This window comes from Sturnus vulgaris, chromosome 15 (assembly GCF_052056855.1).
Source record: "Sturnus vulgaris isolate bStuVul1 chromosome 15, bStuVul1.hap1, whole genome shotgun sequence".
Classification (NCBI taxonomy): domain Eukaryota; kingdom Metazoa; phylum Chordata; class Aves; order Passeriformes; family Sturnidae; genus Sturnus; species Sturnus vulgaris.
Genome location: NC_142257.1, coordinates 5,464,211 through 5,606,006, shown reverse-complemented (window position 1 = coordinate 5,606,006; position 141,796 = coordinate 5,464,211). Strand labels below are relative to the sequence as shown.

The window sequence follows — 141,796 nt, the reverse complement described above, 5'->3', positions numbered from 1 at the left end:
ACCACCAAGTGTCCTAGTGGGAACAGAGTCTCTGAAGTCTGAATTGCTTAAGAGGAAATAAAACCAACACCAACTGCACTGTCAGTTTGTCCTCAGCTCTCTCCCCTAAAAGATGTGTCACTGCCTAGAAGTGGCACATCCCAGATGAAAACAAGCCACTGGGATGAGCCACAATTGCTGTTAAACTGCTTTAGATCAGGACAAAACCCCAAACCCCAGACTTTAACAGATGTGCCCGTTGCACTGGGGTGAGCTGTGCCTCTGCCTGCCTTCAAAGGGAGCACGTGTCCAGTGCTGTGCTGAGAAGGGCAGAGTGGTGAGGCCAAAAGAGAGAAAAGTGACCAGCCCAGCAAATCCTAATGCCAGCCCCTCCTACAGCCCCTCAGACTGGCAGTGCCAGCTCAGGCTGTTCTTCCCCATCCCATCTCCCCAGCCAAGCTCCAGGCTGGGGCTGTCCTTGGCTTCCCCAGCTCTGCTGGCACTGTGGTTCCCAGCCAGTGTTCCATGCAGGAGCAGCTCCAACTGGACATGCGCACAGTAAATCCCATTAAGCTGCAAACTGCAGGAAGGAAAGGCAAATCAGCTGCAGCAATAACCGTGAGCTTTCCCTGCTGGAGCCTGGGGACTGGGTGCAATGGGGCCCCCAAAGTGCCCAGCAAGGACACGGCTCCAGACTGAGCTAATGGCACATGTGAGGCCCAGGGACTTGAGCATTGTGGTTAATTGTGATGAGCAATAAAATTCCAGCTGGGGATGAAGGTCCCAGTGCCTGCCAATTAGTCCTGGCATCCTGAAGACAGGCTGTAATGGGATTATTGAACCAGTCCTATTATGCACTAAAGTGTTCGGGGAAGCTCGCCACAGTGCCTGGAGAGCTGCTGGGAGCAACTGCACAGAGCTGCTGCTGGGAAGGGATGGAACCAGGCACCCACCCACCCTCCCCACGAAAGAGAAGCACTTTTCTTACTCCCTGGCTAAAACATTCATCATGCCAAGGGCGTTTGAGTCAGTGAATCTGGTCAATGACCAAGATTTTGCTGTTTAAAATAAAAATGGATTTGTTTTCTCTCTTGAACAGCAAACCCAAAGAAGCTGCATCAGATCCCAGCTGAGAGCACTTAAAAGGCAGTGCTGGTGCAAGGAGCTGCTTGCTTGGCCACCTCGCTGTAATGGCAGGTATTTGTGGTTTGGAGCTTTCTCCTTGGCAGCCCTGATGAGATTTCATGTTTGTAACATTACAGTTCAGGGTGTGAGGAAGGGCTCAGCCTGCCAAAGCAGTCACTGGCTGCTCCAGCTCACAGAAGACATTTGGAGCTGGTGGGTTCACCACGGCAGATGATGCAGGAAGCTTCCTGCAGACTCCTCACCTCAGCAGCTGCTGAAAATACGTGACCCTCGGGCTGTGCTTGCTGCAAAAGGAGAGATCTCTCTTTGATGCAGGAGAGACCAGAAGTGCTGTTTAGATGACATCAACACTGGCAAAGCCAGGGCATGGAGAGGTGCAGATGTGCCTGCTGTGAGTGCTGCCTCCCCCAGTGCCTGCCGGGGGGAGCTCAAAGGCAGGGACCACATCTGGGGGTGTGTCAGTCCCACAGCCCACACAGTGCCATCCTCCACCCTTCCTGGAGCTCTGAGGCCACTCCTCACCCCAGAGAGCCCCTGGCCTGATCTGGAGATGAAGTCTCTGGATTTTCACACAGTTCCCATGGCCCCTGTCCCCTCAGTGCCCCTCACTGCTTTGGGGTGACAGGTTAAAATGTGGTTCCGTTTTGCATGCTTGTCCAAAGAGATGAACCAATTCTGCACTGAGAGAAGTCATGTCCTGATCATGGCTCACTCAGAAACAGCTCCTTCTCTGGAGCAAGGACCTGGCTGTCAAAGAGCTCTTCCACCTCCTCAGTGGACGGACCCAGGAGCTTTCTGCTACTGCTCCAGCCCCACTACTTGGTCCCGTCCCCTCGGCAGTGCTGCTTCTGCAGGACTTGGGGACAGGAGCTCAGGCAAGCCAGGGATGGTGACTGTCCTGGGCAGGACCACCACCACGGCAGCAGATTCCAGAATTGAATCAGACAACATTTATTAGGCAATAAAGGGTCAGAGAAAGTGGAAAACCAGTGAGGTGGGAGAGGATGGGTGCTGGGTTGTGTCTGCAGGAAGAATTAGCAGGACATGGTTTACAGAGATGAAAAGCCTTTTGATTACTAGAGCAATATTTAGTGGCTGCTTTTCCCTGCTAAACACAGACCCAGTGGAGTGCAGCCACCACAGCTGAGACTGTGCATCACCCAGGGAAAAGTTAGGAAAGGTCCTGCTGCCAGATCAAGGCTGCTCTGCCCATGCTGAGCTGCAGCCAGCCACTCTTTATAGAGTGTCAACAGGGTCTCAGTTTTATCTCCAGTCCATAAGGAGCTTTGCTTTTCTGCCTGGAAGCCTAGGCACGATGTGCCTTGAGGTTGGGATTTATTTCACCTTTATCATCCTGGACAGACATCCCCAGGCTCCTGGGAAAGGTCTGCATGAGCCATTTAACTTCAGCCAGCTCAGCCAAGATGATGTGCACATCTCTGAGCCCAGACAGATGCAGGGAACGTCCTGGGAGCTGCCTGTGACCCACAACTTGCTCTGCTGTCCCCACGAGGCCAAGCAACAGTGACAGCCCACAGCCACGCTCCAAACTGCCTCTGAATCTATCATTTCCAGTGCATTAATTCCTGCTCATTATTGATCACCTTGTAACACGCTGGGACTGTGCTGTGCTCCACGGGCCCTGAGTTATGGACCCATCAGTGTCTGGCTGCAGTAAAGGAGCTGCCCAGAGGAGAAGAGAGGAGAGGAAAAAGCTCATCAGGTGCAATCCTAACACGTCCATTGACAGTACTGCTCCTAACAGAGCATAACATGCTCAACACAGCTGATCACTACAGTGGATTCATAGCTGGAACACAGCCCTTTGTTCATGCACTCCTGTGGTATCTGGGAGCCAGAGACAAGAAGAAGTCCAGGGCATATCAGTTGTTTATGTTTTTAGGGTTAGCAACCAGGATTTATTCTGAGTCCAGGTGCCCTGTGGAGTCCCCTCAATAGTCTCAGCAGTCTTTGCTGCCTCACTGAACATGCAGGCAGCAAGGGGACAGGGGGGCGCCTCAGTGCTGGAGAAACAGTACTTTGATTTCTTAAAAATTAGATGCTCAAGGGCTCAGCTCACTCTAGGCACTTGGGTACAAGAGTCACACAGAAGGTGTGGCAAGCACTTTTGCATGCACCAGGGAGCAAAGAGATGTCAAACACAGGCAAGGACAACAAGGACACCCAGTGAGATGAGGGGCGTGGGGCTTGCCCAGAAAATATTGTGAGTTGCAATGTTGAGTGCACAGACCCATTGGCTGGAAAAGGGTTTCCTTCTGCAGGGGAGCTGATGTGCCTCCAGATGACCTGCCTGAGATGTGAGAGAGAATGAGGGGCTGGCTCTGCTCCCTCTGGGATAATCACCCCCTGTAATGCTGCTCCTGGCAGAGCTCACACCCAGCTCTGTGGCTGTTCCATCCCCAGGCAGAACTGCTCCTGCCTCGAGCAGCTGCTCAGCTCTGGACACCTGAACAAATACTCCAAGAAAGCAGAAATCTCTGCTGTGGGACACCGTGCTGATCAATGGCTGCATGCACCAGCCTCCTGGAGGCAATATTAATAATTTTTTCTGAAAGTAGTTTTCATGAGCTGCAGACTCAGAAATGCCAGTCTCTTGCCTTTGTCAGAAACCAGAGCAGCTCTGCATATGCATTAAAACCCAGCACACACAGTTTATCTTAAACCACCTGAACTCCTTGTTCTAGTGCAGTATCTGCCAGCATCCATCCACCCTGGGAGGTGTTACACAGCATTTCTGTGCTCAGAGCCCTGGTCCCTCAGGGCCTTGGTGGTTTCGATCATAATTCTTCAATAAGACACAAGCTGTTGGAAAAAAAGAGTAAACACACCACAAAAATGACAGGGAGCCTGCGAGCACATATGGAGAAAAGGCAGAGCAGGTTTTGGGTTTCCCACCCCTGCTCTCTTGAGTGTTGTGTTAAATTCCCAAATCGACTGCAGGCAAAGCCATCCCAAGCCCAGATGTTTTGCAGACGTTCAGTGGGAATTGTTCTTGTGCCCATGCTCCCATCACAACATTTTCATCTTTAGAGGCTCTTAATTAGCCACTTCATCTTCTGCCAAGCCCTCTTTGGTTTCACAGCCTGCATGTTGGGATGGGGCAACCAAGCGTGCAGGATCCCAGCAGCCCTGTTCCCCCAGGACATTCCAGTTCCTTCTCTAACCTCTATGGGAACACACAGCATCACATCCCTGCAGTACCCCAATGTGTATTCCAAGTCGTTTATTTGTAAGGGGCTCAGCAAACTTTCCTTTTTGATTCCGTAACTCTGAAGCATCAATGCCATAAACAAATGGCAAAACCTCAAACCTCTGGGCAGAGGCTCCTCCTTCGGGGTGATCCCCTCTGGAGCCTCAGAGCTGAGGTGTGCTCCCCCAAAAGAGCATGGGGCACCTGCAGAGCTCAGGAGGGCTCAGAAAGGCTCAGGCCATGCCAGAGAGGGGATGGTGATGTCCCCATGCCACCAACGTCCAGCCAAGGAGGGAAAGCTCAGGGATGAAGCAGGACCTAAAGCATCACAGGGCTCCTAAGTGGCTCAGAGGAGGAGCAGCCAAACAGAGCTTCCTTTATTGATTTATTTATAGAGAATGAGATATTAATGCCAGAGCTGTTGTTTGAACAGGTTTCTCCTGGCTGTGCCGAGAGAGAAGCCCTGCAGTGAGGGGGAGGCGTGTGTGGAGTGCTGATCCCTGCCCGCTCCCCTCGTCCCCTCCTCACTCCATCTGTTCCTTCGGATGATTCACGGCCACTTCTCAACTTCTTATTCCCCTTTCCCCACCCTGAGCAGGCAGTAGCTGGCAATTAAAATATTAGCAGGGGGAAACACTTCATAATGCATATGATTATTTCTTAGTCCGAGGAATTTTAATTAGCTGAACACATGGAAGACCAAGTTTTACCAGTCAGACCCCACAGCCTGATGCTGAAACCTCACTGGCTGCCTTCTCCTGCCCACAATGTGCCTGGCACTCTCTGTTATTGCTGGGTCAGAGCTTGTGCCTCCAGATTTTCCTGCAGCTTTATTATTATTTTTATGTCTTGAGTTTTACAATACACAGGCTTTACAGCAGGGTACTTTTTGTGATGGTTTTTTACCTTGGCTTTGTTTTCTGTTCAGGAGCATAACAAGGTGATGGGATTTATGGGCAGCTCTGGGTTTTCTGTTACAGCTTTTCTTAGCGAGATCATCACTTCTGCCACTATCCTTGCTGGCCTTTTTCTCTGCCTTTGGTTGTCCCCGAGAGTCACAGCCCACATTAGTCTCCAGCTGTTGTTCAAGCAACCCAAGCAGGGATCACACAGGAGCTATTGTAGCTAAATAAAAGTTTCAAGAGCAGCAGGGTTTTAAAAGTCTTTTGAGCTATTTCTGCTGTCATGTGTTAACACCGGTTTGAGCAAAGCCCTGCTTACTGGGGACAATGGCAAAAACCATCTTTGGCTGGAGAGCTAAGGACTAATGCAGCAGCCCTGGATGACTAGCTGGAGACTGAGAAAGCAGCCAAGGGCTGCACAAAGCCAGGAGCTATAAATTAGGGGGGAAAAATATAGAAAGAACCAGGGTATTATTCCTTAATGATGCCAAACCCAGCATTCAGGTGGGGAAGGTGTGAGCCATCTCCAGCGTGTGACCAAGCTGCTCCAGGAAGAGCTGCCTCATGGCAGAGGAAGCAAAGGCTCCACCCAGAATGAATTTGGGTCTGTGATTTTGGGGACAGCAGCCATGAAGGCTGAGGGATCCCCAGAGGCCATCGGGGATGAACCTTCGTGCAGTTTTCTCATGAAGGGAAGCAAAGAGCATCCTTCAGCTGAGATGATGATGGGAATTTGGGAGGTCCCTGCCAGCAGCCAGCAGCCTCTGCAGGCTGAGTCTGGATCCAGCCCCATCTCAGAAGCAGGAATCTCAAAGCACAGCCTCGTCTGCATTTTACTGTAACTGGGCTAATGAGATTCACCCACCAGCCCACCCAGGCACAGCAGGAGCAAGAAGACCCAGCAAAAATCTTTACCCCTCGATTTTATGGAGTTGATACTTGAGCTTTGTGGTTTTACTCAGCTGCAGTCCCAGACTGGGCACCAAAGGGATGCTGGTACTGCAGCCTTGCTCCTTCAGCATCACTCAGGGAAGGACAAGGGCCACAGCTCCCTTTCCACACCCTCACTTCTGACAGCCTGCAGAGATGAGGACATTTCAAGGCTTTTGCTTACACTTCACAAATAATGCTTCACGTGTTTGAACAAATACTGGATTTTTTCTCCCTCTAGGGAAAAATCCCAGTTGCAATGAGGTCTGTGACAGTGCTGAGGCAGATGCAGAATCTGTGGGTGTCCCTACAAGGTGCATTTCCTAGAGCTATTTTTTATCTTAGCAAGTATGAGATCATTATCTTGCAATAATGAAAACCCTTCCCTGGAAAAGACCAGGGAGGAGCGTCTGGGGGTTTTACAGGAGTGGCACAGCCACTTGACAGGCAGAGCTCACCCTGTGTGGGATGGGGCAGTTTGCTCAACCTCCCCGTGAGCTTCCCCAAGCTCTGCTCCCTCCACTGCAACTTCTCTCATCAACATCCCCCTCCTTACCACTAAAAAATAAATTATATGAAAAAAAAATAAAGAAAGGAGGAATTTTTTAGATGATCCAAATGCAGAGGCATTGAAAGCTTTTCCCATAGCAGGAGCTCTCCTCACAGCAGCCAGGGCATAGCAGGGCTGAGTCTGCCCTCTGGCAAGATGAGAAATTGTTCAGTGGGCAGTGTAAAGATCTCAGTAGTGTTATCTCCCACGTCTCAGTGCCCTGTCCATTCCCTGCTAATTCCCAGGGATCCTGTGCAGAAGCAGGCTGCTAGAAGCCACTGCAGGGACACAACTCTGCATGGGCTGGACATTTCCAGGGCCCCTTATCCAGGGAAAAGGTCTCAGTGTGGAGCAGAGAAGGTTGAGGAGAGATGCTGGGATGTTAATCCAGGCTCCAAGAGCAGGGTAAATGGGAGGGATGAAAAGCAGGGGAGGCAGTACTGATCAGCACTGGCATTGAGAGAGCTGGCCCTGCCCCAGAGCTGAGAGGGGTGATCTGTGGTAGTCCCTTCCTATGAAATCTGCCTGTGGAAAATAAAAATAGTCACACCCACCTGAGATTCATGGGCAACACATAACCTACACCAGCAAGGTGTTACCACCACACAATAAACTGCAACCAGCCAGGCCAGCAAGACATTATTCCACTAAGTTTGAGAGCAAGAGAAGAAATCTTGTATGGTTTCCCTGCAAAAACAAAGTAGGGCTGTTTTTTTTCTGGCAGAGCCACAGTAAATGCCAGTGGAAGAGGATCCAGCCTTTGCAGGCACTGGGCAATGTGAGGTGGGAGCAAGGAATACTGATGGAGCATGGCTGAGGCCATCTCCTCCCCACACCAGGTGTCTGCAGGACACAGCTGCTGCAGGAGCAAAGCCAAGCTGGGCTGGTGCACTGCAACTCAAAAATTATATCAGCAAAATGACACCTCCAGCTTTAGCAGAGGCTTGAAGAGAAATCTCAAATGGGTGCTTGCTATCAGCAGTCAAAGAAAGAGGGCAAGGATATGGGATAGAAGCAGAGCTGCAGGTGCTCTGCAACTTCCACCTGGTATTCATCTTCCCCAAACTGTTGGAGGACTCAGTCTGGGTTGGGCATCTCAGTCCATCCCACAGGAGAGTCACAGCAGCCCCAGGAGGAACAGTGCCTGTCCTCAGCAGGCTGTGGTCAAAATAATAATTAAAAAAGAGGCAGAAAGCAATGGAAGCTCAGGTGAGTGAGCTGAATTTCATATCAGGTAGGAATTTCCCATGGTTACAGTTTCCTGGCTCTAATGCCACTCTCATAAAAATGAACATTTTTTCCTTGGGAATATTTCAAGATTGATGAAAAAATATGAGTTTCCTCTGGGAGAAAGGGTGGGAGAGCCAGAGACATTCGCCTAGTCCCATTTCTGCCTTCAGGGAGAAAACAAAATTAATGGGCACTGGTTGAGCAGTCACATGTTGAGCTGAGAAACCCCACTGAGCTCTCCTAAAACTGTGCTGAATATCTCCTCCCATGGAAAAAAAAAATCTGGTATTGCATTTCACCCCAATTCAGGTACAAAAATGGCTTCAAAATAACACTCTTGAGTATTGGGTGTGGTTTCATTTCCCAGCTGGCAGCAGATGCCTTCTGTCAGCAAGACCTCTACTCTCTGCAGCATGCCCTGCCCAGCCTGCCCCAGTGACTCCAGTTTAATTAGCTGCTGTTCCCAGTGCCTGTGGCTCAGCTTAACTTCATGTGAACAAACCCTGCTGTGCTCCACAAGCTCAACTCCTGCTTGCACCAGGGAGAAATCAGTGCCTTTGTCTCTGTTTTTTTCCCTAGACTTCACGCCTGGCAGAAATTAAAACTCAGAAACTGGGCCCAGTTGGATTCATATATGGCTTGGTCACTCAGTCTTGTCTTTTATTTAAGGAGGAAAATAGAAAAAAAAAGGGATCTCAGGGAAGTGAATCCTCCACTGAACCTTGATGTGCAGCTTTCCAGTTTGCTGGTGTGTGCCTGGGAGAGGGGTTAATACACATCAGAGTGTTGGAGAGACTCATGGAGGGAAGAGCATCCTCACCAGGTGCAGGAGGGGACAGAGAGGGACCAGGAGGGCCACATGGAAGACTGGCTGGCAAAACTGGGCTTCAAGCTCAAAAAGAGCAGGTTGTAATAAGGAGAAAATGGGAAAAGTGATGTCAAGAAAGGGAGGTGCCCATTTTTTATCCTCTGCTGGACAAGGCAGGATGGACTGAAGCAGCAGCAAGAACTTTTGGGGCTGGACATTGGGGAAACCCTTCCAGGACAGCAATTAAACCTGTGTGGGGACAAGGCAGACTCTGTCACTGTGGGGAGCAGCCCAGCTGCACTCTCTGTCTCTGGGCAGAGCAGAGGGAGCTGATCCTGTCTGGACACATGGCTCTGGACCAGACAAATTGCTGAGGTTTCAATGGCTCCGTTTTCCCCTGGGCCAGCCCAGGGCCAGCCCCTGCCTGACTCCCTCGGGGATATATTTACAACCACTTTTTGTCACTTTGCCTCTTGATTTCCCAAATAGCAGCACACCCACGGCTTGGGTATCCAGCTGGATTGGGCTCCCAGCCACTCCTCCTGTGAAGGGAGCTGGATTTACTGAGCTGCAAGACAAACCTGTGCATTCCTGGGTGAGCCAAGGGGCTGGCAATGTGCATGGCAAGGGAACAAGGACAACTGCCTGCAAATATTTCATGGGCTCAGACAGATGAGGGGATCCAAGAGATACCTCAGAAATGTTTGCTGGAGTGGGATTTTTCTTGCTTGGCTCTATGAACTGGAAGAGGAATTTCAACTGGTATCTCAGAGCACTAAAGTGATCTCTTTCCCTTTGGATACATGACCAGAGACTTCTCCAAAAAGGTAGAAGACAGGTGATATTCTTTTCCCCAAGAAGTGCAGCACAAATGGGATAGACTGCATCTACCAGACTGACCTGCATGTCCCTGCCTGCCACAGCCATGTCCTGCTCCTTTCCCAGGGCTCAGGCAGCAGCCAAACCTGCCCCAAGCACAGCACACCCCCCTCCCCATGGCAGTGAGCAGCAGTGACCTCAGGGACAGGGTTTCGTCTCACTCTCAGGGTAGAGGAGGATGTGCAGGAGGGGGTAACCCTGCTGCTATGGAGTTTACCAGCTTTTTATGGTGTCTGATTTTTGTCATCTGCAAAGCTATCAGCTGAAAACGTCAAATTAGTGCTGTTAGTCCACTGCACAGCTCTTATCTGCGTCTCTCAGGATGGAAGACACTTCAAGATGATTATTGTTCCCCACTGCTCCTGAAATGAAATTGGCCCTCCCAGAGTGCTAAAAGGGAACCGAGAAATTGTTTGCCTGAATTTGCATGAAAAGCCCTGGAGACGTAATGAAAGCGGGTGACAATCCCAGCGTCACCTTCTGCCAGCTAAATGACAGAGGAAAATTTCCTTTGTGTTTGTTTCTGCTTCGCTTCAGGGCCTTGAGTCCCTCTCCTGCCCTTTCCCCTGGCCTGGCCCCGAGCCCTGAGCCCTGCACATCCACCTGCCCCATACTGACATGGGACTGCCTGTTTTGGAGCCTGGAGGATATTTGCCACCTGAGGAAGCATGGTCTGTCCTGCACGGGCATCTGGACCCTATTTCCAGCACAATAACAGTGTCTGTGTGCCCAGGGCAGAGCTCTCCCACCTTCACCCCAGGCACAAAGTGGGGTCCCCCCTGTTCTGGAACATCCCATCCTGCTGTAGCTTTTCTCCAGTTTGGGAAGTCCTGCACACTGCAAAGAGGTGCAGTGACACAACTTTAAGTCCCAACCATTGCAGCTTGATATTTTCCTTTTGATCCATTTATTTGGCTGTGAGTAAGCAAAGTACCATGGTCCCTGAGGACAGACTGTGCTTCTAGGACTCCTCCTGATTGCCACAGGACCATCAACCCGAACCTGCTACACCCTGGATGGGGCAGGAGTGTAATGATGGGGCTTTGCTGGTAAAAAAAACCCCACAGCATCAAGGGAGGCAGTGCTGGGAGGGGCTCCTCGCTGGGCTCAGGGCAGCATTTCAGCAGCCAGCTCCTGCAGTGCCCACATGGGGCTTCAGATCCAAGGGCTGGCCCAAGCAAGCTCATACATTTGTGTGTGTGCTTGCCCAGGCTGGGCAGACAGCTGGCTCAGGGAGAGCTGCAGCCAGCTTCCAGCAGGGAATTTGCACACAAGTCATAGTTTGTGAAATTGCTAATTCCCACCAGCCTTGTGGTGTCTGCTGCCTTCTCCCTCCAGCCTTGGTTATTCCTTGCCTTGTGGCTTTCCTTTGTACTAGAGCACCTTTTGAGATTCCATACTCCAGGAGGAGGCCTGGAAATAATGATGCAAACGGGCATGAAAGCCCAGAAACCCAAAGGAGAGTACTGAGATCACAGAAAATGTGAATAAATTTAGAAAGTCATGGTGTGTTTGCTTTGGGTTTGCTTTGTCAGGGCCGTGCTGAGCCATCTCCACCCTGAGGACTGTGGAAGCTGCTTTCTGAGAGTCCAGCCCCATCGGCTCCTCTGCTCCCAAAACTTCATCCCACATGGCTTTTCCCTCTCGTGCCTCCAGCCAAAGGGCTGCTGGAGCACCAGTACCAGCATCTGCATGGGTGGAAATGCCTGGAGGTTCAGGGAAGAACTGAGCTGCAAAGACCTTAATCTACTTTGCTTCTCTTTTAATCCATACACAAGGAAATGTCCTGGAGGCAGGACCAGCTTAGCTGGGACCTCCTCCTGAGTTTTCTTCCCCTCCCATCAGCAGGGAAGGCAGACATAAGCCCCTGATCAGCAGATGGGTGGAAACAACTGTTTCAAAAATGGAGAGTCTGGCAGTGAACCCCAAAACTGGTCCCAGGGCAATGTCAGGACAGTTCCACAGGATCTGATACAGGGCTGCCACCATGGGGACCGAGTGGGACATCACCATATCCATCACTGTCACACACTGTGACACACCTGCCCAGCAGAGCAGCACCATCCCCTCTCCCAGGTGACATCTCCCAAGTGGAGCTGCAGCAGACACAAATCCCAGGGGGTGTTTCCTGCAGGTCTCTGCCTGCCTTTGACTCCCTGCAGCAGGTTCTGCCCATGTGAAGGGGCAGCATCCCTCCCTGCTGTGGAGCAGCTCTCAAAGGAGGGAACACACGAGCCAGAGTCACAGAGTGTCCCCATGCTGCTGCCTGCAGGAACCGTGCTGACACATTTTCCCTCTTCCCCATTTCCCCACCTCCAGCAGTGGGAGATTTCTTGTTGCTTCTCCTCCCACAGCCAAGAGAAGGTGGGAGGTTGTGTAAGGATCCTCAGGAAGGGAAACTGAGTCACAGCAGGATGGGCTGGGGGACAAGGGAGGGCAGAGGGTGAGTCCAGCTCACCTGGGGACCCGTGGTCCCTCTGGGAATGGGGGCTCAGGCACAGCAGGAGCCTCCCTGCAGCAGAACTCGTTGCCATGGATGGGAATAAGCATGCCAGGGACGAGACAGGAGGATCTGTAAACAGCCACCACAGCCCTGGGAAGGCTCCTCTGCTCTGGCTGACTGAGAGGGGAAAAAAATCAAATGGAAAAATAACAGCTGGGAATTAGGAGGGATCTTTCAGAGTCAACAAGGACTGGCTACAGGGTCAGAGAAGGAAGCTTGTGGGTCAGTGCTGAAATGAAAGCAGTGATTACAATGGGAAAATGCATATATGTATATATGTCTATATGGCCAAGGAAAAACAGACAGTGGTTCTTATGTTATGGAGGATATGAGATATTAAGAATTTAAAAACCAATGAAAATACCAGGGAAAAAGCATACCCAGAAGGTCTAAAGGCAATAAGAATGGAGTTTTTAAAATTGTATTTGTATTGTTACAGACAAATGCTTAATAGAGATGGCAAAATTGCTAATGATACATAACAGGCAGAAACAGGCAGCAAATATTTCTGTTTGGTATTTGGAAATGAGCAGGCAGCTATATTTGTCTCACGTCAAGCTGCTGAAGCACTTTCTAGTTCATTAATTATGTGGCCTTATTAAATATCATCTGCCAGGAATAAACACTGCAGAAGTGGTAGGCCAGGGTGCCTCAGCTCCATGCCCTGCCTGAGCCAGATCCTGGAGTGAAGCCCAGAGCCAGGGATGCTGCAGGAGGTAAAGGTGAGTTGGCTCCTGGAGAGAAAACAGGGGGTGACCCAGATCAGTGCAGCCTGCTCAGCCTGGCTTTAATCCTACACAAAGTAAAAGACAAGCTGATGTAAGATTCAATTAATAAAGAATTAAAGGATAGAAATCTAATTAATGCCAGTGCACATGGTTTATGGAAAACAATGTCTTGTCAAACAAAGCTGGCTCATTCCGTGGTGGGGTGATGTTGGGTGAACAGAGGTGACTGCAAAGCTGCACCAACCCACAGTTTGTGGGGTCTGGCTCTGAACTGGAGGGTGCCTGGTCCCCCCAAACTGAGACTGGCAGACTGACAGCAAAAGGTGTGCAGCTGGGGTGAAATGTGGGGTACAAGCAGCTCACAGCATTCATTGCAGGGACTCTCCCTGCATAGGCTCAGCCCAGCTCCTGCCCCGCTGGCAGCTGGGGGCTGTGGTGACACACAGGGACCCTGCTGCCACCTCTTCAGCTCCTGATTGCTGGAGTTTCCCGTGTTAACTGAGGCAGAAGACCCTTGGTGGCTGCCCCTCCTGCAGGAGGTACTCTGGCTGTCCCCCTTAATGACTATGAGGTGACAGAATCTCACCTCACCTCCTGCTCTTTGCTCAGTCAGCCCACCAGCCGGTTTCCCCCTTTTTCTTTCTTTCTTTTTTTTTTATGTTTCTCTTGTTGTTTTTGGGCTGATTTCTTTCTTCCCCTTTGTTTTAATCAAGGATAAGAATTTGGAGGCAAAATAGACCCACAAACAAGGCACAAGGAAAGGCACAGGCATCTGTGCCACATCCAGTAGTGCCCTGCACATCTAGAATTGGCCTTCTCCCCCAGCACAGCAAGGGCACACAAGGCTCTGGTGGGCACTAGGCAGGCATCCCCCACATGCCAGGGCAGGGGGTTATCATTCATATTTCTCCCATGCTGCACATCGCTCTGCTTTCCTCCTGAGGAGGAATTATTCTCAGAAGAAAGGCAAAGATGTTCTACAAAGGCAGATCCCCAAGTACCTGTCACATCACCTGGAGGTGCAGCACCAGAGTGGGACTGCCAGAGCTGCTTGAAAAGTCTCTTTATCAATGGGAAGGAAATGGAGAGAACAGCTTCTGTTCCTTCCAGGCAAGTGAGCCGAGGGAAGAGGGAAACATCGTGGACATCCCAGCACCTGGTGCACTCTGGTGGCAGAGCTTGGCTGGCCATGAGCCACAGCGAGGCCACAGCCGTGTGCAGCTGTCCCTTGCCCTTTGTCCCCAGGTGGGCAGAGCTGAGTTTTATCCGATCAGTTTTATCTCGCTCCCAGGCTCAGCCCGTTTCAGCCTCATTGTGATTCCGTGTCCTCACAGCGTCTCCTGACACCGGATCATTTACAATGCCCAGGAGGCAAATACAATGACTCATTATTATTAGTTAATGAAGCATCCAAGCACTAAACCCACAGTCTGCCGAAGGGATAAGGAGCTCAGGCTGAATCCGATTTACCACGCATCTCGCTGGCTCCTCCGGCAGCGATGGAGCTGCTGCCTGCAGCAACCCCCGGCCCCTTCCCACCCTGCATGCAGGAGCTGGCAGGGAGTGAGGCCAGGAGCATCCATCCATTCCATCCATCCATCCATCCATCCATCCATCCATCATCCATCCATCCATCCATCCATCCATCCATCATCCATCCATCCATTCCATCCACCCATCCATCATCCATCCATCCATCCATCCTGCATCATCCATCCATCCATCCATCATCCATCCATGCATCCATCCATCCATCCATCCATCCATCCATCCATCCATCCATCATCCATCATCCATCCATCCATCCATCATCCATCCATCCATCCATCCATCCACCCATCCATCATCCATCCATCCATCCATCATCCATCCATCCATCCATCCATCCACCCATCCATCATCCATCCATCCATCCATCCATCCATCCATCCATCCATCATCCATCCATCCATCCATCCATCCTTCCCAGAGCTGGGGAGTGCTGCTGGCTGCCCCCTCTGTGTCACCTCTCAGGGCAGAGACAACCAGTAAGGCACTGGTATCCCCCTCCTGAACTGGCAAATCCCCGACACAGAGCTGGCTTCAAAGCCACCAGCCTCAGGGGACAAGGGACCCCAGGGGACAAGGGATTGTGCTCTGCATGTCAAGCCTGCACCAAGGGGTCAGGGTGGGGTGAGGGCAGGGGGAGGCATGAAGGACATGACACGTCCTTGGCTGGCAGCACGGATAATGCAGAATTTCTCAGGCTGCATCTCTCCCTTCCCAGAAGAATAAATATTTGATAACAAATTACTTTGAAGATAATCCACTTAATCCTTTGCCATGTCTCCAGGTTTCAATATAATTAAAGTGTGATTAATGTTCTAAAGAAAAGCTAAAACCCCATGCCTCTTCATGCCCCCTCTCCCCAGGCTGCAGGGGATGGGCTCAGCCCATGACAGGGATGATGGGGTCCTACCAAAATCACCACTGGTGGCCAAGTGAAGTCCAGCACTGGACCTACACACATCCTGCATGGCTCAAACCACCAGGCTTGGAGCAAGGACAGGCAAGCCAGATGTGCTTCTGGCACTGGGAAGGACTGACACAGGCATGCACTTCCCAGGAGCTGCTCACACAGATGTATCCCTGGACTGGGAAGGGCTTTCGACCCTATACCAGCTTCTTTCCAATTCTCCAGCAGCCTCTCACTTTCATTAGTCCTTGTCCCCCACTCAGGGCCACTGATGTCCCTGTAGTATCCCAGTTTAAGGCTGTGATCTGCAGAGCTGATAGGATACTCTTCTGCATCTCCCAAGGGCTGATACAGCTCAAAAACAGGATTTTAGAGATCCTCAGCCCCTTAACCCCACCTCCATGGAGAAAAAATACATTACAGTGGTGTCTTGGCAGGGATACACACGTGATAGTGCAGAACTGTGTGGGCTGGGGAGCAGCACAGAGGGGAGATGTGTGGGCTGTGCCCTGCTGATGGAGTGGGATCACCTTTCCACTCCTCAAGCACTGAAACCAGGGTTGAGTCAGCTGATTAAAAATAGAGAGTGAGGGGAGGTGTGAAAGCCATGGGAAAAAAAAGGAAAATAGGAGAAAAATAAAGGAAAGCCAACCAACTTAAGACAATCTGTGTTTGCCTCCCTGAAGGTCCTGGAGCTGAGAGGTGGGGGCCTGGCCCCTGGGGTATTTCAGAGCAGAGATACCTCCAGGGAGCCATGGTGACATCTCCTGGTGCCCCAGATGTGGCAGCACTGGTCCCCGTGGGGATGGTGACAGGTCTGACTTGTCACACTTCACAGCACACAGGTATCCGAGGGATGGGGGGAGGGGAGGGGTGTGGCAGCAGGTGACACCACTGGAGTTGGAGGGCGGGACCCTCCCTCTGCTCTTCACTTCCCAGCACAGCTATCAGGCACTCAGATATTCAGAAACACCACAAGGTACATCCTTCATTCCCAGCAGTGTCCCTTGTCCTGGAGCTGTTTGCAGCAAACCCAGGCTGGATTTTCTGGATTGATTTTCTGGATTTTGCTGATCAGGGTTGTATGAAGTTCCCTACAGGCTATCACCACAATGTGTCTGGGGCAGCACAGGCAGAGCTTGTGCCAGCCACCTGTGTGTCCCCTACCATCAGGGTGGAGCAGAGGAGAGGAAGGAGGCAGCACTGGCTGCTGACACTCACATATTCCCCTTCCCTTGTGTCAAAGCAGCTTTCCCAGCCAGCACTGGGAGGATGGATGTTGCTGCATGCAGCTCTGCTCTTGGTCCTGCACGACTGGTGCCATCACCTTGTCATCCCCAGGAATTCCCCAGTTCCAAGCCAGTCCCTTTCAAGGCTGGGTGCCCTGAAGGGTTCCCAGCTCCAGCACAGGCTGAGGGGAGACAGATGAGCAGCCACAGGGGTAGAGCTGGAGTTCTTGTAGGAGATGCTGCTGCCTGGGGACATTGCAGCATATCATGGGCATGAAGCCTTGGTGCCAGGCAAGCCGAGCTGCCCATGCCAGCCAGGGCAATGTCACACTTTGCCTGCACCTAACGAGGATCTGGATCCTGGCTAAAATTAACACTGGGCTTTCACTGCTCCAGTCTTGGCAGGGCTTTCCTTGTTGTGTGCCCTAGGATAGTTTTGTCTTCAGGTCAATATTGTTAAGAGAAGCTATGGAGCTCAGGACCATCCATCAGGAAGTTAAAAACCCCCTTAGCTCAGGGAGCGTGGGAGAGCAGCACAGAGCTGCGCTTATCAGACAGCTCAGCCCAATCAATGTTGGCTCTAAGGACACTGATAAAGCTGCAGTATTCAAAATGTGAGGTTGAGCTATTGAATGTCAATAGCTGGCCAGTGCTTTTAAGCATCAAACACAGCAGGCATCTCGCTGCAGGTCAGGATACTGCCCTGGAGCTGTTTCTGCAGCCGGCACACGAGCAGGGATGTGAAAATGTGCTGAAGAGAAGGAGCCAGTTGTCGAAGCCTGCCAAACTGTCAATGGAAAAAGAGTTACACTGCTGAAGGACCAGTTATTCAACAGAGATGGCAGTTTCATTGCTGGGATGAATCACAGAGCCATGGCAGCCCTGGTGGGGGAACTCTGCCCAGCAGAGTCTGTGCAGCCATCGGGGTCCATGCTGCTGGAAGGTCTCAGCATGATGCTGGGCACCAAGAGCAGGGTGGGTCTCCAACAAAATACCATCAGTTTCTGCATCACAAGCTGCAGGGTTTACATTAAATGATAATGATAAGGCATAAAACTCAGTATGTTCCAAATTTTTCTCTTGCAGGTGCTGAGCACAGTGCAGTCTTCAAGGCAAGAGAGCTCTGCTCCGTGTACTTTGCTTTTGCTGCACCCTGGGGTAGGCCTGAGGAAGGGAAGAAACCATTGTTTTCACAAGCCTTCCTCCCTGCCTCTTTCCTCCTTCTATTTTCCCCATTGAATTCGGATTCCCAAACAAAGCTAGGCAAAGAAACTCTCCTGGTGGTCTCTGACTGAGCTCTCTGCAGCAAGAAGAGGTATTTTAGGAGCATCCTGCTGGCCTTTCTCTCTCCCTTTACAGGACCTGGACAACCATAGTGCTAAAGATCAGTGGAAAAGGGGTTGAAATCAGCCTCAGCCAGTACCTCCAAAAACGCCTTGGCAGTGCAGGAATCCCATTGTCCCTTCCCTGGCTGTCCCTCCCCACTGTCCCCTGAGCCCTGGGATACCCCTGAGGGCTGTGCCCACACTGAGGCAGATGAGGGTTTACCTGGGGCAATGCCAGCAGGCAAGTTTTGTATTTATTTCCCTTAAAAATATGTCCTTAACGGGCAGTTAACATTATGCTTAAGTGACAACGAATTACACATTTCATTTAAGAGCAGGCACAAGGAACAGTGTAATTCCCTATAGACTAATGGTGCATTTCTCCTCACAGACAGTCAATTAAATATTTAATCAGCACAATAGCCAGTTAAGTATTGTATATGGCCATAAATACAACCCAATACATTTCCATGCCACATTAAGCTGAAGCTTGTAGACACTTGTCTCCCCAGCATCAGGCACGACAGCTCGGTCAATGCATCCTTCGAAAGCAGATTCTATTTATTTTCTGTCATATTAAGCAGGCATCATTTCTGTCCTGTCCCAGCCAAGTATATTAACTCCTCAGCAGCACCATGTGAATAATCTGCATCAAATTGTGGGCTAGGGGAAGATTTCTGCCTTCTTGCTCAGTAGCTGTTTGTGAGGTGACTGCAAATTTACTTGAATAGTTTCTCTTCGGGTCACATCCTGGAGCTGCAGCAGTGGCTGGAGGGCCACTGCTCTCTATGCTCCTCGGATGCCTTAGAAGAGATGAAAGATTCAGCAATTAAACACACAAGCTAGAAAAGGAAAGGGAAAGAAGAGAATTCTGCTTCTCCTCATTTAATAGAGAAAGCTGAGCCTGGAGAATCATTAAAATTTAGGTTTGCAGATAGGGCACTCCCAGAGTGAGGGATGAGGCTTATGGAACCCTCCAAGGACACAGCTGAGCACTGGGTGTGGGTTCTTGGTGGCAGCACAGCACAGGCTGTGGGTACAAGTGTCCCCCATGGGCAAGAGGAGCTGGCCCCAAAGGAGAACAGTGCTGGATCTGGCATGCAGGGCCATTCCAGTGCAGTGTCCAGAGAGAGAAACATTAATTCCTCTTTCCTGCCATCTGGGAGATGTGTTCATTCTACCAGTGTCTTCTTTCAGGCTTGATTTCTGCTCTGCTTGCTTTCAGTCCCCACTTCCCAAGCTCTCATCGGCTCAATTATAACCGTAAGAATAAATCTATTTATGGTGCATTGTTGCAAAATGAATCAATAAACCTGAAGCAAGCACAAGGCCAAATCCTTGACATCCTGAATGGTTTTGTGTCAGCTGCAGCAGGGGCTGCTTCCCACGTCCCCCGAGTCTCTCAGGTGAGTGCTGTTTGCAAGCACAGGGGTCATTCCTGGGACAGAAACTTAAGCACGTGGATTATTGACAGATGATTTTCTCTTCTGGATTTTGAGCAGCTTCAGATACAACTCAAAATCCTCTTTTTAGTTTTGGCAGCCACAGTGATCAACGCTGGTAAAGCAATGGGAGGAATATGAACCCTTGTTTGTGGAGATAAGCTGTGCTTGGAAAAGGGGTCTTTGCTCAATTTCAAGATTTCAAGCACATACCAAGGGCACAGCACTTAAATATGTCAGAGCTCCCAAAAATCTGGCACCATGTAACTAGAGGGGTGTACCACAGTAAATCCTGCAAAACGCCTCTGTAAAAGGCTTTTCAAGGGCTGTGAGCCACCCTTTGGAGAGCTGGAGACTGGGAAAAGGTGGTGTGAAAGGAAAGGTCACACTAAGGGAGGGACACCAGATTTTGGTTCATTTTGCCTCTTTTAGAATAGTTTCTGGAGAAATCTGTTACGCTACACAAAGGTTTGGGAAAATAAAGACTGACTCACTGGACACCAATGCACAGGCGAGGCACCTCAGGCTGAGTGGGTTCTCACTTCCCCAGAGAGCTGTGGTGGCCAGCCAGGACTGTGACAAGTGGCCCCATGAGCTCACAGAGCTTCGTTCTGACACACTGTTCCATCCTCAGCCAGGCTACCAGCATGCTTTTTCTGACTGCATCCTCTTGGCTGAAGCACAGCAAGGCTTTAAGCCACACGAATGCCCTCAGTTCTGTGCCCCCTGCCTTAATTACAACCTGAATTTCATTAGAAGTCAGTTTGATGCTAGGCACAGGGAGAAATGGAGCTGGGAACCTGCCCACAGGTGCCCCCAGCCACCCCCACAGGCTTCCTACCAATAAATCCCCTTCCATTAGGAAACAACAGGCAAGCACCAAGGGTGGTTTACACATTTCTGTCTCTGTTGCTCTTAGTTCAACCTCTGCAACAGCTGCCAGGAGCCATAAATCACCAAGCACAGTCCTGGAGCTGGGGATCACTGTCTCATAAAACAAACATCTTCCAGATTTTGTAGCACCTGACGCTGGTTACAAACTGTTGGTTGTCAAATTCTTCCTCTTCCATTTATTTCCCAGCCCCTCATCTCTGCTACTCCTTGTGTTCTATATATCTTCTGTTTATTGTTATTTCTTTTCCCCCTTTGTTTTAATAACTCTTTTACTGTGGATTCTTGTAAAAACAGCTGCTCCAGCCAGTAAAAGAAAAAAAAAAAATAGAAAAAAAAAAAAATATCTGGAAACAGATGCCCTGGCATTGCTTCAGATGTAATCTGTTAGATTTATAATTCCTCTTCAGTTCAATATTGATTCAAAATAAAGCAACTCAAAACACACTGGCAGCTCACATCTTTTTGTAGTCTTCTCCAGTATTTCTTCTTCTCTGCCACAACATTTCTTTTCTCTTCATCCACACAACTAAAATATGCGGAGGAACAACCCAATCCAAGCTGATGAGATACACCCAGGTGCCTGTAGAGCAGAAGGTTTATGTCTGTGGAAGCTCAGAGGAATGATGTCAGCTCATTTTTCATTGTTTTAATTTCTTTCCTCTTGTCCATCACTGTTTGCCTCCTCCCAGCCCATCCCTGCCTCGCCCCTGCTCTATACTTCAGGAACTTTGGGAGTCCCCAGAGCTCACAGGGAGCAGCCTGGCAGCCCTGAGCCAGAGCACTGTACCTGCCAGAGGATACAGCTGGGGCCATTCCCCTCGGGCTCTGGGTGCAGGAGCCCAGGGAATGGGCATTGAGGCTCCTGTCAGCCCATCTGCCACTGAACAGCTCCACAGGGATCAGTCAGTCCCCTGGCACCACACTGAGAAGGAAACGCCAGAATTTCCCTTCCATAAAGTGCCTTGAGAGCCCCCACAGGACAGGAGAAAGCTGTTAGCACACATCTCAGGTCTGTGAGGAAAAAAAGCCCATTTAGGATGCATGTGTTAAATATAAGGCATCAGATGTCCCTGAAGCCTGACTGTAAACAGCTCAAGGGCCACACCACCCACCCACCAGCACACAGATTTCTTTTGACTGACTCCACACCAGTGAGATTCTGCCTAAGTGCTGAGTGGAAGAGTTGTCTGGAGCCTGAAAGAGGAATCTGCTCTTTTGAACATTTTCCCACACTTCAGACAATTCCACCTGCCTCTTATATCTCAGTTTCTCTCAGGACTATTTGCTTTGAATGGTTGGGACTGTTTATAACTGGCCAAGTCCAGGGTTCCTTGCTCATTCCTGAGAAAGCTCTGCCAGTTCCACAAGCTGTGTCTTCCCAGTGGAGCTCTCATTTGGGTACTGTAAATGTATTAATTTCTTCTTTAGGAGAGGCAGCTTGAGCTCTCATGAGATTGTAAAATCTCAGACCATCCTCAGTCTCACATCTCACTCAGATATGGTACCACCCACATTCTCCAAGCCCAGCAGATCCCTCTGGGTTTCCCCTCAGATTCTCCCCTGTGTTCTCTTCTGGCTGCTTTTCCCTCTGAGGAAATGGGCCCAACACAAGGGCAGCACACAAAGCTCAGCAGCCACATGTGTCTGTGCTTACCTAAAGCCACACTCTAAGAGGCACAGATTTAGGAAGTATCAGTCCTATGATAAGGTGGGAAACGCCACTTCTAGCAAAGCCAAACTGCTGCAGGGAATTTGATTTGGGGAAACAACTCCCAGTCCTCCCAGCCCATAGCCAGGCTGTCTCAGTTGGGCAAGAAGCTCCCTGACTCCCCTGGCTCTGTCACATGTCAGCCCAGAGCTGAGAAATCCTCCAGCCATCATTTGCATCTCTGTGCCTGGAATGGCAGAATTGCTTCTAGAAATGTTCCCAGAGGCTGTACATCAGCAGAAGAGCTGCTCTCCATGCTGTCTGCCTACAGACTGGACTGTCCTGTTCTCCCCAGCATGGAGCCTCGTGTCAGGGTGGGTGATTTCTCCAGCAGACAGGAGGGATGGGAAGCCACTTGTTTTTAGCAAGCTCAAAATCCATCTTCACCATGTTGGCCCAACCTGAAGCATGAGCTAGCCCGGGAAAATGAGCACACAGGAGCAACTTTCTGTGCTGAGAGTCCCTGTGGTGCCCAGCTAGATGTCACTGCTGTAACTAGACAGCCAATGTCCCCTGTACTCTGCCCAGTCTGCATCCCAGCAGAGCACACAGACAATTCTGGAAAGTCACCAGGGAATGGCAACAGTGAATGAACTGCGTGCTTCCAGCAGAACAGCTTGGAAGGCAGAGGTGGCTGTGGGTCTGGGGGTGCACCAGAGTGTCAGCACATCTTGGGCAGGTCAGCAGGGTGACAGACACCAGGAATGCCTCCCTGCCTCTGTGCTCAGCTCTCAACAGCAGTGGTGAGGTTTGCAGCTTCGGTGTGTCACATTTTCTGTGCTGTCCCCTCCTTCCCATGGGAACAGCACCAGGATTGAGCCCTTATGTGAGCTCTCAGGTCTGTCAGCTGGAGAGCTGGGGCCCGTGACCTGCCTGAGGTTTGTCACAGCATCCTTGAATTCTACTGGTGCAAAACGGCTGGGATTTAACAAATTGGCAACCTCCAAGTGGAGGGGGGAAAGGCCTGTTCTGTTGAAGCATTTCCAAGCAGCTCTGTGGTCACCGTATTTTTGTTTCAAGAACTGATGCATTGCCAGAGATGCCCAACCCATGCACAGATCCCCAGGGTTCCCTCTCCCTGCCTTGCATCTCCTGCCTCTCCAGCTCGTTTCCAGCACAATTCCCCACTGCTGTCCATCACCACTGTTAGCTACTCTGTCACTCAGCATTTCCAGGAATGTGCAAGTGCACAGCCTTTCCCATGTGGTCCCTGATGCCCCCGGCAGGGACTGGTCCTGTCCAAGCCCAGGGAGGGATGGGGTCCTGTGGGAAGCAGGATGGTGTGAGGAGGACTTGCTTGCCCTGACAGCCACTGTGCCAGGAGCTGGCAGAGCCATCACCAGCCAATCTGGGATTGTCCTAATTTGATTATTTGTTGGCTGCCTTCAGAGGACAACACACACGGCCAGGACACGCCCGTGGGTTGGTGAGGGAGATTCATTAGGCTTATTGCATACCCCATTACACACTTATGAGACTCTCTATGGCTCTGACACAGCTCTCTAGAAGATTTGCAGTCACATTGCTCTTCCTTGGTCTGTCTGTATTTATTTCAGGGAAGAAAGGGGGAGCCTGGCATGATGGTGGCTGGAGAAACAGTCCATGTGGAACTATTCCCATAGGAGAGTCCACACTTTTGCAATCCCTGTGCAAGGAGCAGGGAAATGTGATTTTCCAGATGAGAGCATCTCCTCTCCAGTGCTGGACACATTTACTGTGTTTTCCTTCCCTTCTCCCTTCTCAGACAGCCCAGCAGCAAAGCAAGACGTTGCTCTGGTTCATCTGGTTCCTCCCTTGCTTTCCTGGGCAGATCTATGCGTAAGCGTCAGGCTGAAATCCAAGAGTCCCAGGACTGACTTTCTTGTTTGGCTTCCAACAAATTAAGCAAGAAAATACCAGAACTGTACAGGAGTGTTTTGGGGCACAGAAGAACATGAACCCCTTCCCTTTCCTCTGCCCTGGTAATAGGGGGACCCCCATCACCACCCCTCTGACCCTCTGACCACACAGCTCAGACCAAGGGACTTTTCTGCCTGCCATTTCCCCTCAGTGATATGGACAGGGTTCAGCCTGAGGTCTTCCTTGGGTGGATGAATTTTCCTGTCTCCTCGGAAACTTTCTGATGTGTTTCCCAGGAGGGAAAGTCTGGCAGAATCCCATGGGAAGCGCTTTGTCTTACAGTGCTGTGTACTGCAAGATGATGGTTATTAGCACGCTCAAAGCAGCTGTCACTTATCTTTCATCCTGCCGTGTCCCCTGGGAATAAGGCAGAAAGCTCTGCACAGGGCTTTGCTCAGTAAACTCAAGTCTTTAACATGGGGCTGCTGAATTAACAATCCTCAGCAACAGTAACAGCAATGGGATGTGACAGCCGCAGCCTGGGATCTCTTCAGCCTTGTGAGCCCTGCAGACTCACCTGCTAAGCAGCTCGGATGTGGGACATGCAGGGTTTTGCTTCCCAGGCTTCCTCCAAAAGCAGCATCATCCTTCTTCTGTTCCTACTCCCACCCCAGCCCGATGCCGGTCCTCCCGTGTTGTCCTCCCTGCAGAAGGAGCCCAGGGAGCACTGAGAGCCTGTCACAGTGAGTGTTCCTGATGGTCCCAGGTTAATCACTGCCTCTCACGAACACAGGCACTTAAGGTTGTTGTTTGCTGCCCCAGGAGACTCGTTACTGGCTGCCTCACAGGGCAGGAGGAGAGGAAGGAGGAGGATGGGAGGGATGAACTGCAGACTGCAGGGGGAGGAGAAGAAAGGACATTCGGGATCTGCAGGATGAAGGCATCACTGAACTTCACCTCTCCAAGTGCAAACGTCTGCTCAGAGTAAGTCACTGTAGCATCTTCCCAGCTAAAGAAGGGGAAAATTCCTCCAAAGGAGAGGCTGCCTGTTAGAAATGCCTGTTGGGACAGGGCCTTCCAGGGAGAAAACTGACTCTTTATTGACCTCCAGATAATCTCTGTGTACTTCCGTATATCAGAGTTAAAATATAACAGAATTTCAGTTGATTACAAGATTCAGCTGATGGGAGGTGTACAATTCCTTCCACAAGGTCTTTTGTGTGTCTCAGAGGCCAGAAGTTTTATCAGGCTCTGAAGAAACAGAAAGAAAAAGAGCAACCCTGGGGATGTGAATAAGAAAACATGAGATATCCAAACCTCTGCTGTTAAGATACTTATTTATCTCTAAAAGATTAAAAAGTGGCAAAATTCACTCAGCAGCTGAGTAGCTCCATCCCTGGCCATGGCTACCTGCAGCCACAGGGCAGCCTGGAGGAGTGAGGCTCCCTGAAGATGTGGAGGGCAATGATTTGAGACACAGCTGAAGGTCTGAGCTGACCCAGTAGAACTCGTCCCACAGGTCTGAGCAGCGACCTCCTGGTGCCACAGAGATCCTGGTTCTCCCTGTTCATCTCCACGGATCAGCACCACCACTCCAGGGAGCGCCTGCCCTCCCAGTCTCATCTCTTATCCCATCCCATCCCATCCCATCCCATCCCATCCCATCCCATCCCATCCCATCCCATCCCATCCCATCCCATCCCATCCCATCCCATCCCATCCCATCCCATCCCATCCCATCCCATCCCATCCCTGCCTTCTCCCTGCTTCTCAAACAGCTTTTTCTGCCTTTCTTTTCAGAAAGAGAATATAAAGGACAGAGGTCCTGGTTTCCCTCTAGCTCTTGAGCACAAGAGCCCTTGGAGAGGATCTATTTTAAGAGAGGAGAGCCCTCTCAGTGCTGGCCCAGCAAGGGCAGACTCAGTGCCGTGCCCTCCAGTCAGGCACTTGAGACACCTGCTAACAGCCACTCCAGCTGCCAAATGCTCCTCCAGCAGTGGCACAAATCAGAGTCTCCACAACAAGCTCTGGCAGGATCCATGGGGAAGAGGGGGAAGGGTGAAGCCCCCACTGCACACCTTGTGCACTGGCTCGTGGCATGGGTGGCAGCAATGCCACCTTTTCCCTGGAGTGGGCAAAAGCACCTCAGGGTCCCTCCAAGGCTGATCATGTTGTGTTTTCAGTCCAGAGGGCTGAAGAAGCAGGAGGCTCCCACAGGAAGAGCTGCCCAGGCTGCCCTTGCTGAGGTCAGTCCTTTTTTCTTCAGTATGAAAAATCCTGAAGCTCATTTTATGTGAGATGCAGAAGGCAGGGCAAGATCCACAGAGGCCACTTGGCACATTTTGTTCTGTGCTTAGAATCGTAGAATCATTTAGGTTGGAGGAGACCTTTAAGATAATGGAGTGCAACTGTTGACCTGGCACTGCTGAGCCACCACTGAAGCAGCCCCAGGTCCGTGCTCCAGGGTCACAGCCCCTCTTGGAAAGCTCCAGTGTGTCCAGTCCAGCCGTGCCTGGTAGGTCATTCCCTACTTTTTTGATTCTCCACTTGGGAAGGTGCTTCTTGACACCTGTTCTGAATTTGATTCTCCTCTATTCAGGTTTTATAGCCCTTTTTTCCTCTCCCCTTGGTAATTCAGATGATATAATCCGTATCACTTAAGTTTTTAATCACTTCACCTAAATTTTCTTATAATTAGCTTTATTTTTCCCTTTCCATATTTTTTAAGCAGTGGGTTAAGCATCTTTATCCTGATTTCCCCTTTCCACATGGTTATTTTTTAGTGGTGTAAACAAAGTTTATCACACTTAGCAAATAATCTGTTAAAAGAGAGCTTGAGCATATAAGCATTCTGATCCACTGCAGATCCACCCTAAAGAAGACTTTGGATCCCAATGATGTTCCTCTCACCCCAGAATGCATCCAGCAAGCTGGAAGAAGAGCAGACCTCTCCTCCAGGTTCAGCTCAGTGATGTAGAAATGAACCCTGTCCACAGGAAAGCTGCAAACCTCCACTGAAATCAGCTCTTTGTTGCTCTCACATATGCATTGGAGAGTCTCTCTAAATTGCTCCTTGTCAAAACCATGCAAGCCCTTGGCAAGCCCATTTTAAGAGCTGGTACCTGTTCCAAGCACTAATGGCTGCCTCAGGGAACAGAAAAGCGAGGCTGAAGGCTACAATGTTCAAAGCTGCCTTAATTATTAGAGCGTGAGCTTCCAAATCCCTTGAGAAGCACAGAGAGCGTTGGCCTCAAAATTCATGGTGTGCTCAGAGAAGCCAGGGAGCCAGGGAGTTTTGGGGACATCTTGACTGCAGTCTGTCTGCCTGGCTCCACTGGACTTGGAATGAGTCCGATTCATTGCAGCAGCTCTGAATTCAGAGCAGAGGGAGCAGACAAGGCTCATTGCCTATTCCAGCCAGAGAGACTGCAACAACATTTGTGGTTTTCGTTTTTTCTTTAAAATAAGGTTACTTGAGTAGACAGCCAGGAATAGACACTCTGTCTCCTCATTCCTAGACTGAGCCCCACTGATAATTATGCACAAACTGTCAGGGCTGCTTTTGGGAAAGCAGTTCTAGAACTAAAGCAGCCTGACATGGCTTTGTGCAAAGCTTTGCCTGGAGAATTGGTGTCCTTGATGACCACCAAAGTCCAGCAGGGAGAGCTGGGACCATTCAGACCCTTCACAGTGCAGCAAGAACTTTTCCTCTCAGCCACTAATGTTCCTGAAGGTTGGGCAGCCTGGCCAAGAGAGGCATGGATTCATGTTACTCCCGAGGAAAAATATATTTCTGTGCAAAGGAAATCTCTGCATCTGTTTGCAATGTGGAATGCGTGAGGCTCCCTCCTTGCTTCATACTCTGCTCCAGTATTTATCCTCCCAGCAAGCCATCACTGCCTCATCTTCCAGGACTGTGCTTCAACTTAGACATCAGCAATTTCCCCTGCCACAGGCAATCAGTGAAATTACGTGATTTAAGGCCAGAGGAGTAAAAAATGTCACACTTTGGAAAACTCTTTTCACAGCTTCGTTGCTCTTGCACGACTCCAGGCTGCAGATGGACCCAGTGACTTCTTCCATTTCGCACCAGGCTGGAGGAGTGACCACTGGTGGTGGCACCACTTTCCAAGCAGGAGCATCCTCCACCAACATCCAGCTTCAGCCACCCTCTCCTTCCCTGCACTGCTGGGCTCTGTTTATCCAAGGTAAATTCAGGCAGATTTCCCTGTTGACCGTGGGGATTTTGCTTGCTCAGGTGGATCACCCTTTTTATTTTATTTATTTTTCTGCTAAAAGTCTGTTCTATGCAGATAAAATCCCAGGCCAGTCACACCACAGGTAGCTCCCAACCAGGGCACAAGGATTCATGGATGTTGGTGCTGTCTCTTCCTTTCTTGGGAGGGATGGGGAGAGGGTTGGATGCTCTCCCGCAGTGACAAGGTTTGCAATTTCTTTTTAAAAGCCTGTAATCATCTCACTTCTGTGAGCTATTCAGACATTTACATTGTTTTTCAGCATCTTGAGTGCTGGCTGGAAGCAGCTCCAGGGTTTGGGGGAGTGCAGCAGGATCGCTGTGGGGGGCTGTGCTGACAGGCACCCCCACACTGAGCAGAGGAGAGCTGTGCTTCTGCCCACAGGTGAGCAGGTTCCTCAGCATTGCCTTTTATCAGGAAAGAAAAAAAGGGGCAAAAAAACCCCAACAAATCAATTCTGCTCACATGAAATTTGAGCTGAACTTCAACTAATAAACACCGAAGGATAAAGAAATGCCACAAAAAACAAAAGTCCTGTTGTGACACAGCCATGGCTGAGGTTCATTCATTTTTTAGAGATTGTTTTTCCTTTTCTCCTCCTGGCTAAAAATGAGATTTTCAGAAAAGAGAAAGCATCACCAGCATACAAACACATATCAAAAAAGGAGCTGATTTTCCCTATGGGTGCAGCTGTCTGATACAGGACACAGTGTGGACACAGAGACTGGATGGGAGCTCCCTAACTCCATCCCCCATAATGGTAACATGTATCTGAAGCATCTGGGAACCCAAGGAAAAAACCCATCAGGGTCTTGGGTGATATTTTTCCCCATTTCCCCCTTGCAGATATGCTATCCCTCTGGCAGTGTTTTCTCTCCCTAACCCACGCTGTGAGGCTGGCACAGCAGTGGGAGCATGGAAACCCAGCTCTTGTCTCACTTATGACCATTTAGCAGGAGAGGGGGGGATCCCATAACCATTCACCTCACTCACGGGGATCCAAAGGATCCCTGCCTTCCATTAGCCACCCCTGCAGGAGTTCCAAGGTCGAAATGCAGCCCTTCACATGAGTCAGTCCCTGCCCTGAGGAGCTGCAGTCAGAGACCAGAAGGCAGGAGAGCACTGATTCCCTCAGTCTGTGCCATCTCGTCTCCATGCTGTCATGCCATCTGTGGGCTTTATCCCAGGAACTCCTGTCACATCCACTCCCATTAGCATTTTTCAATGCTCTCCTGCCCTTTCCCAGCATCTGCTGACCAAGTCCCTCTGGTCAACCCTGCTCCTCATCCTTCAGCAAGGCTTTTAATTTTCATGATGCTGTTACCCACTTTTGCTGCACTCTGCCCTGCAGCAGCTCAGCACACGAGCTGCAAACCAGGCAACCCAGCTCGCTAGCAAAGAGAGCTTCCAGATGGGGATTGAGCTGCTATTAATTTATCCTATATTTGTTTTGAAAAGATGCCTGGGGAAGGTACACCATTTCCCTTTCCAGTTAGAGGCTTAACAGCCACAGGCTTTCTCCTTTCTCAGAAATGTAAATCCATGTTTATTTTGCATGTACCCGATCAATCCCCAAGGCATTGCATCCAACAGGCCAAAATCAGAGCTCTACTCCACCAAAACACTTCAGGAGAAAGAGGAGAGGGAGACATGCTCTACCTTTACTAGAAGAAACATCTATTTATTTGGGACCGAGGAAGCTGCATGGAGTATAAATTATTCTAATTGGTAAGCCCAACAGGAATCACTCCCTCTTAAAGCAGAAAGGGAAGACCTGGAACATCCATTTCCAGAGTGATCACTGAGGAGCAGCCAGATTTCAATTCCTACAAGGCTCTTCAGAGGGTTTGATCATTCAGGATGCTCTCACATATACAAAATACTAATCTACCTACAGCACCAGCTATAATCTGTTGCCAGTTAAGACTTGTGCAACTCTGCTGAAGCCAATTTATGAAGCAAACATTTAATTTAGCGAGCAGGCTCACAATCCTAAATTTAAACATATGTCAAGCCAGCTAGTGGCTTTGTTTTAATTAACTCTCAAACTTTGTGGCTGTCATTTCTTTATATAAATGAGGATGTTCTGCCAAGGGCAGCCTGTGAGCCTGTGTGCATCCCTACGAAACCTCCTGCTATTTCACAGCCACTTTTCAAAGAGCTCTTGCAGAGGCAAGGGGATGTGGATGTTATTATAAAGGTCCATATGGCAGCACACTGGCACTGCAGCACTAAATCAGAGGTATTGTAGCTTTCCAGCCTGGATTCTCACAGTACCAGGTAACGTATATGTAGCTTTATTGTTGCACAGTTTTAGTGGCTATGCATTATTCAGGAGCAGCCTAAGTCTCTGCACTGCCGGAGGTGATTCAGAGATGATAAAGGGAATGCGCTTTGCTCTAAAGGCACGAGAGAAGGGATTTCACGGGTCGGTATCTTCTCCACCCACGGAGAAACAATGGAAGCGTTAACACTTCTGGTAAAGAAATCAGCTGGCGACAAATTCTCATCTATAATTAAAATGAAAGTACAAGCTGCCTTAACATGTAGTTAGACTTAGGAACTCTAACCTGCTCTCTAAATTAAATGCTTTCCGTGGTAATTTGGCTCTCGCGGCAGGCACTGAAATCTGCTGGAAGATGCCATCTAGTGGGTTATGGAAGTTTATTTAAGTTTAAATCCACTTGCTGGTGTGGGGCGAGGGTGGCAAGAGCTGCAAATGCTGGGGTGCATAATGGTTTCTGTAAACTTTTTGGTTGTTGCTCCAGGAAATTAGGTATTTCCCTGCGGGGGGTTGCATTGGAAGAGAACTAATATTTATTTTACCAGTGCCCAGCAGGGCAGCGGATTGTCACAGCTTTGCTGTTGACACAGCCGAGCCTCACGGCTGCTGTGCTGGCAGAGCATCTTCCTGCGTGCTCTTCATTGAGGAAACCGATCCGCTCCCCATTTTTGGGAAAGCTCTGCCGCCATTGCTTTTTGTTTCCTAAAAAGGCTTTTCCAACACTATCCTGTGCCTCTCAATTATGTCGTTTTCGTTATAGTTAAAACCACTTAATTGCTATCTACTTAAACAGCACTGTTTTTTTAATGCGAACCACGAATGGGGAATGGATTTGGAGTGATCCTGCCTGTTGGTGTGGCCGGCGATGGCATCTCCATCCATGGTGGTGACTGGCTTGTCCTCCGGTTGTTGTGTGCCCGTGGGGCGAGCTCCAGCCTTTTGGGGAGCACCTGGACCCTTTGGGGAGCACTCCCAGCCTTTTGGGGCAGCATCTGCAGCCCTTAACCTCTAGACTGTTCTGCTTCTCCCAACCCTAGTCCCCGCTCCCATTTAAGGGGTGCCTCCCCAATTAAGGCGTTTTAAGCCAATTAACCACCTTGACTCCCCCCCAACCACGGCCGGTTCCAATCCCGCTCCGGCGGCGCCCGCGCAGATACCCCGCCGTGCCGCAGCATCCTCGGAGCGCCGTTCCTAGAGAGTCATTAGCGGGGAGTCATTAGCGGGGAGTCATTAGCGGGGAGTCATTAGTGGAGGGTAATTAGCGGGGAGCGGGGGCGGGGCCTCCCCGGGCGGTGGGCGTGGTCTCCTAGGCCCCGCCCCCGCGCGAGCGGAGCGGAAGTGCCGGAGTTGCCGCCCGGCGCCGCCGCCGAGCGCGGGCGAAAGTTGCGCTCCGGGAGCGCGGCGGGGGCGGCCGGACCGCGCTCCCTCCTCACTCCCCGGCTCCTCAGCCCCATCCCGCTGCTCAGCCCGCGCCCGGCAGCCGCTCCGATGCGGCGGAAACAGAAGCGGCTGCTGCAGGCGGTGGGGCTAGTGCTGGCCGCCCTCGTCTTCTTGCCCAACGTGGGGCTCTGGTCCTTGTACCGCGAACGGCAGCTGGAGGGCGGCGGCGCGGCCGGCGGGGATGGGGCAGCCGCCGTGGGGGCAGCGGCGGGTGATGCGCCGGTGAGTGGCGGGGCTGAGGGGGCTGAGCGGCCCCGAGTGTGCCAGGGGGGCTGCTGGATGAGGGTTGGGGGACTCCGGTGGGAGCTGCCGGCTGAAGGTCGGGAGGGCGCATCCCGGGAGGGCCGCTAGGTGAGGGTCAGAGGGTCCCGTGGGAGACGCCGGCGGGTGGTCGGGGGGATTCCCAGGAGGGCCGCTAGGTGAGGGTCGGGGGGCTCCGGTGGCAGCTGCCGGCTGAGGGTCGAGGCGGGGGGTCCCGGGAGGGCCGCTAAGTGAGGGTTTGGGGGTCCCGGGAGGGCCGCTGGGTGAGGGTTTGGGGGGTCGTCCCGTGGGAGCCGCTGGGTGAGGGTTTGGGGGGTGGTCCCGTAGGAGCCGCTGGGTGAGGGTTTGGGGTTCCGTAGGAGCCGCTGGGTGAGGGTCGGGGCCTCCCGTGGGAGCCGCTGTCGTGCGGGGCTGGGCGCGACCCCTCCCCATCACAGAGAGGGGCGAAAAGCGGCAGCCGCCCCCGTAAGAGGAGAGGGAAGCCGGGGTGGGCTCCTGCGCCCCCGGGAAGGAGCTGGTTTATGTATCCTGTGCCTGCGTTGGAGGGGGAGAGCGAATACTTTCTCGGCAATTCACGGGTGCGGGGACGGGAGGGTCTCCTTGCCTTTTTTTTTGTCTGAGCGTGGTAGGGGAATCAAGCAAGGTCTTTGCTTCTTTTGCCAAGGAGCGAGGAAGGGGAGCTCGTCCCATCCGTGCACAGCAGAGAACGGCAGTTCCGTTCCCCAGGGGTGTGCCTCCGTGCCATTTCGCTTTACCTGCCTTGGAAGGGTGTGAGAAGCAAACATCACCTGTTACTCTGCGTCCCCGCAGAGCTTAGGGCGAGGGCTAGCAGAGAGTACCAGGTGGAGCTGGAGGATTATGTCAGTGCAGTGATGCTCCTTTGGGAAAAGAGAAGCGGATAACTCTTCCTGAGAGGCAAGGATGCCCGCCGGATATGTGGCCTGAGGATGTTGCAACACATGGCTGCGTTCCTTTCTTGTCCCACTGGTGTAGTAGTAAATTTGTCAGCCAAACCTGTCTGTGTAGTGTGTGAGTCAGGAAGGTTGGATCACCCAAATTAGACGTTTGGAAGCACAGTTTAGCTGCACTTACTTTTGGCTGTGTAATTGCTGTGTCCCCTTCTGGGTTTAGCTTTGTGCCATTAAGAATGATTGGGACTTGAAAGCTTGAAATGTCATTGTGTAACTATCAGTTCAGCTGCCACTCTAAAAGGCTCTGCTTGTTCAAAACCACTTAAAACTCTTAGTTGTCTAAATCTTTCCCTCCTTGGAGACTTCCTGCTGTAACTGCACCGTAAAGGTGGAGAAACCTGCTGTGACAATTTCTGCTCTGAGGGAGAGAAGGCTCTCTAAGAGCTGTACTCAAACTGGGACTGAGCTCTTCTTTCCCCCAAGAAATGCTTTTTCGAATGCAAGCGTTTTAGTGTAAGTCTGGTTATAACTATGCTTGTGTCCCATGCTGTTGGGGAAAGGGATCAACTGTTGTCTGTCCTAAAACATAAATTTGCAGCAGATCCTCAAATCTGCACAGAAGTCCTTTTGACATGATCACACAGTGATCATTACATGCCTGGAGTTCCTGATGTTGCTGCCTTATTCTTGCATTTCTGTGGGACGCAGGGAACCTATTTTGCGTGACTGGTGAAAACCAAGCCCTGCTCCATAGCTTCGTGTGGCGTGGTGTTAGGGCGAAATTAAGACCTTTGTAAAATCATGTGTCCTCCAGAGGTAACAAGGAGAAAGTTAGTAATTATTTTTAGGCGGCTTCAAAGTGACAAGTTGACTTTTATGGTTTTGGTCTTCCAAAATTGTCCTTGTACCGTAGGCTTTGGGTAGGTGTAAGCCAGGCAGTATCTCTGCTGATTTCTGTGTCCTTGCAGTGTTCTCAGTGTTTAGGTATCCTGAGCTGCCCGTGTTGTACACAATGCCTGCTCCATTTTTCTTTATGTCTCTGCAGAGTATGGCAGCTGTCAGTGATTTGAGATCTGCTTTTGTTTTGATGGTGTGTGGAGCTGGGCAGGAAACGCCTGTGCAGCTCGCAGGAAAATTCGCAGTAAAACCTCTCTGCACTTGTGTAAATCAGAATTGCCGGGTTTTAGGCTGAAGGCTCCATCTTCCAGTCTAATTAACGTGGAATTATGGGCTGCAGGGGGTCTGTGAGTGAAGATATATTTGTGTCATGTGCTTATTTTTCGAATGATTTGGCCCTGCAATGATAGCTTCAGTTACACTGAGCAAGGGAAAACATAGCCTGAAGGACAACAGGCTGTCTTGGTAAAAATAATTTCAGATGAAGCAGAATAAAAACAACTCAAATGTAATTTTGTTTTTCTGTTTAGTTGTGTGGGTTTGTTTTACTGTTGTCTTAGAGGTATCTGCCAGCTGACTGCAGAGAGTTTTTTGGGCATCCTCACAATCAATGGTTCCAGCCTCCTTTCCTTGGTCCCAACAAGAATTCATGGGTTTTGTACTTAATAATCAACTTCCAGTTTGTAAATGAATATGCTGTTTGTCTGCTTGTTCCTGAAGCCATCGAAAGAGCTGACTTCTTAATACAAAAAATCCAGATGATAGGAGAGAATATAATGAAAAAATATATTCAGAGCAGTCAGAAAAGATTTTCTTCTGTTTCTGGCTTTAATTTGCCTTTTTGTGCAGGCTAATCTTTGAATTGAGGACATTTCCTATGTACTTCAGAATTGAGCTTTTCAATGAAATCTCTGTCCAGGCTCATTCTTTCTCTTTAAATGGTGTCTGCTGTTTCAGTCAGTAGTTTTATCCCTCAGAGTAATAGCAGAAGGGGGGGAAAGGTTTTAAGAAACAGCTGAATTAAAGCTATAAAACAATTCCTTGAACCTTGTCATGATGCTAAAATTTTGAAGTTTGAAACCACCCAGGAATTCTTGTTGTTTGTCTGTGCTGCATGTTGCCTTCAGTAATATGGCAATATACATCACTATAGGTGATTTGGCTTTATTTAATCTTTCTAGTGCCTGAAACAAATGTGTCAGAAAATTAAGCAATCAGAAACGATGTAAATATATTCTAGGAAAGATTATTCTAAACTGTTTCTGCGGAAGTGCCTAGGCAGCTAATTGCTTATGTATTTACATGTTCAGGGGAAACATTATGGTGGCTGAAAATAGTGTCTTGCTTTAATAAAAAGGAGGGTGAGGTTTCTGCTCTTTCCTTCTGCCTTTGGGTTTGTTTGCAGCTCTGTGGGTGCTTCTCATTCCACAAAGGAGAAAGGGAGGGAAGTCATCAAGGTCTTGGCCTCAAGGTCGTGCTGCAGATCTCCTTCGAAAAGCTGAAGCTTTGAGTTAGTCCTCACTTAACTGCTGTGTTCTCAGAAGTGGCCTCTGTCACTCTGTGCAGTGGCTGGGCAGAGGAGATGATCTGGGAAGTCCTTTTTTCCTGGGGTGTGTAACAGGTCTGGCTTTAAATGGGGATGGTGGCATCGTGGTACTGAAGTGTTTCTGCTGACAGCTCAGGAGCTGCTTTGACTTCGTGACTGTACTGTTTGCTCACCACTACGTGCGTCTCGGTGTGCACGGAATGCAAATTGACTTTTCTGTAGATTCATCTTTTTCTTTTTTTAACAACTATTCAATAAGTAAAAACATACGATCTGTGGGTGTGGGGGTAGGAAGAAGCAAAAGGAATGCAGCTATTCCTTTTGTCTCTTGGATCTCTGCTGTCTGCCTCAGAGGCTGCTGAGCATCCTCAGCCGAAATGTTTAATTGATGTGGATGTAGCTTTGCAGTGTGTAAACCCTGGATGAGTTAGGCTGTGGGCTGATGGTTTATGCTTGGGCTAATGCAAGTATTTATGTGGCTTCCAATGCTCTGCAGAGCTACTGCTCTGCACTTCTGTGGTCAGGCTGGAGATCCACATTCTGTGTGAAACCTGCTGTTCTGGGAATGTGGCATTTGAGCTCAGAGAGATACTAAGCTTGAAGGTTTTTCTTTGAATTGCTGGCTAAAAGCTCTGTAGCAAATTAGCTGCCTTTCGTGGCAGTGCGTTTTTATCTGATATGATGAATGCTTTATGGAGTCGCCCTGTAGCTTGTTGTAGCAGTAATTTGTGCTCTATAAATTAACTCGGGAGCATGATGGAAGTGTATAAATCACATCGGTGATTGTGTGGTGCCCTCTGCTGCCGGCTGGCTGGAGTGATATGGGGTACACCCTCCTGCTGCTTCCTTGGCAATGAGAAACCAACTGCAGACTTGGGATTGAAGAATGGCTTGGGAGGATGCTGCTGTTGGACGGTTTGGGGTGATAAACTTTGACTTTAGTGCCTAAAGTTTCCAGCCAGCATGTCTGCAAATGCAGCCTTGGTGATGATCTGAGTGGGGAACGATGCTGCTCTGCTTTCCAGGCTGCTGCTGCTGCTCGTGTCCTCCTCAGCTGAGGAAGGGGACAGGCTTTACTCTTCTGACCTGGGGGCAGCTGTGAGGTTGTCAAGTTTTGTCAGCATCACGGTGTGGTTGGCAAAAGCTGATAAGGAAGAAGGTGTTTGTTAAGCAACAGGCTCAGGGCTGGGGAGGGAGGACAAGGGTTTGGGAAAAATTAGAGGAAAACCTTTTCTGCTCTCTGCCAGCCAGAAGTAAATTGGACAACCAGCTTGCTGTACTTCACAGGCAGGTTCCTCTGCAGGTAGACTGGTCGTGTCCCAGGCCTTGCTGCTGCTCCTGTCTGGGGCCTGGCTCCTTGCAGACGTCTTGGGCACTGCTGTGTTGGCAGCTGTGTTTGCCAGGCACTCATCAGCTGATGTATAGGGAAATTTTGAAAAGCTTATTTCTGTAAGTGTAGTGTAAAACAATCGGCGTCTAAGGACTGGAGTGCAAGTGCAGCAGCTGAACAAGCCTGTTTTAAATTTAAGAGTGAGTGATTGAGTGTGGGCTACTCTGAAGTTTATCACTTCAGTGAGTGCACTTGTGAAACGAGCAGGGTTTCCTAAGCTACATAAGTGTGTCCTGCACTTTTGATTGGCAAAGTGAGCTGAAGTGTCTAAACCATCTCACAGCTGTAAAGTGCAAAGTAAAATTTGAAAATATGTTTATAAAGAAACTGGAGCTTTCAGTGGCCTTCACTCAAGGTCTCGTTGTGGTGATCTTCATTGTAATGGCAACACAGAGCTGAATGAACAAATGGGCTCTATTGTAGGTCTCCTATGCTGTGTGAAAATAAAAGGTTTATTATACTTTCTGTTATTGGAAAAGTGGTTCTGTTTCACTGTTCAAACACGTTCCATATGCACTTAATTGCTGCAATGGTGCAGCAATTCTTCCTTTCTTCGTGGAAGGAAGATATCTACTGCAAAACTTCTTGGCTCCTGGCACCTGAATTACACTTTTGGTCACTGGTGATCATGGTAATCATGTAGTAATCACTGCTAATCATGTCGTGATCTCCAGAGTTGTTTGTTTTTCCTGAAAGAATATGAATCAAATTGCAAGAGACAACTGATTTAAGAGCAAACACAGTTATAAATTTCCTGGCAGATAACGGCCAGGTATTTGATTTAGAAGGACTGAAAAACTAACATGAAGTTACTTATTACCAGTGAGGGGGTTGGTGAAATTAGGCAGAAAAGTGTTCTGAACCAGACTTTGTTATATAGTGCCACCTTCCACTCCCTGTTTGAGTACAGGCGTCACTAGAAAAAGATAAAGAACTGCAGTTTACCTTCCTGTCACTCCGTATTTGCTTCCTCGTGGAGCCAGCTGTAACCTTGCTTACATTGTGTAGGAACAGACCCTGTCTAACTTGGAGGAAATTGTATCCAGGTGTTAAAACAAATCCACACGCTGCTCCTGTTTGTTTGCAGCCTTTTCCTGTGCCAGGTGAAGGCAGGCAGCCTTCAGCTTCCTTCTGGGAAGTGCAGAGCTGCTGGGATGCATTCGGAGCTGGTAGGAGGGATTCCACTGAGTGCTGGAAATATCTGTAGAAGAAAAATTGTGCTGCAGGAATTTGTTTTGATTCCCCTTGAAAGCAGCCATTTCAACCTGCGAGCTTGTTATCCAGTGGGTTTTAGTGGAGCTGTCAGTGGTTTGTTTTTATGGAGTGCAGTGTGCCGAGCTCCCTGGCACTTCAGCACGGTGTAAGTGCTCGTGTAAACAAAGCTGCTGTGATATTTGCCATCAGAGGACACTCTCTTCCTCTAGTGTCCATCCTGCTTCATGCTTCCATCCTGTTAACTCTGGAGTCACCTGAGTTAACAGTGTTTCTGTTCAGTAGTAGCATGAATAATGTACAATTCCGTGTACATTCAGGGAGAGAGGTGGCTGCGGTGATTTCGTGCATATGAAATTTTTTATTAGTAATAGGTTCCCTCAGGTAAAGTGACTTGAGTGTGTGTGTGTTTAGAATTTTTTTTTCTGGATCACCTTGTCTACAAAACTGGAACGACTGAATGGATTAAAAATTGTCTGCTGTGATAGCAACCAGACATTAGTGATTATTTTAATAGTCATTCATTTAAATATTATTTAAATGCTGCTTCAATCATACTGCGCTAGATTGGGATTAGTTACTTTCTGTTAATTTAACTTGTTTTCTGTCCTATTCTGAAATCAGATCAGGAATAGCCTTTCTGCCTGACATTTGTACTTTGTCTTAATCTGATCTCCCGTCCCTGGACAGAAAGATTTTGGTCAGTCCTAGTGCAGTTTGGCCACTTGCATATTCCTTCTAGATACAGCTTGGCCTGGGATTCCTCTGCCTCTGGAAAGTTGTATAAATGGTATTCTACCTTGCTTTCAGGCCCCAGAACCAAAAGCTGTTAGTGGCGATTTTTAGCAGTTCAGGGATAGTGTGAATTTGTTTATCATGTTTCACTGACTCGTGAACAAATTCTGTTGCCTGAGTCACTTTCAAGAGTGTAACAGTGTGATGCTTAATTTCCAAATCAGGGATAATAGCCCCCACTTTCTAAGTTTAAAAATTCATGTTCTGCTTTCAGACTGCCTTTTGTCTTGGTGGTGGTAGAAAAACTTTCATATTATTTGTTATCTCTTGAAGAGTCTGCTTGCGGTTTTCCCTTCAGGTCATGACTTCTTACAGCTCAGGGAGCCAGTAAGTGCTCCTGGTCCTGCTTTATTCCACATGCAGCCTGGCCTCTCAGTGGCAATGGTATCTTTTCTATCAGTGTAACCAACACCCCTGGTGGTATTTCCTGCGTTTGTATTATCCTGCATGGGTGATGGATAGGCAATAAGGAATGGAGTGTTTATCTACACAGCTTTGTTAAGAATATAAGTAGTAGTGGATATCAAATTATGGCTGACTTGTCAGACTCTGCCTCCTTTGTTAGATTTACAGGGTCTGGCAAACGATTGGAGAAAGCTACAGATCAGTAAATCAATATGAGCACAAAGAGCTGCCAGGCAGCCCTCCTTTTCAAATGCCTGGGTAGAAGAGTAACTTCTACTGTGTCTGAGATCTGCTGGCAGCTCTGCACCCCCTAAAATACAAGAAATGGGTTGTTTGACATTGAAATGGGTTGTCTCCTTATTGTTCCTTGTATAAACTTGATAAAGCTTTAACTTGCAGCTTCAAAGAAGGGAGGTCTACCGTTTTTTGGTCCTTAAATTTGCTTTTCTTTTTAAATAATTACCTCACTTCTATGCCCTTTTGCAGTTTCTCTCCTCCATTTTCTCTGATCTTAGCTCTAGGTTATAAGAGAGCTCCCTAGAGCATATATCTATAATTAAGGCTTTTAAACCACAGTTACAGTGGAGCATCAGCGGTGCTCTGGTGCGACCAATATCCAAGGGAGAAACTTGCTTCAGTAGAAAAATTGTTGATTTTATTACAACCAAAGTCTCTTCTATCCCACTTATAGAGATTCCTCTGACACTGCTTCATGCCTTCCTACTTTGCTAAGTTATCTTTTTTAAGTTGGTGACCATTAATGGCACATCTTCTGTAGCTCACAAGAATAAAAAAAGTTTTATTTAGTCTGCCTGTCATTTTCTGGAAACACAGGCTGCCAGCTACTGCAAATCATGTCCCTCACGAGTACATTCAGAGAACTTGAGGGTTTAAAATGGAAACTCTGTTTTAAGCAAACTCGTGTAACTCATGGATATTTTGATTCTTTCCTTGACCAGAAATAGGAAACAAAGGAAGGGAAGGAGGATGGAGGATGGAGTCTGCCAAGGCTTGACAGTTTTGTGTTGCCCAGCTTGGTGGAGAAGCTCGCTCGTAATGTCACCAGATAAGATGACTGTGTCTTCCAGTCTCAACTTCTTATTAATTTTTCAGCTTTAATACTTTTTTCCTTCGCAATTAGTGCAAGTAACAGAAAGCAACTTCTAAAAACTGTCTTTCAAAATGGTGAGTGCTGACATCCTTCCCTGTTAGGCTGAGAATTGCTTCTGCCCAGAGGTAACTAATTTCTGATCAAAGCATCTCCCTTCACCACTAATGTGTATTTCTCATGTGTATGCCTTGTGTAGCTGATCTAGTGGTGACCTGACACCTTTCCCTGATGTAGCTTTCAAAGAGACAACTTGTCCTGTTCTTTGTGGTTGGAGATCACAAGGCGACTGCTGAAGTGAAACTTCCAAAAGGCATGTCAGAATATTTTTTAAAATATGCAGAAGATGCAGGCGTTTGCTGAAATAATGACTAGCAAAGGGGTTAAATTTCAAACAAAAAGAACTGGTGTCTTAAACTTGGATGCCTGTAAGTGAAGCCTGCCTTCCTGCTGTAGAGCTATTTGGTCATAAAAGATTGACAGAACAACAGTAAATCAGTCTGTCTCCTGCAAGAATTTTCATTTTCTGGATGCATGAAATGTTCTTGTTTGAGTACTCTTCCTTTCAAAAAATCTGATTAGATTGGCATTCTGTCTTCGTTAGTCAAGGTCTTGTGAAGTTGGGACTTTACCAGATCTTATCTTTAAACACTGTCAGCTGTCCCTGCTCTGTACAGAGCTGCATTGCTTCAGTCCTCCTGAACAACTGGGTTTTCTTTACAAACTTAAGTTGCTGTGAGAAGTTCTGCTCTGCTTGATCCCTAAAGCCTGAAATCCTTTGCTTGCAGCTATGTGTGCAAGCTAAGGTGACTTTTCAAAGGAAAGTAATTTTGTTCTCTGTCTGATTATGATTATTCAGAAGATCTAATATTTAAATCCCCCTAGTAGCCAGTCTTGCCTTTTTCTCAGTGGAAGATCACATAAGCATGTTTTTCTTGTAAGTTGCCTTTACTTGTGTTCAGATTCATTTGGGAGGTAAGTTTTACCTAGTTGATCACATTAGCAAGGAAACCATTTTTCTCCCTGATGGCAAAGAACTAGTTTATTTTCTTTCTTGAGCTTCCCTAATGTTTCCCAGCCTTCAGATGAAGTCCAAAGAGGAAGTGTTCACAGGGACTAGTATGCATGAGCTGTTTCTTAATAAATAAAACAGGTGAAACAGAGTTTGAGTGTTCTTAACATTTAGACTAAAGTTTTCAAAGATGTCTTAGAGTATGATGTTCCTTTGAAAAATCAGTCTTACTGACTTTGATCTAGGGTATGGTATAAAAATAACCACAGCCAGGACTGGCATCTCGTAAGAATTTTTTTGTTTGTTTTCTGGGGGTTCTTACAATATTTTTAAAAGAGTAAGCAGCTCTTTCACTTCTGCTCAGACTGACTTTAATCTTAACTCTGCTTCCTTGGAAGTGGCTCTCTTTAGAGACTGTAATTTCAGCTCAGATAAATACAAGCGAAATATATTTCATCACTGAAGAAAATCAGAACCCCAAAAACTAGATAAATACAGACATAATGATGTTGTAAAAGGCTTTCATTGGGCAAGAAAGTAATTTTCTGTACCATTACAGAAGGTCACTTAAATTTAGCCTGTCAGTCCATGTTAGCCACTGTGTAACAGGCTTATTCAGGATCTCAAAAAGAAGTGAACCATGTGATTATCTTCTATCTTCTTGTTTATCTCCCAGGTGGCCTGTTGCCAGTGTTTTATGTGTGATAGCCAAGTAAGAAGGAATAACTTTTTTTCCACTCCTGTGCATGTTGGTTTTGCTGATCCACCAAACACACTCTGGGCTGCCACTTCCCTTTGATTCTCAGCCTGTGGCTTAACTGTGTCAGAAATACTTAAAACTCCTATGGATATCTTGCTGCTGCATGCTGCCTAATTTTTATGTGTGTGGTTGTTTTGGAAACTCATTCAAGGTACTAATTTAGCCTAGGAAAAAAAAGTCTCCCTTCAGAAAACCGACATCTGCTCGCAGGTCTTATTCGCAGCAGTGAAGAAGTTATATTGGTACAGTTAAAGTGTTTGGAGTGAGATTTCTCAAGATTATTTTGCCTGCTTGGTACCAAGGGTATGGAAGTAAACTGCAAAAATATCTGCAAAGTATTGGAAGACCTGGGACTGTGATGTAGAAACTGGCAGAATTGTATCTGGTTATGTGTGTGGAGGCCAGAGAACAATCCAGGTTATCATTGTTGCTGTTGCAGCTGATTTTTGGAAATGTGAGTGTTGACCCATTGTGCCCCAGATTGTTTCTGATCTTCAGATGTGGATTGTGTGCTCTGCTAATGGGAATGTGGAAGATGGGAAAAATCTTACCTGCAAGGTGTGGAGGTCCTGTTTGTGTTGTCCTTGATTTTGACTGCTGCAGGGAATCTGTGTAAAATCTGCATAAAAGATAACAAGTTTTCATTCATTATACTGTCATATTTTCTGCAAATAGGAACTTGGGCCTGCTGATTACAGAAAGTCCTTGGCAAAGCAATTGCAAACTAACAAGAAAGTGTCTTGAACCTCAATCTGTGCCAGCATCCTTTTCTGTTCATCTTGGCCGAAGCTGTTATCAGCATAAACTAATACTGGTCACCCTGGGTGAAAGGCCCAAGCTGTGGAAACAACTGATGGTTTGTGGCTTTTCAAGTGCTGGTATTTTTATAATAAGAGGCTGCTACTGGTAGAAATGCATCTGAGAAGCTCTGAATTGTCATGAATATATGAGCAGAGAGCACTGGCATTGCTGATAAATTAGCTGGGAATTGTCAGTTGTGTAGAAGAGCTCAAATATTGGCTTAACCTGAAAATGTGAAATTAAATAGAAAAGAACAGATTTTCTCTCTGGATACTTGAAAACAATAACAAGTCATGTGAAAACTTGTTTTAGAAATTATTTCTAGAGGGTATGAGTTTTCAAGCCTAATGCAGTGAAGTCTATTTTTATAGTCCTTGAAAACAAAACCTGACAGACCATATTTGCCAGCACTTACATTGCTCTGGTGACAGTGCTTCTTTTTAGAGCATGCCAGAGGAAATACTCTGCTGGAGCATATGTCAGTGATTAGTGGGACCAGTGCTGCAGGATGAAGTGGAAGAAATATGGTTGTGTGAAGAAAAAGCTGAATGGACAGAAGGTGAGAAATGTAGCGGTTTATGGGTCGGGCTGAGGGTAAGAATGGAAAATAGTTATTTTTAGGGATATCTGTATGTAGCTGACATGCTGTCTTCCAAATTATTGAGGTTTAACTGAGAGGGTGTCTGCTGTCTTTCTCTGTGTGCTCCCCTTAATTTCTTCTTCATGTAGAAAACTGTTTTCCCTTTGAATCGATCACTGTTTGTGTTATGGTGTTACGTAATGCAGGTATTGGTATGCTCAGGGTGAACTGAAAACCTCAGGAAGTGAGACACTGATACCCAGCCCTTTTTGTGGATTTAAGGACTGAGGCAGAGAATGATCCTCAGAAACCAGCTGAGTCTCTCCAAACCTGACATCCTGGGTCCAGGATTGTTGCCAGTCGAGCCTGTGAGGTGTGTGCTCACGTCTGGGTTTGGGGTGGCATTTGTCACCTCCTTCTGCCTCCAGAGCCATCCTTGGCATTGACCACCTTGTGGAGGATGCTGAGGTCAGAGCACAGCTCTCAGCCCCAAGTTCTGCACGAGCCATGTGGGACTCGGTGCTTGTGTTCAGAGTGTTGGGATGGAGGGAAGAGGAGGAGGATGGAGCCTTGCTGCCCTTCTCAAGGATCACTGCAGTGCAGCAGCTACAGCCCTCAGTTGACTTTGCCTCCCTGCTTTGACGATGCAAAATAACAAATATCTGTGTTCTTTGCAGGCACCAAAGCGTGCAAACAGGTACAAGTGATTCATGTGCAATATAGAGGCACCACTGTACAAAAGCCATGTACCAAGACCTGGAGAAATCAGGTGAAAAGCCTGCCATAGCCAATTGTTTTAATGTGATCCTGGAAGTGCCCACAGACCTCACTCAAGGACACAGACCCCTCTGTGGGAAACACAGAGCTGCAAGTTGAGCTGCAAGATGAACAGCCTTGTGATTTTCAAGTTTCTTGTATATTTAGCCCTTGACATCATAGGTTAGTCATCAGTCAAGTGCTGTAAAAATGTTCTGCTGCCTCACCCTGTTTTTCATATCTTGTCACTTATGTTGGAGTGCTCCAAAATTTTTGCTATTCAACATAAATAGCAACAAAATGAAAATGCCTTGTTCCCTTTATAACAATTGATGCCTGTACTTGAACTTTGCCAGTATTTGTGTATGAAAACCGCTTGTTTTCCCCTCTGCAATGTTTTTGTCAGAGCAGCTCAATACAACTTGTATTAGGGGAAGTCAAAAGAGGTTAGAGAATACCTGAAAGCAGAAAAAGGATAGAAAAAGGATAGATTAGACTGCTACCTAAACTTACCCAGCTGGTGTCAAAATTAGACTGCTGCTGCAAAGTAGACATTTGGCTATTAATAAAGAAATAATTCAAGAAGCCAGGCAATATTCAATTAAATGCAAGTTATCAAATAATTGTTTTGAGCTCACTACAGTTGTAATTTACCTTAGACTATTTTTTACAGAGTTTTCCCTCTCATTTAAGTGTTTTTAAAGCTGTTTTAGATCTGATCTTTGCTACCCTGTAAAGTTCTTGCTTTTGAATAATTCTTGAGATAATTAGAAAAACAGAATTAAATTATTTGGGCCCTTTAGGGAAAAGTGAAGGCTTCAGGAGACTTGATTTGTATTTCTATAGCACTCAGGAGGCCTAGTCAGAAGTCTGCAAGGAGAAAGTAAAACACCCGAAGGAAGACTGCTTCCCATAAAGTAACCCAAACTGAAAGTATATATTTATTTTCCTTCCCCTAAAGTTGCTCTGTAGAAAATATCTTAAAAATTGGGTTGTTTGCTGGTACTTGTACCAAAAAAAGGAGCTTCTCAGCAGTGCAGTAAGATTTTTGTACTGTGTCACCAGTACTGCGTGGATTTCTGAAAGGGACACCTGGGTTTTCACTGGTGACTGAATCCAGTGTTTAAAGATCTTGGTGTTTTCAGTCTGATGTGTGGTTTCTCTCAGTTCTGTAATTGCTTCATACTTGAATCTGCTGGCTCAGACATGGGATTTATGGATCCAGTTTCCTCTTCCTTAGTTTGTCAGAGCTGTGAAAGGAACTGACTTTGAAATCTTTATTATAGCTAATCTTTTTGTTAAAGATTTGAACATAAAAGAGGAGCACCAGCTTACCTCATTTGGGAGTCACAGCTTCATCATGACAGGGTGTCTTCAGCAAAATGTTTTCAAGCTGGTGGAAGCTGGATCCATTTGTGATGGATTCACATTGTGTCTGTCTGTGTCTGCAGATGATACAGTCTGGGTTTTTTTTCTCTTCTGCTGGAGCGTGTTGAAAGCTGTGGCTCTTGGTGAAGTGTTGTGATGTTACTGTGGACTTGATCATCTGCAGTGATCTCTGCCCAGGACGTGGAAGATTTCCTTCCATCCTGCTTAGGAACTTTGTCATCTTACCATGAATGAGTTTGGGCTTGTGCTCAGTGCTGCTGGATTGTGCAGTTAGGATTCTGTTCTGGCTTCCTAAACAAGAGCAGCATGTAACACATCACCATTCAGTGTGTGTGCAGCCTGCTCTGGTTCTGTGCTGTGTGCAGTGGTAAGAAGGGTTAGGATTTAAATAATGAGATCAGGTCATGCACCTGGATCTTGTTTGAAATCACAGGGTGAAAAGCTTTGAAAGCCTCTAAAACCTCTCAGCGGCTCCTCAAAAGAGTAGACTGGTTGGCAGACAAGACCCTGAAAACTGATTGGTTATAATGTACTTTTAAAATGTAATGAAATGTAATCCAAGGTTTTAATTGCATATCTGAGTTTATGAATTTAATGTTGACTTTAGCAATTCTGCTTAGTACCTAATGAGGGTGAACTCTGTATAACAGTGAACCTCCTCCAAAAGAAATAAGGATTAAGAAATACTTGGAAAAGCAGGGAGGGAGTGACAGCAATTGCAAAAATATCACCTCATTTCTTGAATCTCCTTGAGTTTTAAGTGTCCTTTGTGGTTCAAAGTAATCTTGGCTTCAGTTTGTTATGAAAATTTCCTCCTTACTGGTCTACAGAATTGCTTGGGTGATCCATGGTGAGTGTGTAAGAGATTTCTGTGATCTGCAGCCGGAACAGTGGAATCATCAAACAGGCTCTTTAGCAAACATACTGCAGAACAGCTTTCCAGAGGGATTTAGAAACATCCATTTTTTTCATCTGCTCCTCAGGCAGCATCCTAATCCCAAACCCAGCACACAGAGTGGGCTGCAATGGGCAAACACTTGGCACTAACTCTAGGAAAGCTGATGGGCTGTATACTAGAAGCTGGCATCTCGTGGATCTGACACAGTGCTTGACATAACTCTTAATCTGTGTTAATGGAACTGCCTGAGTGGCCTTAGTTTCTTCATTGAGGTGTCAGCAAGGGGGAGGTTTCAAGTCTGTGGGGTTGAATGTTTGCTCCCAAGGCTCCCACCCAGCTCCAGCAGGTCAGTGTGGTGGTTGCACTAAAGCAGAACTCCGAGGTGATGATTGTGTGTCCTCTCTCTTGCTTTCACGTGTCAGAAGAGTTGTGGTTTCTCTCCTGGTCTGCATCTTGAAAGGCAATGTGTGTCACGTAACCATTTTTGTGTATGAATAACAAACTGTAAACACTGAGGTGTTTTGCAGTGTAAGGCACCATCTAGAAACAGTGGCACTGGTTGGATGGGGCAGCTTCCAGGAAGAGAAAGGTGTCTCTGCTGTAGCTTTTGCTGCTCCATCTATTTCTTATCGTCATTTCTATTGCTAGAAGGGGATGGGTTATAGTTGAAAGAAGTTACAAAACAGCACCCAGCAGGGTAGAATCTCCTCCAAATAAGTACTTGATAAGGCATTTCAAGACATAAGCCTTCTTTAAAGAGTAAAGGAAAGTTCATTGGTATCCAGACAAAGACCCTTTGGCCATCTGGACTTGACTTACTGTTGTCTGCTCTTGCTCGTGGGTGAGGAAGTGCTGTCTGAGCTGTGGATATAAGGTGCTATGCAACACTTAAGCTCCCTTGACCTAATTCACTTGCTTTTTTGCTGGAGCATGGATTAGCAGTGGCTTGCTGGTGCAAAAGTAAGCAGCAGTTAATTCTTGTAAGTCAAGTCCTGCATGACTGTGATTTGGGTAATGCCATCTTTGTGGGAAAAGCAGGGCAAATTCCTCAAATGAAGTGATAAAAGAGTGGCAGGGCAATCCTGGAGGCAAATACTGACACGGCAGATAAGTTGTATGTTCAGGTTTGGATGATGCTGGCTGCTTCTGACTGCTGCTTTCCCTTTCTAAGTCATGACTGATCTCAGCTCAGCCAGAACAGGCTTCCTTGGAGGCCTTAACGCATTCCACAGGATTCAAGATTGTTCTGAAAATGCTTTCTAAATGCTCTGTTAATTAAAGATTTCTCCAAGTCAGAATTAAGTTATTAAAATGTTCCAGGCATTTTCTAGAAGTCTTTTGAAAGCTGGCTGTACATTCCTTTCAAAGTTGATGTTGTGAGTTACAAAGTAATATTGTGCTGCTTGTGGGTTACAGATAAGTTCAAATAAACAAATTATTAGGGTTTTTTGCAGTAGTTTGCCTTTTTGTGAACTGACACTGCTGTTGAGTCACTCTTTAGGATTTTGCAATTGTGTGCTTGTGGTTCTTTAGCAGTAATGGAAACAAATGTTTCATGTGCCTGGGAGGGCACTTCCAAAATCCCTTAAGTATGAGCTGGTAGTGCTGCATAAGGCAGACTAACCGCCATCTAAAATGCTTTTGTTTTGCAGAACCCAATCTGCTTCTAAAAGACTGGGTGATCATAAGCGATAGATTTTGTATCATACAGAAAAATTGCATTGTGTGGCAAGTCTGCTCACCCAGCTGTGGTGCTGCAAGAATTCAGCGTGCTGCTCAGGTGATCTGAAGGTGACAATGCCAAAGAAAGAGAAGCTGTGCTGTCCTGGGCCTGTCCCTGCCAAGCTCTGTGAGAAGAGATGGTTCTCTGCCACCAAAATAGTGGTTAGAGCCTCAAAGCCAAACCCTGTCCTGAATTCAGATATATGTACTGGCATGGATTGAGTGCTGGTGTTCTGGGGTTTAATTAGGCTTTTAGTGTTTTAAAGGCACACTGCAACCAGAAATATTCTGTGTATCAGACTGAAAAGACTGTGTATTGGAGGGAAGTGGATTTCTGTAGCAGTAAAGTGGAGTTCTTAGCTTAAAATACATGTTTGTAAGAGAGCTCTGGTTCTGCTTCCTTTGCAAATCTCAATTCTGTGTAGATTATGTTCTTGCATTGTGCAGGTAGTTTGGAGGAGTTTCAGTGGAGTTGTCACTTTTTCCTGGCTAGTGTAGTTAACTGCTGCAGGAAGTTGATAATCAATGTCCCCTTGACCCAGCCAGTGTAAGGAAACCTTGACTGCTGGTTCCAAGATAAAGTCAGTGCACAAGTGTTTGCCTGAGCTTGCAGTTGGCTTTGGCATTTTGCTGCTCAGGTCTATGAATTGCAAAAGGTTTAAAAAAAAATTAAATCAGAACCTTGTCAGTTCATGTTCCTTCTGCTGGGACCCATGAGCAGCTGCGAAAGAGCTGATAAAGCTGATGTTCCCATTCTGACTGGAATTTGGAAGAGCATTTCAGGTTAGAAGTTGGCCTGGAAACAAATGTGTGGTTATAGAGAGCACTGTTGTCATGTACATCATCCCAAAATCTTTTACAGTAAGTGAAATGTTAATTGTTTTCTGTTTGCTCTGCAATCTTCTGGTGTATCAAAAGCTGTGTAATTATCTTTCTTTATTAAAAGTTCAGCAGTGGGAATGGATGTCTGTGTCTGTGTTTGCTGTGCAATTACTGTTAAGTAATGGGAAAGCCTGCTGAGGGGTCAGTCAGCAAAAGCATTACTAGGAAACTGCATCTATGGAGCACGTGGAAGCAGAAAACAAATCTTTTAAATGTCTTTTGTGTTCTGAAAGAAGGATGGGAGGCAGCTCTTAAAAACTTTTGCACTGAGATCAGAGTCTAAGCAGCGAAGGCAGTGAGTGCATTAATCCATGGCGCTGAGAAAAATGTTTATTTTCCTAAGATAACAAAGTTTGACAGGGCTGTTTATCTCCCTTAAGTTTCCCGGGAGGTATGAACGCAAAATGCGTTGTGCTCAGCCTCTTCTATCACTGTGCTAGATAATTCCTTTGTAAAACATCTTACCCAGAGAGGTCAGGTTTTTAGCACAGGCTTTGCTCCTCTGTTCCTGCTCAGTTTTGTGCAGATGTGCCTGGTTTGTGAAAGGTGCTTTCTTCAGGACAGCAGAGGTAAAATGAACATTTTAGAAGACAAAACAACACCACAGCTGTGTCAACAGTTGCTGCTTTCTGACCCACAAAACAACAATTATGGGGAAGATGGAGCTTTTGGGGAGGGTTTATATAGTTTTTGGACCACTTCACTGCAATCTGGAGCACAATTTTGTGTTTGTTTAGAGGATTTCTATTTGCAGTGTATCACTCTCCCAGGGCTCTTGGTCTGGACCTGGCTGGTAGAGCGTCCTTAGTGATGTAGAGCTGTGCTCACAGGCCACAAGATTGTGCTGAACATTTGTCATTTAACTTGAACATTTTTGCCTACCTGTAGCACAAGTTGTTTGAGCTGGCTTTAGCCTTTACATTCAGGGGTGCCTGTTTGGGCCATAGGAACAGCAGCTCAAGAATTTTTGCAGCTGGAAAATTCTTGTTTGAATGGCTTTCATTCAGAGGGAATGGAAGACCTCGGTCAAAAGTGAGTTCCTGACTGATGTAAAATCCCTGCTCTCATGTACTTCTTTTGAAGCAGTAAGTCACTATGTATTTGAGATGAAGTTTAAATTTAAAACCCACAATGTAAATTACTTGGGAAGGGATGTCATTTTGTGTGCCCGTAATGGTGATAAGCTGAATAAAACAATTGCAGGAAACTTATTTCTGGGGGAGAAGCCAAGGGAGGTATTTCAGCTATGGCACTTTTATGATAACTTCTGGAGCTTGCTCCTCTTACCAGAAATGTTATGGATGTTTGACTGGTACAATCAAAACCAGCTGAATTCAGGGAATTTTAAGGGGTTGTTTTTTAAAGCATTTTTATAAAAACCCAAGAAGTCCAATTAGTAGAATTCAACTCGTAGGAGCTTAAAAATTAATGGCAACTTACCTTATGAAATATGGATCACTCGAGACTAAACTAAGAGCAGACATATGGTTTCATTTTTTTTTCCTTTAAACACCAGCATGGTGCTAAGGCCAGACAACTTTATTTTCCTGATGCATTATAACCAGCTGCAGATGTTTTAGATGTTATCACTTCTAAATGGGCTCTGACAAATGTCTCCTGTAAGCCAGCAGCTCTAAATATTGCATATACTGTATTCTGAGGAAATGTTGAAAATAAAGTTTTAGGAATTAAATGTTCAGTGTCTGAATCGAGAAAATTTACTTTCTGCCTTTGTCAGGGGGATTTGCTAGCTGAAAACATTATTTTGTGAGACAGGCACAGATGTTAGTCAAGACACATGTGGAGACTGGAACAAATACTGCCACAGATGGTCTTGCATGGTGTTATTTACTGGCCCTCTACTGCTAATACTGGAAGGTGGACACTTGGAAAGGTACCTTGACATATAACTCAGTGCTGACCTGGAATTTGTAACAGGTGTACAGGTATTCAGCATAAAGGCAAAAAAAATTGAAGTATTTATTAAAACATATGGCTCTCTGCTGCAGAAACTTTTGTGGTATTTCACTTACTCTGTTCAAGATTAAAGTAAATCGTTATGACTTATGAATTTTTTGGTGCTTCTTGTCTTTTCTGCATAGCTTTGAATCCTTTGAATTGCCCAGAAGGACATTTTCACATTCATATGGGATACTGCAAGCAACATTTTGTATCAGATGTGTGGCTTTGTGGGGGGAGAGGGACCATATGAATATTGACATGGGAATTGCATCTGATGTCCTTGACTTGCGAAATTCAGACAGCTCAATTCATCACTGCATAAACCATTCACACTCGTTTTTCCATACCCTGAGAGAGTGGGAAAAAACCTGTGCTTTGCTGTAGACACCTCATTAACGTGATTTCATATGCAGCTCTGAGTTCTCAGGTCAGCAGAGGAGAGGAAGGAGGTGTCCTGAGGGGACAGGCTGAGTGACTAAAGGCTGCAGGCTGAAACCTGGGTAGCAGAAATACCTCTTCAGGCAAGGATGTGCCAAACAGGCACTACATCTGATAGGGCTTGTTCATGGGTTAGCAGTTCACCAAATAATGGTGGTCCCAATCACTTGAGATTTTGTTGGGAGTCTTGCCAAAAATCTTTATGGAATTTTGAAGCAAAATGAGGATTGCTGAAGTGTTATCAATAACTTTCTTTTGTGTGTGTGTGAGAGTTGTTTTGGTAAAAAAGTATTTCAGAACATGGTATCTAATATATATACAGAAGGTTAATGATGCATCTAGTTTGTACCACACAGGATGACCAAAGGGAATCTCCTTGCCCGTCTGTGTTACCCCTAAAGAGCCTTGCTCCAGCTTTGGTCTGGTTTAAATATAAGCCAGCTTGTGCTCACTGGAATCCCTGGAGTCTGCCTGGCACTGGGGAGCAATTCCAAGAGCAGATTAGGGCTGGAAGCATCAATGGTAAGTGCTGGAGCAGGGACCTGCATGCTTTGCAGGGAGGGACATGGCACAGTGCCCTGGGCGGGAGCCGAGCCCAGCAAATGCAGGTCTAATGATTTGGATTTTGCTATTTCACATTAGTGTTTAAAACTGCTTAGATATAATCCCCCCAGCAAATCTCTCCATGCTCAGGGATGGTGAACATTCACTGCTGCACGCTGATTTTTAAGTATGAACTGGTTACACTGAATTCTTGTGCAGCTGAACAAAGGCTCTCTCTGGTGCCTGGCAAAGGGGAGAAGTTTTCATGTCTGATTCTGTTTGTACAGGAGCATAAAATGAGTCTTTGTATCGACATGCTATAACAAATGAAACATTCAGGCAGAGGTTTGGTTTGATACTTGCCAGTTGTGTGGTGGCTCTGGAAAATTACAGAATGTATGTTTAAAATTCTTGGCAAGGAGGAGAGCTTATACTGAGTTCAGAGTCTATAGCTACTGTTGTATGTGTTGAGTTGGACATTTTTTCTTGGCTTACAAATTATTACTAAGAATGTTTATGCATTGAAGGTTGATGTTCATAATATGAATCTTAGTGGTTGCTGACCTGAGCCACAAATAAGTTTCTTCTTCCAGTCACCCAGGATATTTCCACTATCTCTTTAGCTTGCTCTGGTTTCTTGCCGTAACTTCATTAGAAAAAAAAATCTCAAAGATAGTATGTGCCCCTCAGCTGCAGCTGTCTGAACATACTTTTGCTCAGAGGGCCTTTTTCTTTTCTGTGTATGGAGCCTGAATCCCTCACATTTCTGGTTAAAAGACAAGCCACAGTTTATTTTCTAAAACATCAGTCAGAAGCACGGAGTATTTTTATGCAGCTCTCAGAAGATTGATCTGAATACTCTGAAATCCATAGAAGCTATGAACTTTGGCTTGCATCTTCGTAAGGAAAAGAAAATGATCCTACCTTTGATGGAATCTAGCAGAAAGTTGACTTCCATTTAACTTGAAGGAATTTGGGGTGGTTTCTCATCTCTGTGGTCTAAGTGGAATATCTTGGCTTGTTTGAAACAACTGCTGGTTTAAAAAATGCATTTAAAGGAATTTTGGAGGTTAAAGTATTTGATTTTCCCATGTCACTCATCATGTACTGTAGTTTCGTCAGATTTTCAGACTTGGAGGAAATGTTCAGCTTACTGCAGCAGCTCTCACTGCAGAAAGTGTTCCAGACTCTTCAGGTCAGGAGAGTTCTCACAGAGGATAGAGGATTAAGTGATGAAAGCTTTTATAACTACATGAGCCCTGGGTTGTTTGGGGTTTTTTGGGTTTGGTTTTTTTTATGCAATAGTCTTTCTGAAGCTTGCAAAGAAGATTAAATAGAACGGTGTTACTGTGGAGTTGCTGTTTAATCGGGCTCTTCTTTGGCTGTCACTGAGATTAAAATGTTAGCACAGGCTCGATGAAGTTCTAGAAACAAGCAAGTGCCTGTTGAAAGTCTTATATAGGAAAGGTGGCTTAAATTGCAGCAACTAATTAGATTCAACTGTTTGGAGATGTTAAAATAGGTGTACTAAGCAGACAAAAATGTGTGGAATTTCTCACCTACTAATCATTATTTATTGATTCCTTTAAGGCTGGCAGTGAGGTTTCACCTCTCTTTTGATAGAAGCAACTTTCTGCCTTTAAAGGTTTTTAACCTCTTTGGTTTAATAAGCCTGAAAGTTAGGGGGAGGTGGAGATTCTTACTTCCTCATACAAGAACTTGTATCAAAGTGTGAATTTGACTTTTGGAGTGGTGGAGATAGATAGAAGGAAGAATAGTAAATTAATTGCCTGAGTGTGCTCTGCTGCCTGAAAAATAAGGATCCAGTAACCAGGGCCTGTTAAGGAGGACTTTGACAGGGGTTGTCTCAGTAATAGAGGCAATTTGATGATCTTGCCCCCATTTTCCAGTTTACTTTCCCCTCCACTGCACTGGTATGGCCCTGGATGGGGACTTGCTGCAACCAGATCGATGAGAGAAGCTGGATTTGAGACGAGAAAAAAGCCTTTAAACTGAGCTGTGCTTCCGAAGATGATGAGTGTAGAACAGCAGTGTAATTCAGTAAACTGTTTTTGCTCAGCTCTGTAGAGCAAAAAGACTGTTGGTCTCACTTCTTCAAAGAATTTGCTTCAGACCATGGACAAAAGTGTCAGGATTTATCAATCTAAGATTAGTTTTACTTGAAAGTACAGAGCAGCTTTGATTTTTGTTTTGTTATGCAAATTGGAAATTAATTCCACTAAATTGCATATACTAAGAATCTTTTTACTTTTTGGCAAGATTGACATCTTGTCATTACAATAAGTGTTATGGTCCTTCCTCCTGTTAATGTAATTAGTGAAAATCCACTCCTACATAGGCTCTTCTGAGCAGCTGTCCTAAATGGGATTACTGAAACATAGACATTTATCTGAGCTTTTTGCTTTTATAATTCATAATAGCCAACTTCTCTGGCTTAGGCTTTTTGGGTTACTGAACTTGTCTTGCCTCTTTGCACAGTGGTAAATTTATGGAAATACATAAATATTTCCTAATCTGGGAGCATCATGTGGACACTTAAATCTTGAAGTCTCTTTGCTTACTTCAAGTTTCAAAAGCTGTTCTTAGAAATAAAAAAGACTAGTTCACTTTGTGTGGCCTCTGGAGTGTTTTGTAACATGAGGCATGGGAAAATAGGTCTGGTTGAAGTCATCTGTGAAGAAGTACTGAGAGAGAAGTGGCACTTGTCTCTGAGGTAGATACTGAGGAAGGGTGAAAGAGTTTCTTTGCTCTGTCTGCATGGTGAAGTGAGTTTAGATGCATCTGAAAGACCACTCTAGTTGGTGACTTGCTGTGAAATACCAAGGCTGACTTTTAGTATGTGGCAGATGTGAATTATGAAGTGATCTGGGTCCACATTCAGTGTGCGTCTCTTAATAGCGTAAAATTATTCAAAGTTGACTTGTTTCCATGCATGAAGTGTCTGGCATATTTATGATTCTCTTGCCTTTCTAGCAGAAGGTGGTAACTTCCACATCTAACATTTAGCTTGTGTTTTGGAAGGCAGTTGCTTTCCCTTTTTTTTTTTTTTTTTTTCTTCATATTACCTTAAAATATACAGCTTGTCTCCCAGTGGTCTTGCATGTGCTGACACCCAAAACTGGCACGGTATGTAATGGATTTGGAATTCAGACTAATGTTCTTGGGCAAAAAACACTTGCCATGAAGCATCATGTTTCATGATCTCATGGGGAGAGACTGCTCACAGGATTAGGTTGTGGCTGCCTGTGGTTTGAGCTAAATAATCTGCCTGCTTATTACTGGTGTATAACCTGTGTGGTGCTTTTTCTCCCTGAAGCTTGACAACCACCTTTCCTGTTGCAGTTCCACCTTCACTTAAAAAGCCATCTTTCTTACCACAGCCTGTGTCATCCATGAATCCTTACCCTGAGAGCAGCACTGCAGAGGGAATGTTTTCCACAAGAGGTTAGTTGATTAAATGCTGTGACAAATTATTACAGCTACTTGAAAGCAGTTGCTGCTGTCTTTAATTCTACAGTGTCAAGTTACTCTGTCTTACTTAAGTGCCAGCGCTCTCCAGCTGCCATTGCACATGGCTCACCTGTAAACATGTTCTCTTCTCTGGGAGGGGAGAACAGATGTTTCTGCCTCCAAAAGATGCTCCAGGCACTTGCTGCAGGAGATGGTCAGCAGGCTGTCAGCAGCAATCTTTATGGGCAGGCTGGTCTTTCACAAGGAGATGTGTTTACAGAGCATGAAATGAACATTTTTGCACAGAGGCAAATAATTGCTTACAACGGAGACTTTAGCAGCAGATTTGCAGCTTGAATGATCATTAGTAAGGTCAGCTGGAGCACACACAGTGTCCATCTCCTGAGCAAAGTCATTCAGGACTTTTTAGCTGTTCTTTTGTGCTGAAAGATTTTAAGATGTTGTAATGTTCACGCCATGAGCTTGTCAGTTTTGATAAAAACTTGTGATAGGCTGTGTTGCTATATCTGTATATGTAATATAGTTTCTTCAAAATCATTCTTGAATGGAAAACTATTTTTTGACTTGCAAAGAAGAAGAGAGGAAGGAACCCGCAATGCCCATTATTTCAGTCTTGAATTATTATTTAATAGTATTCCAGCATTGGCAGGGTTTTTAAGATTCTCTGCATGAAGTGTGTGTGAAACAGGCTGTTGTCACAAGCAAAAGGGATGTCTGTGGAAGCTTTCTGTGGTCAGGAGATGGGTCTGAAGGGCAACAGCTCTCAGGCAGTGCTGGCTGCCCCAAAATGCTCTGGTTAATGTTCTCAATCCTCAGGTCAGAGCTCTTTCTTTGGCAGTAATGAAAAATGTTTTCCAAAGAATGGCTATTGGCAAAATTAACCAGATTGATTCTTCACTTATGACACAGATCAAGACTTGAACTTCAGTCTTCTATGATAATAAGACCAGTTCATCATCACTAATTGCATCTCTTTGTTCCCGGCAGTTTCTTCAGCCTCCTTACTCTCCTCCAAGGTCACTTCCTCACTCAACAGATGTGCAAGTCTGACAGAGCGTTTAAAAACCAGAGCTTGAAGGAGATGAAGTTTTTGTTAAAGCAGTTCTGTTTGATTGCAATTCACCACATCACAGAACTCAGGAAGTCTGACTGATGTTAACTGTGAGTGCAGACAAACGTCAGAGCAGAGGGAGCCTCTCCTCGCTGCACACCACAGTTGGAAATGCTTAAGGCTCAGCGTGCTCCATTTTCAAAACATCTGTGCTGCTTCAGGGAGGGAAAAAATTGCCAGTGTCACAAAGGCTGTTCTGAAAACCTCTTTAAAATGCGGTGTGTTACACCCATGATCTTCCCATTGCTTTTGTATAGGACATCATTCTCCAGAGGGCAGTGGCCCTTCTTTCTTCATTCATATTGTGCAGAACAGCATTAACCATAACCCCTTTCAGCAGAGTTATCCTTGTCTGTGCTGAAAGCCAGTGAACATGGCTCTTAAGAGGAATGTCTGATCATTGCCTGAATACTCCCAGAACAACTGTCCTTGAGTCCAGGGAACACACAAAATCTAGGATACAAGTTGTGTCTCACTCCCTGTTCCCATTAAAAGGAGGCTTTAAAATAGTTCATGCTACTCTGTACAAGGCTGAAGAGAGATTCACCTTCAGAATTCCTCCAAAGAGGTGAAATGGAGCTCTCTGTGTGAGCTGAGCAGCCAGCACTGTTTTGCCAGTGCTGTTTTTGCCATGAGGTGTTACACCATAAATTTTCAGAGGACTCGAGAGAGATGAACACACAATGAATTAGTCAGGCGCTCTCTAACACGACCTGCTAATAGCCTGCCCTCCCTGAAACAGTCCCAGCAGTGGGAACTTAATTCTTTTTTCCTGCTTAATGAGACTTGGTTGAGAACAAACACCTAAGCAAATCTGAGGAGTTTGTAGCTGTCATTCTCTGCTGCATCTCATGTATAACCATGCGTTTTATTTCTTTATTGACTTTTTTCCTTTTTGTCGATGCTTAAGCAGTATTCTTTCAATATGAAGCAAGAGTCATAAGAAATACTAGATCTAATGCATTCAAGTCAAATTGAAAACTTCTTTATTCTGATATGAGAAGCTACAAAAAACTGTATTTTAGAGAGTGTCCTGCTGTACAGCAATTTTTCACAGTCCCACAGAGCTTCATTATAGCGAGGTCAGGCTATGCCATAGAGAAGAGAATTTATATTTTATCATAGGGCTAACTTCTATGCTCTTGTAATGACCCTGAAGGACAGTAAATGCTCTAAATAATTCAGCTGCTTTGGAATTTAGTTCTACTGTGCTATAGGAGCCATAATAGATCTAGGAAAATAGAAAATATTGTGATATATTTTAATGTGATGCCTAAAGGATGCTCATGAGGGTGTTTGGCTGCTATAACCCTATCCAGGAAGAGGACACTGAAAATTTCAGGAGTTCAGTGTTTTCAAGGTATTCTCAAGGGAAAGATCTCCCTTAAGATCCTGGTGGTGAAATGAAACCCCTCAAAGTCTAATTACTTCTTGGCCCAGGATGGACTATATTAATTTCTCACATAGTTGAAAAGCCTCTTCCATAATTTCATGTATGGTGCTTCTAATTTCATGTCTTGGCCTTTTCTTCCTTGCAGCAGTGTGGAAAAGTGTGAGGGCTATTTGTAATGCATGCCTTTCCTTTTCTGCCCAGTCATCTCTGCCCTCATCAGCATCCATTATTTTGCATTTTTCTGCATGTGATGTTTTTGTAAATATCTCAGGATGAAATCAGCTTTTTTCAAACAGCAGGACAGAGTTCCATACAGTCATTATGATAGAACAGCTGCTGAACAACTGCATAAAAAATCACTGAAGCTTCACATTTGTACAGCTAATGTCTTCTTTACCCTTTGAATTGTATCCTGAATTTTTGATGCTTTTTTCTGTGGCCAGGACTGCTTTTGAATTTTAATCCCATTCTCCAGTTAGCGACATCAGCAGATTTAACAAACCTGTTTTCCATTCCAGTATTGAAATCGATAGATAATTTTGCAGGGTCTAAAAAGATTCTGGCAAAGATTGCTTTGACACATGATCTTAATGTTTGCCTCAAAATGTGGAAGTTTTGATTAGATTTGAGTGAATTCCAATTTGGATATTAACAATAACAAGACTCAGGATGCTCAGTTTTACCTCACTGAGTGACACCTCTCTTTTCTCTCCTATCTGCCTGGTTGTTACCAATTCCACAAAGAAGCTGCTTGCTTCTTCCTTTTTAATCCTGACACTGTCATAGTTAGCAGCAGTTTGTCACTTTTAAGATGACATCCAAAAGTGATTTGTCACCTTTTAGACATATACAATGTTTTGGTGTCTGCATCCCCAGCCCTTCTCTTCCTCAATTCCCCAGAAGTGCTCAGCACCTTTCAGCTATTGGAAATATTATCTGCCTTCCACAGGCAGCCTAACACTGTCAACCAGCTTCTTCCCTGACTCAATTAATTTGTTTTTCCAGCCTCTATTTTCCCCTATTTCTATATGCCCCTATTTCTGCACCCAAACCAGGCTCAGTGGTCACTACTAGAGGGCATCTCTAAAAGGGACCAGTGGTACCCACACAGGGTCTGGCCTCGAGAATCAGCAAAGGATTATTGATTATTGAAAACAATGGTCCTTTCCTCACCTCACCCCAGGGTGCAGGAGTGGACAGGTGGCATAAAGATGTGTGACATTCACAATTTCATGCAGTGTTTGAAAGGGATGGAGTGAAGCCTCGTGAGCAACTTGCTTGTGAGAGGAGTATTAAACTCGGGAGGTGTGATGAGATGATGCACAAACTGTGCCCAGGAGCAGGAGTGCTGCAGGGAGCTCTGCCAGTGCTTTCCCTGTGGAGGGAGGAGTGGGGAAAGGGTGCCAGACGCTCTCCCTTGCTGGGTACATGTGCTTGGCACCTCAGCTTTTAACTGCTGAGAAGCCTCTCAACATTACTGTAAAGGCAAGTTATTTTTAAGGTGCACAGAACTTGTCCACGGGATAACCTTCCCCGAATGATTCCTGGTGGGTTTTTTAGTCCATAATTGTGTGATATGTGTGTTTTCTGAGTCACTTTGGCCACCCATCAGTGGTGACCTGGTCTCCTAGAAGAGGTTGATGACTGAATTTGGGATTTTTGTGCAGGAATTCTGAGAATTTGAGGGTTTTGTGCATTGGCTAAGTGCAACATACTAGTTGTGTGAGCAACAGTTAAATAATTCCTTGGGAAGAAGAGCCTTGTTAAATGTTGCTTTTTAGTGCTGATGTTTTCAGCTTAACTAACACTGTCAAGAAGCATCAAGTTTGCCAGGAATGTGGCAAGGAATTCACTTTAAAGTCTTTAAACAGCTAAAAGGGAAATAGGAGTATTCTGTTGATGAAAGCTAGAAAATTGTGGTTTTGCTGCATTGCTGCTAAGAAAAAGCTGTGCCCTTGGTGGGAATCAGGCAGCAAACCTGTTTTGGAGCACCACCTGAAGTAATAGTAAAAGTTTATTGAAAACAATTATTTTATTTTTTTCCCTAAACTAAAGCTGTCAGAGTGGTTGTTGATTTCCCAGTGTCTGCAAGGCAAGTGAGCAGTGTCAGTACTGAAGGTACTGCCTGAAGACTGTGGAAAATAAAACAGAAAAATGCTTGTGGTTCTTCCTGCTTTGCTGGAGTTAGCAGGAACTATTTGGTTCAAGATGTGTGCAAGTATGATGTAGGCAGGCTAATTGTTCTTGGTGGCAGGAGATAAATGGGGGAAGAGTGCACTCTGAAAGTATCTGTAGGCCTCTTGATGGCTTAAGTTCTCCCTAAAATCCTTTTGGCTGAGTGTTTATTGTCACCTGTCTGCATTTCCAGGGACAGTTTAGGGTTAAGCTGCAATCATCTGATCTGGGTCTGCTGAGCAAGGTGAGCTGGCAGAGCATGTCTGGGGATCATTCCCTGTGTTGGTGGATGCTGTTCATAGATGTTCTGACATCCTCTGCTTTTGGGTCTGACTTTTCCACAGATGACAGTCAGATTGTGCCTCTTCTCAAATATCTGACTAGAGATACTTAAATAATTCTATGTGTAAGTCCTAGTCATGGGTGAGGACTCAAGAAAAAGAACCTAAAATACAGATTTTTTTTTTTCCCTAGTAGCTTTCAAAATTCAGGGAAGAAACAGTTTCTAAGCATGATATGCAACTTGATGTGGGAAGCACTGTGCTGACATAAAACACATTCTTGGTACCTGGCACACAACAAAGTGGCAGCTACAGTTCTTATTCCAGTTTTTGAGTCATATCTGTCACGTAGGTTTTGTATGGATTGAGTATATTTTTCCATAGCACTGAACGTTGGATCTTTTTTTTACCTTTTTGGAGATTTCAGAAGAGCAGTATTAACCTTTCTGAAGCCAGTGTACTGTGCTTGCTTGACAAATCGTTGCCCCTCACCAGGCATCAAACCTTCCATAAAGTGCCCTTGAATTTTGTTTGTATAAGTTTGGCAGCAGCCCAATTTCCATGAGGAAAGGTAAATATCTGATCTACACTGTCAGCTGTTGCAGACTGCAGCAGCTCTGTCAGGCTTATGGATGCCTTATGGTGCTCTGCCTGCTTTTTTGGGCAAAATCCTGAGCATTTCTGTTTACTATTATGAACTATAACTGTTGGCAAGCTTTCAAACTGCCTCGCTCATCTTACCTCAGAAAACATGTTCTAGTGCAGTCTCACTTGTGCCTTTATCACAAAGTGCAGGGTGTCCTGGTAGTATACTTTGCACATTGCTAAGCCCCAAAATTAAGTGTTTTTCTCTGGAAATGTCTGTCTCTGTGGAAAGTACTTAGAATTCTTCTTTTGCATGTCTAGCAGGTAGATTTTGTCCTGTCCTTGCTTCAAAGATTATTGGAGCATTAGCAGCCTTATCTTTTATTTATCATTTGATTTCCTTTTTCATACCAATTATGCCAGTTTATACCAGGACTTATACCACAGTTTCCCAAGGACCTAGTACCCAATCAAGTGGATTCCACTGAATGAAAAGCACAAATTGCCATTTTTTATCATTCAATTAGTTTTAAATGCTGTATGTTTTTTCCTGTAAATTGAACAAAGTCAAATTTGCAGTCACACATTTGCCAGGTCCACTTACATGCAGCACCACCTGAGTTGTCATCTTGTATTGGTTGAGTGCTGGGAATTTCACCTCTGTGTAGTATTTCTGTGCTGAGGATATTCAGGATGCTCATTGTGATGTATTTTTAATGGAATTTCTGTTAACATTATGCAGGGTTTGCTTCTATGCTTGTGTATAAAATATTTGGAAGTTGTGTTCATCTGAGCAATCCTTGATTGGCTTAACATTTCTATAATCTGATCTGGAGTTTATAGCTTGAGTACAGGGAATTCACCAAGATGATGGAATTAATAGGTTTTACATCCTGCATTTTTATTAAATCTTAATGCAGATTATTCAACAATTTTTGCATATGCAACATAATCTGTAAGTCTTTACAGTCAGATTTCAGAAAGAGTGCTCCAAAGTTTGCCCTTGTAAGAAGCCACTGCCCCTTGTGAACTGTTCAGTTGAGTTAAATGGAGTCTGGGTATCTGCAGACACCTGCCAGGTTCTGCTTCAAATGGTCACTTCTCAAACTGGTCTCCAAACCAGCTTGCTCCCTCCTTCTGTGAATATAAAACTGTATTGAAGACAGATTCAGCTAGCACTAGATTCTGTGGAAAACAAAGTGCATCTCTCTGGATTTCTTGCCTGTAGCTTCTGCCAGGAGTTGCAGTCCAAAAGCAGCTCTTGGACTTGTGATAAAACACTAAATGTACCCCGGTTCCTTGGGAGAGCTCATCTAGTTTTATGTTTGCAGCAAGCTGTAAAGCAGAAGGGGAAGGTGGGAGGGGTGGGAAGTATAATCTTATTTGGAATGGCAGTTCAGAGATTACTTTTGTCTACATCTTCATTTTGTGTGTTTGTTGTCCAAGCCCCTCCTGGCTCTTGTACCTCAGGCAAGGTGAGGAGTGGGTTGTCTCCATCTCAACCAGAGGCTAGCACAAGGCATGCTATATTCTTTGGGAATTTTATAGGGTGTTGCTGTATCTTAGAGCAAGGTTAAAGAAAGGTTCTTATTGCTTGAGGGGAAAACAAGGTGGCTTACCCCAGCTAAATGCCTGCAGGAGCTTATTCCACAGTGTTCAGCAGATTCCTGAGACAGGCTCAGTGTGGGAGGTGGAGCAGTTCTGTAGATGGAAAGGGCTGTAAATGTTTTAGGGAACAGAAAAGATGAGAAAGCTATTGTGGGCAAATGAATTCTAAAACTAGGCCAACTGAGGTTTTAAGAGCTGAAAGGAAAGTCTGAGACTGAAACTGCTGTGCTGTCACAAGATGTGCTTAAATTCAGGGAGGAACTCACTGCTTGGTACTCTGTGCCGACCTTGGAAGGTGCTGTGCCTCTGCAGGCCTGGGCTGCATTAGTCAAACATAGTTTTGTGATGTCTGCTGCTCTGAACTTACTAATATTATATCTAAAGGTAAGCAAAGAACAAAGTGTGAGGTGTTTGGCAGAGATAGATGACTAAGCTGGATGTCCTATCACTGTGCTCAGCTGATGTCTGCAGACTTTAATCCACCGATGATCCAGGACTTTTTGTGAGATGATTTTTTATTTTTTTTTTTTTTGTGCTAAGAGGTTTTCAGCAATTGGTGTCGAATAAAATTTGAAGGAATTTAAAGGGAGGGGTGGAGTTTCAGTTCAAGCAAGTACTGTTCTAGCACTGGGTACAAATAACTTACTGCAGTAAAGAACAGCTAAAAGCAGCAGGCTGTCCCATCCACCGAGGAGCTGGTGTTCTGCAAGGAGCATGTTCTTTAATAGCTCTGCAGCTCCCACATGTCCCTGGGCATTCTGCACAAAAGGCTCTGCTTTGTGCCTGTCTGCACTGATCCCTTCAGCTGGTTCTGCTGTGGTTTCATTCTCTGACACGGGGTAAGGACTTGTAAAGGTGGTAACTGCACCACTTAATTAGTGGTTTGTTTTCATTTTCTTCTGTCTTTAGTCAGAGTTAGGATTAAAAACATGAAGGAGATGAATTTTCTTGTGTTCAGGCTTGGTTGTTTATTAGATCTTATCTAAAGTACAGAGAGTTCTGCTACACTTCTAGCTACCAGCTAAAAGTGAGCAAAATGGAGGTCTAAATCTGGCTAGTTACAAGGTCTTTTAAAGCTAAACAGTCCAATAGAGAATTAACATTTATATTATTTATACTTTTGACCCAATAACTAAATTCTTGTGACCTGCAGTGCAGCATTAGCTATCCAACCAGAAACTACTACCTGAAATCATGAAGAAGGAGGAAGATAGAAAAAAGACAACACCCAAAATCTTCTGTCTTGTCCCATACTTATTACTATATTCTAAAACTTTCAAGTTCAAAACCCTTCACCATGTGAAATCACATATTTCTATTCCAACTACACACCTGTGACTCTAACTCCATCACCCAAATTTGGAAGTCTTTTCCAAGGCCTCAAGTCAAAAGCAGTGTTCTCCTGGGGGTCAGTGTCTGAAAGTACAGAAAACTCAGAATTGTCAGTTCCAACAAGGACTGATCCAGGAGTGCCCACGGTTATCTGGGGCTCTACAGCTGAAGTAATCAGACAGGATATTTCCATAATTCAAAGCCTGTCCTCCTCTAAAACAAAGCAGAAATCTGAATTTCAGTATTACTGGTGTTACAGATAGGAAAGAAAATTATGTCCAGGGGATAGCATTCTGTAGGAGAAGTTCAGGTGTGGTTCAAACCTGTTTCTTGGGTGTGAGTCCCAACAATCTGTGAAGATGAACTTGGCTTTTTTGTCATTGAAAGCACTTAAAAATTCTGCATGATGTGGTGCCATTTAGTCCTGCGTTGCCTTTTAATAGTTCCTGAAATGTTGAAGGTATGGATTATGTTAATGTACCTTTTAAATTTTTTATGGGCTGAAATAGCTTCAAAAATTAACCTTTTGAAAACACTTGGGTAGACCACACAACAGGCTTTTAGCAGCCTTTTTTTCCAGTAGTATGCTGCCTCCTGTTCCAGTAAATGAGGAGCTTTGATTGACTGAGGTTATGCTCAGCTTCCTGACCCAGGAGCAGCTTCCAGCTGATGTTGGTGATATTTTTATTTTTCATTAGCTCATCTGGAAGTCTCAGCTGTTTTCCTGCCAGTAAAAAGAATGCAGTCTGTTTGTGCTGTGTGAATGCTGCACCACTCTGTTGTTCAACACTTGTTAATAGAGCTCTGACAAACCAAAAAAAAGAATTGCATTTCTTCACGGTACATATACAATAACACTTGCTATCTATTTATTTATGAAAGGGTTACTTATATTTATCATGGCTGGTCCTGTGCTCAGTAAAACCTGAGTTTGCTGCAGTGAGAGAGAGGATTCTTCCTGTTTTCTGCTAGACCTGGCTTCCCTCACATTTTGCTTCCTGAAACAGCTCAGGTACTGTAAGTTTTGGAGGACTGGAAAAAATCTGCCCATAGATGTTTTCTCTTTCTGCTTTGCCACGTCACAGAATGTGACAACTGGGTTGTTCCCAAGTGTGTGCTCTGGAGTGTTCCAGCAAGTTCACCTCAGGCTGCAAGTTCCTTTAATAAATAGAAGAATGGTTCTTATTTGCTGCTTTCCCTTTCCCTGTAGTTTTTCTTGAATTGTTTTGGCATCTTCAACATCTTGTAGGATATAAGTGCGTGATAGACTTGCTGAGGTTCTTGGCTAAATGAACAGGTCTGGAGTGAAGCAGATTCCCTGTTTACACTGTCTCCAAAAATCATGGGTCCGATTATAGCTCCTTGGTTTGAAACAAAATATTAAATCAGCAAAACTAATATTTGAAGAGGGTTTGAGATCTGTACTGCATTATGGTTAACGTATATGCTTCAGCAAATCTTTTTGTCCTCATGTGTAGAAAACTCTTGGCTTATGTCTCCATCCGCACTTTTTTTTTTTTTGGCTGCAGCCAGGCACACTAAATAGTGATTAAACAAAAAATTAAAATTCCATTTTTGTGCATTTGGCGTTTGAACACTGATCAATTACTTTGGCGGCGTGTTAAGTAACAGTGTGGTAGACAACAGAAGGGGCTTATTTACAGCAATCTGTCTAAATCCATTTTCAATGTATTGCTTATTATGCCTTTCTACTTTAGTTCATTTTCAGTTTTTAAAAAATGAAGGCTGGAAACAGGCAGGAGAACAGTTTAAGATATTGCTGGAGAAGTAATCACTCCTTAGTGGTAAACAACTTCCAGTTCTTAAGGAAAAGAAAATGTGCTCAAGCTGAAATAGAATTTAAGGGCTTGTTGGAGGAGTTAATGGATGGAATTCAATGGCTGGTGCACTTACATAGCCTGACTAGATGATCATAATGAAGCCTTCATGCTTTAAAATGTGCTTTTTACATGTTGTTTACAATTGACCATTTAAAAAAAACAGCGATATTTTTGCAAAATGGGAAGCTAATGCAGAGCTGAAGTGAAAATTGCTGACCTCTTTTATAGGGAGAGAAATCCATGTCCATAATGTGAATTTACCCTAACCATGCAGAATTGACAGCTCCAATGTTCAAACAATGGTCACTGCATTCCATAGAAAAAATGCACATAACGGGGGATATGGTCGAGGATTTGGACAAAAATGTTCTACCTCCTGCTATGCAATTAGAATTAATGAGAAATAAGGATGAGAGTGGAAATTGAGATGAAATACAGCTCCCCATAAACGAGATGCTTGTTTAAGAGTTAAAGCAAAAGTCAGTCCTAGGAAACTTGCTGTGTTTTGCAGATTGCTCTGATATCACAGTCTAGAGCATTTGTTGAGGGAGTATCATCAAGTTATGTAATTTGCATAATTGAGTCAAATCCCATGCAGCATCCCTGAAGGAAACCACTAAAAAAAGCAACATTCTGGTCCCTGTATGCTGTGTCTGGATTTCTAGAGCTCAGACATCTTTTACGAAGAGGGAGTTGGAGGGGGAAACAAGAAAGAAGGAAAAGAGCTTTCAAAATCACATCAATGTCAACAACCTGCCCGTTTTCCCAGTGAGAGGGACTTTGAGGACATATGGTGGCATCATGCCTGCAACCTTACACACAGCTCTGCTGATAGTGATGGCATGAGATACTGCAGTCGAGGAGGGGGAAGGCAAATGTTTCATGGTGCACACTGGATTTTTTTGGTGGTCTGCTGAAATGAGGTTGGTGTTGAAATAGGATGCTGATCAGACTGCTGCTGCTACACCTTCCCTCCAGGCCTGTGTGGATGGTGAGGGCTGGCAAGGTCACCGAGGCAAAGTCACTGATATTCCTTTTCCAACACTGAAAGTCACTTCAAAATTAATGTTTACACACTGTTGACAGAACTTGTCAGTGACTCACATCAGACTTTTCAGTTACGGTGTTTTAACAGCGACCTGCAAAACCAGTGTAAGCATTGTATGTTTGCTTGCAAGGGATACAGTAAGAAATATTCTAACCTCTTAACATTTACCCAAGCTGAATTAAATGTAATGGAGGACTCCAGTGTTGGATGAACTAAGGTAGCTTTTCTGCCCAAGACCAAAAACAGCTTCAGAATGCAGCTGGAACTATGTCTGCCCTTCAGGATTCTAAAAGCCATTTGGAGGTTTATGTTGATCCAACAGAGGTTCATGTTGTGCTTGTCCTGTGTGAATCTCTTTTGGGGTTTAGTTGTTCAGGGCAAAAACACCATGAGCACTGCAGGCAGAGGGGCTGATAATGACTTACCCTGCACAGTCCTCATTTCATTTTGTCAATGGCAACCTGAAGATCTGTTGATCCTTGTAAGTCTCCAAGACTGAGAGCTGTACAGAGCCTGTTCTCAGGACTTCAGGATCGATAACTCTTACTCTGTGTACCTCTGAAGTCCCACATTGCAGTTCAGAGGGGTCTGAATAACTGATGTGTGTGCTTCATAGTTTTCCCTCTTGCTTCATGTAAAGTTTACAAATAACTGACATGTGTGGCCCTGACAGGGTTAGCTTAACCCCACTCACAGATGCTTTTGTGTGTAAATTTATCTGGGACTGAGAGAAATACATCCGTGTGCTTGACTTTCTACTGTTTATCTGCCTGATTGGTGCTGTGTGTAATGCTGTGGCAGTCTCCGTGATTTTTTTGTTTTTCTTTTTTTATTTTCCTTTATTTTAGCAGCCCTGGAGGATGATGTGCTGCTGCCTGCTTTCCCTCTATCTCAGGGTTTAAATTGCTTGCATTACGTTGTTGCTTGCTCTGAGGATGTTTACATGCACATTGCTGACCCCTCTGAAGAATGGCTTGAAGCTGTGCAGAAAATTTACTTCCCTGTACACACTATCCTACACTGAGCACACAAACATAAGGATCACTCCAGCCCAGAGCCTGGGGGTGCCCACGCTGAGCAGGGATGGCTGCAGGCTTTTAGGCTGCTGCTGTGGTGGGACAGCTGTGTAATGGTGAGAGATGCCCCTCCTGAACCAGCCCAGTGGTGTGGCTTCCCTCAGAGGGTTCTGGTGGTGTTGGTGAATCCTTTGGGGTGTATTTGAAATGTCTCTCCTGGGAGCTGTTGTGGAGGACAGCTGCAGATGCATCCTGTGTGTGGATTTCAGAAGGAATGACTCGTGGTTGTATCCCAGCTCAGCCCCAAGCAGCCACCCACGGTGGGGGTGAGAACTGGCAGAGTAGAAGTGAGAAAACTCATGGCTTGAGATAAAGAGTTTAAAAACGAAAGCAAAAACCCCACAAAGCAAAACAAACCAGGGAATCCATTCCCTGCTTACCATGAGCAGCAGGTGTTCAGCCTTCCCCAGGAAAGCAGGGAAGATAAATGTCGCCACTTCAAAAAACCCCTGCTTCCTCCTCCTTCCCCAGCTTTATGTACTGAGCATGACACCACATTGTCTGGGATGTCCCTGGGTCAGCTGTCCTGGCTGTGTCCCCTCCCACCTTCCCATGCACTCCCACCTCCCTCTCTGAGGGCACTTTGTGTCTCAGCCCTGTCCAGCAGCAACAAAAACATCCCTGTTTTATCAACACTTTCCAGCACAAAGCCAAGTCACAGCCCCATGCCAGCTCCCATGAAGAAAATTAACTCCACCCCAGCCAAACCCAGCACAGAGAGCAGTGCCCATGGGTACCTGCAGCACTGGACAGGTGTTTTCTAAGGGATGTTTTCAGAGTTCAGAGGGGAGGGGTAGGGAGGTGCCTCTGCAATTCTAGTTTAAGTTGCCAGAAAGAGATGGGATTTAAGTACTCTTAGCAATGTTCTGTTAGACAGATTGGACGTCTGTTTGCTGGTGGGTCTCAGTTTTCCTCTTTTTTCTCCAGGTTACCTGAATTCCCTGCTCATTTTGTACAGGTTTGACTTGGGGTGCTGGGCTCCCACAACTGCAGTGGTGTTGTGAGGTTCAGAATTGCCCTGTGTGTTCTTCCTGCTGGATCTAGTCCCTGGACACTCTGGCCATGCTTTCCTCTGCAGTAGTGAATGGGGTTTCCAGAGCAACTGCTTTTAAGGGATTTTCACATGTTTAATCTCAGCAAATGGCAGGAGGGACAGTGGCATTGTCAGCGATTCTCCTGGTGTGTGCATTCAGTCCAGAACATTATAAACAAGAGACAAAAGAGACCTAAAATATAGAGATTTTAGACTTGCCAGTTGTTCCTGTGCCCATTATGATACTTGTGCAGAAGGCTAGTGCTCAGAAAGTTGGCAAAACTCTCCTGGCAAGGAGGTGCTCTGGTCTGTGAGAGCTTTCCAGGACTTTTCCCGGCAGAGGAGTATCCTGGAGAGGAGACTGGTCAGTGAGCTGGCCTGGCAAAGAATTGTTATTGCAAAATTAGAGGCAAAAATTTCACAGGATGGTAGGGTGCTCTAGTGTGGTTTATTTAGTGGGAATCATTAGAAGGGGTGGCATTATGTCTAGGTAGGAATTCACAGAGCAGTGGTGTTTAATAGGACAGCTGGAAAACCACAAGGCAGGTAAAGGAAATTAGTTTGATGTTTATGTTTGGTAAGCTCAGGTGAGCCCTTCCATGACAGGAGTGTGTGGTTTTTCACCAGCTCAGCTGCTTTGGGGCTGCACTTGCCTTCCCCTGCATGATGTGAATCAATAAGGCTTTTACAGTGCCTCTCATGACTCCTCTTTCCTTCAGAAAATGTGAGTCTCCATCCTGTGCAGTCAGAGGTGAGCTGGAGACATTGGATTCCTGGGTATCTTCATTTGCTGACTCGTTTTCAAAGCACCTGTGCCTTTTGAATTTCAGGAACAACATAATGAAATGGAATCTCTAAATGTGTTCAGCAGCAAGAGTCTTAATAAATGACCTTTTAAATCTTACTTTGATTTTATTCAGGTGTGGTAGTGTCTCATTAATAATGATCCTGCAATAGGTGTCCCATTACATCCTATTTAATTAACAAAAAGGCTGTAAGATGTATTAGATGTTTTCAAAATGAAAATGGGAGTTTTTAATAGATTCTCTGATTAAGAAATACTGTTCTGCATACATGATGGTGCCCTGGAAAAATATCGCTTAACAGACTCTGATAAAGTTCTGAGACAAGCAAAACTCACTTCCTCCCTCACCCCTTTCAGGCTAAAAGCCATTTGCTTGTGATGATCTTGCCTTAAGGGAGATGTTTAATTTCCTCTTACAGGAAGGGGAGGCTGTTGAGGAAAGGTTTCATTTGTTGGGTATTTATTATATATCCAATTTTTTGTTTAAAAGGCATCCTACGTGAGGCAAAAGAAAGACCCTTACTTTGCTGATGGACAAAGGAAAAAAGACTGGCATAACAAAGAAGCCATAAGGAGGGACTCTGAGCGTGTAGGTATGTAAGATGGCTATAAAAATGTTTTAATACAGATTGTAACTTTGATTTTATTTGGTAGGCTGAGTGTAGAACAACATGTTCAACTTCAGGGTCAAGGTGATGTTCTTGACATGATGTAGCATTAAAGCCAATTCATCTGTTAATCTTTTAACTGTGTTAATCCCAATTAAATTCCTTTTTCCTCAACTCCACAATAACTATTTTGAGGTGCAAATGTATCACTTAAATCTTGGTGTTTTTATGACATGTGGAAAATTGATTTTTAAAAAACTTATCCCCCCACAAAAAAACGTGTGCATGTATCTTTCCCAAAAATGGGAGATCCAGAAAGGAAGAATAAGAAAAATGTTCTGGGCTACAACATTCATGCAAGTCCCTTCTGTAATTCTGGGGTTTGTCTTGCATTGCAAATAAGGCCCATTTTGAATGTCACAGCTTTACACTGATGTGTTTGCAAGGGCTCTGCCCCTCAGTGTAAGAGCACAAATCCATCTGTGCTGAGAATTCCAACAGTGCTGAGATATTCAAACCTCATGGATTCTTCCCACTGTGAAACAAAAGGCATTCTGTAGATCTTCCACAGCGTTGCCAAAATTCCTTCTTCTGCTTCTGGTGTTAGAAGGAAGACTTTTACCTTCAATTTGCACAGTTGAGTGGTTTGTAGCAAAACTGCTTATCAGATAAAATTGTTAAATTGACATGGTTGACCCGGTGCTAAATGTGGCACAGAGCACAAAACTAATAAAGTTCAAAGGACTATAAGATGCTCTTTTTTGCTGTATGGATTAGTTTCTGGCCTGTTAAGCACTAATTAGCAGCAATGATGTGTATTTACTTTCTGACTATCCACAGGAAATGGAGAACAGGGAAAGCCTTACCCAATGACAGACGCAGAGCGAGTGGACCAGGCGTACAGGGAAAATGGCTTTAATATCTTTGTGAGTGATAAAATTTCTCTGAATCGTTCCCTTCCAGACATCAGGCATCCAAAGTGAGTATACAGTTTGCATTTCTATGAGTGAAGGTTTGCAAACCCTGAATTATCACCTCTACAGGAATGTGTTCTTTTTTATTATGAACTCTTGTACCTTTGTTCAAAAAATACAATCCTTGCACAGCTGGGTCCTGGTGTTTCCTTAATAATGGACAGTGTGTAGTAATTTCAGTGGGAAATAGAAGAAATCAAATCTGGGGAAAAAAATCATTTTTTGATTTCAAAAGACTTTAAATTACCACAAACTTGCCACCCTGCTCAGAAGAAATCTTTACTGTAACCCAGAGGTTCCAGTTCTTATGTTGGCCACTAGCTGGAAATGACTGTGGAATGCTCAGGAGCAAAAAAATATGTGAGTAGCTTCACTCAACTATGTATGAAGAGTTTAAGAGGTTTATGGGTTATTTTTGTGGACATCTTCTTCATAAAAGCAGCCTCATCAGGGTTTACAAGTAGGAACAAGTTGCAGTTGAATGCTTACTTTAGAGTCTATTGGGTTTTGGACATTATGCTATAGGATGGTGTTGAACTGGATTTTGGTCAAGCCAGAAGTTTTTCTCTAGCAAAAGTGCATCAGTTAGGACTTAGCCCTTGTTTATACAAAGCTGAAAGGTTTTTAAATATTGTTTGTGAGGTTCTTAATCTGAAAGCATTGTTAGACTTTTGAATCTAAGATTTTTTTTGTATAAAGCTGTGTTTATCACAGTTCAGTAAATCTGAATTCAACATCTACTTTATTCATGAGATACAAGTTCCAGAAGTCAGATTTTGTAATTTGTTAATGGCACAATTGAGTTATTGCCTCTTCAGCTGTCATAGCAAACTAATCAAATACACTGGCTTGACACCCTTTCTCAAGATGAACACATAAAATAAAGTAGTGAGTATAGCTCCATAAATATTTTAGGCATGCAGCTGAAATGTTTAAACATAAAGATAAATCAGGTAACTGAAGATGTTTGTAGATCAGCCCATGATCAAGTTCTAGGAAATACAGTTTGAGTTTACTAATCTAAATTCCACCTGGCCTCCATTTACAGGGTCTGCCTTGGGCTCTGAGAACTTAAATATCAGATAATGCCAGTATTTTGTTATCTGAGGGTTTAATGTGTTACCTCACATGACCCAGTGTTTCCTGAAATTGCTGACTCAGTGTTGCCAATTCTGCTATTTAAACTTCTTTAAAATGTGAAACTTCTAACTCCAGCCCCAGATAAAATTAATAAGTGAAGTGTCTGGGACACCAATGATTTAAGCTGTGATTAATGGTGCTGCTGCAGTGGTTTGCTTGTTGCTTGACACATCCTTTCCCCCAGCACAGCAAACTGTTGGGGGCCTCGAGGAGGGGATAAAGCTGCATGTGCCTAATGGGTGCTGGGATCAGCTGGGCAGGGAGCAGGGCTACCCACAGTGGGGATGTGCAGGGAAGGAATTCACGACTGGAAAGATCTGCTGTGCATTCTCTGTGCTCATTAAAAAAGATATACATGAAATGGTATGGTTTGTGTTACTGGACAGGTTGATGAGAGCAGTTTTTAACAAAATTAGGCTGACCTAGTCATAAAGTCACAAGTCCATAAAGAGTATTCCAGAAAGAAGGGAGCTGTGTTTTAGAACCTCTTACATGCAGTGAGGTAATAGAGAGCTTGGAGGCGTGCCTGCAGACAGCAGGGAGTATGAGGAGAAGGTGTACTGGGGAAAAAGGCACCATCTGCCTTGCCCTAAGCTTTGGGGCCACAGCTGGACTTCTCCCCAACAGCTGCCCTGGGTGGGGAAGGACAAAGAAGCAGCTGATGTGTGAGATGGTTTGTGTGGACTGTAATGTACCAAATCGTGTGTGACCTCTGCTTTCTGTTAACTGTGGGACTCGGGGAGCTGGGGCACAGCATGTGCTGGATCTGCCTGGTGCACACACACCATTGTTTGTTTCAATAGTCATGTCTTCCCCTGACAACGTTTCCTTTAAGTGCCTCTAGGGTTTTTAATATTAAATACTAATTTTGCAGGTCTTGTAAAGCAATTGTAGATACAGTAGCTGGAGGGAAGCAATTTCTCTCCACGCTTAATGGTTAAACTTAATAGCTAAAGTTTCCCACTTGTTAAAGTTAGTCAGAAATGAGAATTCCAGTTTAAGAAGAGTTAGAAACAATTCAAGGGCTCTTGGTTCATATTGAAACAGAACTGTAGCTAGAAGCAGTTGGAAGAAGGTTAGGACGGCAATGCCAAGGGCTGGATGAAAGCAGTCCCTGCAGCTTCAGTTTGCATCTTGCATCTGTGCATTGCAGCCACAGCCTGCAGGCTCTTGGCAGCATCCCAGGACAATTCATTACACCCAGAATAAGTTACTGTCCTCTCACACAGGCACCAGAGTAACTTCCTGTAGGCACAGATGTATTGAGCTTGTATAACATAGGTGCATCCTTCTCTGTGCCCTGGGAAAGGTACCAGGAAAAAGCTGCCACTGCCAGGGCTGTTTTCATTCCTTCCGGGGGCCAGGGGGAGGAATTCTTGCCTCTGTGCATGGAATTGTGCTCAGAGTGACAGCCTCCCAGGGGCCTGGCAGGGCACAGCAGCCTGGGGGCTGTGCAAAGGACAGGAGCAGCCTGGGACCTCCGTGCCCTGCTCCTGGGCACAGGGCAGCTTGTCCTGCTGGCAGTCATTGTGCCTGCACACACCTCCATTCTCACAGCTACCACTGGTTTGTTCTGGACACAGGGGGCTCCAGGGATGGAATAGATTTTTCACCCCTACTGAAAGCTACTGGGTGTTTTTTAACTACATTGGGTCACTGTGTGGCCTTAGAGGTTACCTGTTTAACAAGGTGTAAAGTCCACGTATGGCCACACCTGCAGGAAAATAAACACTGCACCTCATACTGCAGAATTTTATTTATGAAACTACCAACCCTACAAGGCAAGAGTTCATTACCTCTATTTCAAAATTAATAAAACTAATGCACTCTTCATCATTTTGAGGAGTAAAGCAAGAACTAAGTTGATTGCTGCTAATTAATATGGAAGTGCTGGTGTGGTTTGGGTGTTTTTTGGTGTGTTCTGGCAGCGCTCTTTGACTTGCTCTGTCTGTATCCAGCTGCAAGAACAAGCTGTACCTGGAGAAGCTCCCAAACACCAGTGTGATAATCCCATTCCACAACGAAGGATGGTCCTCCCTGCTGCGGACAGTGCACAGCGTCCTGAACCGCTCCCCTCCCGAGCTGGTGGCAGAGATCGTGCTGGTGGATGACTTCAGTGACAGAGGTAGGGTGGTTTGTATGTGACATCCCCACCAGGCTTCCCTACCCAAGGGGATCAATGCACTTGCAAATATGTGTATAATGACCTGAGGTTTTTTTACTTGCCAGCAGCAGAGCTTGGGGATCTTGCTCTGGTACACTTGGAAGTGGAAAATTCATGTTCCATACTCAGGGTGTGCTGGTTTAGCTGCTGCTGCCATGGACTGTCCTGTGTTCTGGGCAATACGAAAAGCCAGGGAAGCTGGTTTTAATATTCAGCTAAGGCCTGTGTAGTCCTTAACATTAAATGTTGACTCTTGAAATAATAAAAAAAAAAGCCAAGAGATGGGAACAGCTCTCTCCTTACATTCCCCTTTCTTCCTTTTTTTTTTTCTTTCTTGACGCAGAGCATGTAAAAGAATCCTTGATAAAAGGTTTCCACTTGGGACTGCCTGTGATTTGGCTTGCTTTTCTCATGAATTTTGTGCTCCTGAAAAGTAAATGTGCAGCATCCAAACCTTTTCTCTCTCTTGCTGGAAACTTCCCTCAGTATTCTGTACTGCAGTGCCTGGAGTAGTCACTTTGGATTGGATTGAAGTGCTGTCTGCAGAGGTGTGGAGTCACTGGCACCACACATCACCACGAATGGAACAGACACTTGTCATTGCAGCAGCAATGTGTGCACGTAGTTACTGAGATCCTTTTCTCTGAGCTATTTAAATGGTGCCTGATGCAGGTTAAGCTACACTTTGCAGTGTGTTTTGCACCCTTGCTGTGCTGGAAAAGGCAAGTGAAGGAGGAATTAATGCCACTGTTATGTAGACATTGCATAGGTGGAGAAATTCCATGCAAAGTCCTCTGACTGGTGTTGAAGAGGACACAGTGACTTTGAGGGTTTATGGTCAGATCTAGTAATTCTGTTTTCTCCTTTAAAGTTACTAACACTCTTTAGATTTATGAGCTGCAGAGTTCAAGCCACTGATAATACTCAAGTGAGGCAAAAGCTTTCTATACAGATCCTACAGAATACATCTCCAGAAACCTTCCATATAGGAAGCTCCTAAATGAGCTTGAAAACAAGCCTGTGAATATTTCGTTTTCTTACCTATACTGGCTTCCAAATAGGCACTACCCAACAGCTCTAGTACTTGGTCTAAAGTTCTTCACTCATTCGTTTGCAAGCAAGGTGTGCTGTATTGAACAAATCAATGTTACATGAAATAAGTGTTTCTTTGGAGGATTTTCAGGCTAAGGTGAGGAGAAGGAAAACCCACCCTCCTGACAAGGTCTTTTTATTGATACTCAGTCTAGAAGGAAATTAGAAAAGCTCATGCTGTAACTGCAAGTGAATTGTACAAATTTCTTTTCACAGAAGTGGAGGTAATGAAATCTGGTTTCCTGTGGATCTGTTTTCCTTGTTCTTTAGATGTGCCCTGAGCAGGTGAAAGGGAGCCCTCCTGGCTCCACCCCTGCTCCTCAATCTGCACCTGTGCTGTTTTTTCCTGCTCACTCTTCTCTGTTCCACCTGCCTTTGATAAGACAAAAACACAAAAACTCTTCTCCCTTGGTCATCCATCTTGCATACAAAGGTAGCAAGAAGTAGCTGGGATTGATTTGTGTGCAGCATCTATTTATAAATTGATATAAAAGACTCCAGGTGCTGGACAGTGAGCTGAATTGTCAAGGGAAGAGACTAACACTCATGCAAAGAGTGTGTTGATAAAAACTGTGGTGTGGGGGTTCTCTTCGTTTGGGGGGGGATTTTTTTTTTGGTTGTTTTTTTTTTTAAACCAGCATTTTCCTGGCAGCACAGTTGATTTCTGCACGCTGGAACCATTGCTGGTTAGGATGAAACACCTTTCCTTCAGTGCTGTCAGTTCTGTATCTGTACTTTTCTTCCTTAACCACACTGGGTTTGGCTTCCACATCCCTCAATGGGCTCAAATAGATTCTTAGTCTTAGGGGGCTCTTAAATCTTAGTCCCATGATCTTGACTTGAAAGGCTGATGATTACAAATTTCTGGTTGTAATTTATCCATTGTTAAAAAAAAAAGCAAACCCAAAACCTAAATGACAAGCACTTCAACCCAGTAATTGGGAATTGATAGTTTAATGCATCAAACTGAAATGCATGAAGGAGCAGAAGTTCCCAGAAAACTTTTACTTATATGTTAGAAAAGAGCACATTGTTGAATTTGGACTGTTAGGCAACTGCTCTGTTGCAGTAATCTGTTTCTTATAATTAAATTGGGCAGATAATAAGAACTCCATGTCCAAGCAAATGATCATCACAGCTGTGCCACAGAACTGGAGAACAGTAAAAAGAATGAGAAGAAATTTCTTGATTTTTATTCTGCAAATCATAAATTATTGGCCCTCTGCACTGTCTGCAAAGTATTCTGTATTGTCTTCAAGAATTCTGTGCTTCTGTTTGAAATAATAGTCCCCTAAATTTTTAGCAGCATCTTTCTTTTGAAGTTACAGAATCACTATTGGATGAAGTGACAGTAGAGGCCATATCTGAGATCAGAGGGGCATAGTATGGATGGTAAATGTCATCTCCTACCCTGAAGAGATCAGTAAATAGTCGCCATAAACTCCAGTGAAAAGCCAAAGATGGAAAGGATAATCACTCAGTAAAAATTTATTATTAATTTTTTTTATTGAGATGTTACTCTGACAGGATAAAACATTGGATATCTCTGCTGTATCTCATGCTGGCCTTTCACTCGAGGGTTGTCCAAACAGACCTCTAGAACTTTAATAACTCTTTAAAGAATAACCTTCAATAGCTTGACCTTCCCTGGCAAGGAGAATCTCTGTCTTCTGCCAGCATTTCTTGTGTGCTGGGGTTAAATGTGCTGGGGTTTGCCAGCTGCCCTTGAGGCATTGGAATGTTTCTCTCTTGTTCTGCTGTTTCACTGGTTTCTGGGAATGGTGGGATTGGTGCTGATCCCTCTTTCATCCCTCTATCTCGTACATGGAGAATCTTTGCTGCACATGAAGAAAAGAGGACTTTGGTGATAATAGAAGTAGTAAGTATGGAAACCTGGCTATTGCAAACAGTGTTGTTCCTGACAGATGTTATTTTCATGTGTTTTTCATCTGGTTTTAAGCTTGAGTGTAAGGAATTTTTGGTGTGTCTATGAAGAGGGCTGAGAAGTTGGCTGAGAGAGTGACAGGAGAGTGAAGACAGATTTCTGGGTTAGTTGGTGGCTGCTGTGGTCTGCAGCAAACCTGAGGGACAGCTATGGCCATGTGTTATTGGAGCTCCTGGACACATGAATCATCATCTAGAATTGTCAGCAGCCATTTATTTCCTAATTCTTTTGAAAAAGACAACTCTCTGACCTTTAGCAATACATATTTTTCATCCAAAAAATGCTGTCCTGATGACAACAAATCTTAACAGGGAGCAGCAAAAGCTTTACGAGTCATGTTTTTTAAATGTTTCCTTTGCTTTGTACTTGGAAAGTCAAAATGTGCTGGAACAACTTTCTGTCTGATTTGGTTTTTTTTGTATGCCTGCAGTATAATGCAAATGGTCCAAATCTAAAAAAAGGCTAGAGCCTTACCTCACCCAAATTTTGTGCAGGGTTCCATGTCAGGCAGAGTGCTGTGGGAAAGGCTGCCTGTCAGTGGGCTCAGTCCGTGTGGTGGTTCCATCCCCTTTGCCTTGAGCTGCAGACCACGTTGTCACCTCCAGCACCACCTTTCTGGCACTTAAATCTTCCTCTATGGGGATTCCCTTGGAAGGCTGGGTTGATTTAAAAGGAGGTGCTTTCCATCATGTGCCATTGGTCACAGCTGAGTGAATATTGCAGGGCTATTTTTTACTTTCTCTATTGGTAGTCTCTGCTGTCAGTGTAGCATTGCATTAGGACTGCTATAATGCTTTTTTTTCCCCACAAACTTGATTGAGAGTGATGTAAAAACTTTCTCCCCACTTCAAAACATTTGTAGGGATTTTCTGTGCAGAAGAAAATAAGTTATACTGAAGAGGGAGACACCCATTCAGCAAACTATTGTTGGAGAATAAGAATTAACCCTCCCAGCATTGGCTGCTTCTTCCTTCTGCATGGTACAGAGAACTCTGGAAAGCCACAGACTGGCCTCCATGGGTTTGATGAACCTCAGCTATTGCAGGGTGGTCCAAAATAATGCCTGCCCTTCTGGGTAAGCAGAAATCAGAATGCAACACTTGTGAATTACCACTCTAGAATTCCTGATCATAAAAACTCGTAGCTGTGGCAGTCCTGTGTGGATTTGTGGCTTCACTTTTTAATTTCTGTCGCTATTCTTTCGGTCTGATAGGTTAAATTAAACCTTTTCATATGCTGGCTTGCGGGCTACTAATTGCATCCCTCCAAGCCTGTTGTTAAAAAATGGCCCTAAGTAAACTCAAATGTTTTTTCCATGTATATCAGTTTTCTCCTGGGGACTGTCATCTGAAATTTGTTTGCTTTTTGAATATCTAATTGCCTTGCTGCTGAGTGGGAATTTGGTTCTATTCTATCACAGAAATGGGAGGAGGAGAACTGAAGTGGAATTGCAGGTCAGTTTGTAACACTGCAGGTTTTTCTATCAGCTCTGGTGGCGTTTTGTTATTGATAGCTGGCAATGAGTAAGAGGCAGGCAGTTCATGGTTCTTCAGGGTCTGCTTCAGTCCCTGGGCCTGCAGCCTGAATTGCTGTGGTGAGAAATGGGGCTGTTCAGCTCTAGTGTCTGTCTTGTACGAAATGAATTGTTGTTGGTCTCCACCTAATTCTTGTAGCTTGTGGACACCTCTGCTGTAAAAGCTGTCTCTGTGTCTGCATGAACAGATGTAAAGCTGTTCTCTGTCTCTCAGCAATAAATGATCAGCCCTGAGCTGGAGGAGCAGAGGATGGTGCATCCCTTTGCAGGGATGTCAGAATGTTCTTTGCTTTTCACCTGGTACATATTTGGTAGCCCAGCACAGCAGTGGAACATCAAATATTCCTGGTGAAAAGCAGAAGGCAAACTCCTTTGTTTTGGAGGAGAGGTCTCTTACAGTTGGAGGTGGGACTGGAACAGTACAGAATCAAAAATGGTTGAGTTTGGAAAGGATATCTGAAGATCATCTAACCCAACCCCTCTGCTCAGCTCCAGCAGGTTTCTCCAGCTCTTATTATTCACTCAAATTTTGAAAATCTCCAAGGATGGAGACTCCATAATGTCCCTAGGGAACCTATTCTGCTGTTCAGTCACTCTGTCAGTGACCTAGTTTAAAAAAAGTAATTTAAAAAATACCTTATTATTAAACAGCATTTCCTGTGCTTCAGTTTGTGCCCAAGGACTCCCAGGTCATTTTTTGCAGAGCTCCTATAACTTATCTAGGAAACACCTGTAAAAGAAGACCTCTAAAACAAACTAATTGTTTGCATTTATGTGCTTCTGGAACAAACTGATATAATGGATTTTTCAGCCTTTCCCTTAATGTCAGACATGGTAGGATTTTTACCTTTTCACCCTTTGCAGCAATGGAAATCTAAAAATTATTCAAGATATTTGAAGCTCACTGTCTGCAGGAGGCTGTGACTTAATTGCTGAATGTCATTTGAAAGAAGCATCTTGTGGTGTACTTGAGGCTGGCTGTGTGCACAGAGGAAGGGGTACACACCACACGGGGTTTATCTTATTTTATGGCTGAGCTTGACAGAAATCAGTGATTGTGGCTAAGCTCTTGAATTTCACATAAAACTCACGTTTCAGCATTCGATTATTTGCATATTGAGTGACAGCCTGTTCTTACTTGTTTTTAAGATTACTTTGGTATAAATGACAGTGTTTTAGAACAAATGTTGTCCCTTGTTGAAGAAGAGAACTGCAGCATCAGTCATCTCCAAAGCATGAGTTACATGCAAAGCACTGTGTTGGTACAATAATAAAGCTGGATGTGGCAGCACTGAAAATACTGCAGTCTCCAAACATCAGGATTGTTCTGGAAGTGTTAACCCAGCTGGGCCCTCTGCCTTATGGTGTTGCATGTCTGTACAGTGGCAAGATGTGAAAACTGAGCATCCTTCTCACAGTAACCAGGCAAAATCTGCACCTGTGATTTGGGAGGCAACAACAAGTTTCAGCCCAAGTATTTGAATACATTTGATCCAATATGACAATGACATTTACAAAATGAACCTTCTGACTTTTACATTAAACACGGTCTGGTTTAGGGAGTGGTTATCCAGGAGGCTGTGTAAATACATCCTTGGCTGCAGTGGATTTCAAGGAGACAATTTTGTTCTGAGCAATGTGTATGGGAGCTCATTTTCCCTTGAGTGGTCATTATGGAGATTTTGGATTTCAGTTTCATCTTCCAAGACTACCCTTTTACCTTGAACCTCATCTTGATTTGTGAAAACTGTTTTTAGGAGTCTATTATATTAACATGATCAAGCATTTATTTATTTTTTTTTATTCCTTCCCCATTTTCACTCCATTTTTCCTTAGCTGTGTGTGTTCAGCAGGACTTTGTGCAGTCACAGCTGCTCTTTGGCATCTGGGAGGCACAGTGAAGCTGGAGTGTGGTGTGTGGCCACTGCTCATCTTGGAAAGGCAGCAAGGAGCTTTTGGGCCATTTAATAGAGGATCCAAGGAGTGTTTTCCCCAGACAGTGTCATCTCAGCCCTAGGTTTTGACCAGCATTGTTTGCCCTCTCCCCTTAAGCACCATTGTGCCATGGCATCATCCTGGATTTGCCCTGGACATTTATACACTCTTGGAGCCCATCCTTTCCCAAACCAGAGGGGAGACACAACCAAATCCTGATTTTTCCCTTGACAGGTAAAGTCCTGTGACATTTTAAACCTCCCTTTAAATTGCAGTACAGGTAATTCTGGAGAAATGGGATAATCTGAATGGAAAACCAAATGTGAGTGAGGTAACTTGGCTGAACCATGAGCAGCATAATTTGGTCTGGAGGGCAGATGTCACTAAGTAGTGTAGTGAGGGAGAAGGCAAGGGATGATTAATGTGTCACTTGGTACAGCAGCAGGTATATAGCAAATACAGCTGTTCCATTAACCACATCTGCCAGGCCTTAATTGAAAGAAATCATGTTCTCAGTATCTGAAATAGAAAAAGGCTTAATACTTGAATTCTTTCTGATCTTCAAATGGAACAATAACAGATTTATGCAGCTAAAGAGATTATCTTTTCATCTTTAGGCACATGCACTGTAAAAGTAATTTTTTTTTCTCTTAAATGCACTAAAGTGCATCTGGTTAGTACATCTCAGAATATGGAGTGACTGTGCTTAGGACAAGTGATGACAGCCTTTCTTGCTGAATTATCAATATGTTTATCTTCAGGCTTTTTATCATGAAGTATGGAGAAAAGAAGAAAAAGCCAAGCTCTTTTGGGCCAGCTGTGCTTTTCTACTACCTTTTTTTAAGGACTCCTTTCAAGGTCTCTCATAGAAGTTGAGGTAGCTATTGTCCTAAACAACTGATGAAAAGATTAGTTTTGTAAATTAAGTCACAGAATTAAAGAGGATTTTATCCTTGTTAGAATTCATTGCAGACTATCTCAGGTCTGTTTAGACTCATTAAAAATGTCTTTGAAGTAACAGTCAGTGAGACAAATCTCCCTTTGGGTGAGTGGGAGAAGGTTGGTGGTTCTGGGTGGGGAGATGTGAAATGTCTGCCCCAACCTGCAGCATGACTGCCAGGTAGCACAGCAGAGCAGGGACATGAGTGCAGAGTGAGTTTGTGAACTCACCAACACTCTTTCCATAGTGAGCACCAAAGGGAGCAATAAAATAAGAGCTGGTGCAGATGTCCCATTTCTGTTTATGAGAAGAGAGTCATTTGTTATTCTCCATTTCTGGCAGTGTCTTGTGGGTGTGGGATACTTTAGATAACAGTGACAGAGTCTGCTTTGCATCAGAGTGAGATGTGGATGAGATTCAATTTTATGTTTTCCCTTTTCTGAGTATTCATTTTTAATTGTCTTTAATGTCTGTACTCATGGATTCCCTTCATAAAGGGATGTCTAAAACCTGCACTGTTCATTAGGCAATGGCTGGGGAACATTAAAAGTTTATTCTCTGGTGTTTTAAGAGGCATGAGGGCCTATTGTAGTTGTTTACTACAGCTTTGTTTGTGACAGCCTAAATTAACTAACCAGTTTACTTTTCATCATCTTGTATTTATTTCTCTAAGATCAGTTGCTGTAGCTGAAAGATTCTTCTAGAAAGGAGATGAGGTGGCTTTAAAAGGTCGAGTTTACTGTGACCTTTTTCTCAGCTAATTATTGTGTAGTGAAGGATGTCTGGCAGTCTAAAGTTTAAGAAAAATAAATAATTGAGGAGCAGGTTTCCATTACAGCTCATTAAGTAAATCTCAGTGTATTGCTTGCTACTAAGAAACCCTACACATGTCGCTTCTGTTAGAGGAACTTTGCAGAAAAACAGCTTTAATTTTATTTTCCTCACCTTGAAGTACATGTCCTCATCTGCTAGGAGTCAAAAATCTAGATATCTGCCAGCTGCAGTGCAAATCAGCATTTTAATGCTTTACAGCTGCTTCTCTATAGAAGTTAATTAGAAATGTGATTCAAACACCCTCTGCCCATATATGATCTCTATTACTGGTAATCATAGTTTCTGCTATTTAAACCTGCATTTGGAGTGGTGTTAACAAAGCAGCTGTTCCACACAGGGACTTTGATAAAAGTGGAAACTTCTTCACTTCAAGAAAATTGGAAGCTAAATGCTCCTTCAACTGAAAAATAAAAGTGGATAAACCAAACCACATTCCTTTTCTAGTTTTTATTGCAGTTATATTTTCTTAATATAAATAAGAAATAATACACAATTCTCTCAGTGTAGCATCAGTTCCCAAGGACCACTGTTGCCTGTTACCCACAGCAGGGATGCCCTGATGGAGCACAGTAGTTGAACTGTGCTGAGCAGAGGGAAGCCAAAGTTCCAGATTTCAAAGCAGGTACCTTCAGCTATCAGTCCTGCCCTGTCCTCTGTCATCCAGATAAAATGAACATGCTACTTGAGATTGGTATTGCCCACAAGATGGCTTAGTTTTGGTATCAGTACAGTTGTGAACAGGCCTGGATTTGTGCTTCAGAATTTAATGGATTTATTGACCTTTCTAGCAGATGTCACTGACTGTGATAGCTGCATTTCCTGTGAGTAAAGTAAACCAGTGTTGAGAACTGATGGTGAAGAGGTCTAGAAGAAGAGTAAAGTGTTTGTAAATTATACTTTCAGCATTTCAGAATTTGTTACTGCAAGTCAATTGTGTGTGTTCTCCCTGCAGCTGCATTGCTAATTTTTTCATTTGGCAAATACATTGTTTTCTGTTCTCTGACACACAGACTACAGGACAGACCTCCTTCTTCTTTGTCATTCATGGTTATTAATGTTTAAGCATCACTGTAGGACTGAAGGATTTTCAGTTAGTTTTCCAATATTCCAATTTGGCTGCAACCCCAGAGCAAAAACTTTGTAGTTCTCTGCTATTAATTTTAGGCTTCATAGTTGTTCTTCCTCACTTAAACACTCGAGATCAGAGCCTGTGGGATGCGAAGGGTGCATTCCTACCTAATCAAAGCCACTTTCAAGTGAGTTACATCTCGGGCCTAAAGGACCGTTCTCTAACAAGACAAGAGTCTGGAGCAGATTTCTTTGTCAGTGCTTGTGCTCTTTCTGGAATATTTCCTTTTCTGATGATTTGCACAGAGCAAATACTTTCAGGCCAAGAAGTTCTTTGCCTCTATCAGCACTATTGATGTACGAAGCCAGCTCTCCGAGGACTGGTTTGTTTTGGCATCTTCTTTTCTTTCTTTTACCCAGCAAAACTCAGTGACTTTTAAGGCTTTAATCTTCCAGCTTTGATATGTTCCAAAATGTTTCAGTAAGAACTGCCTTAACACTTCATCTGCTTGCATCTCTTCAAATGATGGCAAGTTTTGCCATGCTGTTGGTCATAGGCGTTAGGTTCATGTTGTGATACGCTGTGCAGAACATCCCTGGCAGCAGTGGCTGTATCCTGACACACTCCCTGGGCACAGAGGAGGCTTTGGAACAAACTTCTGAGATGCTTTTGCACCCCTGCTTGTCTCTCCAGTGGCCAGAGAGCAGTTGATGGTCTAGGTTTCAAGGCAATTAAAGATTTTTAGAGTGCAGGCATTCCTTTGGTTAAACAACTGGATAATCAAAGCTACTGATGTGGCCTTAAGATGAGCACAGAGATTCCTTGGATTGAAGGCAGTATTTGGGACAGTAATGCCCTTCCTTGCCAGTCACCATGGCTACATCACACTTGAGCTGAATATTAAGTGTACTGCAAGGAATTCACCCCTGTTTTGCAGCTACTAAGGCTGTGTAGGCCAAAACCTGCATCTCTGCAGTGTGGGTGCCAGCACAGCAGCTCTGAGGTTAAAAGCAATTAACAGGAAATGACTGAGAGTCACAAATACCCTCTTTAGATGAGATGTAGTCAACAGAAGAGGGAAAAATCTAAGTGAGTGCTTTAATCTTGATACATATTTAATGAAATGGGAAGGGAAAAGAGTAAACTAATGAGAATGACTTGACTGTTTCCCCTGGGAGAGATGGGTTCTGGCAGAGGGGGAAAAACTGATCTTGTGGATTGGCCAGGAGGTCAGTGTGCAGGAATTAAGAAGTGATGCATACACTACAGGTTGGCTGCAGTGCTCCCGAGGAACAAAAGATGTTTAAACCTTTACATCATGAAAGAAAGATAAGTAAATGGATTTTTCTGGATTCCCACAGAAAGCAGCAGCTGGAATAGACTCTTTTACAAATTAAACTTTCCTGAGAGATTGAGAGGTTGTGCTGTCACTAAGATGATTACTCCCTGTGTATTTTCCTGCTTGGGAATGCAGCCTACTAAACTTTTCTTGGGGTCTGGCTGTGTTTATAATGCCAGTAAGTATGAATTTTCCCATTTTAAAATTATACCTTTGTCTCTGCATTCAGGGCTAATATCTCCTGAAGGATACCTGAGCAGATTGGGATGTCTGCTGTAGGGTGGAGAAAAAAGCACTGAGAAAGTTTCCTTTGTGAACTGAAGGACGAATTGATGGCACAGGCAGGACAGCAGAAGTTTATGCACCTGAGTTTGTCACAGCACAGGCTCACACCAGTGGTCTTTTCCCCATTAACTCACAATCTGGCTTATTTCTTGGGCTCCGTTCTTGCACTTCTGTGCACTTTATTGTACCTGAAACAGAAGCTTGGTTTAAAACCATTTAGAAAGAGAACAAAACCAGTAAGGTTTTCAGCAAACGCTTTTAATCTTGGTTGAAGTCCAAATCATGCTGCATTATCATGTGGGGTGGTACACATTTAGCTATTGTCCCGTGCACAGAAGCCCTTTCCCCTCTCAGTTTTTCTTTTTAAAGTTGTGCTGAGACCCAACACTGATGCAAAATGGGCAGTGGAAACTGAGCCCCCTCCCGTTTTGGAGTACACCCCAGAACTGTAATCAGTGAAGCAACAAATACTAATTCTCTCCCTTCTCAGGCCTTTTCCTCTTTGTAAGAAGATTCAGCTTGGAAAGCTGTGATCAGCCTAATCAGTTTTCTATTACTGAGACTGGTGCTCATAGTACAATTTGTTAAATCAATTTATTATCCTCCCAACCAACTCCAGTGATCAGAGCGTGAAAACATTGAAAGAAAATTAAAACTAGTGGAAGTGCTGCCTGTTTGGATAACAGCATATTTTGCTGTTTCAAAGGATTACTCATCTGCACCAAAACAGGGAGAGAAGTTAATTTCAATGATTTAGAATCTTCTATTTCAGGGAGGCCTGGCTTGCACATTATGATGGATTCAGGAAGAAGTATAATTCGTTCTTAAATTGTTAAACAGCGCGTTAGGGCCAAGTATCCAAGTAAAAATGAATGGATTCATTTGTAATCTTCAACAAGCGTGTCTGCCTGTGGGAGGGGAGGGATGGCAGGCTGGGGTAACCTGTAAACAAATGCCAGATGCATGCTGGCACTTCAGGCTCTGGCGTTGGAAAGCAGCCAAAATAACCTGCAGAGAAGGGAAACAGTCCTTTTCTGCCTAAAATGGAATTCTGCAGATCCTCCAGTCCTGTCCTCCTGTGCCCTTCAGTGGAAGGGGGAGGTTCCCTGGATTTTCTCTCATCTCTCATTTTTCTCTCATCTTCACATCTTCAAGCTTCTGAGTGTAAACTAAAGCAGAGCACCTCAGCAGGTGCCAGGTTCCTGTAGGACAGAAGGACCTTTGGTGTTACCAATGGCATCTGAGTAACGTGGGAATGTTTCTGATTTCTGCAGTGCTGTTCCTTGGGTTGATGGGACACATATGGTAAAGGCACTGGAGCTGCAGATGTGCTGTAGACTGTAAAATTCAGAAACCAAAGCTGATGGTTTCATATAAACCATGAAATGCACTGGTAGGACAGGAGAAGTGTTTCACTCATAGTTCTTTCTCAGGATATAAATCACTTCAATAGTTTCAAGTCATGGCTGGTATTTTTTTTTTTTTCCTATGGCTAATATTGGTACTCCCCTACCAAATACTTCAGAGCTGTTACAGGGACTATAAGCTATTTAAAAAAAACAAAAGTTATTTTAAAAAAACAACCTCCTTGGATTCTTCTGTCTTCCTCCAGCTTCTGCACATGCTTGTTTTTTAATTTCTTTAGTGCCTTTTCAGGTGGCAAAGTGCAGTGTTGGAATGAAAAGTCAACTGGATATGAGGAATTCCAGTCTTGGAAAATCCTTGCCATGCTACAAGTGGTCCCCAGACTAGAGGGATCTGAGGGCACCTCTGCTTGAATGAGGCCAGTAGGAAGAAGTACAGTAAGACCACCAGAGAAATTTGACCCAGGGGAAAAAAATGCCTTACTGTGGAAAGTTTGGGGCTGCTTCTGTAAAGCAGGCTGCCTGTTAAAACTTGTCTGCTGTCCTCACACAGCTTTATTTACAGCTCAAAGAAAGTGGCAATTCTTGACTGGTACTGTTAATATAGACACTGTACATCAACTTTATTGTGAAGTGTGTTAGCAAACTACCAGAATAGTTTTTAATCTGCAGATAATCTTACTCTCACTTTTAATTTTGGGCTGTGTTACTTTGCCCAGCATAGGCACAGCCATTGGAATTCATCCAGTTCACCTAACAACTTTCATTAAAGAAAATTGCCCTTGTAATAAAAATTACTCAGTGTGACAAGATTCCATAATATATTTTTTTTAAAGCTTCATTAATTTTTGTACCAGTTAATGGCACTTGTTTGGTTTTTTTAAATTTTCTTTTAAAAGCAAAATTTGGCTTAATTGGGACAATATTTGAAATAGAATTAAATTACTATTTTCTATCTGGGTGCATAGAAGCTAGGCTGTGTGGCAGGAACAGCACAAGGATAAGAAAATAAGAAATCTCTTTGAAAACCACATTTTACTGAGTTTTGTACATTGTGAGGTTGCTCTCAAGTCTGTGTCCCTTCAGTTAGGTAAAGCAAATGCAATAAACTCTGCCCACTTGCAGTTCATGATAGAGAAGTCTTAATCTTACAAAAAGCAGTGACCAAGCGTGGATTTTTCTGCAGCACTGGGAGGAGCAGCTTACCTGAGCATCATCCCTCTGGCTGCAGGACAGCCCTCAGCAGGTGTGTCCCCTGCAGCAGTGTGAGCACACAGGTGCAGCTGGAGCACCTGCAGCTTTTCCTTGTTCTCCCAGCCCTCAGGGACATGATTCCTGATGTGTGAGGCACTTCACCAGTGCAGCAAACAGCAGGCTCCTCACTGCAAGCATGGAATGCTTTGGTATTTTCTTCCTATGGAAATGTAGTAAAGATGTGCTGAAGAGCCAAAGCCAGTAAGAAGCCAGTGGATTAGACTCTCTGCTGACTCTTTGCAGAGTACTTTTCTGAGAAAACTCCATATGCCTTCCTTTCCTCATTACACTATAAAAATGGGGAAATCTCCATTTTTAGCTTGTTCATCAATAGATACAAATCACCCTGTCCTCAGTCATTGTAGCAGAGCAGCCATCATCATCATCACAACTGCCATGGCCAAGTGCAGTGACTCTGTGTTCTCCTTCTGGGGTGTGTGTGAGACCAGATCCAGGACATTCTCGTGTTTGGTAGCAGCCTGAGCATGCTGTGCTTGTGCCCCTTGAGGAGTCACTTCAGCTGCCCCAGGTGTCACCACAGACAAAATTGCAAACCAGAACAATTCAGAAAGGCAGGTGATTCAAAAATGGAAATGATGAACACTCATGTGTGGTAGATAAACCTCTGGGTCTTTCACAGTCTCATTTTCTCATTTTAATCAAAATAAAGAGGAAAGTCTCTTTATATTTTCCATTGGTTTGGAGCTTGGATTTTTTAAGATTTTCCAGTGCTTTATAGGTTTGGCTTGGATAATGTAAGTATTGTGTAGTCTGATCTTCCAAGTGTCTTCTGTTATTATCAATCTCTGGCTGTTGTTAGGGAAATCTGACTGAGAGTGTCTATGTGATGGTTCCCTCCTTTATTATAACTAGCACCAGCAGCCACTCGTGTTTATCTTGTCTTGGATACATTAAGTAAAGTCTGCATCCTGGTTTGGGCTTAGCTGATTTATGCTTGAAGTGAGGATTGTTTGTTCTCTGCAATGAAACAATCTTTTGTGACAAACTAACAATGGCAAGGGATGAGCTCTGATGTTAAACAGTGGTAGCTTTTCTTTTCTTTCTTCTTTTTTTTCCCTCTTCTCGTTTTAAGTCTACCCGCTGCCTCAGGAGGAAGGCAGCTGCACTAATAATATGTCTCTAGGCCCTTATTTGAAAAATCTGTAATTGAGTGGACAAAATTTCTGGTTGCTTGAGAGGATCTATTCAGAAGAGACCTGAAAAGGATGAGGGAAAAGCACACTAGACATCAAGAAGTCCTAAGGGCTCTATTGAGAGGGAAACCTATGTAGATATTGTAGGACAATTACACTTGTGAGGCAAAGCACTAAAATGGATCTGTGAAAAAAAATCCTGAGGAATGTTAAACAAAGCTTTGAACAGGGCAAAGAGCTTGCTGGGAATACCTCAAAAGCAAGGAGGCGTATTTGGGTGATGTTTGAAGGAAGGCACATGATGGCTGGCTGCTTCAAAGAGCAGGCACAGAATGTGTGTTACCACAGGGCTTCTGACCATTCTCACAGCTGCCAGGTCAGCACAAGGGGGAGAGCTCATATCTGGGTTAAGTTTATTTGCTCCTTTGCTCTTTTCAGTGAGCTGTTCCAATGCCCAGCCTCCCTGGTGCCCCTGTTCAGGGACACTTTCCTGCTGTTGGCCTTTCCAGCCCCTGCCTTTCATGCCTCCTTTGGAAGCTGAGGAAGATGTCCTGTACAGAGTGGAGATGATGTATTCTGTATTGTATCAGGCAAATAACCCTGTGAGGGTATTTGTATTTCAGTGATTGCCTGTAGTCAAGTTTTGTTGTGTGAGATTTTAAGAGTTACTTGCTTAGATGTAACATACTAAGTTTTGTCTAGTGAGGCTTCTTTCCTGCATCATTGCTGACTGCAGTGGGTGGTGTGGGGCATTAATGAACAATCTCTGGCACCCTCTGAATGGGCTTTGCTGTCAAAACTTCAGATGCCTAAAAGATCAACCCATTAGTGATGAGACCAGCATCAGCTCAGCCTATTTTTAGGTTTTTCTTTGCTGCTTCTATCTTTGATGTAAAGACAGCTGTGCTCCCCTCTCTCGTTATGCAGACCAAAGTTTTTATCTCCACTTTGGAACAAGCTGTCCATTGTTTTGATCACTCAGTGATCTTTCTCTGCAGCTCTCCTGTTTGAATTCTTGTTAATCATGATGACTGTCACTGTCTGTGTTAATTTAGATGTGGCTCCAGTCCATGTTCAGTAGTGTAAATATTTCCCTATTTAACTGCAAATCTCCTCTGATAAGCATTTAAAGGAGCCATTCCCGTACACACTGTGGCTGTGCCTGCCTTGCAGCCTGGAGGGGTGTCTGACTAGGCTTTTTCCTGGGTTTTACTTATGCATGGGTGGATTGTTATGTTGTGTGTTTTGAAGAAACCACACACAACTTAAATGCTGTGAGTGTGGTTTACTTCTGAAAATGAATTCCCCTGTGTCTTTTCTAAGTTACAGTGGTTTTCCACAAATGTCCAAGAATCCTGGCTCGGGATCCTGTCAGCTGTCTTTTTATTCTTTTTCATCTTTCTCTGCTGCTTTCTTTCTCATCCTATACTCTTTGTTCCTTTCTTTTTCTCCTCTGTTTTTAATTGCTTCTAAAGTTTTGGAACATCTTCAAAAGTCTTGCATATGCAGTTATTTTTAGACCTTTAAAAGAAGTGATTTCTACTTTCTTTTTCCTGTGACTGCATTTGTTACCTGCTGAGGCCGTACTTCCAAAGACATTTTTTCTGGTAAAGACAGAACAGCGTTTTTAGGAAGTTGCTTGTTCTGGTGTCCCAATGTCTCCTTTTCCTACAGAGCACCTGAAGAAACGCCTGGAGGATTACATGGCCCAGTTCCCGAACGTGCGGATCCTGCGGACCAAGAAGAGGGAAGGGCTGATCAGGACCCGCATGCTGGGGGCCTCGGTGGCCATCGGGGATGTCATCACCTTCCTGGATTCCCACTGCGAGGCCAACGTCAACTGGCTGCCACCTCTCTTGGGTGAGTGGGGGGGCTTGCTGAAATTATTCCCTCCTGCTGCTTTCCCCTCGGAAGTGGATAAAAGAGAAATGAAATATCAGAGAGAACAAACCAACCGCAAGACTAAAGTGAATTGTTGGCAACTTGTAGTGTTTAGTATGAGATTTTTTCTGTTCTGGAGTCCCACACTGTGCAGTAACTTTGTCATATGATTTTTTTAGTTAAAGAGCAGAAATCGTATTCTTCTGTTTCTTTATTAAATGAAATCTTAAATAATTTACAGCTTGCTAGAAGAGTAAACTATCACATGGTCATTCAACAGCTTGCAGAGAGGAGTGGCTTTATGATACAGAAAAGATCTTTACATGCAGATTTTGAGGAGCTTTTAAGGGTTTTATCTCCTATACAGCTATATTTAACTTCATAGTCTGCAAGGCTGTGAAAAACACTTCTTGTGAATGAGAGCTGCCAGTGTGCATTTGTAGAACATGGGCACCCTTTTCCAAGGCAGCACTCCATCTTTGAGGAGGTGTCAGTTCTTTTCAAGGATGACTAATTGAAGGGACAGTGCCGTCTGTTTCTGGTACCTGGCTGCCTCCAGCCGGTACCAAACGCCTTCACAGGCCTGCTGCCAGTGACCTGTCAGAGCTCTCTCAGGTGTGGCTTTCTCAAATAGGCTGTGGCAACAATAGTCAAGCAGAGGTTTAAGAAAGAGTCCGATTTTCCTGCAGGATTGATAGTTGGTTATCCTGTTGCTTTCACTACAGTTAATATCTGCAATAGTTTGAAACATTTGCAGCTTTATGAGCCCCAGGGAGGGAGGACAGAATTAGCTTCAATTGCCATTTAAATGAGAACACGAAAAGGATGCTTTGACTTTTAAAGCATAGAAAGGGTTTCTGTGAGATGTGTTTTGGAAGCTGAAACATCATTCTAATGCCTCTGCTCTGAGAGCTAACTTCCAACAAGAGACCATCTCAGTAATAAAGTATTTAAGAAATTCCAGATGTTTATGCAGGAATTTTTCCTGTGTTGTATTATTTGATTGGAAGAAAAGGTTGGAGGGGAGGTAACACATTTCTTGAGCCTGCTGAGAGTACTTACGCCATTAGTCTGAAACGCTTCCTGCCAGGTTCTGGTGTGGCAATTAGAGCTGGGTGGTGCAGTGGGTTATTCCCTGGATTTGGATCTGCACAGAAGGGGTTCACATCTGGGTCACTTGTGGAAATGAGGATTGCTTACCGAGTACAAGAGGTCTGGTTTTAGCCTGGCAGTCAGTTCTCTGTGGTAGTGTGGCTGTGTCTTCCCATTCTGCTTCTGGGTGATGGGTGCCTGGTGTTTTTCTCTCAGGGATTACAGAAGTAGCAGATAAATTGATATAAATTGGAGCATCTGCTGGCGAGAAAAGGAGCAGGAAGAAAGCTGAGTCGTTCTTGGACAACTTCATATTTTGATGCTTTTTTTGTAATTTCATGGTCAAAGGAAGCAGCTGGTGGAGGTTTTCTAACCTGTTTCTCCAATCTTCAGATCGCATTGCCCGAAACCGCAAGACTATCGTTTGCCCAATGATCGATGTCATTGACCACGACCACTTCGGATATGAGACTCAGGCTGGAGACGCCATGCGAGGGGCATTCGACTGGGAGATGTATTACAAGAGGATCCCCATTCCTCCTGAGTTACAGAAACCTGATCCCAGTGATCCCTTTGAGTAAGTTACTGAAATGCAGAGTGCTAAGAGCCAGCTAATGAAATAACACCCTGCTGCAGGGTTGGTTTACATCTCAGTGTAGCAAAAGCCAGAAGCTGGTGTTAAGCTACTTGCTTTTTTGGCAGCTCTTTGCTTTGCTGGTTTAAAAGAAATGCATTGTGTAGTAGCTGTGAACACTCTCCTTTTCATTGCTGTTTTTTTGCCATATTAATTCCTGCAGAAGTTAACTTTTCATTGAAAACTCTAATGTGTAACAATTAATGTGGTCATTTATTACAGAGATCTTTCAAAGATAATTTAGTATCCCTAATGCTCTGCCAAAAACAAATCAATGGTGGGTTATGTGTCATTCCCAGGTGGGGGAAGAAGAAAATTTAGCAGAATAATTACAACAATTTTGATTATTACAGTGCACCGCAGAAGTAAATCTGTGATCAAGTTGTGCTCTGCTGTTGCTGTGCTTGCCAACATTGAGACAGTTCTGCTGTCCTTTATGCTCTGCAGTGTTTAAAAAAAAAAAAAAAGAAAAATAAACCAAGAAAACACTTTTTGAGGTCAAACTCGAAGACTCAATCCTACAACAAAAGCAGAGCACCATGTGTGGAGCATGCAGGTCCCTTGGGCCGAGGTGGTGTCCTGTCACTTCATGATCCAACTCCTGCCTGCTTGGAGGAGAGGCATTGGCAGGTTCTGGAGGGAGCCTGGTCTGGTCCTCCTTGTTTGCAAGTGGGAAGTCAGTAGATAACACCAAAACAACTGTTTGATGCACTGACAAGGCACTGGGAGCACTGGGTGGTGAAAAGAATATTTGTCAAATCTTGCTTTGTTTTTTCTCAAATGTTTAGCTAGAGATCTGTGTCTTTGAATGTGCTTGTAATATGGAGTCTGGTTTTTCCTTAAGGTCTCCTGTAATGGCTGGAGGACTGTTTGCAGTCGATAGAAAGTGGTTCTGGGAGCTGGGAGGGTATGATGCAGGTCTGGAGATATGGGGAGGAGAGCAGTATGAAATATCCTTTAAGGTGAGCCATGTTCTCTGGAAATTACTTTTGTTTTGAAAAGTAAGAATTTGTTCTGAGGTGCAGAATGTGAATGATCTGTCTTGTCCTTACTTTTGTGTGTGATTAAAGGTGAAAGAGCTGGGAGTAGTGAGATAGTGCACAGCAGAATCAGCATTGATATGAGCAGTGACTAGTGAGGGCCAGTTTTGGACCAGGATTAGCTGGGGTGTCCCCATTCTGTGGTAACAGCTCTGATGCATGTGCTCTTCCCAGCCAGGGTCAGTCAGCTGGTGTGGAGCTCTCTGCCTCTGAGGCTGCTTAGATGGTGAAATACTCTCCTCCTTGAGGGAAGGAGGATTTCAGTTCCAGGAGGACCTCAGTCCTCAGCTTGAATTCTCAAAGAAGAGAACTTTGTCTGTAGTCAATCCAGCTGAGCCCTGGCTGTGAGAAACTCAGGCTATTACTTACCAGGAAGAAATCTTCAACAGCTGGAGTCATTACTGTTGCTGGCAATGATTTTGGATCATTATCTGCCTGGCCTGGAGACAGTTCTGCTACTAACTGAGCTGGTCAGTGGAGGGCTTTAAGAGTTAGCCAGCTGACCAAAAATGCACACAAAGAGTAACAAGTCATTGTAACTCACCAAGACTGCTGTTAGGTTGGAATATGGCACTCTGAAATCCCATTTGGGAAACCCACCAGAATGTCCCAAACCCCTGAAGGCAGGTGGCCAGTTTTCTCTTCAGTGGAGGGAATCCTTCCCATAGCCTGGAACAAACTGAGTAAAGATGTCTACATTAAACTCTGTTTGAGGTTTCTTTCAGAGGTTGGATATTTAATTTTACAGGTGTCTGGATGCCACTGATCTAAGCTAGCTGATCTTAGCATGAGGCCAGAGGATAGCAGGGATGTAGTGCACAGTTTGGCTTAAGGAGCTAAAATTCTGCCCATCTCCCCTGACAAGTCATGGCTGATCTCTTACAAAACTGATTCCTGAATCTCTGCCTTTGTGCAGTTCAGAGGATATCAATCCTCCGCAAGCCACATTGCCACGCACACATCCCATGTGCTACTGGGCAGCAAACAGTGGGAGAAAAGACACTGATTTTGAGACAGCCTTTTCTTCTATCATTTCCTCATCAGAACCCATAAGTCACCTTCAGTGTCCCTTGTCCTCTGTAACAGTGGCAGGAAGGGAGGGGTGAGGGCACCCTCTTTGGGGGTGCCATTGTGTTTAGAGCCATTTCATCTCTGTGTTGCGTGTAATGAAATTGTGTAAGGCGCTCATTCTCTGCAGGAGGGGCAGCATTCAGCCTCTTCCTCTCTGAAAATGCTCCTTTCCAAGAGTGATGACAGTGGCTGGACAAGCCCTTTGTCTCCAGTGCCACAGCAGACAGTCACACTGCTTGATCTGCAGGAAATAAGACTGCTTCATTCATCTGTTTGCTTATCCCCTCTGAAACATGCTGTGTTTTATTTCAGTCCAGAGACGGTAATTTATGGAGGGATACGTTTGCTTTAATTAATCTCTGCAAAGACCCCCTTTTTTCTTTCATTGTGCAACAGAAAAATGAAGTTTTCACTGAAAGAGGCTCAGTGTATTTTCAGAAATTAAGATAAATTGATACATTCATCTGTGGCTGATAGATTTAATAATTCTGCTGGAATTGCAAGAATAGAAGGTTTGTTCATAGAATTTATGAAGCTATGACATTTCCTGGTGAGCTTAGAGCTACGTTTTTACCTTTAGAAGCAGACTGAGATTTTGTAGTTAAAGGTGCGCTGTCAAATAATTTAAAGCTCTGGCTTTAGGTGTGGGGTATCTGCTTTCACATTATTTATTATCTCATGGGAATTCAGAATTTAAGCATGTCAGATTTATAGCTGAGCTTTAACAAAGAGTCTGTTCCTGTCCCTGGGTGTTGAGGGTGCAGTAGGTTTCTGTACTGCTGGCCTGTGATCCATTGCATTGGATCTGGCCTTCTCGAGCCTCACCAGGAGTACAGGGCTTCTTGAGGAGGTATTTTGTGTTTTGGATTTTTTTTCCTTAAGCATATTCTTTTTTTGGCTATTCATAGACTGTGCTTTGCTGGTTCTGCCTTTATTTTAAAATACAGGGCTCTGTTGCCAAGAGACTGGAAGTAAACAAGTTTATTTAGGAGCCTTTCTTTTTGGAAATCATATGTATTTCTGTTATCGGCTGGCTCTGCTTCCTTCTGAGCAGAAATTTTCAAGCAAGCCAACAGAGAAAGCATCAGTGTGTAACACCTCAGAAAACATTCAGCTGGAGGGTGGACCAAACTCTAGAAGCCTTGCACTTTGTATGAAACATGTACATCAAACATCATTAGGAAACACTGCATGTAGGAGAGACAAAAAATTGAGGTGAACTATCTAATCTTAATTGCTGGTTTGACATTTTCTGAATCTTAGCAATCCCTTAAAACAGACATTTCTAGTTTAGAAATGAAGGAGTTGGTCTATCCATTCCATATTCAAGCAGAAAACAGGCACTGCTTCCTTCACTTGACCTGTGTGTGTCCAGAGCAGCTCAGTGTCTCTGAGCCAGCACTGCTGCAGGTCAGGCTGTTCCTGCAGTGTCATCCCAGACACAACAGGTAGATCACAATCTCCAGTGGTGATTACAGCTGAATTCCCAGGTGCTGACCTTGAAGTGTGTATTTTGGAGAAAGGGTAAACATTCACAGCTATCTCTGTGGGGCATTTGTCACCTTTCCTTTCTGCTGCCTCGTGGTTTCTCTGTTCAGTAGGCTTCATTGAGGTGTGGTTCTTTGCTTTTTTGGAGTCACTTCCTTACCTCTCCTCTCCTACAGTTTTTCCTGGTCTTTTTTATCTTCCTGATTGTGTGAACAAAACCCAATTCTTTACCCAAAGTTATAATGGACCTTTCCTCTTCTAAACACAATTTAATAGCTACCTACATAACCACTTCATTTTTTTTTTACATAAATGCATTTAATTTGGAGCAGTATGTGTGAAGCATTTAAGCTGCTCCTTTCTGCAAGTGCTACTTTGTACAACACTTATCTACACCCAGTTTTATTTGAGATGATGTTGCTTCTTTTCCAGTATTTTTGTGGATTATATTCTGTTTTGCTTACATAAATCTTCACTAAACTGCTTCACGTCTCTCTTCCATAAATACATAGTCTCTGATTTTTTTGGTTATGGGGAAACAGAAGAGTAAAAAGGGATGTCTCTGACTTGTGTAGGCATAAATATAGATGTACTTTGTATCTCAGATCCAAGTAGTGTGGTTCTCAGTCCTTTAATTGCACACTATACTTGAAGAGCAAAGAATGAGAATCCAGAATGTCCCTCTTTAGGTGATAAATCATTTCATTTTTAGAAACGTTTGCCTTGTAATTTGGAGATTGTAAAGCCTTCATAAAATGCAAAGGGCTCGCTGCAAACAAGCCAAATTGACAGTTTCCCTGAAAAGAGCAATTAAAAAGGAGACAAAAGAGCTGGTCAGTACTTGTGGTCTTCAATTTTTGCTTCAGCAATAGGAAAAGAGCCATTGCACTTATTCTGATGATTGTAGGTCGTTGCATTTTTTCCAGATCCTTATCTCAAACCATCAACATGGATTGCTTCTGATATCCACAGCATAAAACATGTTACATGTTTTCCAGCAAATCCCAGTGCTGCACAGCTTCCGTTCACATGTCTAAAGCCTGCCTCTCCTTTGCCCCATGCCAGCACCATGGGTCTGATTCCCATTTTGCCACTGGGCACTGGCAGGTGCATAGTTGGGGTGCAGCTGCCAAGGGATCCCTTCTGACAGCATTTCTACTTGTGCTGCTGAAATTAGTGCTGATTGTGAGCCTGCACTGCTTATTCCAGGCACATACTCACTTCACTTTCCAGCAGCTCACGTTTGCCCACATTGGAGAACAGGCTGGGCATTCTGCTGCTTTTTTTGTGAGGTTTTTTTTAACCAGCACATGCTGTTTAATTCTAAGGCTTTCAGCTGCAGTACAGGGTGGCTTCTTTCTACCTTCCTATCTAGTGATGCACAGATCAGTTTCAGACCATTGACTTGAAGTTTTTACCTCTGTTCACCTTCTTCTTGGTTCAGGTTCCTGAGCAGCCTCCCACCAAGCAGCAGCAGGGAAGTGCTCCCATCCACTCCCTGAAATGTAATTATTAGAAAGTGCTGTCGTTACTTCAAATGCTCCAGACACTGAGGAGGGGCTGTACTGGTGTGTGGTGTGTGAGAAGGTGCTGTGCAAACACACAGATCCCAGTGCCTCACAGGCCACCTTAACCTCTCAGAGAGCATCAAGTCCCAGTAGCAGGAGCAGCTGATGCTTCCAGTATAGAGGATTACTGAGTTATTGCCCTTGCTTTCATCTCTCACCTACTTTGTTATGCAGAGAACTCCTCTGACTTATCCTCTGTGTCCGTTTCTTACCACCTTTTGGTGTGTGCTCACACAACCAGCCAGCTGTTCTATGTTGGTCCATCCCATAGTTTTCATTTCTGTTGTGTCTTGCAGAAGCAGCTTTATTTTCAAGGCTTAACTATCCTTTGTGTTTTTTCCCTCTCTTGGGAAGCATTGGCTCATCATGGTGCAGTCTTTGGAAACCATAAACCTTGTATACCCAGATAATTTGTGTTCACACACCAACTGCAGCATTGTATTGTGTGTTTGAGAGGAGAGGTTCAGCTGTCTTACCTGACATTGTTTTCTGAAATTGCAGAAAGGGAATTGGATCAGCATAACATTCCCATGTAGAGAATAGGTGGCATATTATCTGCTGCTTTCACAGCATACTGACTGAATCAAAGGCTCTGGAGTCACTTTATGAATATGGAGTTACAGCTCTCCAGGCCGCTGGGAAGATGGAAGCAATATCACCAGCGTTATTTTATTTCCCTTGTGTAGTTTTTATTATTAGGGTGAGATTGTGGCCTTAGCGGAATCTGCTCAGTGTGCCCGTTGACCTCAGTGTAGCCAGGTTTTCTCTTCATTCTAGCAGATCTGTCAGCCACTGGATTCCAAGCCCAAAATGAAGATTGGCAAAATTGTGCCTGAGGAGGAAGAGAAATTTCCTGTTCTCTCTTGATGAGATCTGATTAGATTATTGTAAGAAGCCCTGTCTGCCTGACCAGCTTTAATTCTTGTTCTTACGGCGTAAATGGCTGTTTGAAATCAGGTGCAAGTTCAGGCTCTGACGTTTTCTGTCATGTCAGCTGAGGAGTGAGGCACAATCTGGAAAACACCCAGAAGAAACTGGCTCCCGTGGTCAAAGGAGAAGGCAGTAAGTGACAGTCAGTGTTGTGGGGAAGGCAGGAGGTGCTGCCCCACAGCCCAGCACCGTTCCAGCTCTCTGGCAGCGCGGTATTTTTAGCAGTGTACGTTCTGGTGTGTCATGCCTGGGAACTGTATTCTCTTTTAAAAACAACCAAATATCAATAGCTGAGTGGAAGCATTCCCTCAGCTAGCAAACAGCTATTTTGGGTTTGCTTCCCTTGCATTTACTCTTTGACAGACCCCTAGATGCAATTCTCTGACCTTTAGCTCTGACTTTCTAATTCTTTTGTTAGCTGTGTTTTACCAATGCATATCACGCTCTTTCCCTCTCCCCCTTCTTCCAGTTGTATAGATAAGGACTGGTAATTGTCTTTATGGAGGTTGTAATGAGTTCTGTCACCACACAAAGCAGCTCACTAATAAAATAAATCAAAGCAGCAACGAATGAATGGAAAGCATGCCTTTAAAATTAGATTTGTACTGCGGGTGCCATACTGTCACTTGCAGCGTGAGGCAACATTAAAAAGGCACAGAGGTGGCAAAGTACCTTGAAAGGGTCATTGAGCTCTGCTGGTAGGGATTAGGAAGCTTTCTATTGCAGCATCATTTGGAATTAAATATTTTAAAGCATGATCAGGACAAGAGCAAGTTAAACTGATGTTAGGTTTTACTTATTAAGCAACTCAGTTAAGTAGCTTTTCTGATCATATTGCATGTGTTCATATAATGTTGTCTTCTATGCCTGGAGTCTTGTACCATCCTGGAGCTCCTGGCCCATCAGTTCTGTCCATCTTCCCACTCCTGCTGCCTCTCCAGCTCTGCAGCACAAGGACAGCTTTCTCCTCTCCAGCTGTACCGACTGCAGGGCTCTGCTGCTCAGCTTACACAGGGACATCATGTTCCAGAGAAGTGTATTCCTGTTGGCCTGGCTGAAACCTTTCCTTAGAGATGGGGCAGGTGAGGCATCCTGTGGGCAGGCAGCAAGGAAAACAGGCTGGTGTTTGCAGCCAGGCTTGTGTTACACTACAGTGCAGCTGCTGAGAACCCCTCAGGCTTCTTGCTGCAGGGTGCAGTGCAGGGTAGTGCAGGTTGTGGAGGAGTGTGTGTGTCTGTGCAACTGAGCTCTGGGCTTCTACTGCTGGTTCCCAGGTCTGTTGCAGCTCTTACAGCCTTGCACAAACCATTTCTGTCCTAGAAACACAAACCATGCCCAAATTCCTGTTTTCTCAGCCTGTTAATTTCCCAGCAATAAAATCACACCCTGGCCCTCTGCAGCCAAAAGCACAGTCACTGCAGAATAAAAAGCATTTCTAATTCCATAAGAAACTTCACAGAAGCTGAGTGCTAGTTTCTCTTTCATCTCTTCTGCACCGGCCTCTCAGGACACAGCAGGGACAAAAGGAATGAAATTCTGTAGGAGTGTTTGTCAACTTTCTTCTTGTCTCTCTTACCATAACGACATGTAATTAAGTACCTTGAACTTTAGAAGTTGCCTGTGAAAAATATTTCTCTAACTGAGAGCAACCAACCTCCATTAAGTTATATGCAGTCAGCAAATGACTGTAATTATTAGGGCCAGCAGACAGAGCTGAAACTCCAGAGGACTTTAGTGTCAGAGCTAATAATTATGCAGCAGCCTTGGCCAAATATTTCTCTTCCGAGCTAAGTATTTAATATTGTCACTGTAGAATATTAATGGAATTGCCTGCTATGTGTGAAGCTGTTGACTAAGCTCATTGTACAGTGGACTGTGGTGGCTCAAATTAGCCCCAGTGAACTGAGACATCAAGAGCACTGCACCAGCCTGCCCAGAATCCACAGTCTTTGGGGCATTCCCATGGGATCAGGGGACAAATGGGAGCCTCGCTTCAGGAATTCAGAAAGTCATTTGTTTGGCATTCTAAAGGGTACTTTTTCTTTAAGTATGGATTGGATATTTCTGTGAAGCACAGAAATATTTCTTAAACCTAATGAGGTAGATTGGCTGGTTTAGAAAACATTTCCATTTGTTTCACTTGGACAAAATTATTACATCCATGCTATAAATAAAGAATAAAAGAAAGTTATTACAGAGTGCTGGCACAAAGTGAAATCTTCCCAGATGGGGAAGGAAGCTTTTGAGCCCACTCTAGATATTAACCAAGCATCAAGGTAGTCATCTCCAAATAGCAGTGTGTTCTAGGACTTCCTGAGGGCTTTTTAAAAGCTATTTATGTGTTCACCAGTCAGAGATTTCCACTTAATTGTAAGGCTGCAAAAGCAATGAAAGAATGTCAGCAATGAAACCATAAAATAGCATGATAACCACGGGAAAAAAGTAGTAGTTTCTTCTGATTTCTGGCACTTGAACAGGCTCATGAATTCCCTGGAGCCTTTTGCATAACACATGACCACCTGTACTAGGGAGATGTCCTCCCTTTTATAGCCTCGTTATACAACCTACACCCAGGGTTTTTTTTATGGCAGCCCAGTTTAACTATTGTGGTTACTATTGCTGTAATAACATATATCAGTTTAAAGCAAGGTGTGTGCTGTTTTCTTGGTGCTTGGATTTTTTTCCCTGTTCTTTTCTGTATAGAAGGCTTGAGAGCACTTGTGCTAAATCAAGGCTTGCTGCATGGCTCTAAGCGGGTTGTTATAGGATTTGGGACTAAGGCAGGGAGGGGATGGGATTTGGGAAGAGTGTATTTTAATGTAAAAATCTGGGTTAAGTTTTTTATTACTTGGAAGTCTTTTTTTCATTTTCCTCCATAAAGCCAAGATTGAATGTGTTTCTCTGCTGTTCCACAGGTATGGATGTGTGGAGGTCGCATGGAGGACATCCCTTGCTCTAGAGTTGGTCATATCTACAGGAAATATGTTCCGTACAAGGTTCCCACAGGAGTCAGCCTGGCAAGAGTAAGTGGCAGTGGCATTCCCCACGGCAGGAATCTGACTGCAACGTGACCATGCTGTTGTCTACTCTCACCCCACAATGGGAGGCAAATGTAGAGGGTTTTGTTTGTCTGTAATTTGTACTTGTACAGTGCAAGTTGAGCAGTTTTGCAGTGGTGGATGTGTAGCACAAAGGGAGGAGAGCCCAGGGAGCTGCAGATGTGTGTGTGAACAGCTGCTATGCTCCAAGCATCAGCACTGCTGGGTGCTGGTCAGGGATTTTGTGATCAGACTCTGGCTATAAAAACAAGATATGGCTTTATTTGTATAATACTTCAGTCATTTTATAGCTGTGCTCTCCGAGAGCAGCAGGCTTCAGCGTGGTGATTGGTTTTGGTGATTGAAAGACCTCTCAGCTTCAAGCATCACAGACCACTGAATGGGCAAGCTGTAATTTTCCACAATGGAATGTTCTGTGCCATCTTATTTCTTAATCTAGTGTAGCCCAAAGAAGAAAGAGCTTTCGTCTAGCCTGCATTGGGTTTCTCTTGCTAATTTTCAAATTGAGGAGGGATTGCATTGCCCTCTGCTGGGAGAAAGCATCCTAGGAGCAGGAAGGCTGCAAAACTAAAAGCCTCAGAGAGGTGCCCTGCTGTTCTGAAATCTTAAGGCTTGCACAGTGTTACAGTGCTTTAATGGCATCACCCCAGTTAGAGATTTGGATTTATTCCTCAGCTCAGCAATGATCTGTCAGGAGCACTCTCCTGTCTGTGCCACCTCTTCAGGAGGGAGCTGTATTTCTTTTGATCCAGTATTTGGCTCTTGTGTCCTCCCACAGTGTTGGAAGGGGACAGCATAGAGGTAGGAAAGGCTGTTTTTTGGCATCTTAACAGACGCCTTGAGATAAACACCTGCTCCTGCATTTGGGGCAGGATCAGCACACTGCTCACTCTTAGCATCCTAACTTTTTTGGTAGTCAGTGATCCCTGCTGGACTGAGCAGCTTCATGCAAGGAGTCACGAGGCACATTACTGAGAGGCACCAGAACCGTGCCTGATGTTGCCAGAGAAGAGCCCAAGGTCCAACAGTCTCGAGGGCGCTGTGACAAGCAGGTTGTCTTGAGTGGGTGGTGTTTGTTGCTGTCTTGGAGGTGCACAGGGGATTAAGCTTTACAGTAATACATGAAATGTGCTGCTGCCAGGAGGTTAAAATCCTTTGCTTCTGTTCTGAAGGGTCATTGCCTGAATACTCTGTATTCCTAAGGTATCTCAGAGTTTTACCCAAGAAAATGGAAAAATAGTGCTAAGAAAGAGTATTGTGAAGTGGAGCTTTTCAGAAGGGAGTACTGCAAATCCCATTCCTAGATGGATATAAAAGATGCAATAAGAAGGATTTAAGAAAGCAGCTTTTTGTCAGAGACCTTTGAATGTCCAGTGGTATTTACCAGCATCATGTTCTGACTAGTTTCCTTACAGAAAAAAAGGAAAAAAACAACTTTTGATTAATGTTGTTTTTCTTAGCCACAAGGAGCTAGATATAATGGCCAAGTGCCAGGATTCTGTTTTGACCTCAAATGAAAATATCTTTCTAAAAGTCCCTTGGAAGTACAGAGTAATAAAAATAATCTTTGTCCTGAAGCTGGAGAGAAAGAGTGGATGTGAATGAAAATCCTTTCTGAGCAAAATCATGCGAGCTGCTCTGAATGCTAATGGTGGTTTGTGCAGCACTCTCAGGTGGTTTCCCCTCTGATTCTCCCCCACAGAACTTGAAGAGGGTGGCTGAGGTGTGGATGGATGAATATGCAGAATACATTTACCAGCGCAGACCCGAGTACCGGCACCTCTCCGCAGGCGATGTCACCGCTCAGAAGGAGCTTCGCAACAACCTCAACTGCAAAAGCTTCAAGTGGTTCATGAACGAGGTAGCCTGGGACTTGCCAAAGTTCTACCCACCAGTGGAGCCTCCAGCTGCTGCCTGGGGAGAGGCAAGTTTGTGCTCAGACGTCTGCAGTGGGCAGACAGGCTGTGGTTTGGTTTTTTACAGTGGCCTGTGTGCCTCAGTTGCCGTGGGTAAAGTGTGAGCGAGTGTTTAAAGATCTGCTTGATATTCCAAAACCCAAAACTCCTCTACCATTGCACTGGCCTGATCAAAGCAGGCAGTTGGGCAGGCAGCTGTTTCTATTAGTGCACAGCTCCAACGAGAATAGAGACTTGGCTTGTTCTGCATGTTGTGTATTTAGTAGAAAGCAGAATATGCCAGAGGGATGACTAGGGAGAGGCAGCAGATGAGCAATAGTGAAATCTTGTATTTCCAAAGGGCTTTACGACTGTGTTGAGCTACTCTTGTCCTTAGCTTTCCCATGTGAAAGGCAGGAAAATCATCCTTATTTTTGAAAGTCAGCTGTGTTCTGGGAATAGCATCACCCCAGGAGCGAGGCTGTGAATTGTTACACACAGCTGTCGTGGCTGAGTGTTTTGGGTCAGTTAAAGAATCACTGGCAAAGATGTTGGCAAAAGCTGGTGTAATATAAAAGTGAAAGTATGACAAAGTTTATTGGTAAGGTTCACTGTACTGCTTTCTAGAGGGTTAAAGCACACAGAGAAAAAGCAAACTAAAATCTAAAATCAATCAATCTGAAATTGAAATCAGCCAAAAATTACCTGTGTGAAGACTAGGGATGGAAAAGGGTAAGGATAAAAAATAAGGGAGATCCTCCCATGGAGTCACATGGTTCAGAGTGGACTCCCTTACTAAACTTAGCTCTGAACTGAACCTGTTTAACAGCACTTAAACTTAACAGCATTTAATCTGTAGCTTAAGTTAAACAATTCGACAAAAGATTCATGTAGAATTTACTACAGCCCAAGAGTAACAAATCGAAAGTACTTAAGAATCCAGAAGAGCAATATTGTACATTTGCTATAGCATATTCACACTGTCACAGGTTGAAGGGAAGATGTACAAGGTATAGACCTGTGAAAAAGTGGCACCACCAGACAACCCAGCCCACAGTGGGCTCTGCAGTCCAGTCACTGCTAGGTTTTGCTGTGTGCTGGAGGTACAGCTGGGTCCCATTTTGAGTTCTGTACTTTCTTCCAGCTGTTACTGGCCAGCTCAGACTCAGAGTTAAGAGAGGAATCTTAAAAACTAACTTCATACAAACACTGCTGCAATTTGAGCCAATTTGAGCCTTCTTTTCTGGTAGGAGTAGGAGATTCAGTGACTAATTAACTATTTCAGATACGCAATGTGGGAACTGGACTGTGTGTGGACACTAAGCATGGAGCCCTGGGATCCCCACTGAGGCTGGAAAACTGCGTGAAGGACAGAGGAGAGGCAGCATGGAACAACGTGCAGGTAACAATCTCATCAATCATCAGCTCCTAAATCTGGGGAGGCAGAGGCTCCAAGGACCAGTGCTGAAGGAAGGCCATTTAGAGCTGTCCCCAAGGTTCACACGCTGATTGTACTCTGGTACAGGATGTGGCTTGTGCTTGTGGTACAGGAGGGTCTGGAGCCTGGAAGACTGTGCAGAGCTTTTACCTCTGCTTTGAAGTTCTGAGTGAACAAAAGAAATGACAAGAAAACAGTGTGCCAAAACAATAAACCAGTAACAAGGCAGCTGTAATATGTAACAAAGTGAATATTAACTTCAAAGGTTGTGCTGAAAGAAGTGATAGAGGAGCATCATGCATATTAATGAACCTGCAGGAGCATTCAATAACTGTTCACTATCATCCTCCTGACAGGAGGCAAATGCATTATAAACACGCAACTATTGCTGGAGAGATGAAACCAGCCAGGTTATAGATTCACCCTCTCAACATATGAGGTGCCAGAAACGACAGCTTTATTGTAACAGAAGGGAGGAAAATATTAGTTTGTCTAAACTGTAGCAGCTGAGCTGAGAAAGGATCAAGAAAACAATGCCTCTATTACAGAGCCATGCATAACTCTTCAGGGAATGGCTTCAGTAGTAGGAGACAGAGGGTTGTTGCATATCAATTTGATGCGTGAAAAATAGAAGCAAAACCAATTTACTCAGGCACAGTCCAAACTAAGCCTCTGTTGTGTCAGGAGGATGTTGAAAATTAGTTTTGGCTTATGTTTAGGAAGAGAATGCGGTTTGAACTTCTGAGTAGCGTTGAGCCTAAATGATTGTGGTAATTTCACTCTCAAGAGGGATTTAAAAGACAGCCAAGAACAAAGAAGTTTCTTTGTGCAAAAGTTTTTGGCCACATTGCTTCAAATAGCAGCACTCTGATCATTACTTTCCGACTGCCTCATGAGAGATCTCTGAGGAGAGTTATTCCTCCAGCTGACTCCAAAGGAGCCTCCAGAACAGCCTTTTCCTCAGGGACTGAAAGGGAGGTGTGCTGGCTGGCAGCCCTGCACAACCACATGGGCTGGTGCTGTCCTCTCATCAGGGCACTGCATTGCCAGGCATAGGCTGTGCTCCATTACTGGAGTTAAAACTCTTCCTCTGCTCAATAGAGTCCCTCCTTCATTTCACCTGAGAGTGCTTAGAGTTCATTGCAGGGTCAGTAGAAGGGAGCATCAGGAAGCAACTCCCAAGTGTTTGCCTTTCCTGCACTCCTGTGGGCAGGGTGTGAAGCTGTGGCTCCTGGTCTCTTGTCCCAGGAGTGCGGGACAATTTCTCAAGGTGACTGCAGGCTGCCTCTGCAGACTTTGGTGTTCACTGCCAGCGTTAACTCCGAGCTGCTGGAGCTCTCTGGCTTTTCTGCTGGCTGAGGAGGCTGTAATTGGTCAGCTGCTCACTTAATCCTTGATGTACGTCTGCATTGCAGAGACATCCAGGGCTTCTCTAGCACCCAGGCTGACCAGCATGGCTGGCTGCAGCAGCACTATCTTGTTTCACATGCTGTGACAGCTGGTACAGAGTCCCCTGGTCAGCAGCCCCTGTCCCCAGAGGCAGGAGGAGTTTTACCTGCAGAAGATGCTGTCCCTTCCTTGAAGCCATGCCCACCCTGTGGGCACAGGGAACAGCATTCTGCCGGTGAAAGTATCATGCCCAGAGGGTCCTGTTTGTCCTGACAGGTATTCACCTTCAGCTGGAGAGAAGACATCCGTCCAGGGGATCCTCAGCATACCAAGAAGTTTTGCTTTGATGCCATTTCCCACAGCAGCCCTGTGACCCTCTATGACTGTCATGGAATGAAGGGGAACCAGCTCTGGAGATACCGAAAAGTGAGTGTGTGCGTGTGGGCGTATTCTCGTCTAAGGTGTCAAATTGCCTGAGGCGCTTACTTCCTGAAAATGTCACCACTCGTGTTTTATTCCTTCTTTTCATGTAGCTGTAACAAGAGAATCTGCAGGCAGCCTGTTGTCATTGTACCATTGATTAAAAAGAGGTGACTCCCCTGTTCTACTGGTTAGAAACGTGAGGACCCCAGGTCTCCTGAGCAGAGGACACTCTCTGTGCAGGGTCCCCACAGCTGGCAGTGAGGTGATGCAACACCTTGTGTTTGCAAAGAGGTGTTCTGAGAGTTGGTTTGTTCTGAGCACTGGAATGTCCTGCCAAGAGTAGATAAGGATTTATTCATCCTACTAAGCAATGCTATTGTGGGCCACAGGTAAGTAAATTCTTGTCTGAGTGCCCTGTGCTAGTCCTTGCAATCTGCTGGCAAGATGCCTGGGAGGGATGCAGCAGGATTCCAGCCTGGAGAGCCCCTGGGAAGCTTTAGAGAGTCCCAGTGTAGGTGTGAGGATTGGGCTGCATTCTGTTGGAAGGGGTGGGAATGAACCCAGACACTTGTCAACCAGTTAAGCATGGAACAACTTCAGATATACCCAAATGACATAATAGCTCACCTTGGTTTTTAAGACTTCTTTCTGTTGATATTAAAATAACTTTTCTTCTCCACTTAAGCAACCTCACAACAAATTTCTCTCCTCCAGGACAAGACCCTCTACCACCCAGTCAGCAGCAGCTGTATGGACTGCAGTGAGAGTGATCGAAAGATCTTTATGAATAGCTGCAATCCTTCATCTCCAACACAGCAGTGGATATTTGAACACACAAACTCAACCATCTTGGAAAAATTTAACAGAAATCTTGATCTTTAAAAGACTGAGAGAAAAAATATATATATTTTACAATTATAGTTTTTACTGGGGAGGGTTACAAAAATTTTTTTAATACTTTTTTTTAAACACTTAATGAAGGTAAAAGGGAGAATCTCAGGAGAAGGTTAATTAGCAGGCCAGTCTTTATTGTGAAGATGCTGCATCCTTCTCTTCTGGGGATGGTGGAATTTTAAAGGCTTTGCCAGAGCCACTTCTGTGCTGAGACTGAACAGAAACTCTGTTTTTAGAGGAGTCTGAATGTGTTTCAAATGGCTTTTTCTTTCCCCTTTTTTGTTTTGTTTTATTTCCCACTGCAGTCTGGTGTTAAATGATTTTGTTATCCAGGACCCTGCAGGACTTTTTGTAGCTGCTATACCACCCACTGAAGCGTTCCCACATAGGTGCTTTATCTTCCAAACTCCATATAAGTAAAATATTGAAGACAAGATTTAAGTCTCCAATCAAAAAAATAGGGAAAAAAAAATCCCATTATTGTAAAATGAAATTACTATTTTTTTGCCCTGAACCAAATATATTTCAAACAGGTTGAGTATTATTACTTTCCAAATCATAGCTCTGATGAAGGAATGAGCTCTAGTGGAAGTGCAGCCAAGTGTTGGAAATATGGCTGTTGTTATTAGCCATGAGGAATCTGGGTTTCTGGTCCATTCACTTTGCAGTCAGTTTGTCACTCACTGTTGAATCTTCAAGGTGAAAGATTAGCAGAGGGTTTTTAAATAATCGCAGTTCTTACAGGTGAAGACTTTATGCTAAGAGCCTTTGGATATCAGGTTCCAAATTTGCTTCTTACAACCTTTTTAGCACAGACATCTCCAGGATTTCTCAGAGTTAAATCTACTGCGTGAAGATAATTTCCATTCTTCCTTTAGAGGTTTGAAGGCTAAGTTAATTTACAGTTGGTGTGAGCAGATTAATTCAGGATAATAAAGTCAGGGCTGAGATTAGCTATTGGTCTTTATCCATTTGTTCATCAGTCTGTAGTTTCTTGAGTCCTGTGGTCAGTGGTGTTCTAGCCTTGTGGAAACGTGCTATTAATCTCTCCTCATTTCCCAGCACCCACAGCACTGTGCAGTTCTGTGCCTGTGACTGGAAATCTGTTTGCTTTAGCAGAGATGTGGGACTGACGGACCCATTTTCCTGGTACCCTCTCCCTTGTGCAGTGAGTGAGCAGTGCAGGGTGTTCCCCCTTCTGGTTTGTCTGTGGGATCTGCCAGACAGTGAACCAGGAATGTCTCATCCCAGGAGCTGGAATGCATTGATATTAAAGAATGAATGGAGGACCACTGGTTCAAGTCTATATGAACCAAGTATTTTTAAAAAATCTGGTTTAAAATGAAGTTGTTGCAAAAGCACCTGTACTAGTTTCCCTGACTTAGTCTTGTACTGAAGGGAGCAGTGGCATTTTCTGGTAAAAGCTGTGAATGATGATGCAGTGAACCAGTGAACAGATGCTGTGTAAATTAGTAAACAGGATTCCTTTGCCAGGAATTGCCCAGCTCATTGGTTTGACTAGCTGCCCATGCAGGGGTGTTGCAAGAGTAGGTAGCATGCAGCCAGCTCTGAGGTGATGGGGATGGGACCCCTGTGGGATGCTTGATGAGCATGGTTAGTACATTGCCCTTCCTCAGAGAGGCAGGGAAGCTCTGCTCTGGGATGTCTTTCATGTGAAGGCAAGGAGATGCTTCCCTAGTGTCTCAAAACAAGCAGGATGGCTCTCTCTGCAGAGCTCCAGAAGCCCTTTTGTTGCCAACTGTAGGGTTGTGTCCCATGTTTCAGATGTGTTGGAGGCCATGTAGTGCTGTGCCTGGCAGCTGGGAGCTAACAAGGACACAGCTGGCTGCCCCCCAAACACTCCAGTCTGATGTGTTGAGTAGGAGGTTCAGAATCATTTCCACCTCTCTCATCACACAGCTGAGGCCATATCTGACCTTTTCTGTCAACTGAGCTGGTCCATGCAGTCATGGAGAACAGGAAACATGGGCACTGCATTGCAGCTGGCACCAGGTTTCCCAAATGTTGGTGTCTAAGAATTTTGGGAGTGAAGAAAGAAAAAATAGCCCTAGGCTTCCCTTATGAGAGTTCGGCAGCAGTATTGGATGGAAGTGAGAGCAGCATCAAGCAGAGTTGGCATTTTATGTTCTCAGTCACTACAGTATGTCTGTCATTAGGATCCCTTCGCATTTCTGTGGGAGACAGAGTCACCTTCCAGTGCTTTGTGTCTGACTGCTGCTTTCCTTAAGTTATTAATGCTCTCATTAGCCGAGTAGTGCTGACTGTGGAGCCACTAGATGGCCTGACTAGATGTCTTTATGAATGTTTTAATGCCTGTGGAACAAGAAGCTGTTTGTCCATGAACAGTGCTAGTTTTTTATAACTGGGACACAATCAGCATATTCTATAAATGGACTGTAGGTTGTTCTGCTTGCAGGTTGCAGCTTTGTGTGTCTTAGTTTTCTAATGAGAGGATTAGCTTCTGTTTCTAAACTGCATGGCTTGCTTTGTACTTGGGCTCACCTTGTGAAGGGAGCCCTCCTTTGGCTCACTGGATTCTTGCTTCAGAGAGAGCTGCAGCAATGAACAGGTCTTTTACCACTTGGTGATCTTAATTTGGAGAGAAAGGTCAGCTCTTAGCAGCTTGCACCAACAGATTAGGCAATAGTTGAGGCAATTCCTGTTTGACAACCCACCACCAGTACACAGAAACCTAAGATTTAGTGTCAGTGGTTGTACCAGGTCCATCTCAGTGTGGTTGATCTCTTTTCTGAAGGTTTGAGATCTGAGTATAGTAAGAGCCTCACAAATTCTGTACACTTCTGACTAGCTCACTGGGCTTTGAGCTATTAATTATTTGCATCAGTTACACTTTTCAGTACCCTAGAGGCTTTGTTGACTAATGCAAAGACTTAATATAGCCAACTGATCAAGAAATATAAGCTGTATTTCATCATCTGCATCTTTAACTGAGCCTTGCCTGGGCAATCTGGTTAATTATTCCAATTACTTTTGGTTATTTGTAAGCAAAATTGCTAAAGCATGAATACATAATTAGATCTTCACATCTGCATGCAAGTCAAGACTGGAGATTAAATACTGGTGATTATCTAATGCCAAATACATGTTTTCATATTTTTCCCCCAAAAGTAATGAAACACCCCTCTCTTTGTGGCTGCATAAGTTTTGTTGCTTTTAAGTATCAGCATCCCAGACAACAGGGTATGTGTTATGTTGCATAAAAATACTTTGATTTGCTCTTGAAGCTGTTGTTGATCTATACTGGTGCTAATCTCTAAGGCCTACAGACAGTAAATAAGTTTGGGGCTCTCATGTGTTGTGTGCAAGGTGTCTTTTCTCATACCTAGGAAATTAATTTTCTTTTTTAAACCACAATAGAAGAACGTGTGAGCCTTCCTGACAGGGGAATACAGCATCATTAAAATAAAGATGTGCCTTTTTAAATGTAAATGTACAGCAAATGCTTAAACTTGAACCATTTCCTAGTGCCTTGCTGGACAAGAGAGGAGAGGGGAAGGGATTGGGGGATAAGGATTTAAGAGAAAGCTTGACTCCTGCAGTGTTGTGTGTGGGTTGTTTTTTTTTTTTTTTTTAGATGTCTGATTTTCAATGCAAAATTTGCGTGAGCGACAGTAATCAGAAGCTCTTGGGTTCCCTCTGTTAAATCGATATCGTTAATGACTCTGGGGAGGTTTGTCACTCCTAATAGGAAGACTTGGAAAGGTTGGCAGCTTCCTCTGGGTGTGCTGTAACAGCTGAAGCTGTACTGGAAGATGTCTTGGTTAGCTGCTGGATGTTTCACCTCATGGTGAAGGCTCATTATTTCACTGGTATGAGGGATCCTGCATTTTATTTTCCAAATATGCAAATTATAAATAGTCCCAAAAGCATAGAAAATCTGTAGCAGAAGTGTCTTTCAGAAGAAGTTGATGCCTTCCATCACTGGGAAACTTTTTCAAGAGTGTATTAAAATCTCTAATACGGAAGTAGCAAGAAAGCAGTTTCTCAGCCTGACTTTCCTCTTGGTTGGTTTTACAGCAGTCTGTGCAAAGGGCTTTGCTTTCCTTTAGTACTGGAGTGTTCCAGTCAGTAAAGTTCCCTTCTCCCTGCTGCACTGAGATCAGTGATCTGAGAGTCAAACAGGCACCACCAGCACTGCAGGAGCACAGTGCTCTGGGGCTGCTACAGGGCTGTGACAGCAGCTCTGCTGGATCACATCACCCAGGGGAGACATCTCCAAATAGTCAGACTGGGCAATCATGGAACCTGCCAGGTGAAAGGGGAGAAGATTTTACTCTAAAATGTCTTTCAGGATACAGACAGAGACTTGACTTGATTGGAGAAAACAGCCAGCCTCTGGCAGTCAACCTGTCAGGCTTGCAGTCAAAAGAGCCCTGGTAAAGCCATGTGTGAAACAGCCCAAGTGATGCATATGTACCTTGCATCCCACATCCACTTTCAGCTGCTGGGGTTCATGGATTCACTGGGTGGTTTCACAGGATACAATGCAAAGGGGAGCTGGCTTTTGAGTCAGGAGCACTGAGTCCTGCTCCCTGGCTGCCATGGCCTGTTACTTAATCTTAAGCAAGGAAAGTCTGTGTGCTGCAATTCCCCAGCTTGTGTAGGATTCACCTTTAAGTGCTTTATTTTCTGACCTAATGAGTGTTGAGTCCAGATTTTAAAACAAGTTGCAAATCCTCACCTGGTTCAAGTGGAGAGAGATGCAGTGGATGGAGAATGGGAAATGAGATCTGAAATTGCCATCAGCATTCAACACAGACTCGTCAATTCATTTCATATTCCTCATTAACCAGTCAGATTGATTTATTCACATTATAAATTTGAAGTGTAACCAAAATAAGCTCACCTCCTGCTCTGATTTCTCCTTTGTAGTGCCATGCTTTAGCTTTGAGAATCTGTGAGGAACTAGGCAATGATAGATCATGGAAAACCTAATAAAAAGCCTGTGTCTGTTTTTGACTGTCCCTCTGCTAGCTGAGTACACTCCTTAATTGACTGCATTTGAGCTTTCTTGATGCTTCTGTATGACCTAAAAGGCTTCAGTGATTCCAGCAGTTGTGAGTGATTCGGGAGTTTAACATAAAGCCACTGGATCTCTGTGGTTTTAAATATACTAGTTCAACTCAAGGAGAAAAGTCTTAATCCTAGGTAGTGAGCAAACAAATGTGAACTTCAACCACAAAACAAGATAAAAACTGATCAAGCTAACAGCCTGAAACCTTAGCCCTTATGATAACAGCAACAAATAGCTTTAGCCTCTAGGGTGGAGAAGGGAATTGGTTTCAAAATGCATTCTCTAGGATCTCGGTGATTAGGTCTAATTTTGTCTGTACCTTGTACTGCATGCATTTTCTCTGTAAAACTGGATGGTGCCTCTTGAATCAGTGTGTATTTATTTTGTGCATATTAGGACCAACAGCCTAATATCTGGGGGTGGTAAAGGACTTGTAGCACTTTAATGTAGTAGCTTTCATAAATTGGGAATCATTGATAGAATGCCTAGTGTTTTTAAAGTTGAATGGACTTCCTTTTATAATATATTTAAAATAAATTTTTAATGTGTTTTCTGAAAACTGTGTACACAGATGTGACTGTCCCCACCTGTTTTGCTCCAGTGATTGATTTTTCTCCTACTTGTGAGAATAAGCTCAGCTGCCCTGGTGTGGTTTTCCCAGCACAGGTTTCCTGTCACTCCATGCCCAGTGGTGCAATGCTGAAGGAACCATGGCTGTAGTGGATGACTTGTGTCCAGGTAGGCCACTGCTGGGCTGGACTTTCCTTGGTAGGGCACACTGGGGAAGCACAGAGGAACGGAGAAAAGCCAGCTGTGACTCTTCCTTGTCTGCCTGTTTGCCTTGGGAGCGACTGCTGGGAGATCCACCCCACCCCTTGGTTTGCAGGGTAGGGCTTTAACAGCTCGTGGCCTTGTTTGTGTTCTGATCTCCATGTGAGGAGAGCAGGCTCAGCCCAAGACAATAAATCAGCATTGCTCATGTTCCCACTAGGACCCTCAGTGCTTCCTACTGTCACCACTTCATTTCTTCAGTGGCCTTCTCAATTACTCCTTTTTACTCAGCTCCTTGGGTGAAAAACAGTGGGGGGGAAATGGATGGGAGACAAACAATGAAATGTGTGAAAATCCGTGTATGGGAAAAGGAATCTTTCTGGGGGGACCAGCAAGGCAGGATCCCCAGGGAAGACTGTGCTGTGATTCTTGGCCACGGGAACATTGCCCAGGGTAAGTATGTGCCAAAAGCTGTGACAGTTTAAGCATTTTAACAGGTTCAATATGTGCCACCCTAGAAAAGTGCTGAGCAGAGTGGGAGTCTGGGGGAAGGTGCCAGAGCAGTGTTTTCATTGGCCTCCCCAAGGTACTGTGAAAGGAAATGGTCTGATATCTCATGATGAAAAGTTTAAAAAAACCTTCTTCCCAGGACATCTCAAGCAGCACAGACCGTTGTGAGAGAAGTATTTCTGTCCTGAGCCCCCTGAATGCATCCATTAAAATAGTAAGTTCCAGATGACAGCTACACCACCAACTTTAGAGGGTAGTGCTGCTCCAGGTGAGATTTACAGGCCTGCATAGGTTCCCCTAATTTGATTAGAGGCTGACTGGGATGGCCAAGCTATTACTGCTTTAGAGGCACTAAAACTGCCTGGGTACTGATGGGTTTATGAAACATTGTTTCTCACTTCATTGCAGCTCCCACAAAGAATTATTGGATCAGGTTAGTGATAGATACCTAATAAAGAATGTCTCTATGAGGCAGTTTATTTTGCAGCAAGCTTGTTCCAGACTAGCAGACTGTGAAATCCGGAGGTTCCCATGAGGATAAATATGCTGAAATAAACTGCAATTATAAAAACACCTCCATGCATTTTTTTTTTATTTTGAAAGACTGAAAAAAAGGTGTCATCGTGTTAGCCTGAGCAGAAGGTAATTAGCACAGAATTAGCAAACAGACAGTGACAAAAGCTGTGTTTTTCCTTCCAGTAAGCACTGCAAAAGGACTTAAAATCTTTTATCTGCAGGAATGAGAGGTTGCACCCAAGATGAAATACAATCTGATGGTCAGTACCCGCCTGTTCTGAAATTTACGGTGCCTGTTTCTTCCCAAAATATAGTCAGGGAACACCTGCACAATCTCCTCCTCAAGGGGACGGGAAGAAGTTCTGCTTGTTAGGGCCGTGTTCCCTTTTATCTCCTTGCTTGCTGTTATCATGTGTCCCTACAGTCTGTGGTTTTGGCTTCCTGAGTGTCAAGATAATCCTTCTGCAAGATTTCCTCAGCCAGCCATTTGATTTTTATTGGTAATGTTAAGATAAAGCCAGAAAGCTTGTTATCAGCAGCTGTGAGATCTCTGTCAGCCTCTTGGTGTTTTCCCTTTCCCCAAAACAAGGAATATCTGTACGGCTTTGCCATGAGGGTATTACTTCAGGCAGGCAGATTCCAATCAGTTTGGCCTGGGGCTTTTATAAGCCGTAGTGTTTTACTATTTTAAATCTCTTTGCTACCTGCTTGTTTGGTCTGTGTGTAAAGTCATTTGTTTCCAGCAGCTTCCCGTGAGAACGGCCGGCTCCAGGGAGAGTGTCCCCAGGAGGGTGCACTGTGGTTCTCTGCTGGTCACATGCACAAACAGAAATTACTAATTGCCCGAGGGCACCCGCAGTAAAAGCCAAGCCAAGAGGCGGAACTGTTGAGGAGTTTTAAATCTCTGCCCTCCAGATTTATTCTGAGGCTTGTTTGGTATTATAAGAAGTGCTTGGAAAGTACAAATTTTGGTTTTTCTCAGTTACCTTGTGCAGAGCATGCAGAACTGGTTGCCAGTGTTACTGTGTGGAGCAGCCTGAGCTGATGACCTTTCAAAAAAAGGGCTTTAAGGAGTTTCTTTCTTGCGAAGGTATTTCGTGTGATTCAGCACAGTCCACCCAGTGCTCGCACACATTGTTCCATGTGCGGGATTTCAGGCTTTGAAGTCATTTCAATCTATAGAATCTTTCTTCTGTCTGAGCAGAATGCCCTTTCTTCAGGAACATGAAATCCTTTTCCTTTTAGAGCTGCTCAGGAACCTCTGAAAACAGCATTTGCTGTCTGGTATTACAGAAGTCACAGCATTTCCAGAAGTTACATCTTTTCTTCACAGATAGCAGGAATTTCATTCTTTCCCTCCCCTTCCCCCGCTCCACTTTGCTTCCTCCTTTTTTTTTTTTTTTTTTTTTTTTTTTTTTTTTTTTTTTTTTTTTGGCGGGGGGAAGATTTTGGGGTTGGGGATTTTTGTCGGTTTTTTGGGGTACCTTTTGGGTTTTGGTTTTCCTGAAGATGAAAAACGCGAAGCTTAAAGTCACATTGCTTTAAGAAACAGTTCTCCAGGTCCCATCTTTTCACTATCGCTGCCTTGTGATTGGGGGGTGTGGGGGGGGGGAGAGAAAAAAAGAAACATTGTATTTCTTATAACATAAAAAAAATTACATTTCAGTCAGGAACTCCTAGGTGACGACCCAAGAACAGGGAGTTGTGGCTGTGCCGAACCGAGTTTTGTACGAGGGCCGGGTGCCGGGTGGGAGCCGCAGCTTTCAGTTCTGTCACAGGAGCGGTGCCGGTGCAGCTGCGGGCGGCTGCAGGAACCCGCGGTCCCGCGGCTGCAGGCGCGTGTCCCGTGCGCTTCTCGGCAGCAGGGGAAGCCCGAAGGCCGGCGGGACCGGGACTCCTCCCGCCTTCTCCGGGCGGTACCAGCTCGGCACTTGCTGAGCAGCGCCGGGAGCGGCCGGGTCCCCTCACGGTCCGGCGGGGCCGGGGGGGGCCGAGCCACCGCTCCCTCCGCGCGCCCCTCACGGCGACCTTCCGGCTGCGGGGGCCGGGCGGCGGCGGCGGACGGACAGCTCCTCCGGCCAATCGGCGCTCGGAGCGGCACAGGGCGCCCCGCCCCTCCAGACGCGCGGCCCAATCAAAGCCGCGCCTGAGGGCCGGGGGGCGGGACTTCCGCGGCCGGGGAGGCGGTTTTGTGTGTGCGAGCGCTGCGCGGTCCCGGCTCCCCGCGGGCGGCGGCGCTTGGGGGGCCCGGCCCGGCCCGGCCCGACCCCGCGGGCAGCGCTGAGCGGCGGCGGCGGAGGGGGCTCCCCTCCCCTGCCGTAGTGGGGGGCCCCCGCGGAGGCGGCGGGGTCCCCCCGAGGGCGCGGTAGTGACGGCGGCTCGTCCTCCGGTTGGTCCCCCCGTTGTCGGCTCCCCGCGCGGGGTGAGGGGCGGGCAGGTGGGCGATGAATGGGTTCAGCACCGAGGAGGACAGCCGGGATGGGCCGCCCGCCGCCCCCTTTTACGGCCAGAGCTGCTGCCTCATCGACGACGGGGACCGCTGCGTGCGCCCCGCCGGCAACGCGTCCTTCAGCAAGAGGATCCAGAAGAGCATCTCGCAGAAGAAGCTGAAGCTGGACATCGACAAAAGTGTGAGTGAGGCCGGGGCAGCCGGGCTCCGCCGAGCCCCCCGGAGGGGCGGCTGGGCCGTCCCCAGCCGCCACCGCACTGCGGTGCCTCGGGGGAGATGCGGATCCGCCCGGCGAGTTGAGCTCCCGGGCGGCCGGCGGGGCTGGCGTTGGCGCTGCGGGCTGGGCTGCGGGGCTGTGTGCGGCTCCACGGTGCCTCCGGACCGCGGCTGCCCGTCCTCAGCGCTACAGCGCTCGGGAGGGGAAGGACGTGCCTGGGTGGACCCGGCTGCTCCCCGGGTGCAGAGCCGGCTTTTCCCTGTGGCACTGCCCGCCTGCTGAAGCACAACGTAGCTAAAGCGCTAAACGCCGTGTTTGGGAGGCGGGTGGTGTGCAGGGAAGCACAGGAGCGAGCTGTCAGTGCTTCGGAGGCAGGAGTGCTGTTCCCATTGCGGTTTCGGGTTGGAAAGGCTGGTGCTGTCAGGTGAAAACAGCGCTGTGGTTGCCGCTTCAGTCAGGCGGCACTGACGTTACTTCTTTAATTGGTGAGAATTGGTGTTGTAGTGAAGCAGGTTAAAAACCGAGCTGGCAGTGAGATGTGCTGCCTCTTCAGCAGGGCTTATTCGCACACAGAACAGCCCAGTTTGCTGCCTAATGGCATTAAGTGACAGCTGTCAGCTCGAGATAGGAACGGGTTATTTGCCCAGCAGAGAAATAGGCAGAGCAGAGCGGATCACAGAAGGAATTTCTCAGAAGTGACTTCATTAACGGAATTCAGCTATGCGCGCTTTTCTCGCCTGATCTGTAAAGATCAAAACCACTGAAAACAAACCAAGGCGGGGGGGGAAGGTGAAGTTTTGAGTCAGTCTGTTTGGCAGCTCCCCCAGTTGGTTGGGTCTCTTCTGCACAGCCGAAATGCATCGTGTCACGGGAAAAGTGACTCAGTTTGAAACATATTCTTAAAAAATAGAGTATTTCTCTCAGTTGTAGTTCTCAGCAGATTTGTCTAGTGGCGTAGTAATTTCTTGCATTTTAGAAATGAGTCTTTGTTGACAGATGCCAGGCTTTAGAAACAAAAAGGGGAAATCAGACTAATGCAGTCAGAACAAAGGGGAAGTGTAATGCAGACTGCATGGAGTGATTTTGGATGTAGTGTGCCTGTGTTATCTGAAGATCTTCTGCCTTGTAGATATCAAATATCATTTGGTTGATCATTTATCAAATATCATTGGTTTGATCATTTGAAGTGCTTTGTTTTGCTAACTCTAGTGAGATAATATTTGTTAAATGGGAGGTTCCGTGGCTGAACAAGCAATAGGAAAGAGGCTATTCTGCATTTTTTTTTATTTTTTCAGTTGAGGTGATCAGCTCAAGTTTTATTTGATCGAGGTTTTGAAGCATTTGTCTAATTAATCCTCTGTACTATTCAAGCTAGAAAGTTCACAACAGTGAAATAGAAAAATACATTTTTTGGTAGTTACCTGCTAGTAAGTCCTGAAATAAACACACTTCCTCCAGACAAGCAGCTATATTTTCCTGATGTATGATTACAGCCATAAAAAAGAAATATTTTATCTGCAGAGGTTCAAGTTCAGCTGGAGCTTGAGTTGTTTTCTTTGCCTTTAGTATTTGTAAGGTAAATTATCTCTGAATACAGAGTGTGATATCAGCGCTGGGATCTAAGATTAGAAATTCCTTGATGTCAGTCAGTCACGCAGGTCTTGAGGGGTGCACCTGACACTGGTGTCTAAGTGGCTGCTGCATGATGCTATTTCACAGTATCTCTTTTGATTGCTTTTTCACCACTTCTGGTTCTCAGGTGAGACATCTGTATATTTGTGATTTTCACAAGAACTTCATTCAAAGTGTTCGGAACAAAAGGAAGAGGAAGACGAGCGATGATGGAGGTGACTCTCCTGAGCATGACACGGATGTTCCAGAGGTTTGTGAGCTGCTTTACCAGTTCTTAGCACGTTGAAGTTTCTCTTGAATGTTTTCATAGATAGAAAATATTCGTATTTTAAATTGCAAGGCCATTGAAACTGCTGTGGAATTACTTTCACTTTCCAAGAAGAGTTTTTTCTAATGTGTGGTGTCCTAATTTTCTTCATTCCCATGTGAGTTCCTTGCCCAAGTAAAGTTTTCTATAAAAAGAGGTGTGATAAGGTAACTGCACGGCTTCATCTATATACAGTTAAAATTGTATTTGATACTAATTTTTTAAGGCTAAACACAAGTTATTTTTGGTGGTGTCTGATGCCCCAACAATTCTTTGTTACTTAGTATGTATCATTTTGCAAATACACTACAGAATCTAATAGGTCACTCTTTTTGATTAGGTATTTCATACACAGTGGTGTTAAGCTGCTCCAGATATTTGCATATGTGGCATTTTTTAGCACTATTTAAAACTACCTTTAAATAGTTGGTGACACATTTTTATTTTCAGGAGACAGGCCCGGGGGAAGTTTTCAGTGATAGAGAACTCTAGAATAATCATTTCTCTGTGCCACTGCGTGCTGCACTTGCTTCAGTGATGGTTCTGGTACTGTTGACATGGCAAAAGTTGTGCAGAGGTGATATTCAGAGAAGCAGAGCATGGCCACGTCAGCAGAGCCCTCTGCTGGAAATGCCAACCCTATTGGCAAAAAGCCGTTTATTTCTGAAAGAAAAAAAAAAAGACACCAAGAGTCATTTTGCCAGCAAAGCTGTGTCTTGGTGCAAAGCTGGTGCACGCACCTCCTGTGTGGAGGTGTTGAAAGAGTAGCAAGTTTTTTGATATGGATTTTTCTTTAAGATAACCTGACCTTTTGTTATCACTGTTCATGTTTCCATTCTACAAGGTTCTCCATCAAAACTTTCCTGTTCAAGCTTTGCAGTAGTTGCCAGGGTGATTGCTGAAGACCCAGTTGGCATCTAAAAATGTTGATGCTGTAGAGAACACAGAGTATTTGGTGACTGAAACCTGAGGGATGCACGTCACCCAGCTGAACAGGGAACTCTGCACCATGTCAGTTTTAATGTCATTTCCCTCTCAGTTTTCGGCAGAGATTCCTTTTGTCTTTGAAACTTGACATTTCCCACATGATCTTCATCTCCCCTGCTGTAACCTCGCCACCACCCCCTTTGCTTTTAAACTGTGCACTTCCTATTTAAGTATTTGAATTTCATTTCATCTCTGTACTCTGTTTTATGTCACAAGCCGTTTGTTCAGTGCCTGCTAAATTGTTATTTCATGTGTGAGCTTTTTAAACCTTGTGGGAACAAAAGGTTCCCCTTTGCTTGGAGGTTGCAGAGGTGTAATTGAGAGCAGAAATTGGCCAGCAATTCTGTTGACAGCATGTGAACCAGAACAAAAATTTCTATTTCCCTGAGGCTATTTTGGTCCTTTAGTGTTAACAAATACAAAATATACTTAGGTTTGTCAGTAAGACAAGCCAGTGTGGTTCTGAATGCAAGCAAGGAGAAGTCCTGTTGAGGAAGTAGTTATTTTTAGATCTTTCTAGATAAAATAACTACTCATAGAAGCTAAAGGTGGTGCTCATGTCCTCTTCATCGCTTCCAGGTTGACTTGTTCCAGCTCCAAGTGAACACCCTGAGACGTTACAAGAGACATTATAAGTTGCAGACTAGGCCTGGACTCAACAAGGCTCAGCTTGCAGAAGTAAGTGACGACAGCAGTGTTATCTCTGTTACAAGAAAACTTTTTATTTCCCCTGTTCAAGGGCACATTTTGTGGGCGCTCACACCTGTGTGACTCACTGGTACAGACCAAGTGCCCTCTGAAAGGTTTCAGGGAATGATGCCAGCAGAAAGCTGCCTGCTTCCTTCTGCCTGGGACAGCCGTGGAACTCATGGACACTGGCTGTAGAAAGCCTGTTCTAGTAACTTGCTTGTCTCTGGTTCCTTTCCCACCCTTTCCATAGTGCCAGTCAGTGTCCTTTAGGGAGCAGAAACAGCACCTATTTTCTGGGGGTTATCTGGGGATGGCTTCTCAGCTGAAACTCAGACTTAACCCACTAATCATCTTCTTAAGTGCTCCTGTTGGTTTTTCTTTCCTCACAGGCACTTAAATTCATTGGAATTGCTTATTATTAAAGGCAGCATCATTGTGCATGGATTCATATTCTTTATTTCCCTCCCTTGTCCTGCTGATTCTGTATTATAAAAGGCTTTTTTCTTAAGGGCCTCTGCTGCTTTCTCACCATATGGGCTACTTGTTCAGAAAGAACTCTCTGTATCTCTCTGGTATTTGGGCGAGTTGTGCTTGCTGTGCTTCTGCTCTGCTCTCTTTCCTGACTTGATCTGAAGCCATGCTGTGGGAAAAATCTTCTCTAAACTTGAAAAAAACTGTAATAGTTACTGATTAGTACTGAGGTTGATTTTGTAAGTTGTGGCTTTCACAACTGTCTGTCTAAAACTGTCTGGTTTGCTTTTACTTTTGCTTTAAAGAACAAAAACCTGACAGACAAAAAAATTCAGCAAGACACTGTCTTTCTCTCTTTCAAAGTCAACCAGGGAGTGAATATCTAGAATATAGAGAATGTGCAATGTAGGGCATGTAGGAGTAAGTTGAATGAAGTAGGATGGAGTTGTACCTTATTAGCAGTCCTGATTTGTCATATTTTAACTAACCAATTCATGTCTGTCAGCTGCCTCCTGCCACGAAGGACTGCCTGCTTAAGGAATTTACCATGAATGTACCCAAGAGGAAAGAAAAGATCAATTATTGTGCAGGTGGAAAATAAAGGGAGCCTAACTTAAAGCTGTCACATACTTCCCAGATTTCCTGTGAAGCCTGGGCAGCTTTGACTCTATGATGGATCCTCATCCAGCTCCCATGCTTGAATCACTGCTGCCTGAGGCTCTTACACTCCTTGTGCTGTCCCACCGTGAGGGAAACTCAAACTTCCTTAAATCTCCTTGGAGTGACTTATTGCTCAACCTGCATCAGAATCCTGTGCTAAATCTGTGTTTATTCTATGAGAAGCAGATCTTGTCCAGCTCCAGCACGTTTTTTACGTGTTTCTACTTTGAGGAAAAAGCAGCTAATGTTTCAGGGCTTATGCTACTATCAGAGAGGGGTAGCCCTAACCAAACCCTAGCCTTCCCATTGCAAATTCTCTGACGTTACTTTCAGTGTAAACTTAAGAGTCCAGAGGAAATCAGTCTGGATAAAACTTTTCTGCACCTGGTTCACACAGCAAAGTGCTGCAGTGTTTCTGACACTCTCATTTAAAACACAGAGGGGCAGGGAAAACTTGCTCGCCAAATAATCTCAGCACAAAATGTCGCTGAGGAGAAGTTGTGCTGCTTTGGCAGGAGGACATTCTGGCTTCCAAATTCCTCTTGTAGGTTGGCTGCAAATCCTGCTGACATAGCAAGGCTATGCTATGTTCATACACACATTCCAGCTGTAAAGAGAGAGGGAGGTAAATGAGGACTGACAGTTGGAATTGGTGCATGTTTCACTCAAAGGATAATGCGCTCAGTGGCCATAAAATCATTTTTGGAAGGTGAAGAGAAACACTGTTGTAATTATTTCTAGTTTATAATTCCAGCATTTCTGTCTCTTTACCTGTTGTCTTTCTAGACTGTCAGTCGTCATTTCAGGAATATTCCCGTGAATGAGAAGGAGACACTTGCATATTTCATCTACATGGTGAAGAACAACAAGAGTAGGCTGGACCAGAAATCAGAAGGCAGTAAGCAACTCGACTGAAGATTAACAAGCTTGGAATAAAAGAGACCTTGAAGGAGAGTGTGGTATTGTGCGTTTTAGGTTTATGAAACTATTGAAGTATATTGTAAATTTTTTTTAAATGCAGTGTCTGGATGACAGAAAAAAATATAGACATTCTTATGAGGAGTATTTGAAAACATGTGCCCAGCATGTTTCCGAAGACTTCTTCCCCTCATTTCAAAGTCATATTGGAATAAAGAAATGAGGATAATGGGGAAACCAAATAAATCTGTAGAACTGTGGAGTTTGTCAACTTGGTGTTTTAAACCATTTCTGGAAATCTGCATCTCAGTGCAATTCAAATGCCAGATGGAATTTTTTTCACTGAATTCAGGCTGCATCACAAACCACCATGCAGTTTGTTTTGGTACAGGACTGGAAGAGCAGCAGAGATAAAATTCATTATCAAGGTGCATGGGTCAGAAGTTTGTCTGAAGCTTGCTGCTCACCTACACATGCTCTGTCTTGCCTTGAGTCAGTGCTTCAAGTCCCAAACTTCTACAAATGCTCCAGCTCACCAGATCTACTCCAGTGAACGCTACTTGACCAGTCTGAAATTGATGGGGCTTTTTGCCATTTTTTTCCTCCCGACCCCATCCAACACAGATACCAACCAGCTCTCTGCAGTTTCTTTTCTAATTTCTTTTAAGAACTCGCTAATTAAATTTTCTGTAAGCATTTAAAAACTTCTGCATTTCTCTGAATGTGGTATTAAGGCAAACACAATCTATTTGCTGTGTCTGACCATGTTGATAGAAGTGCTTATTTAATTGATTTATGCATATTTCAGTGATGATAGGTGAAACACTGGCTTGAGACATCAGTCTCTTAATTTCTGTGTCAGGTCAGTATCGGTCACAAGTGATGTGCATTTTATGCTGAAGCTTTAGCAGGTGTCACAAAACTGCTGTGTGCATTCAGGGGCTCTGTTTAGTATAAAGCAGATTTATGGGTGAGACACCATAACCAGGGCAGTGATCTGACTGGAGCATTTCATGATACATTTCATCTCCTTTGCAATGGGCAAGAAGCATCAAAGCATTTGCCTTCCATGAACATTACATGTGCTTTCATGAGAGCTGTGTGAGTGAGGGTGGCACCCTGGTGCACCCTAACAGGGCACTGTAGGAGGAGATCACCCTGATTTTATTTAAAGCCGAGGTGTCCTTACATATAATACAGTGATTATTTTGGCAAAAAGAGCTTTTAAAAATGTTGGTCATGACTGACTGTTCTCCAGTGACCTCAAATTCTCTTCAGGGGATCTCATGATTTAAAGCACCGCTCTGTTTCTTTGCTGTCCTGACCAGTCTCTCCATTCTGGTACAAGATGCCAAGACTCCACATAGAGAGGATATTCTTAACAAGCCTTAAGCAACGAAATGAACAGTAGAAAACCTTGGCTAGCATTTTGTAAGTGGCAGGTTTTATTATTTCAAAACTGGATGAAGCTTTGTTTAAGAGCTAAACACACTGGTCATGGTCCCAGCTTAGTACTACATTGCATTTTGTAAGGCATGAAGGGTTCACTTAGTGAAGCTCTTGTTGAAGCTCTCCCAGGGTCTCTTTAAAATTCAAGTCACAATTTAAAGCAAGTTGTTCACATCACTCTGAATTGTTTGCTAATACTCCAAAAACACGTTCAACAAACTTCAACATGTCTTAAGTCCTGTGTCATAGGCAGAAATACTCTGTTATGGTACACATCCCATTTGTGACAGCTGGGGAGTGTGATTGTTTCAGCATTTCCTTGTTCAATTCCATATAGATTTTTTTGAACATCATTCAAGAGAAAGGTTCAAGGAATGAGGAGAGAATGTCTTGTGTCAGTATTTCATGAATGTTTAAAAATTTCCTATTTGTGCTGGTCCTTTCCTTATTGGAAGGGTGGAGTAGTTCCCACATCAGTCAACACGATCTGGCTTCTCTCATTCAGGACAGATGGTTAGAAGGGTACATTCTCTGACTGCATGTTAACCTTCAACATGCTCATGTAATCGGAGGGTGTAACCAAGGGAAAATGAGTTTCTGAGTGGAGAGTTATGCCTCATAGTGATTCTTCCCCTGTACTGGGCACTGGTGAGGCCACACCTCGAGTGCTGTGTTTAGTTCTGGTCCCCTCAATTCGAGAGGACATTGAGGTGCTGGAGCAGGTCCAGGGAAGGGAAACAAAGCTGGTGAAGGATCTGGAGCACAGGTCCTGTTAGGAATGGCTGAGGGAGCTGGGGTTGCTCAGCCTGGAGAAGAGGAGGCTCAGGGAGCACCTTCTCATTCTCTGCAACTCCCTGACAGGAGGGTGGAGCCCGGTGGGAGTTAGGCTCTTCTCCCAGGCAACCAGCGACAGGACAAGGGGAAACTGCCTCAAGCTGCACCAGGAAGGTTTAGGTTGGACATTTGGAGGAATTTCTTCACTGAAAGGGTGATTAAATATGGGAATGGGCTGCCCAGGGAGATGGTAGAGTCACTGTCCCTGGAGGTGTTTAAGGAAAGACTGGCACTTGGTGCCATGGTCTAATGGACCTGGTGGTGTTTGGTCATAGGTTGGACTCGATGATCTCAGAGGTCTTTTCCAACCTAATTGATTCTGTGATTCTGTGATTCTAGACCAAAACTGTAAAAATGTAGTTTGTTTGGGATTTACTTTTTTTTTGTGGTTGTATTTTATTTTGTTTTATTTTTAAGAGTAAATAAATCTGTTGGGGTGTTTTAGTAGCCAGCAGCAAAATGATTCTTTTCAAGGAAATATGGTGGCAGGTTCCATCTGTTCAGGTGTATTCACTGGAATGCTTTTGCGCCGAGGTGGTATCCAGGAAACTTTTCTTTCCTTTTTTTTCCTGAAATAGTCAATTGATGTTAAATGTGATCCTTGTTGGTTTCACTTCTAAAGCAATTTTACTTTTTTGAAAAAAAATTCTTAGTGAAGTGTAATGATGAAGAGATGTTTACCAGCCATTAGCAGTTGTTTATAAGGTGGAAAGCTTGGAGGCAAGACACCAAAGAAACAGAAGAATCTTTGGCTGTCAGACCCCATGGCCTTATAAACCCCTTGCAAATGCCTTATTACCTTGTTCTCAACTTAGCTAGAGCAAAACACCTTGAGCAACAGAAAGCTGATGGTCTTGATGGAAGGGTCAGCCACTTGCTGGCTCCCATGCTATGAACTGAAACCACACGTCAATTCAGTAGCAATATCCATGTTCAGGGTGCCTGTGATTCTTGAAAAGCATTTAGTGTCTAATAACCAGAAAACGCAACAATGCAATTGTCCTTGTGTACGATACCGTGCTGTGTGTTCGATTCCTTATGCTGCATGCCAAGTAAAAAAAGAAAAAAGACTTTCCAACTTTTTATTTTAAACGTCAGATTAAATGTGTTTGAACCTCACACTTGTGAAGCCATGAGGTGGGACATTTTCTCAGCACTTTTAGATGGGATTTGTTGGAAAGGTGTAAGACCCAAATCGCTTTGGCTGGTATGATAAGATATTTTTTTTGCATTTTGCTTTTCACAGATGGGCCTTAAATTCTGTCTAGCTTTGAACCATGGAGCACAAGCCTTGGGGGCATGGAGGATGACCAGATGTCATCTTCTATTTATAATAGTGGAAGCTTATTTCTTACAAGCCTGCATAGGTGACATTCACCCTGGGGCAGAGGAATTGTCTCTGAAGGTCTCCAGCCATTATATAGCCTAATGCAATTCCATAGCATAGCTCAATTCTCATTGCAGAGTTCCATTAACTTAATTAGGGTTCTGAATAGATCCAAAGCCATTAGTATGCAATCCAAATAATGCAGAAACATCTCTTCTGGGGTTAATTTCATCCTGTATGCTGACCCTCTGCTCATTTCAAGGGAAGAAGAAATCATTGCTGGTAGTTATTGGCTTGAGCTCAGCTCAGGGGAGTTGGAAGCATGCAAAGACTCGAGTCAGTAGCAACCTGATGGCTGAAAAGTGCAAACACATCCAAGGAGGCTCTGTTAGAATGCAATTTTCAACATTTCGTAATCTGAAAGATTATTGTATATTAACCTGAAGTGAACGGTTGCATTAGAAAGTAATGTTTCTTTTGCCAGACACTTCAGATGCTCAGCCTGAGAAAAGCAGAGCTCTCTACCACTTCTCTCCAGTATTCTGGTGTCCCAGTTTTCCTTAGAAATGTGGCTGTAAACCACTAGATACCCCAGGGTGCAAGGATTGACCAGAACATGTCAAGCCTGGCATTTCAAGTGAGTCTGAAGTGCAAGCTGGGTTCAGAGAGGCTTTGAACACAAGAGCCGAAATAATCTGCAGTAAATGGGAGTTTTCATGCAGGTCATGATGGCACAGGGAGGATGAAGCAGGACATGGCCCACAGGGAGACTGAACAAAACATTCTTCCACAGCAGCAGCAGCGTAGAGGGAGATTTGTTCTGTGTCAGCTCTTGTGATGGATGTTTTATGAGAGGGGGAGGAGGGCAAGCTGTGCACTTTACATCTTTTGGTTGAGCCAAATGTAAATACCAATGGGAGATCTTCAGCAGGAACTGCAGTTGGAGGGGAGAGGAGATCTGCTGAGGGACTGTTTGTTTGAGTTTGCAGATCACTGGACTTCCCTGGAGCACTAGAGTCACTTTGTCTCTACAGCTTAGAAACGTGGGTAATACAAGGTGGCCTCCCTTCCAAAAGGAGTCCTTGTGCTGCCCAGAGTAAGGACTGAAGAGTCCCAAAGGTGAAGGAATGTTATTGATGCCTCACTCCTCGTGTCACTGATGCCATTTAACCATCTCTAGCTTATCAAGTTAGGGAGTTCTCATTTTCCACTTCTGAAGTGCAAATGAACTGTTAGGATACAAGATACTCCTTGCACTTTTCACAGCTATCCCTGGTCTCATGTTTTTGACTTGCTTGTGAACACATCTGTTTGGGATGAACTAAATGCTTGAACAAAGTGTGGGGAGAGGGGGAGGCTCCTGCCTTAAACCTGAACTTCCCTTGCAAGCAGCTCTGCAGGCCATCCTGTACATCAGCAGGCTCCAGGAGCCTCTGGCTTACCTGAGCCTTACCAGGGCTGAGTTTACTCCTGTCCTACCCACACCTCTGCTCCACAGCTACTGCAGGGGAGGTGGGTAGCAGGTAACTTGCAGAATGGTTTGGAGTCTTTTGGCAGGCTTACTGGGAGAGAAAACTGTGTTCCCTCTTCTGTTTCTGGCCTCCATGTGTTGTGCTGATCTTATGCCAAATGTTTTGGACACCTTGTATTTTTAACTGTGTAATATAGCTGTGTATTGTTAAAGCAACTTAGTAACTTATAGCAAAAACTGTAGAACTCATTTCTCTGAGGTGTAGGAAATGTCCTGCTTCCACTGTGTATGAGACTTTAACTCTGTACTGTCTGACAAAGATAAAATTCTGAATTTCACTTTAATAAATGATCTATCTAGCAACCAGGCCCATATTCCCTTGTTTGCCTTTCTGCCCTCAGCACTGATGGTTCCAAAGCCAAGGGAGTTCTGCTTTGTGTGGATGTTTTGTGCCAGGCTTCTCAGATTCACTACCTTTTCCCACCCACCATCCCAGGGCTGAAAACACTGCAGACATGGAGCAGAGAATGGCACTGCTCAGTGGGAATGCCAGGCTTGCAGTAGAAGTCTCAGGTGATGGGATATTTTCTAACAAACCCATGTAGGTTGCCCAGGTGCAATTAATGGAGTCTTTTGAAAGCAACAAAAAGACAACTTGCAAGAAAGATGGAGGTTGTTGAAGAGCCACATGCCCTTGTGTTTTGGGGAGTGTTGGGATTTTCTATGATGGGAATTCCTCCCCTCCTGTATCATGAAGAGTCTGTCAAGTGCAGCTTCTCATTTGATTCATGTTTCCTAATGAATCTTCTTTATGTCTAGTTCAACCCTGTGCTTCTGCTCCTTTCTGAGGCACATCCTTGGCTTCGTTTCATGCATGATTTATAGCTCCTGTTGTCCAGAGTCAAACCTGCATGCCCAGCTGACAAGGTGGGCACTGCTCCAGAGCAGTAATGACATGGACCATCCCAACATTCAAGATCCTTTCCCATGAAATGCTTTGTTTCATTTCTTTTTCTGATACTCCTGACCATCAGCCTTACAGGCAAAGGTGCCTCACTTTCTGGCTTCGCTGAGGAAGCAAGTGATAAAAACTGGGACTTGAGTACTTGTTCTGAACTCTGTCATGGTGTTTTTAAAGGCTCTGCTGGCACTGTCTGAGTCGTGCTTTTAGCCTTGATTTTCAGCCAGGAAAGAGGTGGTAGTGTAGCTTTTCACACACGGGTTCTCACAGAGGAGGATGATCAGATGTCAAAAGCTTTACACCCAAAACATCCCAGTGTCCCCAGTGCCTGCCTTTGTGGATGTGTCTGGAGGCCTTAGTGAACCGGGATAATTTTGGAACATGCTGCTGAGCTACAGGAGGTTGTCCCTGCCTTAGAGAGCTCTCAGTTGGAGAAGGCAAGACCAGACGTGACACAGGTGGGCACCATGGAACAAGGAGCGAGGGTAAATCACGTCACACAACCTGTGTGCTGTCAAGGCTTTTTAGGAGGTATCGAGGGGAGTCTTCAGGTGAGGACAAGGGCAGCATATCCCAGTGGAAGGGGAAAACTGTGATTTGCATTCCCAAATCGATGAGTGGGGGCTTTTCTGCCAGCACAGTGAGAAGGAGAGGCAGCAAGGCTGAAGGAGGACGGCTGTAAGCAGCAACCTGTTGTGCAGGTACTGACTTCAGTACAAGAGGGTATAATGGAAACTTGTGATAGAAATAAACTGCCAGTTAATCCGTTATTTGTATAGAGTAATGAATAATGCTGCTTAACCTCATGTTTGCTCCCTGCCAAGAAACCCACAGAAGATTTCAAGCTCGAAACTCCTGCTCAGTCTTTTTAACATACTCACACTGACAAACAAAGGAACCAGCAGATTGATCTGATGGGCTGAGAACTGCACATCCCTCTCTGCACTCCCGCTGCCGTGCGAGGGCAGTGTTAGCTCAGGAACCCAGAGGGGGAGATCGCTGCCCCTCCGAGCCCAGGGCAGCTGCCGCGGGCACCAGGGCCGTGTCCCCATCCCGGAGATGCTTCCTTGGCAGGGGCTGGCTGTGCCTGTCAGAGACCGGAAGCAGGATTATGCTGTGCTGGGACGTGGAGATCATAAAAACGGTTTGTTTGGGTTTTGAGGGTTTTTTCCCTGGTTGGACATTGAAATTGAACACGTCCGATCCTCTCCCTGCAGCCTTGATGGAAACCAGGCATTGCTTCCCTGCTCCCCAGCAGAAAGGGCAGCACAGAGGACCAGGGAAAAATGTGAATGTGGATTTAATGGTTTTGTGTCTTAGAGATGTGGCTGTGCAGGAGGAGTGTGGAGGAGAGAGACACTCAGGGCTTGCTTTTTTTCCCTTTTTTTTTTTTTTTTTTTTTTATTTCTCCTCTATCCAATAAGGAATAACTACACAGCTCCACCAGCATTCAGTCTCTGCCAGGAGCTGGAATCCATTTCACATCTCTTATCCTTGCAGGCAGTGCTGGCTTCTCCCCTAAGTACCTGAAAACCCCCCACTGTGCTTTTACTTAATTGCCTTTTGAACTTTCTCCAAGATGTGTTCCCTTTATGTGTTGCAGGAAGTATTCCATGATCACCTCAGCACCTTCAGCAGGAACACCTTGGTGCTGTGGGGAAGAGAGAACTGCCAGGTAGCTGAGGTGTCTCTGCTGCTTCTCCTACCACAGATACAGGCTGCCAGGGAGCACAGTGATGGGCACCCCATCAGCCCTGTGTCTCTTCCTGGCCTTGACACCTGTGTGGGCAAAGCCTGTTGTATCCAGCTCCTCTGCACCTCACTCTGGTGTTTGGGTTCTCAGCAGCTCCTGCCCCCAGCCCAGCAGCCATGGCCTGGGAGGAAGCCCAGGTGAGCAGAGGAGAGAGCTCCAGGGTTCCTGCAAGCTTTGTGCACTAACTCTAACTTGTAACTCCTTCCCACATCTAAATTTGGGAAGGAGCTCCTGGCCATGGCAGTTAAACCAGCCTGCTCTGGCTCCTGCTTTCCCCTCAGCTGCTCCTGCAGGTCAGTCACAGGCCATGAGAATTTTGTCAAGGTAGCTGCAGTTTGAGGGGGGAACAAAACGCTTTTCCTCTCACTCCCTCAGCTTTCAGTTGCTGGTGATGCCATAAATTCCCCTACTTCTCTGGTTACTGTAAAGTCTTTCAGGGTGGTCAGGACCTGAATTCCTCACACCAAAGAAGAAGCAGGGGGAAAGGAAACAGCAAGAAGGGCCTTCCCTGCCTTGGGGATCTGTCACAAGGGCTCCAAGCATGTGCTATAGCTCTGCAATCCCTCTGCTCTTAGGGAACTGCCTCACTCCCCTCTCACCAGTGCACACCCTCCTCCCAGCCTGTGCCTCCCACTCGTGTTCCAGCAGCTCCATCTGGTTCCTTGGCCCCTCTGATCAGCAGGCTCTTAGAGCTGCAGCACCTCCAGGTTTGTAATTGCACTTCAGCTTTGGAGTAACCAGGAGAGACAGAGCTCGTCCAGCATCATGGGGCTGTGGCACTGAGTGGTGCTGAGCAAAGTGTCTGGGTGGTTCCACCCCCTGCCCTGGGCTGTACAGCACTGGTCCTCTGCTAGTCCTTCCATCCTGGGCCTTAAATCCAGCTGCTGCATGAGACACAAGTGGGCTGCTGTGTCACCCCACACCACCCACCCTGTGCTGAGGGCTGTGCTGAGGTGTCGTGGGAGATCTCTGGGAAATTGGCAGCAAAGCGTCAGCACTGCCAGAGAAGGTGCTTGCTGTGGGGATTGCTCCCCCACTGAGCAGGACAAGAATAGGTAATTCTGCAGAAAGCTGTGGGTGTCCCAATCCTCTGCACTGGAGAAAGAGACTTCATGGAGTACAGGAGCAATGCAGGTTGGCTTTGGAGAGGTAGGGACATGGGATGGGTGATGAGTTTGTCCATTGTTTAAAGGATGGTCGTGGGAAGGTTGGCTCAAGGTGCAGGGTTCTTGGTCTTTTCCCAGCAAAGGCAGCTGCATGGAAAAATTTGTCCTGGGCAGAGCTCAGTGCAAGCAGAACCAAGCAAAAACTGACACAGGGGTGAAAACCCAGAGTTTGGGTTTGGTTTAGAAAATAAAATAAAAGTGAGAAAGTAAAGAAATTAGTGTTCCTCTACCTTGTGGCTGCAGTCTTCCCATGCTTGGACATGATTTCTACGGCTATGGATTAGAAATGCATCATCTCTTTAGATGGGTCTGGAATCACGTGTCACCAGGAGCATGGAGATTTGAGGAAGAGCTGTTGAATGTCATGAACTTTGCAGCTGGGCGGGGCCTCGGTTGGGCAGAAAACCTTCCCACCTGAGCAGCGCTCCCAGGAGACAGTCTGACTTCGGAGCCAGCAACTGGCCTGAGAGGCTCCAAGTGTTGGGAGAGGATCAAAAAGTTCCCCTGGCAGTAAATCTTTCACCTGCCATGTGACTCACTGGGGCTTGTGGCCATTCCTCCGAGGTCGGCCCCGGGTCAGGATTTCTCCTGTCTCTTTAGCCCCAAAACCTGGAGATTTTTGTCTTATCTTTGACGCCATCTTGACACCGAAAACAAATTATGGCCCAATTACCCTTACTGAGAGGGGCTGGGGCTACCTTAAATGGCCACAACTCCCAGGCGCTTCCTTAAGAGCGGTAATTAGGGGGGCGTGGGGGCAAGGACTGGGGGCACCCCTGGCATGGGGCTGCCCTTGCTCCTCTGTTTGCCAAGGCAGGAGGGGACATCCCATCCAGCCCCATCCCATCCAGCCCCATCCCATCCTATCCCTGCTGCACCTTCGGGCTCCCTGCCCTGTGGTGTCCGGGCTGGGGGCTGTCCTGCCTCCTGCCTCCCCCAGCCCTGTGTCACCGCCCGAGCCAGCCCAGAGGGGCCCCGTGACGGGAGGCAGCAGCCCTGGCCCTGGCCGTGACCTTCGGGACGACCTCGAGTGAGTCCCCGCCAGGGCTGGGGACCGGCTGTGCCTCTCATTCCAAGCTGGGACATTTCCATGTTCACCCCGAGGAGCACGGGACAGCAGCATCACAGCTGAGCTGCCGTAACAACCGACCTGAAACTTTAAAAATTTATTTTCCTTCCCGTCTTCCAGTGTCGTTACACCGCCCTCTCCTCTGCTCTGTCCCTGTGCATTTCTTGCCCAGGGTTGTGCTGTCTGCCTGAACCCAACAGCTGTTTTGGGAGCTGGCAAATCCAGCCTGCATCCTGGACAGTGCTCATGGGTGATCGGGTGGCTGGTCTGGGTGTTTCTTTCCCCCCCCCCCCCTTTTTTTTTTTGTCAGATTGGTATTTTATTTGGCTCCATCCTGTCTACCGAGCTGTCCAGTGTAACCCTTCCCTTGCTGCTTCTGAGATAAGAATAGGCTCCCCCGAGATCAGATAAACAGGCCCATAAATACCTACAACAACAAGAAGCAGGGTCTGGGCTTGGCAGGAAAGGAGCGGAAAGAAAAAAAAAAAAAAAAAAAAAAAAAAGAACCATTCCTTTGCATGCCAAACCAGGGGTGCAAAGCGAGGGGTGGGAAGTGCCCGACAGCCTCCTTGCCCACATCATTGCCCCCTTGGCCAGACAGGGAGCCAGGGGCCGAGCTGGGCTGGCAGCAGGGTCCCTGCAGTGTCTCCCGTGGCTGGATTCCAGCGGCAGGGAACCTGGCACGTAAGATGCTGCCCCGGGGCCAAGCGATCCCTGCGTGCGTGTTCCTCTGCCCGGGCAACTGCCTGCCCCCGCCTGCGTGCCCCGAGCCAGCTGCTTCCCAACGGCATCAAGTTCACGGCAGGGTCGAGCCGAAGGTATGTGCAGGGCCATCTCCCCTGACCGATCAGCTAGGCACTTCGATAGCCAAAACCTCAAAGCTGGTGGCCAAACCGTTCTTGCAGTGAGTTCTGGTGCCGGCGGCACCGGGAGCTCTGCCGCTGCCTGCCGGGACTCCGCTGCCGGCCGTGGAGGAAGGGAAGCTGTCCCTGTGCAGGGCTCCCATCCCCCTGCAGCTCTTCTCCCTCTGGGGGTGAAGGAGTGACCCCATCCCAGGCTGGAACAGGCGCTGAGCTGGAAGCTCGACTCCCCTTTCCGGCCCCGGAGTGGCGGAACCGAGCTGGGCGCGGAGCTCGCTGCTTGCAAGTGCAGCTCTTCCAAAGCGTTTAGGGGAGCGGAGAAGCCCAAGGCTACAGGAAATGTCTGGTGCCTTTTTTTTACCCTTTCTCCCCCAAACGCTGAGCCACTACATCGAAGGAAAACCCCCTTGCTGGGCAGGGAAATCCTCTGCAGCCGTGGAAACGGAGAGCGCTTTCATTTGCAAAATCCCGAGAAACGGGGGAGGCTGGCACTGGGGGCACCTTCCCCAGAAGTTTGCAGCCAGCAGGTACCACCACCAGATACCTGGGGTAAGAAAAGGAAACGATTCTGTAGGTGCAGGCGGAACATTACCCTGGCTGTGCAGGGTGTCCCTTCCCAGGAGCAAAATTGCAAACACATAAGGCAAAAACCAGCGGAGGTTTTTGGTGGAGTGAAAGGTGCGCAGGCTGTGAGCGATGTACCAGACAGAGCCTGGTGTGCCGGCACCGAGGACGCGATTCCCGTGCAGAGCCACCTTTGTCTCACAGCACAGCAAGTCCCGAGTCCCCATTTAACCCTTTCAACCCGGGTTGGTGCTATACGGATACAGGGATACCGTCTGGCACATTTTTGAGGCGCTGGATTGCCGTTAGTGACAGCTTGGAGCTTGGGAGCTTTCCCATAAGAACCCAGCCTTCAGGAGACTGTGAAACTCATACATAAAATAGGATCTTTGGGGCTGACTTTCTGTACGTTTTCTTTCTTTTTTTTTTCTTTTCTTTTTTCTCTTTTTGTTCGGGTTTGGGAGTGCCCTACTCTACTTCACTCATGGATGTAGTATCGTGCTAAACCTCTTATAGCTCAAACAAAAAAAAAGTACCACTGCAGGCAGGCATTGCTCTTCTCTGGCAGTCAATTTTCATCTCAGCCTCGCTCAAAGGGATCAGAAAAGAGATCAGGGGCAGGGAAGGCAGCCGTGTAGCGGCTCCGGAGTGAGGGAAGGCTGATTCACGCAGCTGGATTCTTCGTCGAGAGGTAATTACGCCGGCTATACCCCCAATGTTTGTGTGTCCTTCCTGTATTTGTACACATGCACAAAACGGTTATAAAACCCAAGCTGCTTCCCCACGGGTGAGCTGGGGTATTCTTGGTGTGTGCGGCTGCACAAGCACAGATTGATCGATGTGTCAGTATTTTACAGATGTTGCATCATTATTTCTATACCTTTAGTCGCAATCTTTAAAAGCTTGGTTTAAAACAGAAAATGTAAACTGTGAGCCCTGAGGTTAGCCCTAGAATAATGTACATATTTTCCCGTGCTGTTTTTCTTTGCCCCAGGCAGCCGCCCGAGTGTCAGGGTTTATCCCGGTGTCTCTGGGAGCAGCAGCGTGGCCAGGCTGTGAAGGCAGGATCAGGCTCTGAGCCCATGCACGCACGTCTTGGAACTCTTTGGTAAGAGCACCGTGTGTGCACAGTGTAAAGGAATGAGGATTTGGCTTTAATTATTAAGGATCATTAAGGATTTATGCCTGAGTGGTGACAGAATTTGTGTCTGAGGCTGGTGGCATCCATCGTGTTCGGATGGCGAGGAGGGGACGCTGCTCCTTCGAAATGCGACCGAGGCAGCTCCTAACAGGGGATCCCTGTGAGAAAGTGCTGCCGGTGCCAGAGCCGGGCGTGCTGCCCCGGCAGCACAGGGGAGCCGAGCCCTGGCTCTCTGCGTGGCAGCAATATGGGGCTCCACAGCTCTATGGTGCCATCCAGACGCTGTAAAGGCCTGATCCTGCCATCCTTCCCCAAGCCAAATACGAGTCCAGTCCCTCTAGCAGGTCTCCTGGGGAGGGAGGAAAGGGATTGTAGGGCAGGGGCAGAGTTCGTACCCTGGAAGAGGTTGCGAGTTCACGTTTGCAGAGCTCCACCAGCTCCTACGGTGAGCAAGGACGACATAAACAACTCTCAAAGGATCTCGAGCTCCCCAAGGAGGAATTCCCTCACATGGATCGGCCCCACAGCAGAGTAATGATTTCAGGGGTGTCTTTAATCCCGCAGCATCCCTGTGGGCAGCGCAGGGGGCCCGGCCAGAGCAGCGCGATTGCTGGTGCAGGGGAAAGCAGAGGGCTCGGACCCGAGGCCGTTTGCATAAAGTTTAAATTTTATTTTATTAATTTTTTTTTTAAGCTATTCAGTTTTAAATACGTGGTGTGGCGCGCTCGGTCCCTCGGGAAGTGGTCATGCAGATCTGAGGTAGAAAACCCGGCACAGGAGTGTTCCCAAATGCACCTCTAGGTAGTTTCACCGCAGCCACACGTCGGTCAGGCAGCGGACGGGGAGAGGGGATCGGGGGCTCGTATTTACAATAGCAAACGAATCGAACCGTTCCAGTCCGGCCCGGCGGGGCAGGGGCAGCCGGTCGCTGCTGGCAGCGGGAAGGAGCAACGATTACTGCAAATGCGGGAAGGGGACGGGGGAAAGGGCCCGGCTGGTCCCCGCTGCCGACGAGGCCGGCAGGACCCGAGCCCGCAAAACGCTCTCGCCTCTCTCCCGCGGAGCATCCCCCGGGCGGGGGGCAGCCGGGCCAGCTCCCCGTATCCTGCGCCTGGATGGGCTCCGGGGCCGGGCTGGGCTCTCTCCGACATTGCACATGGAGGGGCGGGCGGGGAGCGCCGTCGGGGCGGCGGGGCAGCTCTCAAGGGTTCAGTTCCAGAGCCCAGACCTGCTGGGGCCAACCCGTCCGGCCCTTCAGCTTCTTCTCGCCGTGACCCAGAGGCTGCGAATAGACCTCGGGCTGCTGCGGGAGAGGAGATGGGGAAAGGAGGGAGAAAGGAGCGGTCAGGAGCGGAGCGGAGTCCCGGGCCGCCCGCTCGCCCCTTGCGCCCGCCGCAGGGCTGCAGCCCCGCTACTCCGAGCGGCTTTGCCAGCCCGAGGACAAAGAGGGGCTCTAGGGGACCCCACCCCGCCACCCGCCCGCGGCAGCACGAGGAAAAGCGGCCGACCTTGGTCCGAATCGCTCCTGTGCCCGCTCGCCCTGGGAGAGCTCCCGGGAGAGGGGAAGGACAGACCGGGAGAGAGGCTCCGGACCTGGGGGCTGATCCCTCTCGGAAAGTGCTCGGAAGCCCACCCGGCCCGTCGGGCGGGCTATTTTTCGACGACTTTCCCTCCACATATTTGTTATTACTACTACTACTACTACCACTACCACTACCACTACCACTACCACTACTACTACTACTACTACTACTACTACTATTATTATTACTATTATTATTATTATTATTATTATTATTATTATTATTATTATTATTGGAAAAAAGGCTTCAGCAAGGCCGGCAGAGTTTAGAGGATTTTTTCCCCCCCAGCCCCGGGGTTTTTCTCGCCCGCTCCCGGTCCACGGAGAGCAGAGACGCGGGTCCCGATCCACCTCTTACCGTCTCCCTTTTCCTCTTGTTCTCCCTGCCGTCCGCCTTCTTGAGTTCGGCTTTGAAGCCCTCGGTGTCCCCGGGCTGGCTGTCCTTGGCCAGCACCTCCATCAGGTAGGCGATGTAGCTGGTGGCCAGGCGCAAGGTCTTGATCTTGGAGAGCTTGGTGTCGGCGGGCACGTTGGGGATGCACTCGCGGAGCTCGGCGAAGGCGCTGTTGATGCTCTCCGTCCTCCGCCGCTCCTTCTTGGGTCCCCCGACACCTTTTCGCCGTCCCAGGCGGCCGCTGAGAGCCTCCAGCCGCCCCTGGCCGGCCGGGCCGTACTCGGCGGGGCCGTAATTCGGGCTCTGCCCGGCGAGCTCGGGGGTCGCCTCGGCCGGGTTGAGCACCCAGCCGGGGAAGTAGGCGCGCTCCTGGTGGCACCGCGCCGCCGGCCCGAAGAGGAAAGGGTCGTGCAGCATGTGGTGGTGATGGTGGTGGTGGTGGTGATGCTGGTAGCCCCCCACCAGGTTCATGATCCGCTCGGCTGGCCCCGGGGGCCGCTCAGCAGCGCTCCATGGCCGGGCGGGCGGCGCTCCCCGCCGGGCGGGCGCGGCGGGCTGCGGGGAGCGCGGCTCCGGTGGCGGAGGCTGCTGTGGGGTTTGGGGTGGGGCGGTCGGGGTTTGGGGTTTTGGGTTTGTTGTTTGGGGTGTTTTTTAACCCCTTCTGGAGCCTCTCGACCCTGCCTTTATATAGGGCCGCGGCCCCCCCGCCGTGGAGCCAATGGGCAGGGGAGGATGCGCGGAGGCCCCGGGGGGAGCGGGGCGGCGGAGGGGGCGTGCGCCGCGCTCCGGGATCGGGGTTTGGGCTCACACCTCCGCCGCTTGCCCTCGGTCCCGCCCGCTCCTCGCTCTCAGGGAGGAGGGAGTGAGGAAGAACCGAGGGGCACCGCAGCCCCGTCCCGGAGCGCTTCGATTCCCGCTGCCGGGGCGGGGGTGTCCGAGCCCCCCGAGAGCCGCCGGGCCGGCCGGGGGAGGAGAGCCGGCAGCGGGGCGGGGGAGCCGCGGCTCTGCGGACCCCCGACGGCCGGGCCGGGCCGGGCCGTGTGACCCGCGGACTCTCTGCTTCCCAAGCGCCGAGTCCCCACGCAGGACAGGCTCGGGTCCGAGGGAGCGGAGCGCGGCGGGGCTGTGCGGGCAGTGCGGGGTGCTCGGGGTCGCGCTCGGAGCCCGGGGATGGGGGGAAAAGGGGGCGAAGGTATCGGAGTGAGGCGGGCTGGGCACCCTGCGGTTGGGGTGACAGGGATGGCGTGTGGGCTCCCTCCCTGCCCATGGGGCTCCTGGCCCTGCACAGCAGCGTCGCACAGCTGCTCAGGGATGTGCACTGCATGCCTATGCTTTACAATGCACGCTGCACAAGTCCACACTGCACTCGTGTTGGTTACACCATGCCCTGCTGCTCACACCAATGCATTCGTTGCACACATTGCCCGCATGCACCACACAACGCCGTGCTGTACACACTCCACAAACGTGTCACACACGTGCTCCCATATATGTTTCATACGCCAGCAGCACGGATGTGCCACAGGCACAATGTCATTATAAGTACATGACACGCACAAGCATGGCACATGCACACCTATCACACACATGGCTTATAGGCACACATGTGTGCGCGGCTGACCCGTGCACAGACACTGCATAGATACATAAATATGTAAAAATGATACTGTCCATGCACACGAACATTTATTGTATTTATATTGTATTTATTTTTTATTGTATGTACAATAGGGAGGCTGGGACCTGCCCTGCATTTCCCTGTCCCAGCCTGGCCACGAAAGGGCTGCGAGGACCCCGCTGGGGTTGGGATCTTGTACCTTGCCATAGCCCCAAACTCAAGCCCAGGGTGGGGCCCTGAAGCACATCTCACCCATGGGAGACAGATCCCCGGAAGGATGCCTCCCAGAGCCCTGCTGGGTGACACTGGGGCTGGCCCCTGCTCTTGCTGCAGTGACTTCCAGCGAGGACAGGCTGGGCACGGCAGTGCACGGTGATCACAGCACGGCGGGGCAGGAAGGGGCTTTGGGCCCGAGGTATGTTAGCGATTAACGGCGCTTTCCAGCGATTCATCTTGCAGCGGAGGGTGGAAACGTTGGAGGGTTGTTTGCAGGCGCTTGTATTAATCATCCGGGCTAACACACCATTAACGTCCTCCTGCATTTTAAAGATGACAAATTTTATTTGACTTCTCTCAATCACGGTTCCCGGGCGGATTCGGGAGCCACTTAAATGCCTCGGATTTTCCATCGTTAGTTGTTACAAGGCGAGTCGCAAAGGCAGGAGGCTGGGGGGGCCGGGGCAGGTCTCCGGTTCTGCCGGGCCCCGGCGGCTGGGGGGGAGCGGCCGTGCCGGATCTGCCCAGCTTTGTTCCCCCCTGCTTTGTTCTCAGCTGCTGCAAAGACCCCGCTCCCCCACCCCCTTTAAACATAAGCGCCCTGCAAACATTTGCTAGTGATTACTCTCCTGTTAGAGCCAGGCCCTGGGTAGGGTAGGGCGTCGTGTCCCCGATTTCCTTCAAAACAGCCGTGGTTGGGTGGGATCCCCGAGCCCAGCTCGGAGCTGATGGGAGCCAGTGCCCACCTGGGAGAAGTTCAGGGGTCCCACTTCATGTTTCACCCCCTCATGCTGGCAGAGCATCACCTGTGGAGCCCTGCTCCTCTCACAATCCATCCAGGCTCTTTGCTGAACTTCTCCCCAGTCCTGCAAACTGCCAGGTTAGAGTCTGTGCCACCCAACCCCAGCTCTAGAAATACCTCCCAAAAATACCCCTTTCTTCCTCATAGCCCTGCACTGCACAGGCCACTTACAGCCACATCCAGATGGGAGCTGTCGCCTTGAGCCTGCACCAGAGTCACCTCCAGCTGCCAAGCCAGGTAAGTCCAGCCCAAGCCTGGGCATTATCTTGCTTAATCCACCCCCGATGGAGGTCCCTGGACCCCGCAGAGTTTGGAAGTGCTCAGCTGAGCAAATAGTGGGACCAGAGGGTTGATTTTCTTTTGGAAAATCATTCTAATCTTTCGTGTTTTAATAAAATAATAAAACCAGAGCCCTTTTCATGCCGACACCTTCTAAATCAAACCAGACTGCCTTTGTCATGGCGTCCAAATTTAGCACTTCTCAAACTTTTGGTGAGTTTCTTTAATTTCACATCTCCCCACTTGCATGGGGGAGAAAATGCCGAGCAGTTTGGATTAGGCAATTTATGGCTGGCATGGCAGGAGGAACCACGTTTCTCTCCACCTGTTTTCCTTCAAATCCTTCCCATAGAAAGATTTCCTTCCCTCATGGCCAGGTGATGGTGAGGGGGCCAGTGCTGCATGTTGAGAATGAGGTTATCTCAGGTCTCTGTGAGCCCCAGCACCCCAAACCTTGCAGGAGCCACCAAGTTCTGCATCCATCCCCGTTTCTGGCCGGGGGTTGAGGTTTTGGCCCTGGCCCCTCAGCCACCTCCTTATCAGCGCCCAGCGCCGCAGCCCCGGGTGTCCTGTGACTTTGACGCCAGCTCTGCTCCCCCTCTCCGGCTCCCTTATCTAAATAGGAGCGTAAATCAGGGCCTTGGCAGATGCCCTGGCAGGACAGGGACTCCATAAAAAGGGGCTCTGCTCCAGCTCTGTTTACATTGCAGCCCCGTAAAATATTCCTCTTGTCTTCCTTGTTAGCATCTCCCTGCAGCATCCAGGCACCTTGCTGCACCCACATCCCCCCCACCCCAAAGTCCACTGAAGCCCCAGGGTGCAGCCAGGAGGGTCCCAGCCCTGTCACCCCACAGCCCCACACCGTGTCTCCATCAGGTTATGGCCAGGGTGCCTCCTCACTCAGCCA

General features: G+C 45.9%; 3 protein-coding genes across 3 annotated transcripts; 2 read left to right on the top strand and 1 right to left on the bottom strand.

Moving 5' to 3' along the window:
- The first annotated feature begins 31,771 nt into the window (after nt 1-31,771).
- On the top strand, nt 31,772-113,834 carry GALNT10 (polypeptide N-acetylgalactosaminyltransferase 10). The gene is made up of 12 exons (XM_014875926.2): nt 31,772-31,960; nt 70,277-70,379; nt 71,235-71,373; nt 74,467-74,633; nt 91,092-91,277; nt 92,784-92,967; nt 93,869-93,986; nt 102,037-102,144; nt 103,883-104,104; nt 105,361-105,477; nt 107,179-107,328; nt 108,040-113,834. The coding sequence occupies exons 1-12, from the start codon at nt 31,787-31,789 to the stop codon at nt 108,205-108,207; spliced, it is 1,836 nt and encodes a 611-aa protein (XP_014731412.1). The 5' UTR covers nt 31,772-31,786; the 3' UTR covers nt 108,208-113,834.
- Nucleotides 113,835-117,271: 3,437 nt separating this feature from the next.
- SAP30L (SAP30 like) lies at nt 117,272-128,851 on the top strand. The gene is made up of 4 exons (XM_014876013.2): nt 117,272-117,702; nt 119,498-119,620; nt 121,244-121,342; nt 123,272-128,851. The coding sequence occupies exons 1-4, from the start codon at nt 117,517-117,519 to the stop codon at nt 123,398-123,400; spliced, it is 537 nt and encodes a 178-aa protein (XP_014731499.1). The 5' UTR covers nt 117,272-117,516; the 3' UTR covers nt 123,401-128,851.
- An 8,348-nt stretch (nt 128,852-137,199) lies between these two features.
- HAND1 (heart and neural crest derivatives expressed 1) lies at nt 137,200-138,445 on the bottom strand. The gene is made up of 2 exons (XM_014875922.2): nt 137,939-138,445; nt 137,200-137,301 (listed from the first exon to the last, which is right to left on the bottom strand). Exons 1-2 carry the CDS (start codon nt 138,443-138,445, stop codon nt 137,200-137,202), a joined length of 609 nt encoding a protein of 202 aa, XP_014731408.1.
- Between the last annotated feature and the right edge of the window lie 3,351 nt (nt 138,446-141,796).

What these genes read in the sequence shown, in the direction of transcription:
- GALNT10 (XM_014875926.2), top strand. Translation starts at nt 31,787, where the DNA reads ATGCGGCGGAAACAGAAGCGGCTGCTGCAGGCGGTGGGGCTAGTGCTG. An exon ending in CCAGACATCAGGCATCCAAA is followed by an intron (nt 71,374 to 74,466) that starts GTGAGTATACAG and finishes GTCTGTATCCAG; the next exon opens with CTGCAAGAACAAGCTGTACC. An exon ending in CAGCATGGAACAACGTGCAG is followed by an intron (nt 105,478 to 107,178) that starts GTAACAATCTCA and finishes TTGTCCTGACAG; the next exon opens with GTATTCACCTTCAGCTGGAG.
- SAP30L (XM_014876013.2), top strand. Translation starts at nt 117,517, where the DNA reads ATGAATGGGTTCAGCACCGAGGAGGACAGCCGGGATGGGCCGCCCGCC. An exon ending in AGCTGGACATCGACAAAAGT is followed by an intron (nt 117,703 to 119,497) that starts GTGAGTGAGGCC and finishes TCTGGTTCTCAG; the next exon opens with GTGAGACATCTGTATATTTG. An exon ending in ACAAGGCTCAGCTTGCAGAA is followed by an intron (nt 121,343 to 123,271) that starts GTAAGTGACGAC and finishes TTGTCTTTCTAG; the next exon opens with ACTGTCAGTCGTCATTTCAG.
- HAND1 (XM_014875922.2), bottom strand. Translation starts at nt 138,445, where the DNA reads ATGAACCTGGTGGGGGGCTACCAGCATCACCACCACCACCACCATCAC. An exon ending in ACAAGAGGAAAAGGGAGACG is followed by an intron (nt 137,302 to 137,938) that starts GTAAGAGGTGGA and finishes CCTCTCCCGCAG; the next exon opens with CAGCCCGAGGTCTATTCGCA.